The sequence below is a fragment of the Pelophylax lessonae genome (genome assembly GCF_965119305.1).
Source record: "Pelophylax lessonae genome assembly, chromosome: 9".
In the NCBI taxonomy this organism is placed as follows: Eukaryota; Metazoa; Chordata; class Amphibia; order Anura; family Ranidae; genus Pelophylax; species Pelophylax lessonae.
In genome coordinates, this window is record NC_138776.1 from 22,400,823 (window position 1) to 22,545,001 (window position 144,179).

General features: G+C 46.0%; 1 protein-coding gene across 1 annotated transcript; it reads right to left on the bottom strand.

Annotated features, from left to right (window-relative positions):
- Positions 1 to 1,227: 1,227 nt before the first annotated feature.
- Positions 1,228 to 87,921, bottom strand: HPS1 (HPS1 biogenesis of lysosomal organelles complex 3 subunit 1). The gene is made up of 18 exons (XM_082268367.1): positions 87,836 to 87,921; positions 80,269 to 80,382; positions 76,034 to 76,168; positions 68,857 to 68,999; positions 65,025 to 65,133; positions 63,425 to 63,585; positions 62,811 to 62,913; positions 62,033 to 62,102; positions 58,379 to 58,440; positions 58,118 to 58,285; positions 57,054 to 57,233; positions 35,921 to 35,988; positions 21,553 to 21,684; positions 19,016 to 19,081; positions 11,061 to 11,205; positions 8,061 to 8,174; positions 6,557 to 6,639; positions 1,228 to 1,429 (listed from the first exon to the last, which is right to left on the bottom strand). The coding sequence occupies exons 2-18, from the start codon at positions 80,380 to 80,382 to the stop codon at positions 1,267 to 1,269; spliced, it is 2,016 nt and encodes a 671-aa protein (XP_082124493.1). The 5' UTR covers positions 87,836 to 87,921; the 3' UTR covers positions 1,228 to 1,266.
- Between the last annotated feature and the right edge of the window lie 56,258 nt (positions 87,922 to 144,179).

Here is a 144,179-nt window from a genome sequence, read left to right on the forward strand (position 1 = left end):
GCAGATTAAGTCCATCTAGACCACCCCCTAACCATATTGTTAAGGCTGAACTCCAGGCACATAAGTCCATTTACACCATCCCCTAACCATATTCCTAAAGCTGAACTCCAGGTAGATATGTCCATCTAAACTACCCCCTAACCATATTGTTAAGGCTGGACTCCAGGCACATAAGTCCATCTACACCATCCCCTAACCATATTCTTAAAGCTGAACTCCAGGCAGAGAAGTCCATCTAGACCACCACCTAACCATATTCTTAAAGCTGAACTCCATCTACCCCATCCCCTAACCATATTCTTGAAGCTGAACTCCATCTACCCCATCCCCTAACCATATTCTTAAAGCTGAACTCCATCTACCCCATCCCCTAACCATATTCTTGAAGCTGAACTCCATCTACCCCATCCCCTAACCATATTCTTGAAGCTGAACTCCATCTACCCCATCCCCTAACCATATTCTTGAAGCTAAACTGCAGGCTGATATAAAAGCCCCAGATCAATGCAGCTGTTTATTCATTATTTGATCACTAAATGATCAAATTAAAGTGAAGTTCCACCCAAAAGTGGAACTTCCGGTTTAAGCACGCCTCACCACCTTACATGCCACATTGACATGTAAATTTTTGGGGGGAGGAGCAGGTACCTAGTTTTGATAGGTACCCGCTCCCACTTCCGCTCGGGTCGCCTAGGTGGGAGACTAAGAGCTCAGACTAAGTGAGGAAGAAGCAGCACCAGGAGCCAGTTATCTGTGCTGCAGTGCTCATGTGCCAACAAGGAGCATAAGAAATAAGAGAGCAGAGAGATGAGCTCACCGGTGTGCTGCTTCTCCTTTCACTGTCCAATCATAGTCTAGGGGAGGAACAAGACCTATGAGCATTACTGAACTGAAGCAGAAAAAAAACCAGGTCTGCCATTCCAGACAGGACTGTGCTGTGTGGCAGTGCTATGCAAATCTCAGGACTGAATTGAAAGTAACACAAATCCTTCAGCAGGTGGAGGAGATCCATATATGTACATTCCATCTGTGTATTTTTCTATTGCCTTGAGTTCAGTTTTTATATTGGGCTTAACTAGATATAAAAACATTTTTTTCCAGCTGTGCATTACAACAGATCAATAAAATATGAATTGGCAGACTGGGATCTGTCCACAGTTTGGTTTCAGATGCTGAGCGCCCTTCCAATGCCCAGCAGATGTTTGTCCCATCCGGGCCGAAAGTGCGGGCTGCTGCTGGGATTATCCGATCTTCTGGCATAGTTCTTTATAGAAGGGGTATACGGGACGGCTCCCATAGTTTGCGGGCCAGGTCATGGCACTGTTGTATGATGAAATCTGGTGGGATGATGCCCAGGTGCAATGTTAGCAGTTCATAGCACTTCACCGGCTCCGCTGGATGGTTTTTACAGTAATAACGAAGAAGTTTCCTGAACAGGAAAAAAAAAAAACAAATTTGCTTTAGACCAAATGTTCAGAAATATCATGAGCAGAAGCTGTGCATGAGATGACAAACATTTTAAAATATATTATAACATGGACAGTGTCAGTAGTGCATTGGATGGTGTCAGTAGAGCAGTGGACGGGGTCAGTAGTGCATTGGATGGTGTCAATAGGGCAGTGGGCGGTGTCAGTAGTGCATTGGATGGTGTCAGTAGAGCAGTGGACGGTGTCAGTAGTGCATTGGATGGTGTCAATAGGGCAGTGGGCGGTGTCAGTAGTGCATTGGATGGTGTCAGTAGGGCAGTGGGCGGTGTCAGTAGGACATTGGGTGGTGCCAGTAGGGCAGTGTCAGTATTTTATTATTTAATTTTTTACATTTTTTTATTTTACAAATACATTTTTTTTTAATTATCTTTTATAAGATTTTTAATTCCCCCCCCCCCCCCCCATTTATTTTTTGTTAGTGTAGCACCCTCCTAGATAGGTGCTAGGTAGGTAGTGTAATTTGCTCTGCCTGCTTATCAGGGGAGTAGCAGGTAAAACCTAGTTGCTCTTCGGCTTATCAGGGAGATGGATTTCTAGTCAGGCCTGTTGCATGTGTCCATGTGTCATTCATCTGGTCTGAGTGAGTGTCCCCACTGTGTCCACTGTGTCCAATAGGGGAGCCTGTTGGATAGTGGAGGAAACCCAGCCAGTGACGCACAGGCTTTTGTGGCTGTCCCAGTGGGTTGGTACAGACAGTGGTGCATCCTGGGATAGGCTGTGAAGGCCAAGGGCACATGTGGCAGGGCGTCTTTGGGTGGGAAGCCAAGTCCCAGAAGGAGAGTACGGCTGTTTCTCCTTCTGCAGCTGAGAAAGGTGGTCACAGGCAGTCGGCCTGGTGAACCTGAAGGAGTTGCTGAACGCAGAGGTCCAGTGGAAGCTGACAAGTGGAGTTTGGAGGCAACGGTGACTCTGAAAAAACAGTGTCCGTGAGTACAGAGGAACTTGCCTAGGGGTCTGCTAGGAAGGGGACCACTCCAGTAGCTAGGGTCAGCGGACGGGTGTCAGCACACCGGTATTGAGAGGAAAGGGGGTGCCAGTTTAATAACCCTAAAGAGAGTAACTAAAAGCAGAAACCTTTTAAACCATCTTCACTTCAGTGGCAAGGTGAAGCAGCGACCTTGCCGCACACTACAGTTAGTTGTCCTCAAGATTGTGCATAGTTCATAGTTTGAGTATCCCACTCATCCCTTCCCCCATCCCAGTTCTCAATAAAAACACAAGAAACCAACATCCCCTGGATTGATTATTGACTGAGCCAAGGACTTTCAATGCTGTTTGTCTGCTATCCGTTGCTAAGGGTAACCCAGGGGAATCCGAAAAGTGTAATTCTCAGCAGTCCTCTAGGGGGCAGTGCTACATTAGGAAAGCCGTTGGGGGAGGGGGCTTTGGTGAAATATCAGGGCTCTAATAAGACGCCTAAAGTCAAATTTTTAAGATAAAAGGGACTGAGGAAAGGGATTTCCCAGTCCCTTTCTCTGCAGCCTGAGCTGCACTGGACAGTGGATGAATGGGAAGTGCTCTGTGCTGAGTGGCTTCCTGTTCATTCACAAACTGAATCATAGTAAGCACAGTTTACTATGCTTCAAGTTATGAACACAGTGAGTGATCAAGACTGATCACGGTGTTCGTTTAGAAAAGTAAGGGGCTGGTAAATGACATATTTACTGGTCCTGCTCTCCAGCCTGAAACATCCCCTTGTATGCCCACAGCAGCTGCTGGCAGGCAAGGGAAGCTGCTAGTGCTGTGAAAGGGAGGGCAGGCTGCAGGGGTGATCTATGCCACATGGGGTGATTAGGGTGTGCCCAGGCATACATACATCACAGATAAAGCTGACCACCACCAAATCCAGTGCTCAGTGCTGGAGGACCAAAACCTTCCTACAGATCACCCATTCTCTGTACAGATTTGGACACCCCGATTACACAATTAACTCCGGATTTTATCTGATATTTAGCATCAGTGTATAGAAATCTGTGCGATAGTGCTGGACTGAGGCCTGGCTCTGATGGATATACAGGGAGCTCATCCGTAATAAAGGTACAGGGTAGGTTGACCTTGTTCTGGACCTAGGCTGCTACTTGTCTGATCACAACAAAAATAGCGCTCAGCAGACAAATTCTGGGATGGATATAACTCAGAGGTCTTTTTAAAATCTTTATTGGTCAAAAACATCAAAATGTATCTAACAGATTTCGGGGGAAAGTCCTCCCTCTTCCTCAGGGCTTGAGCATTACTGAAACCCTTGACTGCACAGAGCATTTTATATTACAAAGGTGATAGCTGGACATTCAGACATATTCCCCCCACCCTCAGGTAGTGGCATCCACAGGTACCTCCATGAGTATTAGTTCTTGGCTGGCCATGAGCTCATTTTATGCCAGTGTGGAGGACGGGGGAGGGGAGGGGAAGGGGGACATACAGATATACAAATCCAGATGTAGGCAGGTGCAATCTGTTTTCCCCACTGTAGGTGGCAATCGACCGAAGCAGCAATGCAGAAGGGGAAGGAAGTTATGAGAAACTTGGTTCCTCTAGGACAGAGGTCTCCAAACTATGGCCCTCCAGTTGTTCAGGAACTACAATTCCCATCATGCCTAGTGATGTCTTTGAATGTCAGAGTTTTACAATGCCTCATGGGATGTGTAGTTCTGCAACAGCTGGAGGGCCGTAGTTTGAGGATCCCTGCTCTAGGACTTCTGGCGGTCAGTAGGGAGATAGCTGCTCAATGGGGCGCTGGTGCCCCACGTGACCTCGGTGGCTATCTTGGGTCAGGGCAGAGTCTGTTTTGGACTCTGGCTCTCGGGTTTGGTGCGTTCTATGCAAGTGGCTAGTGTAAGGACAGGTTCCTCGTCTGATAGGGGCAGGGAATGGGTCCTGAGGAGTAGGGAAAGTACAGGGACTATGCTATCTCCTCGTAGGAAGCCTCCCACTTGGGGGAGGACCAACCAGGTACTCCATCATCCCGACACCATCCGGTACCCCTTCATCCCAGCACCCCATCATCCCAAAACCATCTGGTACCCCATCATCCCAGGACCATCTGGTACTCCATCATACCAGTGCCCTGCCTCGAGACCCTCAAAAGAAAAACCTAAACTTCAAAATATAGGTAAATATCACTTACCCCTGCCTCCCACAGAATGCAGTACTCAGTCTAACTGGGGAGGGGAGGAAAGTGTTTAGTCCTATGCAAATACCAGGCCAAGGGGCGTCTAGGGAGATATTCTAGCACCAGGGGGTGCATACAGCGCAGAGTAGGTGTTACTTCCCTTCTTTGTTATAACGCAGAATTTCCTGATTATCAGCAGGTTCCCAGTGGCTTTAGCTTTGCACATTGTGGACATTTTACCTTTAGTAATGAAATAATGAAGTTCCAGAAAGACACTCTGCATCTAATTAACATTTAAACCAAACATTGTGAAAAGACTATGAAACAGAAAATCTCACAGGAACACTTCAGAAAAGAAAATATTAGAATATCTTTATAATGACCCGCCATGCAGAAAGAATGGGTAGAGAAGAGAACCTGTCTAGGTTCACAATGAAGGTACCTATGAACAATCACTCCTGTAAACGGGGCTAAAAACATAGGAATGGTCTTGGATATTGGCATGGATGTTAAAAACCACCACTAACCAGGACAGACATCCCCGGCTGCTTAATCTCAGGGTAAGAAATGATACAGAATAAATGTTCCTCAGATTATGAGCAAGCAACAAATATGTACACTTCTACGGAACTGGGCAATACGTTTTCTGACTGCCATCCTTCTTTCCTTCTTTAAGACAGGGCCGGCCTTTGGGGTGTGCAAGGTGTGCAGCCGCACAGGGCGCCATGGGCAACAGGGGCGCCCTGCGGCCATCACAGCTCGCAGATGATCAGGCCGCACAGCGGGAGGTAAGCGGGGACCTTGAGAGCCTGGAGAGGGTTAACACAGGCTATGGCCACCGCTTACTTCCTGCTGTGCGGCTGTGCCTCGGTCTCCTAGCTGCAGCGCTGAGCTGTGTATCTCTGATGTAAGGGGGGGGCTCTGTGAGGGTCTCTGATGTAAGGTGGGGCACTGTGAGGGGTATCTGATGTAAGGGGGGCCTCTGTGAGGGGGGGGTCTCTGATGTAAGGGGGGCCTCTGTGAGGGGGGGTCTCTGATGTAAGGGGGGCCTCTGTGAGGGGGGGTCTCTGATGTAAGGGGGCCTCTGTGAGGGGGGTCTCTGATGTAAGGGGGCCTCTGTGAGGGGGGTCTCTGATGTAAGGGGGCCTCTGTGAGGGGGGTCTCTGATGCAAGGCGGGCCTCTGTGAGGGGGTTCTCTGATGTAAGGCGGGCCTCTGTGTGGGGGGGTCTCTGATGTAAGGGGGCTCTGTGTGGGGGGTCTCTGAAGGGGTGCCTCTGTGAGGGGGGTCTCTGATGTAAGGGGGGCCTCTGTAAGGGGGGTCTCTGATGTAAGGGGGCTCTGTGAGGGGGGTCTCTGATGTAAGTGGGCTCTCTGGGGGGGGGGTCTCTGATGTAAGGGGGGCTAAGTTATTAGTGATCATAAAAAAGAAGCATCAAAGTGCAAAAAAGGTGCAAGAAAATGTGCGGTGGGGGGGTAGTCACACGCGCGCAGTGGGTTGGGGGGCGCCATAGGATTAGCTCACACAGGGCGCTTGAACACCTAAGGCCGGCCCTGCTTCAAGAGAACCAGTCTTATTCAAGAATCTGATTGCTGAGCCCTTAGTAAATATAATTCAATAGGCTTACGTCTGATTATGTATATCTGCCTCTTTTTCAGCTTTACTTGCATTGTTTGAGCTAGGAACCCCAACACAACATGGCACCATGATATGCAAACAGTGCTCAGCTCCTGTGGTTGTCAGTTCTGGCCTTTTTGCTCCTCTACCTATTATACCACCAATAGTAAAATAGTGGGGGTGGGAGAGGGAACTGGCCAACAATGGCAGCCATTGCATATTACTGCACCCTGTCATTCAGGGGGTTCCTAGGGTACTCTAGAAGAATTCCAATTTCTAAACAAGGGTTTATGTTAAGGTTAGCTCTTTCTAAATAAAGAACAATTTACAATCATAATAATCACCTGTAATATTCTCCTGCTAGCATTCCTATAGGAGCAGAATCATCTCCGAGAACTGGAACATCAATAACTTCCAGTTTATCTCCCTGTTAAAGAAAAAATCCATCAGAAAGCATGTTTGGTTGTTCTATCCTCTACACCCATAGGACAAGGGCTGTTCTGTAAGCTACACCCATAGGACAAGGGCCGTTCTGTACGCTACACCCATAGGACAAGGGCCGTTCTCTACACTACACCCATAGGACAAGGGCCGTTCTGTACGCTATACCCATAGGACAAGGGCCGTTCTGTACGCTACACCCATAGACAAGGGCCGTTCTGTACTCTAAACCCATAGGACAAGGGCCATTCTGTACGCTACACCCATAGGACAAGGGCCATTCTGTACGCTACACCCATAGGACAAGGGCCATTCTGTGCGCTACACCCATAGGGAAAGGGCCGTTCTGTACACTACACCCATAGGACAAGGGCCATTCTGTACTCTACATTCATAAGACAGAGCCATTTTATAACCAACACCCATGGGACAGAGGCCGTTTTATAACCAACACCCATGGGACAGAGGCCATTCTATAACCAACACCCATGGGACAGAGGCCGTTCTATAACCAACACCCATGGGACAGAGGCCGTTCTATAACCAACACCCATGGGACAGAGGCCGTTCTATAACCAACACTCATGGGACAGAGGCCGTTCTATAACCAACACTCATGGGACAGAGGCCGTTCTATAACCAACACTCATGGGACAGAGGCCGTTCTATAACCAACACTCATGGGACAGAGGCCGTTCTATAACCAACACTCATGGGACAGAGGCCGTTCTATAACCAACACTCATGGGACAGAGGCCGTTCTATAACCAACACTCATGGGACAGAGGCCGTTCTATAACCAACACTCATGGGACAGAGGCCGTTCTATAACCAACACTCATGGGACAGAGGCCGTTCTATAACCAACACTCATGGGACAGAGGCCGTTCTATAACCAACACTCATGGGACAGAGGCCGTTCTATAACCAACACTCATGGGACAGAGGCCGTTCTATAACCAACACTCATGGGACAGAGGCCGTTCTATAACCAACACCCATGGGACAGAGGCCATTCTATAACCAAAACCCATGGGACAGGGGTCATTCTATATTCTACACCCATAGGACAAGGGCTGTTCTTTACTCTACACCCATAGGACATTTATAGTCTACACCTATAGGACATAAATACCTGTAGTAATAATATTAAATTGCAATAAAGACAAATTTTAAACCAATGTGAAACCAGAACCATTTCAACTGGCATATACAAAGTATGCTGACTAACTAGGTCTATAATAACATCATTCTCATTCACCCATTGTAATCGGTTATGTTATTCTGAATTAAAATGTTATGTAAATCTGTGACTCATGTAGACTTTTTATAGATTTCCAGGTAGAGAGGAAATGCACCAACTATAAATATATCACAGTTAACTCGGCCACATGAATGCAAACTCACAGCTTCATTCTCAAACCACAGGAAGTAACAGCAGTAATAATCCCCGTCACGAAAAACCAACGTAGTGTATCCTTTCTGAAGGTACCTTCGAGACAGACCTATAAGTGACCAAACCTGTAAAGGAATCAAAGCAAGATATAAGAACTAAGATCAATGCAGAACCACCAACAACCGAGAGATTCATAAATGTGGAAAGATACAGAAAACAATATCTGTACAGTATATATTTAGAGCTTACTTCTTGGCTATGAGAGTGTAGTGCCTACCCCTGCAGGGGCCACTGAAAATATGCCCTGGTCTCCCTTTGCCAGAGTACAGAGGACGCCTGTCACGGGAACAGTTCCCAGCACACCAAAAACACAGGCTCAGTCTAGGGGAGGTCTCTTGTGGATTTTATTTGCAGAAACCTGAACAGAAGGGGATTAAAGAGTTCAGGGTACTCCAGAATATTAGAAATAAACAGGACAAAAACTAACAGAATCCACTTGAAACAGCCTTTACTGGAGGTAATAAGGAATGGCCACTTTCTAGGTCTTTAACAGTGAGCCCAGTCCATCCAGTAGCCTCTGCCACTCAATTCACTCTATCACATGCACACCTGAGAGCCTTTAGAAAAGGGTCCTACTCACAGTGTCCAAGGATAGGGGTCGTCTACCAGCTTCTATGAAACATTCCTCCATAATGTTAGGATCCTTCCTTAGATCGGTCTCTACAAGTGATTCCCCCAGTGGACATCATTCAATTCAGAGTTCTTCAGGCTCTCAGTCAGCTGAGACCCAAAGTCAACTCTCATGCGCAAAGACTGCATCCCCAGAAATATAAGCCCAAGGACAAGAGGAAGAAGATCAACTCTGAGCAGGCCTCCCAAATATTTTTCACCTTCTCCAGCCACCTTCTGGGCGCTCTCTCCCAAGGATTGGCTAAGGTCTGATAAACATTTAAACTCATCGGTGAATCCTCTTACTCTATATTCTGGAAGATTCTTCCAGAAGCAGGCATGAGTATTCAACCACCAGCAAGCACCAAGCAGGATAACCTGACCAGACCAAAAAAAGAGATAACTACCCCACTAAGTACAGTAGAGTCAAAAACTAAAAATTTAGCCTAGCTAGGAAAGGGCGCTCCACGAGTCAAGACAAAATCCAGATTTCCCCCCCACTAACTGCATGTGGCCCAGTGATTAAAATACATAACTCAAATGCCCACATGCCCAGGGGTCGATGAGTTTTATTTTGGCTCTTTATGCCTCCCTAAAACAACCATGTGTCTTCCACTCCTCTCTCTTATATGGCTCAGTCGGAGTGAGACTTGATGACTACCAATGATCCAGTGGACTGGAATAAGGCCTGATCTTCAGTAGCAAAGTGCTCCTTTAATACTGCCACTCTTGAAGCTGCTTCTAAAGTTCTCCTGCAATGGCACTGGGTTCCAGCCTGGATCGCCCCATGCCAACACTAATTATAGTGACCAATACTCTACATAAGTTATGGCCATCATGAGATTGCCCTCCACATTTGGTGGACTGGTTGATGAATAATAGGCTTTTGGTCCTGAGTCTTTGGACCGCTGTGCATATTGTTTCATCTGACCATCTGCAAGGATGTAAATTTTCCTTACTACACTGTTCTATCCCAGGCCTTTACGCCCACCAACAGAAATTGGCATCATACTTATTTCTATCAGCCAAGAGAACCATCACACAGGCCTGGAAAAACCTGCGGTCCTGCTTCAGGGAGTGAAAGACCGTATGCCAAACCTCAGGATTAACGAATAGATGTCTAGGATTTTAAAGTCCTCCCACTCCAGGTATCTCAAAATAGGAGAACCTTGGATAGAGTACTCTTCCCCCTCGTTACATCTGGCTAGCATTGGTGGCCTATGATTGACACATGAGGTGGTCCCGAGTCCATGTAAACGCCCCCCCCCCCTTTCCTTGTTCTGGGGTGCACCATTGACAGGAATCCAACTCTCTGGTATCCATAGATTAAAATTTTAGGGGTAGCCTACTTAGTCTTCCAATTTACTTCATATTTTAGATTGTTTTGGCTTTATTTGACACCTTACAATGTTTTGCACTATTTTACAGAATTACACTATGTGCTGCCTATTTCCTTCCATATGTTTATGACACCATATGTGGAGTTCCTATATGACATAGAGGAATATACCTGGTACCTGGTTTCTGGAGGAGGTGATCCATTGGAATTATTGCTTTAGCGTATGCGGCCGTTCCATTAAGTTGGAGGCCTAAGCTTCTGGGTAAGCTGCTATTTTGCTACTCATATTCCAAGGGTGTACCCCTGCCTCTATCTTTGGATTCAAGTCTTCGGGTCCATCATCACCTCTCTGGGACTTTTTATTACCACTTATTACATATTTTTGGAACACGTTTATGGACTTCTTTGTTCACTGTGCATCTTATGTCACTTAACGTTTTACTTTGATATATGGGTTACACCATATTGGATAGCGCTGCACTATTTTTTTGCTTTATATTGTCGATCTTACTATTGATCAAGTGTTTTCAGCTGCTTTCACATTTATTCATTTTTTTAACTTGTTTTCATTCACTATTAGCGCAGGAATTTTTGTGTTTTATTAATGTTTTGCACTAAACAATATTTCTTTCTTGGCCCCTGTTCGGTTTTGAAAACCCAATAAAAATGTTTGAACCAAAAAATACATAAAGCAACAAAAATAAATAGGAGAACCCCAGGACACATCTTTAGGTTATGTAAGCTTCTCTCCACACATGGTTAATCAGTTGTTACACCATCTTCAATATCAGGGACTGCTAATCAGGACATGGAGTTGCTTTCGCACAGTTCAATGGTAACATTCCACTGGTTTATTCACCCTGGATTTGTCTTTCCACAAATTCCTCTAACCTTTGGCACATTAGACTCTCTCTGTGTCACATGGTTTTCTCTGAAGATGTGCACACTCATCAGTTCATGGCGCCAACTAAGCACATCAGATGAACGCTTTAACAGAACATACCTTGTTTTTGATGAAATTGGCCAATACGCTGTTCCCCAGGTCAGTAGTGGATTTATCTTCGATGTTGATGCATGGGGCCAGCATTTGTCCGACCGTGCGATCCACATAAATGAAATGCACCAGGCCAGGGAAGTCTTCTAAGTACGTGGAATACACAGGTTAAGGAAAGTGTTATATTCTCAGATTTTCCTTTCTGATGGTAAAGCTCATTTTCTTTACACTACAGACCGCAAACCATGAAAATGTTTTTAGTTTAAGAGAAAAAAGTTATTATGAATAAAAGTTATAAAATGACTTGTGTGTTACTTACAGCTTAAACCCAAAAACAACATTTGAATATATTGCAGCTCACCAATCCTTAGATGTGATGGGGATTCTGCCAGTAAGTCTGTTATTTTTAAACTTCCCCTACCAGACCAAGCTGTTCAGACATAGTGTAAGTTAGAGTGATAAGACAAACTATTCACCACTGGCAGGGGTGCTTACACTAATCAGCTTTTACTTATATAAAACCTTTATCCTACAGGACAGCTGACAGCCCCCCTCCAGCAGGCGCCCACTTCCTCACTGACTACAACCATCAGGTCTAGCAGTACCAGCGCAGGGTGGCTGGAGGACAGGGGGTTTAGCAGTACTAGCGTGGAGTGACAGGATAATGGTGGCGGAGGTCTAGCAGTGCTAGCTCAGGGTACTGGAGTATGGGGGGGGGGGGGTGTAGCAGTACTTGTGCAGGGTGACTGAAGGATGGTGGGGGAAGTCTAGCATTACTGGGGGGGGGGGCTGGAGAACCATGGGGGTGATTTAGCAGTACTAGCAGAGAGCGACTGGGTGGCAGTGGGGGATGTCTAGCAGTACTAGCGCAGGGTGGCTGGACCACTGGGGGGGGGGTGTCTAGCAGTACTAGCGAGGGCTGGCTGAAAGATAGTGGGGGGGGGCTAGTCAGTACTAGCATGAGGTGGCTGGCACTACTAGTGCGGGGTGGCTGGAGGACGGTGGGGGAGGTCTAGCACTACTAGCAGGGGGTTGCTGGACGACGGTGGGGAAGGTCTACCACTACTAGTGCAGGGAGGTCTAGCAGTACTTGCATGGGGTGGCTGGTGGATGGTCTAGCAGTAGTAGCGTGGGGTAGGTGGAGAACTGGGGGGGGGGGGGGTCTAGCAGTACTAGTGAGGGGTGGCTGAAAGATGGTGGGGGGTCTAGCAGTACTAGCATGGGGTGGCTGGGGAGGACGGTGGGGGACATCTAGCACTATTAGCGCAGGGTGGCTGGAGGACAGGGGAAGGTCTAGCACTACTAGTGAAGGGAGGTCTAGCAGTACTTGCTTGGGATGGCTGGTGGTGGGTCTAGCAGTACTAGAGCGGGGTGGGTGGACAACGGGGGGGGGGGAGGGTTCTAGCTGTACTAGCACGGTGTGGCTGGAGGATGGTGGGGGAGGTCTAGCAGTACTAGAGTGGGGTGGCTGGAGGAAGGTGGGGGAGGTCTAGCACTACTAGCACAGGGGGGTCTAGCAGTACTAGCGCGGGTGGCTGGAGAAGGGGGCATCTTGTAGTACTAGCGTGCGTAGGGTGGCTGGAGGATGGTGAGGGGTCTATTAGTACCAGCACAATGGGGGTGGTCAGGCAGAAATACCAGCGCAGGGTGGCTGGAGGACATGGGGGTGCAACAAAATGCACCTTTGCCTGTATAGACCAAAATCCTCACACCGGCCCTGCCCAGATTGACAGTACTACTGTCCATGGGTGTCTCCTCCATCCAGACTGGAGATACCCTAAGACAGTAAGTGTGTCACTGGCAAGAACACCCACTGTTGGATGCCACTCCAAGCAAAAGGAATCTTTGTCACTCTCTGGTGTCCCCCACAGCATTTCCTCCCTTCAACCTCCATATCACTACAGGTTGATATTTGGCAGCTATAAATTATCTCCCTTTATTGATAAGCCTGAATGTGAATATTTATTTCAATGAGCAGGAGTCATGCAAATATGTAACTCAGGTCAACATAGAAGTCGTAACGGATTATGCTGTGTAACATTGAAGAGGTCTTCATCTCCAAAGCCTCTCTATGGCCATCTTAGTCACACATTCGTTCAGATTATAATTTGTGTTTTTTTAAATCTTAGTGCTGTGTGATGAGCAGACAGCCGGAACAACAACCGTGAAGATGGTTTTGGTATGCATGCCCGGCATTATCGTCTCAACATCCCTGAAGTTCTGCGGCAGAACTGACATCAAATTCTATGGTCAGCCTTTCAAGTACTTCATACTTTCTCACCTGGATTGACGACATAGATGTGTCTGTTGCGCTACAAAGGTTTATTTATTCACATTGAAGTATCACTATAAGTTCTCTTCAGATAAATACAATGTAATTCTAGAAGAGCAATGTGCAGAAAAGATGGAAATACAGACATCTAGTGCTAGCCGGGAGGAATCACACTTTATGATGTCTGAAAAAAATAGACAGTCTTACCATATGCACCCTTTTTCCTTTCCAAGTTTGAATAGAAAAAAAACAGTTACTGTATTTCCTTGAAATAGGAGAGGACGTCATTGTTCAACGTATAACTAAAGGCAAAATGTTTATTTTCGATTAGGATAAAGCAGTTGGGGGTTGGAATAACAATCAGGGTCTTATTGCTTTCTTGTCCCCATTAGGCAGATTCACTCTTTGTACTTGTCCTGATCACCAATATCACCGAGAATAAAAGTGAAGGTAAATCAAAAATGTTGAGGTGCAACAGAACAGGAATAGAGGGGGAAATCTTCCAATGGGGACCCCTATGATCATGACAACTGTCTAAGAGGGGTTATCTGATTATTATTATTTATGGTTATTACAGGATTTACAGTGGTGTTCAAAATTATTCAACCCCCCCATAGGTGTGCGCAGCCTATTGCATTAGGGTGTGCACCCCAAAGCTCAAACACATAGACATGTGTATATACTGATGGTGTCAGTAGGTTAGAGATCGTTGTCTGTAGTTTTATTGTTATTTTTTATTCTTTTTTACAATTTTATTTATTTTTTGTTAGCCTAGTTAGGGAGCTTTGGTGAAATATCAGGGGTCTAAACAGGGGGAATCTGCATCACAAGGGGTGATTTGGGTGTGCCCAGGCACACCTGGCACACCCTGTGCGCACGCCTATGAACCCCCCAATGCTGTAAAGGGTTTTAGGGAATTTAGTGTACATTTGTAATTGTATTCAGAATGAAATCCTACAAGGACTTCTTAAAGAACCATATGCAACTAAAATGACATCAATTGGTTTTGTAATACAGTAGTAAATGTTTCTTTTGTGAATTCTTCATTGACACAATTATTCAACCCCTTAAAGACTACCACTCTGAAGAACAGAGGTTCATTGAAGTGTTTTCAATCAGGTATTGAAAACACCTGTGGATGTCAGGGAGCGGCAATAAAGCCTAATAAGCACCAATTAGGCAGCTTTAAAATGACTGTGATACTCAGCTCCTTCTAGACATTTACTGGTGTGGTTACAAACATGGTGAAGTCAAGAGAATGGTCCAGGAAGACAAGAGAAGAAGTGATTACTCTTCACAGGAAGGGCAATGGCTATAAGAAGATTGCAAAGATGTTAAACATACCAAGAGACACCATAGGAAGCATCATTCGCAAATTCAAGGCAAAGGGCACTGTTGAAACGCTACCTGGTCGTGGCAGAAAGAAGATGCTGACTTCGACTGCTGTGCGCTACCTGAAGCGTCGAGTGGAGAAAAGTCCCCGTGTGACTGCTGAGGAACTGAGAAAAGATTTGTCAGATGTGGGTACTGAAGTTTCTGCTCAGACAATACGGCGCACACTGCGTAATGAAGGCCTCCATGCCAGAACTCCCAGGCGCACCCCCTTGCTGTCTCCAAAGAATAAGAAGAGTCGACTGCAGTATGCCAAAAGTCATATGGACAAACCACAGAAGTTTTGGGATAGTGTTCTGTGGACTGATGAAACAAAATTAGAACTGTTTGGGCCCATGGATCAACGCTATGTTTGGAGGAGGAAGAATAAGGCCTATGAAGAAAAGAACACCCTGCCTACTTTGAAGCATGGCGGGGGGTCAATCATGCTTTGGGGCTGTTTTGCTTCTGCAGGTACAGGGAAGCTTCAGCGTGTGCAAGGTACCATGAATTCTCTTTAGTACCAGGAGGTATTGGATGACAATGTGATGCAGTCCGTCACAAACCTGAGGCTTGGGAGACGTTGGACCTTTCAACAGGACAATGATCCCAAGCATACCTCCAAGTCCACTAGAGCATGGTTGCAGATTAAAGGCTGGAACATTTTGGAGTGGCCATCACAGTCACCAGACTTAAATCCGATTGAGAACCTCTGGTGGGACTTAAAGAAAGCAGTTGCAGTGCACAAGCCTAAGAATGTGACTGAACTGGAGGCTTTTGCCCATGACGAATGGGCAAAGATACCTGTAGATCGCTGCAAGACACTTGTGTCAAGCTATGCTTCACGTTATAACTGTAAAAGGATGTTGTACTAAGTACTAAGATTGAATGTCACTTGGGGGTTGAATAAAACTGATAATGATGTGAGCACAGAAAAGACATTTGTGGTTATTTCATTATAAATGTTATGTTATATTTGTCTGACCTACACGTGCCTCTTTGATTTAATTGTAAGCAGGATGACTGAATGATCAAAATCAATGTCAAACTGGCCAAAACAATCAATTTCAGTGGGGGTTGAATAATTTTGAACACAACTGTATATTGGGTGATCTGATGGAGGTTACCCAAGTACAAATTTTTAGGTGAAGGTGTGATAGGCTTCCCTGAATAAATGAGTTTTCAAAGATTACCTAAAGGTGGATAGAGTAGGAGCTAACTTGACATACTGGGGTAGGGAGTTTTAGAGGATGGGAGAGGTTCTGGAGAAGTGACAAAGGTGAGCGTGGGAACAGGTCTTGAGAGGAGCGGAGAGGATGATTTTGGACAATATCTTGGAGGTTGGTGATATAGTGCGGGGGGGGAGTGTGGATGGCTTTGTACTTTGCGGCTAGTATTTAGAATTGAATACGTTGGCTTAGTGAAAGCCACTGGAGGGCTTGGCAGAGAGGGGCAGCAGTCACGGATCGGTTAGTAAGGGTATTAGTCTAGCAGAAGCATTCATAATAGACTGGGGGGGGGGGGGGGGGGTTATCCTATGTAAAAGGTAGGCCAGTGATCAGGGAGTTGCAAAAAAAATAAAAAATAATAATAACCCAATTCTAAAATGAACAAAACTCTTGGCCTTAGATAAAATTTAACTACTTGAATAAAGGTTTTGCCTGTGTATACATTCTGCACTACACTGCTGACTAAGTATAGCTCTATACACCAAAGGTCAAGTGGATTCTGCTGCACTGTAGCAGTTATTCTCTCCTCGAAGCATAAACAGCATACTGAAGGGCTCAGTACACACAAGTGCTAAGCAAAGTATTCACCTTTGCATTGCATCGTGCCAACATGACTGTGGCCTGCAGTGTCCAATTATATTAGATACTGCAGTTAAACTCCTATTGATTGGTTCAATCATCCGACAAAGTGCCTGATAGCGGCCTCTCTAAACCAGGATTCAAAGGCTTCTAGAAGTTCCTTGATCACGAAGGAATTTGTCTCTCTGATAAATAACCATTAACACCAATGACATTGCTCATTCATCTGTTAGGAAACAGATTTCCCACTGAACAAAGTAAGAAAAATTCTCCCCACTGGCCACCAATGTAAAGGTTCCTTCTCCACTGGCCACCAATGTAAAAGGTTCCTTTTCCACTGGCCACCAATGTAAAGGTTCCTTCTCCACTGGCCACCAATGTAAAGGTTCCTTCTCCACTGGCCACCAATGTAAGAGTTCCTTCTCCACTGGCCACCAATGTAAAGGTTCCTTCTCCACTGGCCACCAATGTAAGAGTTCCTTCTCCACTGGCCACCAATGTAAAGGTTCCTTCTCCACTGGCCACCAATGTAAAGGTTCCTTCTCCACTGGCCACCAATGTAAAGGTTCCTTCTCCACTGGCCACCAATGTAAAAGGTTCCTTTTCCACTGGCCACCAATGTAAAGGTTCCTTCTCCACTGGCCACCAATGTAAAGGTTCCTTCTCCACTGGCCACCAATGTAAAGGTTCCTTCTCCACTGGCCACCAATGTAAAGGTTCCTTCTCCACTGGCCACCAATGTAAAAGGTTCCTTTTCCACTGGCCACCAATGTAAAGGTTCCTTCTCCACTGGCCACCAATGTAAAGGTTCCTTCTCCACTGGCCACCAATGTAAAGGTTCCTTCTCCACTGGCCACCAATGTAAGAGTTCTTTCTCCACTGGCCACCAATGTAAGAGTTCCTTCTCCACTGGCCACCAACAGAAGAGGGTCCTTATATACTGACCACCAGTGTAATGGAACACCCCTCCTAATGACCACAAGTGCATTTTTTTAACTGGCCATCAATATAAGCAGACATTAATCCACTAAACACTGTATGAGGGAACATTACAATTTTCAACATCTGTTCCTTTTATGGTCAGTTTTTTTCATTTATTTGAATTCAATTTCTAAAAGAATAATTGTAAAGAACACTGTTTAGCGAACATTTAAAAAACAGAAAATGTAGAAGTGACTGCACCCTTACACTATATACTCTCCAGAACCTTATATGCCTTTGAAGCTCTGTATCTGACTTTTCTTTGACTTCTGTGAGTTGTACTGTATGGTATGTATTGTTTATTTTCATGCTATAACTAAAACTTGAATAAAAACTATTGATTTAAAAAAAAAAAAAAAAAAAAAAACAGAAAATGTGTCAAATTTCCTATTTTATATACAGTTATATCTACAGCTTCCTATTCATGGTAATGTACCATAAGGTGTAGATGTAATAATTATTAGCAGGGGTTCCCTGAGACCTGAAAGTTTGGTAATGGAGTTCCTCAGTGTTAAAAAAAATATATATAAAAATGAAACTAATTAAAAAAAAAAAAGTAAAAGAAAGGTTGCTGCATAGTTTGAAACTATACCCCGCAAGAATATAAGGCTAAGGCCAAAAAACACTGTATACAGAATGTTTCTGGAAATTGCAGCTGGATAATATGGTGGTGAAAGCCAAGCCAATTAGGATAATTTTATTTTTCACTGAAGCTGCCCCCTGATATATATATAGATATATATATATATATATATATATATATATATTTATTACATACACACACCGCTTTGTGTTGAACCACTGAGGGGTTCCTGTCTTTGCCACCAAACAAGACTAAGATCATTAGACTGAAACATGGAAGTTGTAATTGTTACATCCAACTTTAAAAAGGTAACTCCACTTTCGTGGGGAAAAAAAAATCAGCATGAAATGCTGAATGAAAAAACAACAATATAGTGTATACAATTGCGACACCAATCATATTGTAATTGAATGGTATTAAAAATGACCTTTCCTTTTCAATCTGCAGCTGTTGTAATTTTCTGAAAATGCAATGCAATATGGCCGCCTGGAGCGGTTCTGTACACAGAATGTGTGCTGACCACACCCCCAGAAACATAATTTCCTGCTTGTGTGATTGGCTCACCAATTTTCCCAGAAGTCTGCCTAAGATACAAGTCAAATTTCTGGCATCCCCTGCAACAAAAATGTCATTTTTGGTGAGATACTCCCAACAGGAACACATCTAAAGGGATGCAGGCCCAGCAGATTTCCTCATTAGAGCCCTGCAGCTGCCACAGCTGATAGATAATTATGAAACCACTCCCATTAGACCCACTCAGCACAGACGAACAAACAATGATTTCTTCAGAATAACAATAGGTAGGAATCTGCAACAAAGTTTGTTATAATCCTTGTAATGTACAGAGATCACCCAGAGGGGAATGTTTTTTCTCAAGAAAAGTGGAGTTATGCTTTAAGCCTACACCGGTAATCAAGAATGTCAGGTTTTCTCAGCAGTAAAAGGATATGTCACCATCGTTATATTTCTTTTACTTTTCACCAGCAAAAAATCCTTCCAGTCCAACAGCTTCTCCCTGGAAAATGAAGATTCTCTTAAATTTTGTCTCTATATATAGTTTAGCATATTACCAGTCTTAGTCTGTAGGGTTCAAGATTGAGTTGGCCCACCCTTTGCAGCTATAACAGCTTAATCTCTTCTGGGAAGGCTGTCCACAAGGTTTAGGAGTGTGTCTATGGGAATATTTAACCACCAAACTAATTGCAATACAAAACGAAATCACATAGCATAAATACAAACACAATGCGTGTATAGGTTAGCATTGCGATGGCCCAACGCGTTTCAAAGCTGCATGAGCTTCTTCTTCAGGGGCATAACTGACGCGCTAATCCTATGATTTGCATTGATAGCAGTTTCACATTTCACATGTACAAAGTTAACAACCACTTGTCTCACATCCTCTGCCGGTCCAGTCTGTGTGGATATCTGTGTTTTTCTTGAAAAGCCAGATTCAGATTAGGGATAAAGTGCCCAGCCTCAGAGCTGAGTGGCCACTGAAGCCAAAAGAGATTGGACTCTCTGTTTAGCCGTTTACAGAGCCCCTGGGTTCAGCTAATCTTCAGCAAGGTGGAAGTTGTAGTTGACGTTCCCACAAAATTGGGAGCATGAAATTGTCCAAAATGTCTTGGTATGCTGACGCCTTAAGAGTTCCCTTCACTCGAACTAAGGGGCCAAGCACAACCCCTGAAAAACAACCCCACACCATAATCCCCCCTCCACCAAATGATTTGGACCAGTGCACAAAGCAAGGTTCATAAAAGACACGGGTGAGCAAGTTTGGGGTGGAGGAACTTGACTGGCCTACACAGAGTACTGAACTCAACTCGATAGAACACTTTTGGGATGAATTCGAGCAGAGAATGCGAGTCAGATCTTCTCTTCCAACATCAGTGCCTGACCTCACAAATGCTCTTCTGGAAGAATGGTCAAACATTCCCATAGACACACTCCTAAACCTTGTGGACAGCCTCCCCAGAAGAGTTGAAGCTGTTATAGCTGCAAAGGGTGGGCCAACTCAATATTGAACTTTACGGACTAAGACTGGGATGCCATTAAAGTTCATGTGTGTGTAAAGGCAGGCGTCCCAATACTTTTGGTAATATCGTGTATGTATAGCCCAGAATGGGGAAAAAAAGGTGTACTGAACCGATACAATCGGAGAACGGTCTTCAGGGAAGGAGACCGGAACCTTACAAGTTCCAAGGAAGGCAAACCCAACACAACTCCAATAAAAAGGTAGAGATCCTAAAACAGTGTTTCTCAACTCCGGGCCTCGGGACCCACTAACAGGCTAGGTTTGCAAGATAACTGAAATACATCACAGGTGATATATTTGGCTGCTCAGTGATTGAAGTATTCTAGTCTGCGTCTCTCCAAGGAGATACTTAACCACTTGCCGACCGCCGCAACAAGTCACTCGCGATCGTTCGCCGGGAAGGGAGAAAGGCAGGCGGTGGATGTAAACAAGCCACCTGTCATTCTCCCTGGTGTAAAAATGGAGATCAGACGGTTCTACTATGTAGGACCGTTGATCTCTGTTTTTATACTAGTAGCCATGTCCAATCACAGTTAGAAACACGCCCCTAGGACACACTTAACCCCTCCCTCTCCAATACAGTTAACCCCTTCCCTGCCAGTGTCATTTTTACAGTAACAGTGCATATGTATAGCACTGATTACTGCAGTAATGTCACTGGTAACCCAAAAAGTGTCAAAAATGTCAGTCAAGGGTCTGATCTGTCCGTCGCAATGTCGCAGTCCCGCAAAAAAAAAAAAAAAAAAACGCAGATCGCCGCCATTACTCGTTAAAAAACACCAAAAATGACAAAAATATTTCCCTTTGTTAGTAAACGTGATAACTTTTGCGCAAACCAATCAAAATACGCTTTTTGCGATTTTTTTTTACCAAGCATAGGTAGCATAAAACAAATTGGCCGAAAATGTTAAAAAATTATGATTTTTACATTTTTTTGGGGGGGAATTTCATATAAAAAAATGTGAAAAATATTGTTATTTTTAGCAAAATTGACGCTCTTTTTTTGTTTATAGCGCATGATCAAAAAAAAAAAATCGTACAGGTGATAAAATACCACCAAAAGAAAGCTCTGTTTGTGGGAAAAAAAAGGACGTCAAATTAGTTTAGGTACAGTGTCGCACGACCGTGCAATTGTCCGTTAAAGTCACGCAGAAAAAAAAAAAAAAAAAAATCGCAAAAAACCCCCTGGTCAGGAAGGGGGTAAAATCTTCCGGGGCTTAAGTGGTTAAAATCTGGCCTGTTAGTGGGTCCTGAGGACCAGAGTTGAGAACCGCTGCCCTAAAAGAAACACATGCAGGCAAATACACTTCGCGGCCACTTTCTTAGGTACACCTATTCAATTACTTGGTAACACAGATTGCTAATCAGCCAATCACGTAGCAGCAACTCAATGCATTTAGGCACCTAGATGCAGAAATTGAGAACTCTTTACGCGTGACCACAATACTTACTGGACATGTTTCCTGACTCGTGTCTGTATATTTAGGGACAAGGCATGCGTGCCACGTATGGGAGAACTCAGGAATAGCTGGCGGTACACCGAGCACAGCTGGCGCTTCACATTTCTACATGCTTGAGCGAGCCTGTAACAAAAAACGGGGCATGAATTACCCAGAGCAATGTCAAGGAACATTCACTTTATCTCAGCATTTTTATCTCAGCATGAACTAATTATTTACCAACAGCTAGAAATGCAATCCCTTATTACACTTCTACCCTATTATAGAATGACCAACTTTGTATTTCGTTACATTTTTCTTTTTAAACCAATTATACCTCCATGTAGGCAGAAATTTGTACTTACCTTGAACAAGTCATATTCCTGGAAGACCGTGTACCAACCTGCAAGGAGGCAACGTTTAAGTGTCACCACCAGGGCAGCCATCAGGGTGGGGGACAGCCCATACACATGTAGGGGGCCCGGGCATTCCAAGGGGCCCGGTCGCCAAGGTCCCAAACAACGAGACCAAGTTGCTGCTGCTGTAGTATCTAGCAATTGCTAAAGCATGGTGGCTGCAGAGTAAGCCAATGCAGCTGGAGGGCTGTCTCTTTGCTGAAAATATGAGGCTGTCTCTTTGCTGGACCGGGATGTCTCTTTGCTGAATATATGAGGTTGTCTCTTTTACTGGATTGGGATGCGACTTTGCTGAATATATGAGGCCGTCTCTTTGCTGGCTTGGGATGTCTCTTTGCTGATTATATGGGGATGTCTCTTTGTTGGATTGTAATGTCTCTTTGTTGAATATATGAGGCCATCCCTTTGCTGGCTTGGGATGTCTCTTTGCTGATTATATGGGGCTGTCTCTTTGTTGGATTGTAATGTCTCTTTGCTGAATATATGAAGCCGTCTCTTTACTGGATTGGATTGTCTCCTAGCTGAATATATGAAGCTGTTTCTTTACTGGATTGAGATGTCTCTTTGCTGAATATATGAGGCCGTCTCTTTGCTGGATTGGGATGTCTCTTTGCTGATTATATGGGGATGTCTCTTTGTTGGATTGTAATGTCTCTTTGCTGAATATATGAAGCCGTCTCTTTACTGGATTGGATTGTCTCCTAGCTGACTATATGAAGCTGTTTCTTTACTGGATTGAGATGTCTCTTTGCTGAATATATGAGGCCGTCTCTTTGCTGGATTGGGATGTCTCTTTGCTGATTATATGGGGATGTCTCTTTGCTGGCTTGGATTAATTTTCTTATATTAAGTTGTGAGAGTTTTAAAATAGAAGTGTGTGCACTGAAGGACTAGGTGGGATGGCCAGTGGGTGGATTCTGTGGGACGGCCAGAGGGCGGGCCCTGCAAAATGTTGGTGGTCAGGCTCGGAGGTGCCCAGGCCTAAAGCTGTGTAAGGGACCCCAAAATTTCTGATGGCTGCCCTGGTCACCACAGAGTGGTACTGCGGACGCAAAAATGTAAGCTAGTGCCTCGTCCCTGGATTAGGTATATAAAAATAGAGAAAAGTGGACATAATTGACTTTGATGGCACAACACAACCTCACAAAACGGTTAGATATACATTGGTATGTTAATTATACATTTTGTCTGTTATATAGAAATATTTTATTTTTCTTGCTATAAGCTCCTGAAGAAGCGTGGTCGGCGCGAAACATGTCGCGCTGAATAGAACCCCATATTCCTGGACCTCGTACCCCATTGTTGGTCGCCCACCTATAATTTACAGCCGGAGTCCGTTATTACAGGTTCCATGTCGATTGTATCTTGGGTTTGTCTACCTAACCAACTGAGGATGATGGCCCATGGGGGTTGTAGGATAATGATACAATTTTGATACTTGAAATGTACTTTATTGTAAACAATTGTTTTTGATTGTGTAATAAAATGTATACTTTAGATTAACCACTTGCCCGCCGCATATATACTGCGGCAGGCTGGCTCGGCTGCGCGAATCGACGTACGGAGTGGTGCTGGGGGGTGGGCAGCGCGCTCCCGCCCCCACTAGGTAGCGGGGATGCCGATCACTCCCCGCTAAGAGAGAAGAACGGTCAGCTGTTGTAAACACAGCCGACCGTTGTTCTCTCTGGAATGATCACAGAGTGCCTCTGATCCTTCTATATAGGAACACAGGTCTCTGTGGTCATTTCACAAGCCCCTCCCCCATACAGTTAGACAACACACCCCTAGGCTCACACTTAACCCTTTGATCACTTCTAGGTTAACCCCTTCCCTGCCAGTGTAATTATTACAGTAACCGTGCATATTTTTAGCACTGATTACTGTAGTAATGTCACTGGTTCCCCCAAAAGTGTCAAAAATGTCAGTTAGGGGTCCGATCTGTCCGCCGCAATGTTGCAGTCCCCCCCAAAAAAAAAGAAAAAAAAAATATCGCAGATCGTCGCAATTACTGGTTAAAAAGAAATAAATAATAAAAATGACAAATCTTTCCCCTAGTTTGTAGACGTGATAACTTTTGCGAAAACCAATCAAAATACGCTTATTGCAATTTTTGTTAACAAAAATTATGTAGCAGAATACAAATTGGTCTAACAGGATGAAAAATTTTGATTTTGATTTTTTTGTAAATGTTATATAGAAGAAAGTGAAAAATATTGTTTGTTTTTCAGAATTTTTTGCTCATTTTTGTTTATTGTGCAAAAAAGAAAAAATTGTACAGGTGATCAAATACCACCAATAGAAAGCTCCGTTTGTGGGGGGAAAATAGGACATTAATTGTATTTGGGTACAGCGTCACACACGACTGCGCAAGTGTCAGTTAAAGTAACGCAGTGCCGAATTGTGAAAAATAGCCTGGTCATTAATGGGCAAATCCTTTTGGTCCAGAACTGGTTAAACTAGCCTGTTTGTGAGGCAGTGTTGTGCCATCAGAGTCCAATATGTCCACTTTTCTCTATTTTTACAAACCTGTAAGGTGGAGCAGTACATAGAGCAAAAAAAAAACAAAACAGCTAATCAAAATCTTTAGAAGTCCCCTTCTTGAAGAAACTCCCCTCAAAGAGGACAAGGGGGCGCTCTTTACATCTGGAAGAAAAGAGATGTAACCCCCAAATACGGAAAGGCTTCTTCACAGTAAGAATAGACTCCCTCTAGAGCTGGTACCTTTCCAATCCAAGTGCCTGCATCATCCTGTTTTTAGCCCTGATGAAGGGAGTGCTAAACCCCTGAAACGAGATGGCTGTTTTAAAATAAGAATATTTTAAAAGTTTGTACAAGTTGGTGTGGCGTTCCCATCCTTTCAAAACTTAAAAAAAAAAAAAAAAACCTCTGGGGAGTCCAGCAAGACCCCCACAATTGCTGGTGAGCAGCCTCTAGAACCACAAATCACCTATCCTGTATAAACACATCCACATGCAAAATTGCATCTAGAGGTGGTTCTGGCCAGCTCAGTAGATTGCTTTAGGAAAGGCTTGGATTCTCTCCTAAATACACATAATATAACTGGCTATTAATATTTTTAGGTAAAGTTAATCCAGGGAATATCTGATTGCCTCTTGCGGGATGAGGATGATGCTTTATTGGGGTTTTTATTGCCTTCCTCTGGATTAACTTTGGGTATTGGATAGTGTATGTCTGAACTCAAAATTTCAAGTCCTAATGTACTAGCCAGGCCTTAAGAGTTACTTGCCACCAGTTGCCCCACCCAATCCCTACCCTGCCCCTAATTCCGCCCCTAAACACACCCTCATAAATTATCTCGTGAAATTACACTGGTAAATGTTTTATGCAGAATTAGGGCTCTTTCACACGGGCGGTCCGATCAGATCCGCCTGTCAGTTTTTTAGGCGGATCTGATCGGATGCCCCATTCAGCCCTATGGGGCAGGGGATGTCAGCGGTGACATGTCCGCTGACACCCGCTGCCATCCGCATCCGATCCTGTCCGTGAAATCCGGACGGATGGAAACCCTATTTTCCATCCATCCTGGGGATCGGATCGGATGAGAGCGGACAGGCGGTCCGCTCTCATCCGATTCCCCATAGAGAGCAGCGGGGGCTGTGACACCTCCCTCTCCGCTCTGCAAGTGGAGACGGAGCTGTCATCCGCCGGCTCAGCGGGGATCGCGGATCGATCCCCGCTGAGCAACACGGATCCGCCTACGGAGGCGGACCGTGTGAAAGAGCCCTTAAAGGGTAACTCCACTTCCGTGGGAAAAAAAATAGCAAATAAATAAATAAAAATAAAAAACAATATAGCGTATACAATTGTGACACAAGTCATATTGTAATTGAATGTTATTAAAAATGTCCTTTCCTTTTCAATCTGCAGCTGTTGTAATTTTCTGAAAATGCAATATGGCCGCCTGGAGCTGTTCTGTACACAGAATGTATACTGACCACACCCCCAGAAACATCATTTCCTGCTTGTGTGATTGGCTCACTGATTTTCCCAGAAGTCTGCACTAAGCTACAAGTCAGATTTCTGGCATCCCCTGCAAAAAAAAAAAATATAATTTTTTGGTGAGATACTCCCAATAGGAACACGTCTAAAGGGATGCAGACCCAGCAGATTTCCTCATTAGTGCTCTGCAGCGGCACAGCTGATAGATAATTTTGAAACCACTCCCATTTGACCCACTCAGCACAGAGGAACAATAATTAAAAGGTAGGCACCTTAACCAAAGGATGTTATAATCCAGGCAGGGGAAGGCGGAGGGGCACTTTTTGCTAGCCCGTCGCCCAAAAACCACCTTCACCCAGGACACAAAGGACTCCAGTACCGCCGTTAGTGCATCAATGGATGGTTGGGACCCGAAGGGCCCCGCAGCCTCTGAGAGGGGTTCAGGTAGGGAAATGTGCTCCAAAGACTCCGTGAGTCAATAGGGGGACCCCACAAAAAATAGGTGAGAAAACACCGCTAAGGGACACCCCAACCGCTCCGGCAGCGCCACCCAGTCGCCAGTAACAGAGCACCAATTTATCCTCAGCAGAGAGGGAGAGGAACCCACCAGACTCAACACCCAGCAGAAACAGGCACCTGCAGTCACCAGCAGGCCCGGATTGGCCAATCGGGAGAATTCCCGGTGGGCTGGTCGGGTTGAGGGCCAGTGACACCGGTGTTCTAAAATTTAGAACACAGCTGACAGAGAGGAGGCGGCACGGATAGAATACATCCTCGGGTCTGAGAGGAGGCGGGGCTGAGGCGGGACAAACTGCTTAGCTGGGAGGAGACGGGACGGAGGTAGAGAAAAAATGTAATCAGCAAGCTCTGCATTATTACAATTATGCTCGACCTCCGTCCCGCCTCCTCCTAGCTAAGCAGTTCGTCCCGCCTCCGCCCCGCCTCCTCTAAGACCCGAGGATGTCTTCTCTCCCTCCCACCTCCTCCCAGCTAAGCACTTCGTCCCGCCTCCTGTCTCAGCTAAGTAATCTGTCCCGCCTCCTCTGCCAGCAGTGACCTAATGACGCTGGGGGGCGCCATTTTTAAATCGAAAGAAAAAAACTGCAGTGGCCCAGCAGTGGCGCTCGCCTCTCATCACGGCCAGGTAAGACCCCTCCACAGCCTCTGACCATCTCTCCCTGTACCGTGCCCACAGCCTCTAACCATCTCTCCCTGTACCATGCCCACAGCCTCTAACCATCTCTCCCTGTACCATGCCCACAGCCTCTAACCATCTCCCCTTGTACCATGCCCACAGCCTCTAACCATCTCTCCCTGTACCATGCCCACAGCCTCTAACCATCTCTCCCTGTACCGTGCCCACAGCCTCTAACCATCTCTCCCTGTACCATGCCCACACCCTCTAACCATCTCTCCCCTTGTACCATGCCCACAGCCTCTAACCATCTCTCCCCTGTACCATGCCCACAGCCTCTAACCATCTCCCCTTGTACCGTGCCCACAGCCTCTAACCATCTCTCCCTGTACCATGCCCACAGCCTCTAACCATCTCTCCCTGTACCATGCCCACACCCTCTAACCAGCTCTCCCCTTGTACCATGCCCACAGCCTCTAACCATCTCTCCCTGTACCATGCCCACAGCCTCTAACCATCTCTCCCTGTACCATGCCCACAGCCTCTAACCATCTCCCCCCTGTACCATGCCCACAGCCTCTAACCATCTCTCCCCTGTACCATGCCCACAGCCTCTAACCATCTCCCCCCTGTACCATGCCCACAGCCTCTAACCATCTCCCCTTGTACCGTGCCCACAGCCTCTAACCATCTCCCCCTGTACCGTGCCCACAGCCTCTAACCATCTCCCCTTGTACCATGCCCAGCGCCTCTAACCATCTCCCCTTGTACCATGCCCACAGCCTCTGACCATCTCCCCTTGTACCATGCCCACAGCCTCTAACCATCTCCCCTTGTACCATGCCCACAGCCTCTAACCATCTCCCCCCTGTACCATGCCCACAGCCTCTAACCATCTCCCCCCTGTACCATGCCCACAGCCTCTGACCATCTCTCCCTGTACCATGCCCACAGCCTCTGACCATCTCTCCCTGTACCATGCCCACAGCCTCTAACCATCTCCCCCTGTACCATGCCCACAGCCTCTGACCATCTCCCCTTGTACCATGACCACAGCCTCTGACCATCTCCCCTTGTACCATGCCCACAGCCTCTAACCATCTCTCCCTGTACCATGCCCACAGCCTCTGACCATCTCTCCCTGTACCATGCCCACACCCTCTAACCATCTCTCCCCTTGTACCATGCCCACAGCCTCTAACCATCTCTCCCTGTACCATGCCCACAGCCTCTGACCATCTCTCCTTGTACCATGCCCACAGCCTCTAACCATCTCCCCTTGTACCATGCCCACAGCCTCTAACCATCTCCCCCCTGTACCATGCCCACAGCCTCTAACCATCTCCCCTTGTACCATGCCCACAGCCTCTAACCATCTCCCCCTGTACCATGCCCACAGCCTCTAACCATCTCCCCCTGTACCATGCCCACAGCCTCTAACCATCTCTCCCTGTACCATGCCCACAGCCTCTGACCATCTCTCCCTGTACCATGCCCACAGCCTCTGACCATCTCTCCCTGTACCATGCCCACAGCCTCTAACCATCTCTCCCCTTGTACCATGCCCACAGCCTCTAACCATCTCTCCCTGTACCATGCCCACAGCCTCTGACCATCTCCCCTTGTACCATGCCCACACCCTCTGACCATCTCTCCCTGTACCATGCCCACAGCCTCTGACCATCTCCCCTTGTACCATGCCCACACCCTCTGACCATCTCTCCCTGTACCATGCCCACAGCCTCCAACCATCTCCCCTTGTACCATGCCCACAGCCTCTAACCATCTCTCCCTGTACCATGCCCACAGCCTCTGACCATCTCTCCCTGTACCATGCCCACAGCCTCTGACCATCTCCCCTTGTACCATGCCCACAGCCTCTAACCATCTCCCCTTGTACCATGCCCACAGCCTCTAACCATCTCTCCCTGTACCATGTCCACAGCCTCTAACCATCTCTCCCTGTACCATGTCCACAGCCTCTAACCATCTCCCCTTGTACCATGCCCACAGCCTCTAACCATCTCTCCCTGTACCATGCCCACAGCCTCTAACCATCTCCCCTTGTACCATGCCCACAGCCTCTAACCATCTCTCCCTGTACCATGCCCACAGCCTCTGACCATCTCTCCCTGTACCATGCCCACAGCCTCTGACCATCTCCCCTTGTACCATGCCCACAGCCTCTAACCATCTCCCCTTGTACCATGCCCACAGCCTCTAACCATCTCCCCTTGTACCATGCCCACAGCCTCTAACCATCTCCCCCTGTACCATGCCCACAGCCTCTAACCATCTCCCCCTGTACCATGCCCACAGCCTCTAACCATCTCCCCCTGTACCATGCCCACAGCCTCTAACCATCTCCCCCTGTACCATGCCCACAGCCTCTAACCATCTCCCCCTGTACCATGCCCACAGCCTCTAACCATCTCCCCCTGTACCATGCCCACAGCCTCTAACCATCTCCCCCTGTACCATGCCCACAGCCTCTAGCCATCTCCCCTTGTACCATGCCCGCAGCCTCTAACCATCTCCCCTTGTACCATGCCCGCAGCCTCTAACCATCTCTCCCTGTACCATGTCCACAGCCTCTAACCATCTCCCCCTGTACCCCATACCCATGCATTATGTCCGTATATCATCCGCAAACGGATAGGATGATATGCAGACATACGGACCGGATGACACAAGTGTCATCCGTGTCCGTAAAAAAAAAAAAAAAAAAAAAAAAAAAAAGTGCCACAGCGGACAAAAAAACCGGAGCGGCCGTGTGAAAGAGGCCTCATGCCCCGTACACACGTGCAGATTATCTGCAGACTTTTGTCTGCAGACTTACCAAAACCATATAATATGAGGTCAAACCTAAACACTTTCAATTTGTATGCAATCCGGCAGGCCCTTGCACTACATAGAAAAGGTAAGTCTGCAGACAAAAGTCTGCAGATAATCTGCACGTGTGTACGGGGCATTAGGCTACTGAATTTGCACTGAATTGTAAATATATTTTGAAAAATACAATGAATTACAAGGCTGTAGAGAATAGAGAACAGTGCACCTTTGCAAACTTATATTCTGAGGTTTTAATTACATTATTTTAATATAGTCAGTCATGAACTAAAGTGGGCCGGTCTAAGTCATGAAACTCCAGGGCTGAAAATGAGTCCCACTCCGGCCCTGGTCACCAGGATAATCTGCACTCCACGTACGGCGATCAGGAAGTGAAAAGATCCAAGAGTCAGCACCAGGAAATGAGGAGGGGATCCCACCACCAAAATCACCGCCCAGAGGGCTCCACTGTCATTGCCGCCACAATTTTCAATGGTAAACCACCGCAAAATGGCCACCGGATTTAATTATAGACCGCTGTGCATTAAGCACACAGGCTACAAGAAAATAGTGGCCCCGTGGGTCCCAGGGATCCAGGAGGGATCCCTAGGCCTCAGAAAATGGCACAGGCAGGAAGGGGGGCCCTTGGAGGAGCCCCCACCAGGTACAGCCCCCCCACAGCCGATCGCCTGGATGCCGGTGACGCACCCCTGTCCCCATCGCCAGCATAGCACCCTGCCCCATCCCAGGAGGTGGACCAAACCCACCCACAGCCCCAGCATAGTGAAGGGGGGGGGGCAAGATGGCCCACAGAGACCACCAGATCGATGAGGGGGGGTGCCTAATGGGAAGGAGGGGAACCCAGGGGGTCCGACCGTCCTATTGAGGGGCCCACGTCCACCCCAAAACCCTCTAGGGGGAGAGGGGGGGACAGTTACTTACCATACCAGAAACCAGGCGGGCACCCCTCCAGACAGAACCTCCTCTCCATCGAAATGGGGGGCTGTCGGCCAGGAGGAACACTGCGACTCGGGCCAAGACCAGGTCGCATGTGACCTCGAGAGTCATTTAACTCACAGGCCAGCCCCCCGTCTGGTGGGGCTATGTCGCAGCCGACCTAGCACGGAGCTGAGGTCTGTGAATACTCGCTGGCCAGACTGGGGTGACCATTGGATCTAGATTATCCAGCCTGTCGCCCAGTCCGGCAGTTGATTGTAGGTCTCACAGGAAAAAAAACCAGGAGGAAAAAAAATCTATCTAAAAAGAAATAAATTGCCAGGACCAGAAATCCCAGCAAGGAACTAGGTCCTTACTCCTGTCCAGGCAGAAAAAAAAAAAAAACTGAGTACCTATACTGCCCCCTGCTCCAGTATAACCCAATGGTTAAGAAGACCAAGAGCTGTGTCCATCAATGAAGGAAAGGGAAAAGTAATTTTTCTCCTTCACTGGATGTGTGGAGATGGGGCTGCACTGATGGGCACTGGTAGGCTGCACTGATGGTCGTTGAGGAGATGGCACTGAAGGGCACCAATGAGGTGGCACTGATGATGAGGCACTAATATGCCACACAGATGGGCACTGATAGGTGGCACTGAAGGGCAGCGATAGGTGGCACTGATAAGCAGGCACTGACGGGCACTAAAAATCAGCACTGACTGGCATCACTGATGGGCACAGATTGGCATCACAGATGGTCACTAACTGGCATCACAGCTTGGCACTGTTGGGGCTGCACTGATAATAAGTTCCCTGATTATCTGTACAGGTCTCTCCTATGAGGAGATGCCGCTGATCGATTCTCCTCTCCGCTCACACTGTCAGTGTGAGAGGAGGAGAGCTGAATACTGGCACTTCTGGGTTTACATGTGATAAGCTGTGATTGGACACAGGCAATCATATGGGTAAAGAGTTGCGTCATCAGCTCTTTACCGTGATCGGGGTCCTGGGACACGGTGCGCGAGAGCGGGGAGACTTGGGCGACGTCATATGAGGTCGGCCCAGAACAAGAGAGGATCCCGCCTGCCGTCATTTTACTATACGGCAGGCGGTTAATGAATGTCATTTTTTTTTTTTGGGGGTCCGAGAAATGCCCTGAAAACCAAATCGAAAAAGAACTTGAAATTGTCAGGAAGTCTGAAATAGGGGGCTCTACCGCACTGAGAATATTGGCTTACACAAGGTTCATAGTGAAGAAGGGGCTCTAAACAAGAAAATAAAATTGCATTTTTGGGGCTTTATAAATAAAATGTAATAAAGTAGAAGTATAGGAAAAGTTTTTTTTTTTTTGATTGAGTAAGGGAGGGTTATAACCACTGTCAGGTTTTTTTTTTTTTTCACCATTTGTGTCCCATTGCGGAGATTTCCATTCACTTCCTGTCCCATAGCCAAACAGGAAGTGAGAGGAAATCTTGGGCAGGTCACAAGAATTGGTGTCCCAGTTGGAAGATTTCCTCTCTATTACTTTTCCTGTAACAACCCAAAATTTGGGATTTTCTTTTCTTTTTTTTTTTACTTTCACTGAGAATGGTAAACAGGACAAATAGAGAGGACGAATCTCCCAAACGGGGGGGGGGGGGGGCACAGACATTAATAAAAACATCTGTTAGGAATAAGGGTTCTAATCACCCTCCACTCTATTCATAACTAAAAGAAAAGTTTTGCCTTTAGTTATACTCTAACATGTTTAACGAATAAAAATCATATCAAAGTAAAAAGGTTGTGAAAGGGGAATTGGGAAAAATATATAACAAGTTGAAAGGGATACAAAGTTTGGTGCAACTGCTTTTTATAATAGGTTTACCTCCCTGAGGAACTTTAAGGACAGTTATCAATCCTTCCCCATAAAAACTTGGAATATTAGTCCAGAACGGATACAATTTACTAAGAAAATTCTCATATACCAGAGGTCTCCAAACTTTTGAAACAAAAAGGGCCAGTTTACTGCCCTTCAAGATTAAGGGGGTCTAGACTGTGGCCAGTGCAAGTAGAAAATGCCCTGGAATCATTGGGCGTAAACCGTGCCATATACTTAGTGGTCAGTGGGATTAAAAAATAACAATCATTGTCAGTTTGAGGAATAGTGCCCCATCTTCGGTGTCAGTAGGATGAATGGTAGCCCATCATTGGTGTCAGTGGGAGCAACAGTACCCCATCATTGGTGTCAGTGGGAGCAACAGTACCCCATCATTGGTGTCAGTGGGAGCAACAGTACCCCATCATTGGTGTCAGTGGGAGCAACAGTACCCCATCATTGGTGTGAGTGGGAGCAACGGTACCCCATCATTGGTGTCAATGGGAGGAATGGTACCCCATCATTGGTGTCAGTGGGAGGTAGCTACCCCATCATTGGTGTCAGTGGGAGGAACGGTACCCCACCATTGGTGTCAGTGGGAGGACCGGTACCCCACCATTGGTGTCAGTGGGAGGACCGGTACCCCACCATTGGTGTCAGTGGGAGGACCGGTACCCCACCATTGGTGTCAGTGGGAGGACTGGTACCCCACCATTGGTGTCAGTGGGAGGACCGGTACCCCATCATTGGTGTCAGTGGGAGGAAAGGTACAACATCATTGAATTCTAGCCAGATATTCTGCAACTAAATAAAGAGACACTTTATAGAGACGCAGCTTGGAATGTATTACATTTCAATACCAGTGAAATTATCTTTATTTTTAGATTTCTTTTATAGTACAGGAGGAATAGTACCCCGTCATTGGTGTCAGTGGGAGGAATAGTACCCCGTCATTGGTGTCAGTGGGAGGAATAGTACCCTATCATTGGTGTCAGTTGGAGGAATAGTGCCCCATCATTGGTGTCAGTGGGAGGAATAGTGCCCCATCATTGGTGTCAGTGGGAGGAATAGTGCCCCATCATTGGTGTCAGTGGGAGGAATAGTGCCCCATCATTGGTGTCAGTGGGAGGAATAGTACCCCATCATTGGTGTCAGTGGGAGGAATAGTGCCCCATCATTGGTGTCAGTGGGAGGAATAGTACCCCATCATTGGTGTCAGTGGGAGGAATAGTGCCCCATCATTGGTGTCAGTGGGAGGAATAGTGCCCCATCAAAAACCGGATTGCGGACCAAAACGAACGTCACTTCCGGTCAGGAACTTCCTGTGTGTGGAACGCACGCCGAGAGCGGCGCCGCACGAGTTCCTTGTATATGCCTAATTCCTATTCATGCTTGTGAGTACCCATCTGAATATTTTTTTGGGAATAAATTGCTCATACTTACTTCACCATGTATGGCCATTCTTTTGTTTAACGGTGGAAGCAGAAGCTGACCCAAAAAGTTTGAAGGCTACACAGGAGAAGTTCTGGTCCTTTAAAGATCCCGGGCAATGTGCAATAATCTTGAAGGTCTTAAGTTATCTGCAATCTGGTGAGTGGGGAACCTTGAGGGGCACCTTGTCACTCTGCAAGCACCTTAATTATTTGGCACCTTAATTGGATCACTTTAAGGACTTTTTTCAAGCACTGAATATTTATTTGGACTATTTCTAATCACATATTTGTATATTATGCACTATATTATTTATTGGTTATTGCATAGATATTTTTAGCACATAGCACTTTTTATATCTGATTATTCAGTGTGCACTTTATAAAATATTGAATATTGCATTTATATCACAGCACTTAACACTTTATTGGAGCTAGCGCTGCATAAATTCGTTTTCATCATATTTCCCTAAGATTTTCTTAGTGTCTGCAGCAGCTGCGCATTATTGCATTCTTGTACATTTAATTTTCACGTTGTGTAGCGCGGGTTTAATTTTTGTTTTCTACAGTACCCCATCATTGGTGTCAGTGGGAGGAATAGTGCCCCATCATTGGTGTCAGTGGGAGGAATAATGCCCCATCATTGGTGTCACTGGGAGGAATAGTGCCCCATCATTGGTGTCACTGGGAGGAATAGTGCCCCATCATTGGTGTCACTGGGAGGAATAGTACCCCATCATTGGTGTCAGTGGGAGGAATAGTACCCCATCATTGGTGTCAGTGGGAGGAATAGTACCCCATCATTGGTGTCAGTGGGAGGAATAGTACCCCATCTTTGGTGTCAGGGGGAGGAATAGTACCCCGTCATTGGTGTCAGTGGAAGGAATAGTGCCTCAAATCAGTGAAAGAACTGTTCCCCGAGAGCCGAATAAAGGCAGGCAAATGGCTACATCTGGCCCATGGGCCACAGTTTGGAGACCCCTGTCATAGACCATACAGAAGAGATATTCGAACCCACCACAGGTAAGCCATAACTTCCAGTATGTGGTTTTTAAAATGGTCTTTTAACGGTCTACATGCACTCCACCCTTGCCAAGTTTTGATTCTGCACTATGCGGTCCTCTACTGCATTTCATTGTATCCTAACTTGTAACCCGGTCTGCCTTTTGAGATGTTCTTCTCCTCGGGTGTGTTCATTGTAAATATTTAGACCCCTGAATGTCTGGAGCATTCCTATTTTCATCTGTCGTTTTTTCAAGCTATGCAAAAAAACAAAAAACAAAAAAAAACCCCAAGATTGTTCTTCGGAGCCAGTTAAAGAGTGATAAAAATGCTTTGTGCCTGGCTGTAGGTGCGCTATGTGGGGAAATAGGACTGCATCCACCAGAGGCTCCTTTGGGGGTGCACTACAAAAAAATTATATAAAATTCCATTCAACTCAGGGCAGACATCCCCGAGGACAAAAAAAAGGACTAAAATATGTAGGGTGACTGAGCTTTGTGACTACCCAAGGTTTCAAAGTCTGAGGCTTTGGTGGGACTACGTTGACCTATAAAGGCTCACATAAAAAGGTCTGCACAAAACAATTTAAAAAATAATTATGGTTACAGATTTTACAATATATTATTTTTAAAAGATCCTAAAACACAACAGAACAGAAGCGATCTCAGAGGAGGAATGGGGAACAAGCACGCCTCGTTTGTAAAGATGCCAATTCCTGTATAATGAAACAATGGATCGCTGTTTTACGCTCAGACCTAAAAAAGTGTCGCCAACAAAATAATGTAATGTAAAGATGACTGTGTTTATTTGCACTTACTCTGCTGGAGTTCCACTCTCATTTCTGGAGAACGCTTTATTCTTGAATTCTAGCCAGATATTCTGCAACTAAATAAAGAGACACTTTATAGAGACGCAGCTTGGAACGCATTACATTTCAATACCAGTGAAATTCTCTTTATTTGTATATTTCTTTTATAGAACTTTTTTAATGGGATGCTCCAGACAATGGTTTTATGGGACATACCAGAATGTTAATGTAAAAAGAGAACCAGTCATGACTGAGCTTTAGCAGGAAACTGAAAAACAAATCATGAATTATAATAAAAAGCAATATTTCTGGGTAGGCAACCTCCAATATCAATGAGTATTTTAGGGGTAGGCAACTTCCAGTATCATTGAGTAGTTCAGGGGTAGGTAACCACCAGTATCATTGAGTAGTTTAGGGGTAGACAACTGCCAGTATCAATGAATAGTTCAGGGGTAGACAACTGCCAGTATCAATAAATAGTTCAGGGGTAGACACCTGCCAGTATCAATGAATAGTTCCGGGGTAGGTAACCTCCAGGATCAATGAGTAGTTCAGGGGTAGAGACCCTCCAGGATCAACGAGTTGTTCAGGGGTAGAGACCCTCCAGGATCAATGAGTAGTTCAGGGGTAGGCAACCTCCAGTATAATTGAGTAGTTCAGGGGTAGGTAACCTCCAGTATCATTGAGTAGTTCAGGGGTAGGCAACTGCCAGTATCAATGACTGGTTCAGGGGTAGGTAACCTCCAGGATCAATGAGTAGTTCAGGGGTAGAGACCCTCCAGGATCAATGAGTAGTTCAGGGGTAGGTAACCTCCAGTATCATTGAGTAGTTAAGGGGTAGGCAACCACCTGTATCAGTGAACAGTTCAGGGGTAGGTCCCCAACAGTATGAATGAGTAGTTTAGGGGTAGAGACCCTCCAAGATCAATGAGCAGTTAAGGGGGTAGGGAACTGCCTGTATCAGTAAACAGTTCAGGAGTAGGCTACCACCAGTATCAATGAGTAGTTTAGGGGTAGGTAACCTGATCAATAGGCAACCTGATACTGATCAATGAGTGGTTCAGGAGTAGGGAATCTCCAGTATCATTGAGTAGTTCAGGGGTAGGTAACCTCCAGTATCATTGAGTAGTTTAGGGGTAGACAACTGCCAGTATCAATGAATAGTTCAGGGGTAGACAACTGCCAGTATCAATTAATAGTTCAGGGGTAGGTAACCTCCAGGATCAATGAGTAGTTCAAGGGTAGAGACCCTCCAGGATCAATGAGTAGTTCAGGGGTAGAGACCCTCCAGGATCAATGAGTAGTTCAGGGGTAGGCAACCTCCAGTATCATTAAGTAGTTCAGGGGTAGGTAACCTCCAGTATCATTGAGTAGTTCAGGGGTAGGCAACTGCCAGTATCAATGAATGGTTCAGGGGTAGGTAACCTCCAGGATCAATGAGTAGTTCAGGGGTAGAGACCCTCCAGGATCAATGAGTAGTTCAGGGGTAGAGATCCTCCAGGATCAATGAGTAGTTCAGGGGTAGGCAACCTCCAGTATAATTGAGTAGTTCAGGGGTAGGTAACCTCCAGTATCATTGAGTAGTTCAGGGGTAGGCAACTGCCAGTATCAATGACTGGTTCAGGGGTAGGTAACCTCCAGGATCAATGAGTAGTTCAGGGGTAGAGACCCTCCAGGATCAATGAGTAGTTCAGGGGTAGGTAACCTCCAGTATCATTGAGTAGTTAAGGGGTAGGCAACCACCTGTATCAGTGAACAGTTCAGGGGTAGGTCCCCAACAGTATGAATGAGTAGTTTAGGGGTAGAGACCCTCCAAGATCAATGAGCAGTTAAGGGGGTAGGGAACTGCCTGTATCAGTAAACAGTTCAGGAGTAGGCTACCACCAGTATCAATGAGTAGTTTAGGGGTAGGTAACCTGATCAATAGGCAACCTGATACTGATCAATGAGTGGTTCAGGAGTAGGGAATCTCCAGTATCATTGAGTAGTTCAGGGGTAGGTAACCTCCAGTATCATTGAGTAGTTTAGGGGTAGACAACTGCCAGTATCAATGAATAGTTCAGGGGTAGACAACTGCCAGTATCAATTAATAGTTCAGGGGTAGGTAACCTCCAGGATCAATGAGTAGTTCAAGGGTAGGCAACCTCCAGTATCATTAAGTAGTTCAGGGGTAGGTAACCTCCAGTATCATTGAGTAGTTCAGGGGTAGGCAACTGCCAGTATCAATGAATGGTTCAGGGGTAGGTAACCTCCAGGATCAATGAGTAGTTCAGGGGTAGAGACCCTCCAGGATCAATGAGTAGTTCAGGGGTAGAGATCCTCCAGGATCAATGAGTAGTTCAGGGGTAGGCAACCTCCAGTATCGATGGGTAGTTCAGGGGTAGGTAACCTCCAGTATCATTGAGTAGTTAGGGGTAGGCAACCGCCTGCATCAGTGAACAGTTCAGCGGTAGGTCCCCAACAGTATGAATGAGTAGTTTAGGGGTAGAGACCCTCCAAGATCAATGAGCAGTTCAGGGGGTAGGGAACTGCCTGTATCAGTAAACAGTTCAGGAGTAGGCTACCACCACCAGTATCAATGAGTAGTTTAGGGGTAGGTAACCTGATCAATAGACAACCTGATACTGATAAATGAGTGGTTAAGGAGCAGGGAATCTCCAGTATCAATGAGTAGTTTAGGGGTAGGTAACCTGATCAATAGACAACCTGATACTGATAAATGAGTGGTTAAGGAGCAGGGAATCTCCAGTATCAATGAGTAGTTCAGGGGTAGAGACTGTCCAGGATTAATGAGCAGTTCAGGTGTAGGGAACCTTGAGTATCAATGAGTAGTTTAGGGGTAGGGAACCTCCAGTATCAATGAGAAGTTCAGGGGTAGGGAACCTCGAGTATCGATGGGTAGTTTAGGGGTAGGGAACTTCCAGTATCAATGAGAAGTTCAGGGGTAGAGACCGTCCAGTATCAATGAGAAGTTCAGGGGTAGGGAACCTCCACTATCAATGAAAAGTTCAGGGGTAGGGAACCTCCACTATCAATGAGAAGTTCAGGAGTAAGGAACCTCCACTATCAATGAGACGTTCAGAGGTAGGCAACCTTAATACTCCAGTCCCATGAGGCACTGCAAGACTGAGAGCAACAGACATGACTCCCAGAGGCAGAGGCATGATGGGATTTCTAGTTTCATCAAAGATGCAGTGCCAAAGTTGCCTACCTCTGTATTACAGCCTTCTAGGTAAAAGCCCTTCAACTGCCGACTTCCTCTATTAGTGAGATCATGTGTAAGAAGATTCCACCTAAAACCATTGACTGGTGTTCTATTTAAAATCATCATGAAAGTCTAGTCAGAAAAAAAACAATACATTGTTAAATAACGTGACATTCTCCAAACTTTACCACAATTTACCCTTCTAAGTATTATGTCATACTCCAGGAAAAGTATGCTTTATGAGGGTAGAGTACAGTTCTTTTTACCATGTACAACAGCCTTCACCAGCCTCTCTCAACCTTTTTAACATGGAGAAGCCCTTAAAATAAAACGTTCAGGTCTCTGGAATCCCTTACTAATAAATGGTTATATATACTGATACTAGTCTATTAGGCAGTGGTCAGTGGGAAGAATGTTCCTTACATTGGTGGTCAGTGGAAAGAATGCTTCTTATATTTGGTGGTCAGTGTGAAGAATGCTCCTTACATTGGTGGTCAGTGGGAAGAAAGCTCTTTACATTGGTTGTCAGTGGGCAAAATGTCCCTTACATTGGCGATCAGTAGGAAGAATGCCCCTTACATTGGTGGTCAGTGGGAAGAATGTCCCTTACATTGCTGGTCAGTGGGAAGAAAGTCCCTTACATTGCTGGTAAGTGGGAAGAAAGCTCTTTACATTGGTTGTCAGTGGGCAAAATGTCCCTTACATTGGCGATCAGTAGGAAGAATGCCCCTTACATTGGTGGTCAGTGGGAAGAATGTCCCTTACATTGCTGGTCAGTGGGAAGAAAGTCCCTTACATTGCTGGTCAGTGGGAAGAAATCACTTTACTTTGGTGGTCAGTGAGAAGAAAGTCCCTTACATTATTGTTCAGTGGGAAGGATTCCTTCTTACACTGGTGGTCAGTGGGAAGAATGTCCCTTACATTGGTGGTCAGTGGGAAGAATGCTCCATACATTGGTGGTCAGTGGGAAGAATGCTCCATACATTGGTGGTCAGTGGGAAGAATGTTTCTTACAGTGGTGGTCAGTGAGAAGAAAGAATGCCCCTTACATTGGTGGTCGTGGGAAGAATGTTCCTTACATTGGTGGTCGTGGGAAGAATGTTTCTTACATTGGTGGTTATTGAGAAGAATGCCTCTTACATTGGTGGTCAGTGGGCAGAGTGTATAAAAAATGGATTTTTGTAAGAACTTACCGTAAAATCCTTTTCTCTTAAGCTCATTGACAGACGTAGTCTTCTTGATTCTCAAGAGCTGGGTTATGTTGTCTCCGCAGGAGTAGGACTAGGCAGAATGACAAAACGTTCTGGCTCCACCCTAGGGGGCAGTCCCTGAGGGTATATCCTCCCTCTCTCTGCTACAGGGAATCAGTTCTGTTTAAAGCAGTACAGAGAAATTAACCCAACCCAACTCAATGATAGAGGGGCGGGTACTACGTCTGTCAATGAGCTTAAGAGAAAAGGATTTTACGGTAAGTTCTTACAAAAATCCATTTTTCTCTATCGCTCATTGACAGACGTAGTCTTCTTGATTCTCAAGAGCTGGGACATCCAGAAGCAGTGCCACAAATGAGGGGTGGGATTGACAAAATCAAATCCAATCTAGTAGGCCCAACCGGTGCCAAACTAGAAGTTTTAAAGGCTCATTATAAACAAAGAATGAGACTAAAAGAAAAAATTTTCCAACGGAAAAAAACCCTCGAGGTAGACCACTGGTCTCCTCAAATTGCGGCCTGCAAAACCTTGCGGCCAAATGAGGCATCAGACGATGCCATTACATCAACTTTATAATGTTTAGAGAAGGTATGCACCGACGACCAGGTAGCCGCCTTGCACACCTGGACCACTGACGCCTGATGGCGAAAGGCCCATGACGCACTAAGTGCCCGAGTGGAGTGCGCCTTAACAGGGAACGGGGGCTCCCGACCCTTAATAGAATAAGCCTGTACTACCGTCTGTCTGATCCATTTGGAAATGGTCGCGGCAGATGCAGGCAACCCCTTTTTGGGTCCATCTGGGATCACAAAAAGTGAATCCGTCTTGCGAAACGAGTCTGTCGTTTTCAAGTATACCCTGATCGCCCGGACCACATCCAAGGAGTGCAAAGCAAATTCCCGAGGATGACTGGGCTTAGGACACAGGGAAGGTAATACAATTTCTTCATTCAGATGAAATTCTGAAACTACTTTTGGTAGGAAGGATGGATTCGGACGAAGAACCACCTTATCTCTATGAACCACCAGATATGGTGAACGACAAGATAATGCGGCCAGTTCTGACACCCTGCGTGCAGAAGTAATAGCCACCAAGAAGGCCACCTTCTGGGACAACGTGGGTAGAGGAATCTCCCTAATATCTTCAAAGGGAGGTTTCTGAAGAACCGACAACACTAAATTAAGATCCCAGGGGGGTAACGGCGCGTGCACTGGCGGAGCCAGATGTCGCACCCCCTGGATGAAATTCCGCACCAAGGAATGAGTAGCCAAAGGCTTCTGAAAGAAGATGGCTAATGCTGAGACCTGACCCTTGATAGTACTCAAGGCCAGTTTCTGCTCAACCCCTTGTTGCAGAAAAGCCAATATTCGACTAATCGAATAAGACCGAGGACGGAACCCCAAAGGTTCACACCATGCAATGTAGGACTTCCATGTGCGATGATAAATCTTTCTGGAAGTCGCTTTCCTTGCTTCAACTAGAGTAGGAATAACTGAAGCTGACAAACCTTTGTCCTTCAGCACCTGGGTCTCAATAGCCAGGCCGTTAAAGCCAGCGATCGTAAAGCAGGATGGAAGATCGGTCCCTGAGACAGTAGATCCTCCCTGAGAGGAAGTCTCCATGGGACGTCCGCCACCAGTCTGACCATGTCGGCGTACCAAGCTCGACGAGGCCAGTCCGGAGCTACCAGGATTACTGGGATTCCTTCCTCCTCTACCCTGCGAAGAAGTCTTGGCAGTAACGCGAGAGGAGGGAAGGCATATATTAGCTGGTATTGCCCCCACGGGGCGATCAGTGCGTCTGCGGTTTCTGCTAGAGGATCGCGGGAGCGAGCCACGAATCTCTGAACTTTCCTGTTGAATCGTGATGCCAACAGATCCACATCCGGTGTGCCCCACCGTAGGCACAACTGGTGGAAAACGTCTGGATGGAGGGACCATTCCCCCTGATCCAGGGTCTGACGGCTGAGATAATCTGCCTGCCAATTCTCCACCCCCGGAATGAACACCGCAGAGATTGCTGGAACAAATCGTTCCGCCCAGTGAAGAATGCAAGCCATTTCTTTGGCCGCTCGGACACTCTTGGTGCCCCCCTGATGATTGACATAAGCCACGGCCGTGGCATTGTCCGACTGGATCCGAACCGGGCTGCCCTGGAGCTGCTCGGTCCAGTGAATCAGACAAAGTCTGATCGCTCTCAGTTCCAATACATTTATCGGTAATCTGGATTCTTCCGGGGACCAAAGTCCCTGGACAGATAACTGACCAAGAATTCCTCCCCATCCGGATAGACTGGCATCCGTGGTCACTATCGTCCAATATATTGGCAGAAATGACTTTCCCTGGCGGAGCATTGGAGACCGAAGCCACCAAACCAGAGACTCTCTGGTCTGTTTGCTCAATTGTATCTGATTGTCCAGGGATTCCGGATTCCGATTCCATCTGAGAAGAATCTCTTGCTGAAGAATTCGGGTATGGGACTGGGCAAATGGGACTGCTTCGAATGAAGCCACCATCAACCCCAGAACCCTCATGCACGTCCGAAGGGAAGACCAGCTGTTGGACAGTAACGACTGGACTGCTGATTGAATCTTTCGAAGTTTCCCTACCGGAAGGAAAACTCTCGTCCTGACTGTGTCTAGAATTAGACCCAGATATACGAGCCTCTGGGTGGGAACCAGAAATGACTTTTGCTGGTTCACCAGCCACCCGAATTCCTGTAAAGAAATCATAGTAATTTCTATGTTTTGTAGCAAGGTCTGAGGAGATTCTGCATGAAGCAGAAGATCGTCTAGGTAACCTAGAATCGATATACCTCTTTGGCGCAGAAGTGCCAACATTGGGGCCAACACCTTTGTGAAGACCCGCGGAGCCGTGGCGAGACCGGAAGGTAACGCCACAAACTGATAGTGGTTCTTCTCTACGGAAAAGCGTAGAAAACGCTGATGTCCTGCGAAAATGGGAATGTGAAGATAGGCGTCCTTGATGTCTATGGACGCTAGGACATCCCCTGGATGCAGGAAGGCTGCTACCGTGCGAATGGACTCCATTCTGAATCTTCTTATGTTGACGAAAGAATTGAGTGCTCTTAAGTCCAGAATTGGACGCACTTTGCCCTCTTTCCTAGGTATTGTAAACAGGTTTGAATAAAACCCTTGAAACCGTTCTGTCCAAGGAACGTGGACTACCACTCCTTGTTGTAGTAAATCTGTGACTGCTCTCCGCAGATCTTCTAAACGATCTGCGGATAGACGGATATTGGAAGGGAAGAATCGCGCCGGTGGGAGAGATCGAAACTCGATCTTGTACCCTGACCTTATGACTTCGCAAACCCATTTGTCCGGGATTCTGGAAAGCCATGGATCCGGGAACCGGCGAAGACGTCCCCCCACCCCAGTTATGGGTGGGGGCGCACCTTCAGGCTTTGGATGGTTTATCTTCGGGTCTGGAGGGGGCGGGCTTTTGCTTGCCCGACCACCGACCCCTGACGCCTCCTGCAGGAGCTTTGGAGGACTTAGTTTTTTCACCCGCTGGACGAAAAAACCTCTTGTGAGCAGAAAAAGAAGGCCCTCGTCTTTGACGAGTTCCTTTACCTTTAAAATTTTGCGGTAAAAAGGTGCTTTTTCCACCGGTGAGATCCTTAATGATCTCATCTAAGTTGGCTCCAAATAGACGCTCTCCTGAAAAGGGGATATTAGCCAATGCTTTTTTGGAACCTTGGTCGGCTATCCAACCTTTTAGCCACAGTGTACGCCTGAGAACCACTGCTGAGACTGATGCTCGCGCCATTAATGGAGTGGCGTCTAACGCCGCATCACATACAAACTGTAACCCCTGTATCATTTGTTCCAACAAATCTGATACCGCCTGAGGGACTTCTTCTAAGTCCCGGCGTAACCACTTGGTCCATTCAGTTACAGCCTGCGAAACCAGACCAATAGCAATTATTGGCCTGAAAGCTGATCCAATCAAGGAAAACATGGTGCGAGACATAGCTTCTATCTTGCGATCCACTGGATCTTTAAAGGACGGAGCGTCTTCTAAAGGAATAACCGTGGCTTTATTCAATCTAGCAATAGGTGAATCCACCACAGGTGGTTCTGTCCATTTCTTAATAAGGGTTTCCTCAAACGGATAACGCCTGTCAATGCGTTTGGAAATATTAAAAGTGCGTTTTGGCAGACGCCATTCTTCATCGATTGGATTGCCAAAACATTTGGGCAATGGAAAAACCTTTGCCACTTTGATGCGCTTTTTAGTCCCAAAAGGGATCTCAGTTTCAGCTATTTCTGATGGAATACCCTGTAACCTTAAAGTCTCTTGAACAGATACAATGAGTGCGTTTACCAACGCTTCCTCTCGGGCTATGGCAGATGCCGAAACATCCTCCTCACTGTCTGAAGAGACAGGACCCGAGACACCAATACCAGATGAAGTACCTGCAACTGCAGAAATAGGCTCAGAGTCTGAATCCGAGGTTTCAGATAATAAGGGGTTAGGCGGGGGTCGCTTTCTTGCGCCCTGTCCCTGACAAGCCACTTCCACCTGGGACACAAAAGTTTCCATAATAGCTGACAAAGATTCAATTGTCAACGGGGTGCTGGAGGATCCCGCAGACCCCTCGAGGGGATCCGGAGGAGATACATGAGTGGCAGGGTCCATGTTAATACAGGACACTTTGCCAACAATAAACAAAAAAACTTTTTTTTTTTTTTTTTGTGTGTCTCCCCCTAGCGCAATAGCGCCCCTCAGAGTACCTGCTTCTCGATCCCAGAGAGAGAGAGAGGGACCCCCAAGGCTCACCAACCGATGCAGTGCAGTTTCCAACAAACTGCAGCCAGCGTCTGTCTTACACAGACTGGAAGGAGCTGTTTGCTTTTTCCCGGGCAGAAGGCGTGGCTCCGCCCCCTGTGTACGCCTTCCGGCGTTCCCAGCCCTCCACGAGGAAGCTGGGCTCACAAAACATGGCCGCCCCCATAGAAGAGACATAAGACTCCAAAAACATGGCGGCCGGCGTGACCTGAGGACATATATGTATTCGGTCTACGGCAAAATGGCGGCGGACCGCCGATATCGTCTTCCCAGCACATCCACCTGCACTCTGCTGAGAGGTGACATATGGATCTACAGAGATACACTGCACATAAGGTAGGATTATACCTCCTATGTCTGCTGTAATGTTACAGTCTGCTGGGTAGAGTGTTAGCTCTTGAACCAAGTCCACTTCCCACAAACACATGCTGTATTACAAGGGGGACTTGTAAGTGTCAGATATATACTGACCATATATGGAGGGGCCCATAATATATACTGCCTCATAAATGAGGAAAAAAAGGGAACGTCTTACTCACCATACCGAACCGACAGGCACCCTCTCTTCATAATACCCTCTCCACCGGGGTGGGGGTTTGTGGACGCCTCGACTCTCTGGTCCTGGCGTCCAAGCGAGCTTTAACTCGCAAAGTCAGTCCCTTTACTGGGACTCCGTCGCAGCCGACTCAGCGCACTGGTCTGCACGCGCCTTTTAGGCAGAAACCGGGGTGACCACTGGATCTCACATCCAGCCCGTCGCCCGGCCCCGCATACTTACTTGAATATGTCGCGGCCGACCAAGTGCAATGCCTGGTCTGCACGCGCTCGTAGGCCGGCTGGGGTGACCACAAGTGTCGCCCAGTCCGGCATTTTTGCTTGAAGATCTCACAGGAAAAAAACACTGGAGAAAACTACCTAAAAAATGTCTCTTTCTTAAAGAAAAAAAGTCTTGCCAGGACCAAAAGATCCCAGCAAGGAGCTTAGGTCCTTACTCCTGACTAGACAGAAAAAAACTGATTCCCTGTAGCAGAGAGAGGGAGGATATACCCTCAGGGACTGCCCCCTAGGGTGGAGCCAGAACGTTTTGTCATTCTGCCTAGTCCTACTCCTGCGGAGACAACATAACCCAGCTCTTGAGAATCAAGAAGACTACGTCTGTCAATGAGCGATAGAGAAAGGGTGGGGAGTGCTCTAGGCATCTCCTTTCTCCATCTCATGAGTTATGCGAAGTGGGTGTACGGGGCATTCCAGACTCGTTGGAATTTTGATTTGGATACACTTTTTCTAGTTAATATAGTTAGTTGTCCATTACTTCACGTGGAATGCACGGTGGTGCCAGATTACCCTGTGGAAGAAATTCCCCCCTGTCCAGGTGGTGGTGTACGATATTCTGGGTGAGGTTGGGAAGATTCGGGGTCTTGAGAAGGGCATGGAGCCTCGAGCGGTCTGGATAAGGGCGTGGAGGAATATCAGACCTGCCTTTGGTGCACTGTCCAAGAGGAGCCCTTTTCCTATGCTATTTCTTTCACTCCCCTAGTTTTTGTTGCTTATTATCTTCTTTTTTGAAGAAGGGCTGCATGCATAATGGGGTGGTTTTGTTTCTTGACCTCGCAGGTTGGATGTCTGGTGTGGTGGTGTGAGTCTTACTAAGATTATTTTCCCCGATAATAAATATGTTAATGTGAGTTTTGCTTATGCTGTAAAGCCATTCTTTGTTTGAGAGCAGAATTTGCTATGTATTTTTTTCCCTTTTCATGTAAATATGTATATATATTTTTTTATGAATATTGATTTTATGCGTATTGATTGCAAGACTTTTAATAAACAAAAATTGGGAAGAATGTCCCTTACATTGGTGATCAGTGGGAAGAATGCTCCTTTCATTGGTGATCAGTGGAAGAATGTCCCTTACATTGGTGATCAGTGGGAAGAATGTCCCTTACATTGATGGTCAGTGGAAGAATGTCCCTTACATTGGTGATCAGTGGAAGAATGTCCCTTACATTGGTGGTCAGTAGAAGAATGTCCCTTACATTGGTGGTCAGTGGGAAAAATGCCCCTTACATTGGTGGTCAGTAGAAGAATGTCCCTTACACTGGTGATTAATGGAAGAATGTACCTTACATTGGTGATCAGTGGAGGAATGTCCCTTACATTGGTGGCCAGTGAGAAGAACGCCCCTTACATTGGTGGTCAGTGGGAAGAAGGAGGAGGACACACCCAAGGAGCTCTCTGTGAGATCCAGCCCTTTTCAAGCCTGGGCCTTGCTTGCTAGCTTGGCCCAGGAACAATGCCTGATCCTGGGGGAGGCCCTGGGAGGGACCCCCCTGATGACACGGGGCCTAGTGAGGAGGAGGTGGAGGACCTGTCTGTGGGTCCAGGCCCCGATGAGAATGCGGATGTCTTCAGCCAGAAGGTTATCAATCGTTTTAGGGCGATTGGAAGAGCTGAAGAAAAGCTTAAAGTTTTGAAGGCTGAACATAAATCCTTCAGAGCCAAATACTGCCAGGCCTGGAGTAAAAATCGTACAGCCATGAAGCCTGAGTTACAGGATCTGGAAGATAAGGTAAAGAAACAATCTTTATTGTTGGAAAAGTTGAAAGATAGAAGCGGAGTGTTTAAAGAAAAATTTGATAATGAGAGGAGATTTGCCAGCCAAACATCAGCAAGTTCTGTGGATCAGCAGCCTCAGGTAAGGGATGACCCGGCTCCATCTGCCTCTGCACCTCTCCCCCCATGCCAGAACTGGGAATCACCAGCGGCAACCAGCCAGGGGGTTGAGAGTGGGCATGGATCCCTGACATTTATCCAGGAGATGGAGTCACCCCTGAGAGCAGATAAGTTTGCATTCACTGATGATCCATCAGAAATCCCTGTGGATGGGCAGAGGAGATACAAACCAGCAAAGCCAGTACTGGTGGAGAAATCCCAGTATACCATGCTGCCATCCAACATGTCTGCCCCACCTGCTGTAGTGGATGGTGTCCCAGGTGAGAAGGAGCTTTGCCTACAGCTACCTATTGGAGATTCTGCTGTGAACACAACCAGTACAGACATGCAGGGAAAATCCCTGACCGTGAAATCCCCGGACCATCAGGTGAATGTGGATGGACCTGCATCTAACACCCCAGACATGGATTTTGCTGGTCTGGCTGAGACCAGTAGTCCCTCTGAAAGCAAAATGGCTGCCAGCTCCAAGGAGTCTGTTTCACTTTCACCAGAGCTTCCCAGTGTTTCAGGGCTGATTGCTGGTGGGGGAGGGGATCAGCATGCTGCTGTTTTTGGAATGGAAGCAGCCATGGAAGTTACCTGCAGTGTTTTACCTGCTGCTGTGCTAGAACAGAATTCCATTTCCACAGCTGAAAACCCTGTCCCAGTGGAAGAGAAGATGACAGCTGAAACTCTTACCAGTGCAGCACCAACTATGGATTCTGCTGTGAAGACAACAAATATCCCAGCAAGTATTAAAAATGACAATAATCATAAAGCAATGAATGTGGTGGGTGGTGGTGAAGGGGATAATATTGCTGGGAAAAATAGAAATGACATTTCTCCCCCTGCTCAGCAGAGGAAAGATTTATCGATTGTACAGATCAATCCCGGATCTGTACAATCGTTATCTGTTATGTCTGTGTCGGATGTTTCAAAACAAACTGATGGATTTTCTGCTGGGAGGAATGTTGGAAGCTATGCTTCAGTTTTGGGGAGTCACACCAGGGTGGGTGGTGGGGTTTCGGTTAATAATCGCAATTCAAGGAGGTTTGTTGGGGGGTTGGTTAGTGGGTATAGGAGGAGGAATGTGGTACAGTTGCGGTGGGAGGGCGATGGAACGCCGCCAGTAAGGGGGAGAGTGGCCGAGTTGGTCTTGGAAATGGGGTTTAAAGCCTGTGACATTTTTGCTTTGATTTGCCCGGTGGGAAGTTATGAATTTGATTTATCGTTTGTGAAACCTGAGAGTATGGATCTCTTTTGGGAGAGATTTAGGAGGTGCAAGGGCCTTCAGCAGTGGAGTGGTTTGGTGCCAAAGGTGATCTCAAGACAGCCTCTGATAAAGTCGGTGACCATCTTGGTGCGTAACGAATCCATACCAGAGGCTGATTTATTAGTATGGCTACGCCGATATGGCGAGGTCCTCACTCCACTGCGGAAGGTCCTTGATGAGCATGGGATATGGACAGGGGCCTGGACAGTGTCACTAAAATTGGGGGTGCTGGGCGATGTAGTTCAGCACCTTCCCTGCTCAGCCTTTCTGGGTAGGGATAGGCTGACCATTTTCTACCAAGGTCAGCCTAAGGTATGTAATAAATGTGGTGATAAAGGCCACTTTGCATCGTCCTGCACCCACAAGAAGTGCTCACTGTGCCAGGATTTAGGCCATTTGGCCAGAGAATGCACCCAGATTCGGTGCAATTTGTGCCAGCAGCTGGGTCATCCATATAGCCAGTGCCCAGAGGCACTGCATAACTTGCCAGGATTGGAGACTGAGCTGCAGAGGCTTGATAAAGAAGAGGAAGCAGCTGAAGTTAGAGAGGAAATTGTTGTTGTCCCTCCTGTGTCTGTTGTGTCAGATTCTGTTTCCCCTAGTGATGTGGTCCCTGAGTCTGTCCCTCCTGTGTCTGTTGTGTCAGATTCTGTTTCCCCTAGTGATGTGGTCCCCGAGTCTGTCCCTCCTGTTGTTCCTACATCTACTGTGCGTAGATCCTCCAGACTAGCGGAAGCTGCTGGGGGGGCGGGTATAGTGGATCTTCCCCCTCGGCCTACTCCACCTCCAGTCCCTGTCTCTCGACACCGCAAACGCGGCCAAGAGGGTGCAGGGGTGCTGGATGGTGGTGGGGTCGATGGGGTTGAGGGAGGGGTGTCCATGTCCCATGTCTCACCCTCTGTTGTGGAGGATTCGGATGAGGAGGGGTGGGAGAGGACAAGGAGGAAGAAAAAGAAAAAGAGGAAAACCAGTAAAGCGGTCGTTTCCTCCTTACAGTTAGAGCCAGGAGGGGTTCCTCTTGGCAACACATTTTCGGTTTTATCAGGGGAGGAGTTAGTATCCGATTTATCTACTTCTTTATCATCTATGGATGAGGGGGAGTCACATAGTGTAAAGAGAGCTGCTTCGGGTGATGAGAGTGTGGTGGAGGTTAAGAAACGACTACCCCAATCATCCTGATGGCAGTGCCCGCTCTGATAAAGGTGGCGACCATTAATGTCGCCAGCGTGAAATCTGCAAGAGCTCGTGATATTGCCTTATTTTTGCTCAGTGAGTTTGATGCTGAGATTTTATTTTTGCAAGAGACCTGGCTCAATACTTTGGCCGATGTCCATCTAGCAAAAAGGGAGTGGAGATGCGGTCCCTCCTTTTGGTCTCTTGCGGCTGAGCCTTGCAGCGGAGTTGCGGTTCTTTTTAAAACCGATATGGTAACGTGCCGGCGGATAATTGAGGTAGAAATGGGGAGATGCATGGTCTTAGACGTCTCTGTTAGGGGGCAGGACCTGCGCCTGATCAATATCTATGGACCGCAGTCAAAATGGGACAGGAAATGCCTCTTCACAAAGATCAAGCCCTTCCTTTTTACATCCCAGCAGGTTGTCTTTGGAGGTGACTTTAACACCATAATTAGGCCTGAAGACAGGAGGGTCTCCATAGACAGGCTGGGTTATGATAGCGTTTTTCTTAGAGATATGGTTAGACAAGCAGGCCTGGTAGATGTGCACATTAAGCACTGCCCTGGCAGCACGGGATTCACGTTTCAGAGAGGGAATAGTCAGAGTAGGATAGATAGGTTTTTTTTAAAGGAGAACTCTGCTTTCTCGGCTCCTGAGTTGAGGGCGGTGGAGTTCTCTGACCACTGTATGCTGTCTGTGACTCTGAATGCCTCGGACACTCCACCCAGGGGAAGGGGTACCTGGAAACTGAATTTGGCTCTCCTGGAAGATGTAGAGGTAAGACAATCCTTTGAGGATTTTTTTCAGGCACAGGTTTCTATTCTGGACTTTTGCAGCAGTAAGTCAGAGTGGTGGGAGCTTGTGAAACAAAGGGCGGTTGGACTTTTCAAGGCCATAAGTAAGAAGAAGCAGCTTGGTATGTATATTGTCTACCAGCATTTGCGGAGGAAGCTTGATCGTCTTGTCTCGTATGGAGGAGATCCAGGGGAGATCTCGGAGGTAAAGCTTCTTCTTAGGAAGTGTCAATACGACCGGCATGCCTCCTTGGTTCTGGAGAGAGATTATGGGAAATATCACTCGCCTGATCCTTACCAGAACTGTAAGCAAGGCATAGCAGTTAAGACGGTCATAGGTCTGAGGGATAGTACGGGTTCCCTGGTGAAGTCCAGATCAGGGATCCTGGAGATCTTCAGGTCATATTACGCAGACCTTCTGGGAAGAAAGGACCTTAATCGGGACAGGATGGAAAGCTTTCTGGATTCTACTCCAGGATTGGGAAATTATACATTGCCTTTGATGGATTTGACAGAACCAATTTCAGCGGATGAGGTAGTTCGTGCTATAGAGAAGCTGGCTACCAAAAAATCGCCTGGGCCAGATGGGTTGACAGCTGAATTTTACAAGTGTTTTAAGTCCATTCTGGCTCCCTTTTTAGCGGAGGTTTATAACAGCTGTTTAGAAGAGGGTTCTCTCCCTCCCTCCATGAGGCAATCCGCTGTGATTCTTCTGTCAAAAGGTAAAGACCCCTCAATAATTGAGAACTGGCGCCCCATCAGTCTTCTCAATGTTGATAGAAAGATCTTGGCGAAGATTCTTTTTTGGCGCTTGTCGTCAGTAGCAGGCGATTTGTTGTCCAATCATCAGCACTGCTCGGTCCAGGGCAGAAGTACCTTTTCAGCAATTTTAGCTGTCCGGGAGGCTTTGGAGCGATGCAGGGCTGCTGGATGGAGAAAGTACTTGCTGGCATTGGATCAGGCGAAGGCTTTTGATCGAGTCAATCATGAGTACCTGTATTTGCTACTTGGTAGATACGGCCTGCAGGGGAGGTTTATTGATTGGCTGAAAACATTATATAAAGGGGCTGAGAGCTTCCCACTTGTTAATGGTTGGGTTGGACGGCCTTTTGAGGTTGGCTCTGGTGTGCGCCAGGGGTGTCCTTTGAGCCCCCTGCTATATGTATTCGCAATCGACCCCTTCATAAGAAGGTTAGAGAGTGGATCGTTGTGTGGGGTGCCTTTGGGCATTGCTGGTGTGCCACCTTTGAAGGTCGTGGCCTATGCCGATGATGTGTCTGTTATTATCTCTGGGATGGAGGAGGCGCAGGAGGTGGTCTCTGTGATAGAGCAGTACACAGAGGCTTCTGGCTCTAAAATCAATCATGAAAAGAGTGAAGTTTTCTGGATGGGTGAGGAGGGTGAAAGCTTCGAACTTCCGGATGCCTTCCCAGAGCCCCAGCAGGAAATTAAAGTGTTGGGCATCAAATTTGGTCCTGGTGACTATGGTCATCGAAATTGGGAAAGCAGGTTGTTGAATGCCAATGCCAAGGTGGCAAGCTGGAAGAAATGGAAACTTTCCTTGAGGGAAAGGGTTGACTTGATTAAAACTTACCTGATCCCAATCTTTTTATATGTCAGCTTTGTCTGTATCTTGCCGGAATCTCTCTATGCAAGGGTGTACAGCTGCTTTTTCCAACTGTTATGGGGAAATAGGCTGAACCTGATCAAACGCAATGTAACTTACCTGTCCAGGCGGGAGGGTGGTCTAGGAATGGTCAACCCTATAGTTTTCTTTTCTCTGCTCTTTTTAAAGTATAATCTTGGTAATATGTTAGCAGCAGGGCCGGACTGACCATCGGGCGGACCGGGCATAATCCCGGTGGGCCGCGGCGCCCGCTCTCACTTAGTCCGACTCCTCACAGTAGAATGTAAAGAAGCCAGACTGTCATTTTCCCTCACTGCGGCGGCCGCGGCCGGTGTTCTTGCCAGCTACACCGGCTCCGCGGCCAATCAGCCTTCTGCTGTGAGTCACACCCCCCTGAGCAGGAGGCTGATTGGCTAGGGAGCCGGAAGTGAAGAGAAGTTCGTATGTGTGTTCCTTCCCGCCGCAGCCGGTGTCCTGCCCGGCGCGGCCAGCAGCACAGCCCGCACTCGCAGGATCGGCCATGGAAGCAATCAGCTGCAGATGGCAGCTCCTTCACTCTGACTCCGGGCTGCTTGCGGGGGCGGCGACAGGCCGGAGAGAGAAGGTAAGCGCGGCTCCTCGCGACGCCAGTGTCTTCAGTGCTGTGCAGCCCTGGTGTCACCGGCCGTGTGTACTGTCTGCTACTGAATAGGAGGGGGATGGGGCGGCTTCATATAGAGGATTTGATGTTTCCCTCTTCCTCCTCCTGCTGCCGCTGGATGGATGCCTGACTCTCCTCCTCCCTTCTGCAGGCATTCTGCGGCTGCAGGAGAAATATCAATTTCTCTATATGCAGCTGAGCTGTCCCATCCCCCTCCTATTCAACTTATTTTACTGCCCCCCCCAGTGATCTTAACCCTCCCCCCTGCTCTTAGCCCCCCCTTGTGCTCTTCAGCCCCCCCCCTGCTCTTCAGACCCCCCCCTGCTCTTCAGACCCCCCCCTGCTCTTCAGCCCCCCCTGCTCTTCAAGTCCCCCCCCCTGCTCTTCAAGTCCCCCCCCTGCTCTTCAAGTCCATACAGTGCTTTTGATCTCCCCCTATGCTTTCTGGCTCCCCTAATGCTCTCCACCCCCCTGTGCTACCTGGCCAAGTGATTTCCAGTTCCCCCCCCAGTGCTCTCCAGTCCCCCTACCCTGTGCTCCCTAACCCCCTGGTTTTCCCTGCCCCCCCCCCAGTGCTATCCACACCCTGCGCCTTCCTTACTTCTCTCCAGTCCCCCCCCCCCCCTTGCCCTTCAGCTCCTCCAGTGCTATCTGCTTTCCCTGTGCTCTCCGGCCCCCCTAGTGTCCTATCTTCTGTCATGTCTGCAGTTTCTGACCTTCTCTTGTATCACATCTGCAGTCTCTCAGGTATCATGTCCGCAGTCTCTGACCATCTCCTGTATCATGTCCGCAGTCTCTGACCATCTCCTGTATCATGTCCGCAGTCTCTGACCATCTCCTGTATCATGTCGGCAGTCTCTGGCCATCTCCTGTATCATGTCGGCAGTCTCTGACCATCTCATGTATCATGTCCTCAGTCTCTGACCATCTCATGTATCATGTCCTCAGTCTCTGACCATCTCATGTATCATGTCCTCAGTCTCTGACCATCTCATGTATCATGTCCTCAGTCTCTGACCATCTCCTGTATCATGTCCTCAGTCTCTGACCATCTCCTGTATCATGTCCTCAGTCTCTGACCATCTCCTGTATCATGTCCTCAGTCTCTGACCATCTCTTGTATCATGTTTGCAGTCTCTGACCATCTCCTGTACTATGTCCAGCGGGAACACTCTGCAGCCACACCGCACAGCACACCTAAGGTAAGTGGAGGACTGGAGAGAGGAGTGACTTCTACTTAGGGATTTCTTTTGCAGATAGGCTGGACTGGCACTGGCAGCAACAATTTTATTCAAATAAATCAGGATTTCTTCTGCAATTGTCTGGCACTGGCAGCCAGGCATAGTACTATGCCTGCCAGTGCCAGGTCAGCCTATTTGCAGAATAAATCCAGATTTGAATAAAATTGTTGCTGCCAGTGCCAGCCTACCAGGGGCTGATCTGAGGTGTGAAGGTGCAGGAATTGGGGTGAACTAAGGTATGATAGTGCAGGAATTGGGGTGATTTGATGTGTGAAGGTGCAGGAATTGGGACTGATCTGCTTCATACTATTTTTAGGACTCAACCATCAAAAGAGGATTTAAAGTAAGACAAAATAAACAGCATCATATGGCAGCTCTGATCTAAATTGAAGATTAAACTAAAAAAGGTACCGTAATCAAATCCACACATCCTGGAACATTAAATCCTGTCATCAACCATCCCGACGAACGCCACGCCACGCCCCGCCACGCCCCCCCCCCCCCTCGCGGGCTGCTCAGTCCAAAATGCCCGGGCCTATTTTTTGTCCCAGTCCGGGCCTGGTTAGCAGAGACCCCGCCGGGATGGGTGGGTATTTTTCAATCTTGGTTTAGGCCTTTTCTGCGATGCTGGGAAGATGGCGGGCCAGTGAAAAGTCTGAGAGTCCGACATGGCAAGCTTCCGGCTTATGTTGCCCCGTGTCTGAAAATACTTAGGCAGTGGCAGGTGACAGTGGGGGATATCAAGTCCCTCCCCAGAAAGCTTCTGGAGAAGAGGATTTTGGGCTCTGCTTTCAGTGTGTCACTGACCTTAAGGGATTGCCCAGGCCCCGTAATGAGGGAGGGGTTGCGTTTAATTAACTTAGGAAGAATCCCTTTGAAGTTTAGGGATCAAGCCTGGCTCGCTTTCCATGGAAGGCTCTATGTGAGAGGGAACCTGAAGCATCGCCCTGTGGATGATCGGGATTGTCCTAGAGCGGAGTGTGTTGGTAAAGTGGAGTCTATGGACCACTTTTTGCTCCAGTGTCCCTTTAACATAGAGGTGTATAAAAGGGTGGGGAGGGCTCTAGGCCTCCCCTTTCTCTATCGCATGAGTTATGCGGAGTGGGTGTACGGGGCATTCCCGACTCGCTGGGATTTTGATTTGGATACACTTTTTCTAGTTAGTATAGTTGTCCGTTACTTCACGTGGAATGCACGGTGCCAGATTACCCTGCGGAAGAAAGTCCTCCCTGTTGAGGTGGTGGTGTACGATATTCTGGGTGAGGTTGGGAAGATTCGGGGTCTTGAGAAGGGCAGGGAGCCTCGAGCGGTCTGGATAAGGGCGTGGAGGAATATCAGACCTGCTTTTGGTGAACTGTCCATCTCTGGGTGAGGAGCTCTTTTCCTATGCTATTTCTTTCACGCCCTTAGCTTTTGTTGGTTAATATCTTCTTTTTGAAGAAGGGCTGCATGCATAATGGGGGTGGTTTTGTTTCTTGACCTCGCAGGTTTGATGTCTGGTGTGGTGGTGTGAGTCCTACTAAGATTATTTTCTCCGGTAATGACAGTTTCATGATGTGAGTTTTGTTTTTGCTGTAAAGCCATTCTTTATTTGAGAGCAGAACTTGCTATGTATTTTTTTTCCATTTTCATGTAAATATGTATATATTTATGTATATTGATTTTATGATTATTGATTGCAAGACTTTTAATAAACAAAAATTGGGAATAATGTTCCTTACGTTGGTGGTCAGTAGACAGAATGTCCCTTACATTGGTGGTCAGTGGGAAGAATGTCCCTTACATTGGTGGTAAGTGGGAAGAATGCCCCTTACATTGGTGATCAGTGGAAGAATGTCCCTTACATTGGTGATCAGTAGAAGAATGTCCCTTACATTGGTGATCAGTCGAAGAATGTACCTTACATTGGTGATCAGTCGAAGAATGTACCTTACATTGGTGGTCAGTGGGAAGAATGCCCCTTACATTGGTGATCAGTGGAAGAATGTCCCTTACATTGGTGGTCAGTGGGAAGAATGCTCCTTACATTGGTGGTCAGTGGGAAGAATGTCCCTTACATTGGTGATCAGTGGAAGAATGCTCCTTACATTGGTGATCAGTGAGAAGAATGTCCCTTACATTGGTGATCAGTGAGAAGAATGTCCCTTACATTGGTGGTCAGTGGGAAGAATGTTCTTTACATTGGTGATCAGTGGGAAGAATGCTCCTTACATTGGTGATCAATGGAAGAATGTCCCTTACATTGGTGGTCAGTGAGAAGAATGTTCCTTACAGATAGCTAAAAAATCAATTCAGTCAGTGGTCACATATCTTAAGAGGCAGAAATTGTTCATTGCTCAAGGAACATCTGGCAACCTCTAAAGGAACCCTGGTTGAGAAAGCCTGGTCTACACAGTTGAATATTCTAGTAAATTGTAACACCACATATAAAGAAATAAATATAATGGAGGTCCTACTGGAGTTTCACGTCCACCAAGGCTTTTTACAAATCTGTCTGTTCTTTGTCTCAGGTCGGCCATGAAAGGATGGGAGCGTAGAATGTTCTGAATGTCCTGCCCCTCCATGAGCTTCCTCTCCATCATGTTGAATCCATCCAGGAGTTGGTACAATGAGAGCCCAAGATGACTTCCTGAGAACTGCAGGAGCACAACGGGAGGAATGGTACAGTCATCTCCAACGTAAAACATAGATAAACTGCACAGCATACCAACACTTATCAAATCCATCTGAACATACCTGCTAAGCTTTCTGAGGCTGAAGATCAGCAGAATCATAGCAGACATGCCGGCACCACACTATGTAGAAATCAGGGGTTGATTTACTAAAAGTGGAGCACACAGATACTGGTGTAGCTCTGCATGGTGGCCAATCAGCTTCTAACTTCAGCTTGTTCAATTAAGCTTTGCCAATAAAACCTGGAAGCCAATTGGTTTCTCTGCAGAGCTGCTCCAGATTTTGCACTCTCCAGTTTTGGTAAAGCGACCTCTCAGTGACAACCAGCAACAATTTATTCTCGTGTAAGTAGTGTGCATCACTCTATGGCCCAGCTCAGCTTCTTTCAAACTTTTTAAATGGGGGGGAACTCTCAAAATAGCTTTTCGTTCTCAGAGAATCTCTACTAATAAATTAATTTCTCTACTGTTCATGGTACATATTAGGGATGCACGGATACCGATACCCAGCATTTTCACAAGTATCAGTATTCGTAAAAATACTCACGCTACCGAAACTTTGTGGTGCAATTTGAACTAATAAAAAATGAATGGCTGCAAATCGCACTGCAAAGAATTGAATATGATTTGAACAGGAATGCGGGTCAATTCCTATCCGAATCACATGCGACTTCCCCCACCATTCGCGTGTGTGTGCGCATAGAAAGGGAAGCGCCATCTAGTGGCTAGTTTATTAAAAATGTGCGCAAATGGGGACATGATAGCGATATACAAATACCTCAATGGTGAAACCCATGTCTTCCCCATTAATATACTGGTACCAGCTTATATACTTTGCAGCCATTTACCTTAGTCAGGAGAACCAGGGACATCCCATGCCACAGTGGCAGGCAGTACATGGAATGAGGCATCATGGGACAATAGCCATCCCTTAGGTTGGCATCCAAAAATACCCTCCTTGTGTTGGTGGACTCGGGTAAAGGGCCAGAAAGAATCTTCAGACTGTCTTCTGCAATCTGAGGGTCACAGAATACAGATCACTTTGCATCCTGCAAGTCCGTCATACAGGCACTAGACACAAATTTATTATCAGACAAGACAAGAGTTACCTGGATTTCAGGATCTCCCAGGCTAGAGGTGGATGATACGTCATCCAACCAGCTGTCATCACCTTCAATTTTAAACACAGCATCAATTTTGTTATTTTCAAAAAAATAAAAACGTATTTCATAGTTGACGAATTTCCCAAAGAGCTCCTAATATTGAGGACGATGACCAGACACATTATTAATTCCAAGGTCAGAGTACATGTAAAGCAGATAATCAGCAGGCCATCTTTTTTTATTACTCTATTATACTAAAAGGTGCCACCACCACCCTTTAGCAAAGGCCAGGTAAGGTGCCAGTTTTTCTAATTTATTACTAGCAGAAAGATGTCCCATCTTTTGACTGACTTGGACTTAAAAATTAGCAAATCAAGCAGACTCTATGGACCACTGTTTTTGAGAGAGGAGTGTCAATACAAGTTCATAAAACAAATTTCAAGCACCCCCATTTTTCCACATAGTAGGTGAAGCCATTTAAAACTTGGTTTTAAAAAAACAAGCAAAAAAAATAAAATATAACCACACCCCCATGTGCCCAATACCCCATGGGCAACACCCCATGGACACAGGGCTTTCCTTCGGCTGGAACGTGGCGGAACTCTGTTCTGCCACCTCCAACTCTTGCCCTTTGCTCACCACTGTCACTTGAAAACACAGAAGCCCGGCTTCTGTGCTTACAAGTATAGCTTGTCTTATCCGGCGGCTCTACAGATACCTCTCTGCCCTGCACTCACTGTGGGGACATGGGAGATGTGGGGAATTAGTGTAGTGCAGCCATGGCTGGGAGGTGGGGGGTCACAGGGTAGGCTGCACCCTCTGACTGCGGGTGCACAGATGCTGACGCCATCTGAGGTCAGAGCTGAGAAGGGGTGGGAGTGAGATGTGGATGCAGACGTAAGGGTCTGTGAAAGAGGGCTGAACCCTGCACTCTGCGCGCAGCGCACCCCTGAACCCTACACTCTGCATGTAGAGCACCCCTGCACTCTGCATGCAGCGCACCCCTGCACCCTGCATGCAGCGCACCCCTGAACCCTGCATGCAGCGCACCCCTGAACCCTGCACTCTGCATGCAGCGCACCCCTGAACCCTGCACTCTGCATGCAGCGCACCCCTGAATTATTCACGTAATGCCCATTTAAGACCCTCCCACTGCAATTTGGCCACACTCACCATTTCATTAAGTTTGTTGGGGGTTGAAGGGCGTGATTGAGTTCCTGCACCTATTGTCTGAGAAAAAAAAGCCCTGCTTGGACATATATAGCAATTGCCATATCTAAATCACATTTTTTGCATTGTGTGCTCTCCTAATGTATGTTTAAATGTATATGACGAGTCCTCTGTTCTTGCTAATCGATTAGAAGCTGGATTTACAGTTGGACTACTTTGGCAAACTGAACTGCTAGGAAATGGGTTTTATGGATTTTTCTAAAGTTCCTTTATTCAGAAAAAAAAAAAAATCATCTCGCTTTTGCGAACAAACCAACAACTTGCAGAGCCGAATGAGCATCAACAAATGTCTGATTAGATTAACAAGGTGAAGTCTGACCGGTTACAGTACATAACGGTACATTGTGATGCCGTAACATTAAAGAATTAGTGCACCTTGGTACAAAAATCCACCAACCCAATGCAAGGAGTATTTTACTTAATTACATTGAAGTGGGCACCCAAAAATAAAAGTGGAATGAAAAACACCTTTTGAGCACCAAACTAAATTACACCTGAGAGGCCAACAGCGTAACTTTCAGGTATGCAGTTACTTCTCCCTCTTCCTATAGTCCTTCTTTCAGAAAGGCTAAATCAAATGTATTCACTGTGAACAAGAGAGGCTGGCCATATTTATAAGATGGAATTGGATATGGGGGCTCAAGCCCACCACCCATAATCTTTTAACAGGCATTGTGTCACAAAAACATCACAATTTGTATTGCCTGACAATGGACGACTACCCACAAATGGACAACTATGAAGAAAGGAAGGACTACACAACAAGGGAGCACAGCCCAGCCCAACCCAACCCAACCAGGGAGCCCAGTCCAACCCAGCCCAAACAAACCCAACCAGGTAGCCCAGCCGAACCCAACCCAACCCAAAACAACAAGGGAGCCCAGCCCAACTCAACGTAACCCAACAAGGGAGCCCAACTCAACCTAACCCAACAAGGGAGCCCAGCCCAACTCAACCTAACCCAACAAGGGAGCCCAGCCCAACTCAACCTAACCCAACAAGGGAGCCCAGCCCAACTCAACAAGGGAGCCCAGCCCAACTCAACCTAACCCAACAAGGGAGCCCAGCCCAACTCAACCTAACCCAACAAGGGAGCCCAGCCCAACTCAACCTAACCCAACAAGGGAGCCCAGCCCAACTCAACCTAACCCAACAAGGGAGCCCAGCCCAACTCAACCTAACCCAACAAGGGAGCCCAGCCCATCCCAGCCCAACCAGGGAGCCCAGCCCAACCCAACAAGGGAGCCCAGCCCAGCCCAACCCAACAAGGGAGCCCAGCCCAGCCCAACCCAACAAGGGAGCCCAGCCCAGCCCAACCCAACAAGGGAGCCCAGCCCAGCCCAACAAGGGAGCCCAGCCCAACCCAACAAGGGAGCCCAGCCCAACCCAACAAGGGAGCCCAGCCCAACCCAACAAGGGAGCCCAGCCCAACCCAACAAGGGAGCCCAGCCCAACCCAACCCAACAAGGGAGCCCAGCCCAGCCCAACCCAACAAGGGAGCCCAGCCCAACCCAACAAGGGAGCCCAGCCCAACCCAACCCAACAAGGGAGCCCAGCCCAACCCAACCCAACCCAACAAGGGAGCCCAGACCAGCCCAGCCCAGCCCAGCCCAACCCAACCCAACCCAACAAGGGAGCCCAGACCAGCCCAACCCAACCCAACCCAACAAGGGAGCCCAGCCCAGCCCAACCCAACAAGGGAGCCCAGCCCAGCCCAACCCAACAAGGGAGCCCAGCCCAGCCCAACCCAACCGAACAAGGGAGCCCAGCCCAACCCAACAAGGGAGCCCAGCCCACACTGGAAATTTAGTAAATCTCCCTAGAGGTCAGACTTCTCACTGAGCCAGAGATTAAAGCATTCTGTCAAATTAATTTACCAAAACACTTATGCTGGTCCACATACACAGTGAAGCCGAGTCATTACTTTTAGAGAAATGAAAGAGCCCAAAAGTGAACCCCCCCCCCCCTTAATGGAAGAATTAAACAAGAATGCTGATTGGTCATTTCAGGCAACGTTTTCTTTTCTCCAACTGAAGCATTCAGCTCCTTAATGTGTATAACTGGGATTTACTGTTCATCGGATGTTTCTGTGTACCTTTGTAATGTTAAACTCAGCTCCTTTACCACCTGATGTACTATCACATTGTCCTGGCATAGGAATGCATGGGGGGGATGGGGGGGGGGGTAATGTCAAAATGGTCCCTATGGAATCATCAACTACACTAAGAATGAGCATCATTGGGACTCTAGGATGTGAATTATCAAAATGATTTGCACAAATAACAGTAAGTGTCTCCTATCAGTAAAATTGACTTCCTTCCATTCCGAAGGACAGGTCTAAACTGGTATCACAATTGTTAGCAATCACAATACATGAGGCAATGTATTATTATAATGATCATTATCTTTCCACATTTCTTGAAAACAAACCTGAACTGGTGGCACTTGGCGATGGGTTGGGGGTAAAATATTCTTCTTGAGCCACATTGTCTTCTATGTCCTAAAATAGTAATAAAATGTCATAACGTATACTGAAGCAAGAGAGGGGAAAAGAAAATGTAAAATAACAAAAAACTAACATCCTAAGAACGAACAGAAACAAACCGGCTTCCTGTAAAATAAATTTCTCGGAAATAAATCTGCAACCTGTTATAAGATCAGAGATTATAATCTACAGTTTGCATCTAAGCAGAAAGAAAACTCCACATCTGAGAGCCCTTTATACCATTCTATGGGAGTGGGAATTAAAAAAAGTTTTTTGTGCTAAATCTTTTTAAATGAAAACATTGGGCCCCATTCACACATCAGAGATTTGTAGCTTCACCAGAAGTGTTTCAATGCTTGACTGATATTTTGAGGTGTCTGCACAGCTGAGCATTGTGTCGCTTGAAGCTAAAAGCCTGGCGCTCAATAAATTATATTGACACCAATAAACTCAATGGGAGTGATTAAACTTTTTTTTTTATTTTCTTGGCTTGGTAACTAGCTTTTTATTGACTAAAATTAGATTAAAATAACTCAAGCCTGAAACACGTGCAAAAATATCTGTACAAAAGCTCAAAGAAAAAATGCCCAAAAATGCTAAGCTCAAGAGTGACTGGGGCCCAAGTCATGAACCATAAATCAATTCCAATATTCCTATAAAATATCCTAAAAATTGTTTTACTAGAAGTGAGAAGAGCTGTGTAGGTGGAGTACAGACCCTTACCTGAACATTCTGGTCCTGAGGGGCGCTGTATACAGGGTACAGATCCTGAACAATGAGAATTAAGGACAAGAGGTCTGCAGGCCTCAGTGAGCTGGCATTTCGGCTGGAAGCAACGGAATGAAGAATAAATGATTATTATTGGTAAAGTAAATCACTTTTTAGAATTATAAATGTATTTCTTATTAAAGTGTCTGTGAAAGACTGAACTCTGAATTGTATTTCTAGAATGGAAAGCTGCCCTTCATTAGATTCCTCTAGCACTCCTTCTATTCTATTCCTTCCTATAGCACTGCAATCAGCAAATGTCATGCTCCCTGCTGAGTGGAAAGCTCTAGCTTTGACTCCGTAGCGGGCATGACAGATCTATGCAGAGAGACCACTGCTTCTACACAAAGCAAGGATCTTTCTCTAAAGCATGCTGGCGGTGGACAGGCTTTTCTACTCAGGCTCTGGCTGCTTTCTCAAGGAAACAAACTGTAAGACTTGTAACAGCTTTAGTTTTCATGCACCTGGATAATATATAGCAGATTCCAACTGAATGCTGGGCTTTTGTAAGCTAGGTTTTCTGAACACAATTATTATGCTTTCTTGAAAGTGATCATTAGATTTTGTACCTTGAGAAAAGAGCCAGAAGTTTGGTGTTCACTAAAATGAAAGCATGGAGCACTTCCTCTCCGCCCCGCTCATTGCTGCTGTTTATGAATTGTACAATCTGTTTCTCCAAGAACTCGATGCATTGCTCACAAAGCTTTGGGTGAATCAGACGCTCCACAGCCTGCCGGGGTAAAAAAACACACATTATAAAATTCATTAGATGCTGAGCGCTAGTGTCCGAGGCTGAATATCCAAGGCTTAGTGACTTATATGGTCCTTCCATCCTCTCTAGTCTACTTATCACCAGCTTTACACCTTATGAAGTCCTCCCTACTCTAATCTTCCGCCAGTTCTGCAGGCAAACTGTATAATAATGAAAAAATCTACAAGGTTCAGACCTGTATCCATAAATGACCAAAATACCCTATTTTATGGAAGGTAGAAATTCTATTCCAAATAATAGGTGCAGACTCCTCCCACCACCTTGTGGATTTCCCCCTTACCCGGCGGATGAAGGCAAGTGCAAAATAATATCCAAATAGACTCTTCCAGTGAAACAAAACTGCAAAACCTGTGCTCTCAACTTCCAGTGAAAAAAGCAAAATCAGCCTCTTACCAGAAAAAAGGTCTATGTACGCTTGTGACTCTCCTAGGTTGGGGGAGGTTCTCTTTCCCCTTAACAGCAGATATGTAGACCATTTTATTTATACATACAGTAGCATTTATTTTCGTGTGCGCCGATTTACACATGACATTATACACATTTTTTTGAACTTCATGAAACCTGCCATCTACTGTTCTGGCAGTGGTAATTTTTATAATAGTAACGAGTAACTATGCAGCACAAAAAAAATATCGGAGTAGAAATATTGAAATTATCGAAAAAATGTAGTGAAGTAAAAGTAGGAGAAAAAAAATTCTACTCTAGGAAAGTACAGATACCGCTACTACTACTACTACTACCACCACCACTACCACTACCACTACGAAGAAGATGTGATACTCATTTCCTGACTGGCAGTGTCCCCTGCAGGGATTACTCTCTGCCACTAGATGCCCTCTTCCAGGTTAAATGACTCCCAGCTTCATCCAACCTAAAGACTGTGGAACTCCTGTATTACAGACCTGTCTTCTGAGGAATGGCACTCACATCATTGTCTCAGCATCACTCTGCATCAGGGGCTAAAAGAGAACCCTGTATATCTTATGATTCCTAGAAAAAAATCTGGGAGGCATTAGGGAGAATGGGTCGTAGCAGAAAGTTGAGCCCGTAGCTAGAAGTTGCCCCTTAAAAACAACCGATAATTGAAGTTTCTCTAATGAAATCCTGCTGGGTTACTCTAAATGGCTGTTCCATTTTCTGTTTAGTCTTCAGTTTTTTGGCATTTTTGCACTTTTACAGCATCATGGGCTTCTTACTAATGACATTTTGTCTACTTTAGTATTTTTAAGCTAACACAAAACATAAATTTGACACTTACTGAATTTAATCACTGTAAGCTATGGGGTAGAGACAACCATTGAATTTAGCTGCACCAACAAAACTGACTGAACATAAATGTCCAAGAACTGAATCATATTTCATGAGCTGTATGGAGTGACGGAACAAACATCATTTACCTCTACTGCAAAGCTTTGGTCTTCATTTCGTAGTGTGTTGTATGTAAGGAGCAGACTCTGGAACGTCTTCCACACCAAGATCCTCTGATCCGAATCAGAAGGCCGTAGCCTGCAGTGCAGAGATGAGAACAAATGAATTCCGAATGATCGGGGGGGGGGGGTCGTTGGGGGTCAGGCAGAGGCGTAACTAGAACCTTCAGGGCCCCGGTGCAAGAAACCATGAAGGACCCTCTGGACCACTGGCCGGGGCACTTCCATTCAAGTCTGGGGCTCTTCCCACTGATCCTGGGGCCCTTTACTCTCGTTGTGGGACCCTTTCACAAGTTCTGCTGTGGGCCCCCTTCCTGCCATCGTGGGGCCTCCCCACAGTGGTGGAATGCCAGGGCCCGGTCCCAAGTGTGACCTTTGCAATCCTGGAAGGTCACCCACTAGTGTCAGTAGTTTTTATTTTTTGGTATTTTAATTGTATTATGTTTTATAATTTTATTTTATTTTTTTACAATGTGACTGACTATGACTCTGTCCATTCAGAAAAGGAAGGAGCTGGTAAATTACATATTTACCAACCCCTTCCTGGTTCTCTATTGTGACACATCCCCTGCAGCAGCCGGCAGGAGAGGGAAGGGAGCACAGTGGGGAGGAGGGGGGGGGGGGCAGCACAGTAGAGGGGGGGCTAGGGGAGCACACAGGGGCCCAGAGACAGCAGAACACAAGTGAACTGGATTGGAGGAGCGGCGGGGGCAGCATACAGAGGAACCAATCTCCTCCATTTTCCTCCTGCAGCTACAGGAGAATAAAGGAGGACAGTGATTTCGCTACATGCTGCCCCCGCCGCCCCTCCTATCCAGGTGTACAGGGGAGCCTCACAGTCCCCCCCGATGCATGGGGCCCAGTTGCAATTGCAAACCCTGTAGTTACGCCCCTGGGGTTAGGATTTCATGTGACAGCATGGAGTCAAAAAAAATGGCACCAAGACCAAGAGAGCTGCCAAAGCTTCATGATCACACATACAGACCAGAAGCATGATTGAATATGACTGTCAAATTATCTATTTGTCTTCTTATGTTGTTTGTGTGAAATGATTTTCTGTGTGAAATGATTTTCAGAATTTTTTTTAAATGTTGAAAAACTGTGCTGTCTTTTTTATTTTTTAAAAGTAATTTTAAGCTACCCTTCATATTCATTTTAGCATACCCTGATGAGCATTAAAAGATTACGACCCATGTGTCATCTGTGGTTATAAAAAACAAAAAAAAACAAAGGACTTGGCTTTAAGGATCCATTTAAAAATGGCATCTCTCCTCCTGAGTGTCCGGATGAAGATGGCCCGGGCCACGCAGGCGACAGAACCAATTGTTGTAAATGTGGTATCAACCCTGTATACAGATTGGCTCCCATGTACACAAGTGGTGGTTATGTCCAGTAGCCCAGGCCTTTTAGACCAACATTTTTGATTTCCTAACTAAATTATTAGGTAAATCTGTTCCAGTAGACCCCATCCTGGCTCTCCTTAACAATTATCTGCTGGATTTTATTAATGCACAATTTAAACTTTAGATTGGATTACTCACGATGGTCAAACAAGCCATGGACAAAGCCTGGAAGAAAACCACCTTGTGCCTAGTTAGAACCAAAAATAGGATTACGCGAGCCATTACCAAGTGGGTTAAGGCAATGCTTTCATATAAGACCCTGAAATATACAGCGAGTATAGAAAAGAATCACCTACCCGAGGTACTTTCACATCTGTTAAGGTCATCATAATGTAGGATGTGGATTATGAAGGTAGTAGGCTAAAGCCTAGTACACACGCAACGATTATCGGCCGACCGATCGTCCGTCTTTTGTCCAGAGTGGTGTTTTGTTGGTTGGAATGTGCCTAGACTGCACACGAATTTTCTCGCCCGACAAAATTCTACTTCAAAAGTGATGTCATGTGTTGGTTTGGTTTCTTTGTGTTCTTTCTTCTCTGAGCATGCCCAGTCTTGCTCATTAGATTTTTCCCTGTCGAAATCTGTACTGACTGCACGAAAATCGGACGTGTTTTGACGGCGGACAAAAAAAGTATAGTCTGCACACCGACTTTTTTTTCGGCCGAAAAGTCGGAGTCGGTTGTCGGAAGCATCATACTAACAAGCCGAAAATCGGCAGATCGGTCGTCGGACGAAAATTCCCTGCCGATTTTCGACACGTGTGTACGAGGCTTTGGAGACATTTGTAGTTAACATACAAACCACAATTGGAGAAAGTCCACGATTGAAGAAAGTACAATGTGCAAAAACAGTGACTATTGTAACCTGGTTAAGAAGGGGAAGGGTAGTGTAAGGGGTACAGAGGAGGATAAATGATTCCTGGGAGTCCGAGGCTGAGGAAAGTCTGACTTGTCCTACAGGGTTATAGGTTTGACTGTCCTGGGGAGAGGAGGCCATCAAGATTCTAACAGTGATCTATTGAAGCCCAGTGATAGGTAGATATCTATCCAAGGTTACCAGTCTATGTACAGTGGGTATAGAAAATAAATTATCCCCCTGAAACGAAGACAGACACAGTTTTTGTTTTATGCAGATGTATTTACTCAGTGCAACTTATAACATCCAAGAGAAAGATATAAACCCCAACATGTCGGATAAAAAAAAAAAAAAAAAAAAAAATCGGAATCACGGAGTTGGAAAAGGGATCACCCCCTTGTGTCAGTATTTTGTTGGACCACCTTTTGCTTTAATTCAAGCCTTTAGTATGTTGGGTTATGTCTCTACTAACTTTACACATCTAGACTTTGCAATATTTGCCCGCTCTTCTTCTTTGCAGAACTGCTCAAGTTCAGGTAAATTTGATGGGGACCGTTTTGTGGACTGCAGTCTTCAAGTACTTCCACAGATTTTCAATGGGGTTTAAGTCTGGGCTCTGACTAAGCCATGCAAGGAAATTCACCTTTTTCTCCTTCAACCACTGTGTGGTCTTTGTTGGACGTGTGCTTTGGGTCTTTGTCATGTTGGAAGGTAACCTTTAACCATATAGGACAAGTCAGGCTTTCCCTCAGCCTCTGACCCCCAGGAACCATTTATCCTTCTCTGTACCCCTTACACTACCCTTCCCCTTCCTAACCAGGTTGAAATATTAGCTGTTGTTGCACATTGTACTTTCTCCAATTGTGGTTTGTATGTGAACTACAAATGTCTCAGCCTACTACCTTCATAATCTACATCCTACATTATGATGACCTTAACAGATTGTGAATGTACCTCGGGTAGGTGATTATTTCCTATACTCACTGTATATTTCGGGATCCTATGTGAAGGCGTTGCCTTAATCTATTTATTAATGGCTCGTATAATCCTATTTTTGGTTTTAACTAGGCACAAGGTGTTTTTTTCCGGGCTTTGTCCATGGCTTGTTTGGCCATCGTGAGTAATCGGATCAAAAGTTTAAAATTGTGCATGAATAAAATCCAGCAGATATTTGTTAAGGAGAGCCAGGATGGGTTCTACTGAAACAGATATACCTAATAAATTTAGTTAGGAAATCAAAAAGCTCATCTACATCCTACATATGTCCTAATACTGTATATCGCTACTATTAATCCTATATTTGTAACAATCATCTTGTACCCACTTCTGATGCAGTCTAGAGCAGAATAACTCAGTAGGAAGTTCAATACACAGTTGCCCTTATCAGTCCAACAAAATTCCATTTTAAGTTTTTGTTTTTCTCTTTTTTCCCACCAAATGATAGCCATACAGAAAAACGTTACATGTACAGTAACCCATGCTAAATATATTTGATACATATTAGCTGTGATAAGTAGTATGGAATTACATCTCGCTATACGTACTCCTTCCTGATGAGCTGCCCATCTAATGTCACCAGACCAAAGTGTACCTCCGTCAGTCTCTTCAACACATAAAGCTTACGCCGTAAATCGTCTTCCGTCTCCGTTCCGTCACCATTAACAGTAATGAAGAGACATTCTCCAAACTGCAGAGAGAGGACATGGAATACTGTAAGAGGAAAAATACCTCTGAAGTTCTCCTCACCCCAAGTGGACTGCTGAACCCTTATATTGGATGACACCAGTAGCCACTGGTGCTCCATGGGCCGGGGGGGGGGCGTCAGACGGACCGCACCATAACCCCCCCCCCCCCCCGACCCACACCAGGCCGCACACAGTACAGGACCCACAGCATAGCATGACATGACAATACAGGACCTCCCCCCCCCGGTTCACTCACCCATCTGCAGCAGGCGAACGGCGGTGGCTTCTTCCCCGTCTCCTCCTCCATGCCCAATGGCATGGCTCCTCCATTCGGGCAATCAGGAAACGGGTCTCAGAACCTGCTTCCTAATTGGCCAGGGGGAGGATCCGTCGGACAAGAGTGAATTTCCATTCGCTATTGTCACACAACTGGGTGGGCTCGGGGGGCGCAGTGCTCTGCGCCCCGAGCCCACCCTTTTTTTAGCCTATTAGAGCCTCTGGCTCTAATCACATGGCTAAACAAAAAAAAAAAAAAAGCCCCATTGACGTCCACGCGTCCGGTGCCCCGCATGTAGATTAGGGGGCCGGACGCATGGATGGCACTGAGCAATACACTGAGCAATACCTGAGCTGGGTGCAAGCTTCCCCCGGAATCTCATATTCAACACAGATGTGGACTTTTCACTATTTCCTGAAATATTTATTTACCTGAGCTTTTTTTTTTTTTTTTAAGGATTATTTATGTATGTATATACACTGAACAAAATTATAAAAACACAACACTTTTGTTTTTGCCTCCATTTTTCACGAGCTGAACTCAAAGATCTAAGACTTTTTCTATGTACACAAAAGGCCAATTTCTCTCAAATATTGTTCACAAATCTGTGTAAATCTGTGTTAGTGCCGAGATAATCCATCCACCTCACAGGTGTGACTTATCAAGATGCTGATCAGACAGCATGATTATTGCACAGGTGTGCCTTAGGCTGGCCACAATAAAAGGTCACTCTAAAATGAGCAGTTTTATCACACAGCACAATGCCACAGATGGCCCAAGTTTTGAGGGAGCGTGCAATTGGCATGCTGACTGCAGGAATGTCCACCAGAGCTGTTGCCCATGAATTGAATGTTCATTTCTCTACCATAAGCCGTCTCCAAAGGCATTTCAGAGAATTTGGCAGTACATCCAACCGGCCTCACAACCGCAGACCGCGTGTAACCACACCAGCCCAGGACCTCCACATCCAGCATCTTCACCTCCAAGATGGTCTGAGACCGGCCACCCGGACAGCTGCTGCAACAATCTGTTTGCATAACCAAAGAATTTCTGCACAAACTGTCAGAAACCGTCTTGGGGAAGCTCATCTGCATGCTTGTTGACCTCATCGGGGTCTCCACCTGATTGCAGTTCATCGTCGTAACCGACTTGAGAGGGCAAATGCTAACATTTGATGGCGTCTGGCACTTTTCTCTTCACGGATGATTCCCGGTTTTCACTGTGCAGGGCAGATGGCAGACAGCACGTATGGCGTTGTGTGGGTGAGCGGTTTGCTGATGTCAACGTTGTGGATGGAGTGGCCCATGGTGGCGGTGGGGTTATGGTATGGGAAGGCGTACATTGTGGATGGAGTGGCCCATGGTGGCGGTGGGGTTATGGTAGGGGCAGGCGTACTTGTTGATGGAAAGGGTAAACTGGGACCGAACCCTGGGATCCCTGACCACAGAGGAAAAATGGGAATGCTTTAGGAACATATTAAGCAAAGGCATCTTGCAGTGCATTCCTATGGGAAATAAATTTAGAAGGGACAAAGCCAAACCTGGCTGGCTAAACCGGAGCGTTAAAAAACTTATTAGGGGAAAAAAATTGGCCTTCAGGAAATATAAATCAGAGGGCACAGTATTGGCTTTCGACCAATACAAGGAGGCAAATAGGAAGTGTAAACACAAAATCAAGATGGCTAAAATAGACTTTGAGAGACAAATAGCGGAGGATAGCAAAAAAAACCCAAAGAAATTCTTTAAGTATATCAACAGCAAAAAAACTAGGGCAGAGCATATTGCACACATAATTAGCGATGATGGGGGGATGGTTACAGAAGACACTGAAAAAGCAACCGTGCTGAATGCTTTTTTCTCATCAGTCTTTACACAGGAATCGGAGGGGTACACTGACCATGACTGTATGGTTAGTAGTAATACACAGGACTTGCCACTATGGCTAACAGAGGGTGAAATCAGGGAAAGGCTGGATAAACTCAACACAAACAAATCACCAGGCCCGGATGGCATACATCCGAGAGTACTCAAGGAACTGAGTAAGGTTATATCCAGACCACTGTTCCTGATCTTTGCGGACAGTATTAGGACAGGAGATGTACCAGGGGAGTGGAGGAAACCTAACGTAATTCCGATATTCAAAAAGGGTCAGAGGCATATACCGGGAAATTATAGGCCTGTAAGTCTGACATCAGTAGTATGTAAACTTCTGGAGGGGATGATAAGGGACTATATCGTAGAGTTTGCTAAGGACAACAGCATCATCAGTAGTAACCAGCATGGGTTTACAAATGGGCGTTCTTGTCAAACCAATCTCTTAACATTCTACGAGGAGGTGAGCTGTGAGCTAGATAGGGGCAGACCAGTGGATGTGGTGTACCTAGATTTTGCTAAGGCGTTTGATACAGTTCCCCATAAGCGCTTAATTTATAAAATAAGGTCTGCAGGTATCGACAGCAGGGTTTGCTCTTGGATACGGAACTGGCTAAAAGGGCGTGTCCAAAGGGTAGTAATAAACAGCGCGTACTCAGACTGGTCTGAGGTAGTAAGCGGGGTGCCCCAGGGCTCAGTCCTAGGACCAACTTTGTTCAATTTATTCATAAACAGCATTGAGGACGGGATCAGTAGTTCAATATCAGTTTTTGCAGATGACACAAAATTAGGCAGGGCAATAACAGCACAGCATGAAGCAGATATCCTACAGAATGACCTGGACAAAATAACGGAGTGGGCAAAGACATGGCAAATGAGGTTTAACGTGGAGAAATGTAAGGTTTTACACTTGGGGACTAGAAACATAAAAGCACAATACACGTTAGGAGGGGAACCCTTGGGAGAATCAAAAATGGAGAAAGATCTGGGAGTCTTGGTTGATGATAGACTAGGCAACAGCATGCAATGTCAAGCGGCAGCTGCCAAGGCTAGCAGAATATTAGCATGCATAAAGAAAGGGATGTATTCCAGAGATAAGACTATAATCCTTCCACTTTATAAAACTCTGGTCCGACCTCATCTGGAGTATTCGGTCCAGTTCTGGTCACCAGTCCTCAGAAGGGATGTGTTGGAGCTGGAGAGAGTCCAGAGAAGGGCAACTAAACTAATTAGGGGATTGGAGGACCTTGATTATGAGGAGCGTCTGCAATCGCTTGATTTATTCTCCCTGGAGAAGAGACGCCTGAGGGGGGACATGATAGCAATTTTTAAATATCTAAATGGGGATCTAGGCTTAGAAAAAAAGCTGTTCAGTCGAAGGGATTGCATGAGAACTCGGGGGCATACAATGCGATTAGAGGAGAAGCGTTTTAACCTCAGGCAACGTGGGGGGTTCTTTACTGTTAGGGCTACAAGATTGTGGAATTCTCTACCACATGAGGTGGTTTCTGCGGGTAGTATGGTGGCTTTCAAAAGACTCTTAGACGTACATCTCAAGGATCAGAACATTCAGGGGTATGCAAGATGATTACGGCCACACACATCTACACAGGTTGAACTGGATGGACTTTTGTCTTTATTCAACCTCACCAACTATGTAACTATGTAACTATGTACATTGTGGATGGAGTGGCCCATGGTGGTGGTGGGGTTATGGTATGGGAAGGCATACATTGTGGATGGAGTGGCCCATGGTGGCGGTGGGGTTATGGTATGGGAAGGCGTATGTTATGGACAACGAACACAGGTGCATTTTATTGATGGCATTTCGAATGCACAGAGATATCGTGACGAGATCCTGAGGCCCATTGTTGTGCCATTCATCCACGACCATCACCTCATGTTGCAGCATGATAATGCACGGCCCCATGGTGCAAGGATCTGTACACAATTCCTGGAAACTGAAAACATCCCAGTTCTTACATAGCCAGCATACTCACTGGACATGTCACCCATTGAGCATGTTTGGGATGCTCTGGATCGGCGTATACGACAGCGTGTTCCAGGTCCTGCCAATATCCAGCAACTTCGCACAGCCATTGAAGAGGAGTGGACCAACTTTCCACAGGCCACAATCACCAACCTGATCAACTCTATACCAAGGAGATGGTCACACCAGATACTGACTAGTTTCCGAACCCCCCATCCCCCCCCCTTCCCCCCCAATACAGTAAAACTGCACATTTTAGAGTGGCCTTTTATTGTGGCCAGCCTAAGGCACACTTGTGCAATAATCATGCCGTCCAATCAGCATCTTGATATGCCACACCTGTGAGGTGGATGGATTATCTCAGCAAAGGAGAAGTGATCACTAACACAGATTTGTGAACAATATTTGAGAGAAATCGGCCTTTTGTGTACATAGAAAAAGTCTTAGATCTTTGAGTTCAGCTCATGAAAAATGGGAGCAAAAACAAAAGTGTTGTGTTTATAATTTTGTTCAGTGTATTTATATATGTATGTATCGTATGTAAAAAAGATGCATAAATTGTAAGCACTAAATAAAATACCTGTAAGTAATAATACCAACAAGAGTAATAATATTAGAGTGAAAAATTGATGATATTTAACGCCTGTATAATAATAATAATCAGGGTTTAAATATCATCTCTCACTATTGATAATATATATATATATATATATATATATATATATATATATATATATATATATATATATATATATATATATATATATATATATATATATATATATATATATATATATATATATATATATATATTTTACAGGAGTTAAAAATCAGCAACATCTTTATTATAATAATTATTATTCATATTTAGGAGTCAAATATTATCTCACTATATTATTATTATATAATAGTGAGAGATGTCGATGATATTTAACTCCTGAATAATAGTATTATATTATTATTCAGGCGTTAAATATCAACATCTCTCTCTATTATAATGATAAACCATAAAAGTGAGAGATGATGATATTTAACTCCTGAATATTTGTTATTATTAGGAGTTAAATATCAAAAATAATATCCATGCATTAAATATCTCTCACTAATATTATTATTATATTATAATAGTGAGAGATATTGATATTTAACGTCTGACTACTACTACTACTACTAATCATAATATTATTCAGGAGTTAAAGCGGAGATCCGAGCACAGAAGTAATTTTTTAATAAACATACCCCCGGGACAGTCAGGGCTAGCACATTCCACAATGGCTAGCCTCTGATCTGTCCCGGTTCGCACTTACCTTTTAGAAGAAATACTTACTTATAAAACTTCTTCCACAGCGTTTCCATCTCTCTTGTGGGCAGCTGAAGCCGGCACGGTCCTCTTCTGTGTCTTCTTCCGCGTCTTCTTGTCCCAGAATGCGCCTGCACCGGCCCCTCTCGTCACCTCCGGTGCGGCGTCGCATTCCTCCACAGCTTCTGGGCATGCCCAGAAGCTGTTTAGCAGGGGAATGCGGCGTCGCCCGGAAGTGACGTCGGGGCCGGTGCCGTCGCATTGAGTCCTGGGAGCGATGACGTTCAGCTCCCAGGAATCATAGCGAGACAGGAAGTGACGGGGTGAGCCGTGGCTCCGAGGGAGGAAGTACTCTGAGGTGAGTATTTACGATCTTCAATTAAAAGGTGAGTAAACAAAAAAAAAAAAAAATAACTATCCAATTCCTTTTCAGGTGATCTCGAACTAGCGGAGGGGCACAAAAAAAAAAAAATATTGTTTTTGTGCCCGGAACTCCGCTTTAAATATCAGCAACATCTCTCACAATTATATTATTATTACTATTCTTAAGGATTTAAATATCATCAACATCTCTCACTATTATTATCATTAGTATTATTATTATTTAGGAGTTAAATATCAATATCTATCACTAATATTAAAATAATAATAAGATTATTATTATTATAATAGTGAGAGATGTTGATGATATTTAACTCCTAAATAGATTATAATATAATTTAGGAGTTAAATATCATCAACATCTCTCACTATTATATTATTATAATGATATATCAGTGAGAGATGTTAATATTTAACGCCTAAATAAAAATACTAATGATAATTATAATATAATTGTGAGAGATGTTGCTAATATTTAACTCCTGAATAATACTATTATTACTAAAATTCAGGAGTTGAATATCAATATCTCTCACTATTGTAAAATAATAATAATAATAATAATAATAATAATAATAATAATAGTGAGAGAGGATATATAACTCCTGATTATTATTATTATATTATGGATATTTAACTCCTAAATAATAATAATAATATTATTATAATAATAGAGATGTTGGTATTAATTTAACTCCTTATAAAAATAATAATAATAATATCATTATTGATATTCATCATCAATAATAATTATTTTTATTGTTATTTTTATACAGGATTTAAATATCACCAAGATCTCTCATCATTATTATTATTATAAATGTCCCAAACCTGCATAAAATTAGTTGTATCAAATCTCACAAAAACACCTTCTGACATTTTCAGTGGGTGCTGAGCAAGAATGTAATTTTTCATTTTTTTTTTTTTTTACTGTATTTAAGAAATAAAACAAAGTGTAAAGAATTCAGTAAATAATATGAATTTAGAATACACATAAATAGGAGGAAATACCATACACCTATACACAGCAATCCTGACACAGCGCAGTTTTTCCCAGCAGAGGGCAGAAGAGAACGTAGAACAGTACAAAGCCAGGAGAGACCCAGCCCCAAACACAGCACCCTCCTGCCTCCTCCTCGGCCCGGCCCTGGAAGGGACATTTAGGAGCCGGACGTCCTGGACGCCAGAGATTTTTATTTTATAAATAAGTAACTTGCCATGTGAAGAACACAGAGGTGGTCATTCTCCGTTGTGAAGCAGGTATAGGTGTCACCGATCTTCTCCAACAGCGTCACACAAGAGATGATCAGAGGGGCAAACAGAGTGTTGATGCTGTCACCAAATGTTGGAGACTGAGGAGAGAAAAGATTTAGAGAATATCCTGACATTATTATAAATGTATAAAAAATATACAATACATATACTGATTAACCACTTCAGCGCTGGAAGATTTACCCCCCTTCATGACCAGGCCATTTTTTTGCGATACAGCACTGCGTTACTTTAACTGACAATTGCGCAGTCATGCGACAACTGTACCCAAATAAAATTGATGTCCCTTTTCCCCCCACAAATAGAGCTTTCTTTTGGTGGTATTTGATCACCTCTGCGATTTTTATTATTTGTGCTATAAAACAAAAATGACCCACAATCTTGAAAAAAAATAAAATAAATATTTTTTACTTTCTTTTTTTTTTTTAATCTCTTTTTATTAATTTTTTTAATAACCAACAAGTCATACAAAACATGCAAAAAAAATAATCACAATAACAAAATCTATGATCTAAAGTAAATCGAAAATTCCTTTTTTTTTTTTTTTACTTTCTGATATAAAACAAATCCAATAAAAAAAATTAAAAAAATGGAAAAAAGCTAAAAATTTCTTCAAGAGGTTGCAAACCTCCTAAAAAAAAATAAAATAGAAACCTGTAAGACAAAGGCATAAAGAGCTGGTATGCATCGCATACTAGCTCATTATAAAAATACTTAACTTGGAACAAAGCCCTTCCAGTGGCGCCCGCACCCCGCTGAGACAACCGGTAAGGTCACCCGTCTTCCTTCCAGGTTTGTGCCCTCCGGCTGTCTGATTGGCTGGAGCCGCGATGACGTCACTCCCGCGTTCACGGCACAGGGCTCTGAAGGAACGGCGCGGGTGGCTGTTCCTTCAGACTGCACGTGCCAGTGATGTCACTGGCTGCATGCAAAATAAATACGTGCACCGTTTAGGAGATATTTACAGTACCTTATTATAGGGCAGTGATGTCAAACCTTGGCATCCCAGATGTTTTGGAACTACATTTCCCATGATGCTCATGCACTCTGCAGTGTAGTTGAACATCATGGGAAATGTAGTTCCAAAACATCTGGGGTGCCAAGGTTCTCCATCACGGTTATAGGCTCACCTCTAGGTACAAGTTACAGAGGAAAGTTCACTTCCTCTTTCATCAGTTTAGCGTCTACAAACTAGGGGATATATTTATGGAATTTTTTTTTCTTTTTTACTAGTAATGGCGGGGATCAGTGATTTGTAGCTAGACTGCGACGTTGCGGTGGACAAATCTGACACTAAGTGACAATAATACAGTGATCAATGCTAAAAATATGCACTGTCACTGTACTGACACTATCAGGGAATGGGTTACACATCAGGGGCGATCAAAGGGTTAAATGTGCTCCTAGGGAGTGCTTGCCAACTGTGGGAGGTGCTCTGACTAGGGGAAGACAGAGATCTGTGTTCCTGCTTAGCAGGAACACAAGATCTCCATCTTCCCCTCTGACAGAACACCGATCTGCCCTGTTTACATAGGCAAAACCAGGGATCCTCAAACTACGGCCCTCCAGCTGTTGTGGAACTACACATCCCATGAGGCATTGTAAAACTCTGACATCCACGGACATGGCTAGGCATGATGGGAATTGTAGTTTCTGAACAACTGGAGGGCCATAGTTTGAGGAACCATGGGCAAGACGGACGTTCTGCCTCTCTCCAAAATGATCGCTGGGTGCCGGCGAACATTGGGTCCGCCGGACCCGCTGATTGGCTCCCGCTGTGTTCATTTACAGCGGATCACCGGCTCCCCCTCCAGAGTTCTGAGACACATCATGGGTCCTAGAAGTCTATGAGACCATTCACAGGGCTTCACGCACAGTAGGAAACCAGCTGTGAAGCCGCAAGGCTTCACTTCCTGTTTCCCTTACGTCAGATGCCAGCGCCTGCACCTGAAGTGGATTAAACAATCGGCTCGGTTGAGGACATCGCTGGATCCGAGGCAGATAAGTGTCCTTATGCTAAAAGTCAGCAGCTACAGTATTCGTAACTGCTGACTTATTTTTTGGGGGGTGGGGGGGCCTGAAACTCCTCTTTAGGCTTGACTGTGCCAATTATGGAAAATACCCATATATAGACCCCTTCCACCAGAAACCAACCACCACCAATAGGAAACCCAATTCTTCAGACCCAAAACAATGTTGTCACCTAGTTTCAGAACTGTGGTGCCTATGCTGTTCTAGTACAGTCTTGTTGAGGAGGCCAACTGTTATTATTCCTATATTCGGTACACTTGGGGCCTATCACACTTGTCCATTCCCTGGCGGTAACAAGTGAAAATGATGTTCAAAGTACAAATCTGATCATCTAGCAGTAGTTGGTCATATTGACCTGGACTAGTTGAAGACATTTAGTAGCCTCTCTAAGTGACTTCTTCAGTTCTCAGTGTCAGGAAGAGACCCCAACAAATATTATATTTAAACAGGTAATACCGACAACTTCATCTTCAAGACGTCATCCACCCACCTGTCATCTTCAGCAGTGCCGGGACAAGACCATCCAGACAGCAATAAAAATTTAGGGGTTCCAATTCATTGGTGCAGCCTCACCAGTGCCCACCATTGGTGCAGCCTCATCAGCGCCCACCATCGGTGCAGCCTTACCTGCGCCCACCATCAGTGCAGCCTTACCTGCGCCCCCACCATCAGTGCAGCCTTACCGGCGCCCCCACCATCAGTGCAGCCTTACCTGCGCCCCCACCATCAGTGCAGCCTTACCTGCGCCCCCACCATCAGTGCAGCCTCACCAGCACCCCCACCATCAGTGCAGCCTCACCAGCACCCCCACCATCAGTGCAGCCTCACCAGCGCCCACCATCGGTGCAGCCTCACCAGCGCCCACCATCGGTGCAGCCTCACCAGCGCCCCCACCATCGGTGCAGCCTCACCAGCGCCCCCACCATCGGTGCAGCCTCACCAGCGCCCCCACCATCGGTGCAGCCTCACCAGCGCCCCCACCATCGGTGCAGCCTCACCAGCGCCCCCACCATCGGTGCAGCCTCACCAGCGCCCCCACCATCGGTGCAGCCTCACCAGCGCCCCCACCATCGGTGCAGCCTCACCAGCGCCCCCACCATCGGTGCAGCCTCACCAGCGCCCCCACCATCGGTGCAGCCTCACCAGCGCCCCCACCATAGGTGCAGCCTCACCAGCGCCCCCACCATAGGTGCAGCCTCACCAGCGCCCCCACCATCGGTGCAGCATCACCAGCCTCAGTTCAGCCTCACCAGCGCCCACCATTGGTGCAGCTTCACCAGCGCCCACCATTGGTGCAGCCTCACCAGCGCCCACCATTGGTGCAGCCTCACCAGCGCCCACCATCGGGTGCAGCCTCACCAGCGCCCACCATCGGGTGCAGCCTCACCAGCGCCCACCATCGGTGCAGCCTCACCAGCGCCCCCACCATCGGTGCAGCATCACCAGCCTCGGTTCAGCCTCACCAGCACCCACCATTGGTGCAGCCTCACCAGCGCCCACCATCGGTTGCAGCCTCACCAGCGCCCACCATCGGGTGCAGCCTCACCAGCTCCCACCATCGGGTGCAGCCTCACCAGCTCCCACCATCGGGTGCAGCCTCACCAGCTCCCACCATCGGGTGCAGCCTCACCAGCTCCCACCATCGGGTGCAGCCTCACCAGCGCCCACCATCGGTGCAGCCTCATCAGCACCCACTAGTGCAGTCTCATTAGCGCCCATCATCAGCGTCCATCAGTGCAGCCTCATCAGCGCACACCAGTAAAAAGGGGAAAAAATTACCTAAATTTACAAAATTTTATAAACAGAAACAAAGAAACTTTTTTTTTCAAAATGGTCAGCCTTTTTTCGTTTGTTTAGCAAAAAGAAAAAAAAAAAACCCAGTGGTAATTAAATACCATCAAAAGAAAGCTCTGTCTCAAAAAAATAATATAAATTTTACATGGGTACAGGGTTGCATGACGGCACAATCGTCATTTAAAGTGTGAGAGCGCTGAAAGTTGAAAATTGATCTGGGCAAGAAGGGGATGAAAGTGCCCGGTAGGCAAGTGGCTAAGGAAGAGAACAGATGGGCATTATATGTCAGCCATTGGCCTTTCCATAGATCTGGTCTCATGGACTGTAAAAACTGTCATCAAATTTGGATACTTACCTGTAAGAACTCGTCAGAGTGAGAATATCTGGTGTGAAGTTTCTTTTCAAATTCTTCATCAGCCCAACAGAAGAGAACTTCTGCCCCCTCCGAGACTATGAGTACACATTTCATCTGCCAAAAGAGCAAAAAACTGTAATATATATACTGAAATAGAATAAACTATCAGAGTAGGAGGCACCAATATCATTCCAAGTATATTTTTGTTTTCAATTAACTATCATCCAAAACTATCTTATAAGCAAAACAATTCATCATGCAGAACAACGTTCATCTTTGTTGATTTGTAAAATAGATATCCATCTTCATCCACATTTTAAAAATACACTATATGGCCAAAACTTTGTGTACACCCAACCATCACATCTACCTTATATAGTTAAACATATGTCAACCCTCTCCCTATGAATGAGTTCAGGTGTACCAGCGAAGGGTCCTGGTAATACTCCATCATACAAAGACATTGTAGACAATTCTGCTTTTCCAACCTTGTGGTAACATTTTTGGTAACATTTTTGTGAAGCCCCTTTTCTGTTCCAGCATTACTGTACCCCTGTGTACAAAACTAGCTCCATAAAGACATGGATGACCAGTTTGGTGTGGAGGAACTCCAGTGTCCTGCACAGAGCCCTGACCCCAACCCTACTGGACACCTTTGGGATGGATTGGAGCACCGATGGTGAGCCAGGTCTTCTCATTCAGCATCAGTACCTGCCCTCACAAATGGGCACACATTTCACAGACCCCCTACAAAATATTGTAGGAATCCTTCCCACAAGAGTGGAGCCAGCTCCATAAAGACATGGATGACCAGTTTGGTGTGGAGGAACTCCAGTGTCCTGCACAGAGCCCTGACCCCAACCCTACTGGACACCTTTGGGATGGATTGGAGCACCGATGGTGAGCCAGGTCTTCTCATTCAGCATCAGTACCTGCCCTCACAAATGGGCACACATTTCATAGACCCCTCCAAAATATTGTAGGAAGCCTTCCCAGAAGAGTGGAGCCAGCTCCATAAAGACATGGATGGCCAGTTTGGTGTGGAGGAATTCCAGTGACCTGCACAGAGCCCTGACCCCAACCCTACTGGACACCTTTGGGATGAATTGGAGCACAGACGGTGATCCAGGTCTTCTCATCCTGCATTAGTCTCTAACATCACATAGGGGAAAAATTTCACAGACCCCTCCAAAATCTTGTAGGAAGCCTTCCCAGAAGAGTGGAGCCAGTTTCATAAAGATATGGATGACCAGTTTGGTGTGGAGGAACTCCAGTGTCCTGCACAGAGCCCTGACCCCAACCTTACAGGACAGTGGACACCTTTGGGATGGATTGGAGCACCAATGGTAAGCCAGGTCTTCTCATTCAGCATCAGTACCTGACCTCAAAATGGGCACACATTTCACAGACCCCCTCCAAAATATTGTAGGAAGCCTTCCCAGAAGAGTGGAGCCAGCTCCATAAAGACATGGATGGCCAGTTTGGTGTGGAGGAACTCCAGTGTCCTGCACAGAGCCCTGACCCCAACCCTAATAAACATCTTTGGGATGAATTGGAGCACAGACGGTGAGCCAGGTCTTCTCATCCTGCATTAGTCCCTAACCTCACATTGGGTACAAATTTCACAGACCCCTCCAAAATCTTGTAGGAAGCCTTCCCAGAAGAGTGGAGCCAGCTTCATAAAGATATGGATGACTAGTTTGGTGCGGAGGAACTCCAGTGCACACAGCCTTGACTTCCACCCTACTAAAACCCTGATCTTTAAAAATGGACACAAATTCCCAAAGACACCCTGCACAGTCTTGTGGAAAGTCTTCCTAGAAGGAGTGGAGGAACTCAACAGGCCTGACCTCAACCCTACTGAATGCCTTTGGGATGAATTGGAATGCCGATGGTGGGACAGGTCTTCTCAATGAACATAAGTCTTGTCCTTGCAGGCTCATGACTAACAAACTCAATCGACCATGGTCATTAATTATATATAGCACACATCTTAAAGGCCCTTCAAACTACACTATATGGCCCAACCTATGTGGACACCTTTCTAGATCATGGGGTTCAGGAGTTTCCAGTGGCAGGTCCTGTTAATACTCCATCATGCAAAGAAAATGTAGACAATTGTGCTCTTTGAACCTCTTGGTAACAGTTTGGTGAAGACCCTTTTCTGTTCCAGCATGACTGTACCCCTGTGTACAAAGCCAGCTTCATGAAGACATGCATGACCAGTTTGGAATGGAGGAATGGAGGAACTGGTGTGGTCTTCACAGACGCCTAACCTCAACCATACTGAACAGCTTCATAAAGACATGGTTTGACCAGTTTGGTGTGGAGGAACTGGAGTGTCCTGCACAGAGCCCTGACCCCAACCCTACTGAACATCTTTGGGATGAATTGGAGCACAGACGGTGAGCCAGGTGTTCTCATCCTGCATTAGTCCCTAACATCACACATTGGGTACAAATTTCACAGACCCCTCCAAAATCTTGTAGGAAGCCTTCCCAGAAGAGTGGAGCCAGCTCCATAAAGACATGGATGGCCAGTTTGATGTGGAGGAACTCCAGTGCACACAGCCTTGACTTCAACCCTACTAAAACCCTGATCTTTAAAAATGGACACAAATTCCCATAGACACCCTGCACAGTCTTGTGGAAAGTCTTCCTAGAAGAGTGGAGGAACTCAACAGGCCTAACCTCAACCCTACTGAATGCCTTTGGGATGAATTGGAATGCCGATGGTGGGACCGGTCTTCTCAACAAACATCAGTCTTGTCCTTGCAGGCTCATGACTAACAAACTCAATCGACCATGGTCATTAATTATATATAGCACACATCTTAAAAAGGCCCTTCAAACTAATACACTATATGGCCCAACCTATGTGGACACCTTTCTAGATCATGGGGTTCAGGAGTTTCCAGTGGCAGGTCCTGTTAATACTCCATCATGCAAAGAAAATGTAGATAATTGTGCTCTTTGAACCTCTTGGTAACAGTTTGGTGAAGACCCTTTTCTGTTCTAGAATGGCTGTACCCCTGTGTACAAAGCCAGCTTTATGAAGACATGGATGACCAGTTTGGAATGGAGGAACTGGTGTGGTCTTCACAGACACCTAACCTCAACCCTACTGAACAGCTCCATAAAGACATGGATGACCAGTTTGGTATGGAGGAACTGGTGTGGTCTTCACAGACACCTAACCTCAACCCTACTGAACAGCTCCATAAAGACATGGATGACCAGTTTGGTATGGAGGAACTGGTGTGGTCTTCACAGACGCCTAACCTCAACCATACTGAACAGCTCCATAAAGACATGGTTTGACCAGTTTGGTGGGGAGGAACTCGAGTGTCCTGCACAGAGCCCTGACCTTAACTCTACTGAACACCTGATCTCTAAAAACGTGCACAAATTCCCATAAACATACTCCACAATCTTGTGCAAAGTCTTGGCGTATTGGAGAGTGGAGGAATTCAAGAGCCCTTACCTCGGCCCTACTAAATGCCTTTGGAATGACCTGGAACATTTCACACTTGAAAATCTCCCAGAAAGCCTTCTCAGAAGAGTGATGGAGGGTGGTGGTTGTTGTAGCAGCATGGTATTACTAGCCATGGTTTGGTGTGCACACAACTTTAGAGCATACAGTGTATTCAATAAAAACCAAAGTTTAAAAGCATCAAAATAAAATGCTCAGCTCTGGGTTGATGTCAGGAGGTTGAACCAACCATTGGCTTCTTATGTGTCGCAAGTAGTCATGAGTTCTCAGCTCCATCAACTTTCAGCAAAGGCAAGATGCTATTACTCTTCCAGCTTAACTACCCGGTTAAGGTAAATTGTGTCTGGCATTGCTGACCTCCTAATACTAGTTGCCTGGCTTTTTGTTGACCACTTAGATCAGGGGTCTTCAAACTATGGCCCTCCAGTTGTTCAGGAACTACAATTCCCATCATGCCTAGTAATGTCTGTGAATGTCAGAGTTTTACAATGCCTCATGGGATGTGCAGTTCCGCAATAGCTGGAGGGCCGTAGTTTGAGGATCCCTGACTTAGATGAAATACTCCCTGAGCCACCCATGAAAAATAAGAATGCAGATCAGGAAGTTTAGAATAGTCAGAAATCCTAATCTGCCTAATAGTTCCGGGTTTGTAATTCAAAGGATTGAAGTAAGAGTGATCAGGAGAGCTCAGCAATGGCGCCATCTATGTTTCTGATGACAAAGACTTGAACCTGAATACTGCTAAAGATCTGTTTGGATACTAATATTATATTGGCATGACTACTGGTGGTGAGCAAACTATGGTTCACACCTGTGTCAGGAACTCTTCAAGACTTCATGGGGTAACTACAACAGGAAGGTGACCATGCATAGCCAGTTTTAGAACCAAGTCCCTCAGTCTCTCATTGTGGTCTGATCCATATAATTGTATATAAAATGCACTATTTATCTTTCAAAAAGTGTTTCCCAGTGCTAAACCTTTCATTCACTTTCCAAATTGCCGCTTCTGTTAATTCCACAAGTCAATATAAAGGAATAGTAGTGGTAAAAAAAGCACTTGTGGGTTTAGCCAATCATTTTTTTTTAGTACAATTCTCCTTTAACCACTTGCCGACCGCCCCAAGTACATATACTGCGGCGGTCAGCCCTGCCCAGGCAAAGTGACGTACCGGTACGTCACTAGCCTGTCACCGGCTTGTGAGCCAATAGCGGCCCGGGCTCATTCCCTAACAGGTCAGTGCGTGTGACTGGCGGACCCGATGTCCGCCGGTCACTCGGCGATCGTCGGTGGAGAGGGAGAAAGACAGACCGCTAATGTAAACAAGCCGCCTGTCATTCTCCCCTGTGTAAAAATGGAGATCAGACGGTTCTACTATGTAGGACCGTCGATCTCTGTTTTTACACTAGTAGCCATGTCCAATCACAGTTAGAAACACGCCCCTAGGACACACTTAACACCTCCCTCTCCAATACAGTTAACCCCTTCCCTGCCAGTGTAATTTTTACAGTAAAAGTGCATATGTATAGCACTGATTACTGCAGTAATGTCACTGGTACCCCCAAAAGTGTAAAAAAATGGCAGTCAAGGGTCCGATCTGTCCGCCGCAATGTCGCAGTACCGCAAAAAAAAAAAAATCGCATATCCCCAAAATGACAAAAATTTTTCCCATAGTTAGTAAACGCGATAACTTTTGTGCAAACCAATCAAAATACGCTTTTTGGGATTTTTTTTACCAAACATATGTAGCATAAAACAAATTGGCCGAAAATGTTAAAACATTTAGATTTTTACATTTTTTTTGGGGAATTTCATATAAAAAAATGTGAAAAATATTGTTATTTTTGCAAAATTTACGCTCTTTTTTTGTTTATAGCGCATGATCACAAAAAAAAAAAAAAAAAAAAAAAAAAAAAAAAAAAAAAAAAAAAAAAATCGCACAGGTGATCAAATACCACCAAAAGAAAGCTCTGTTTGTGGGGGAAAAAAGGACGTCAAATAAGTTTAGGTACAGCGTCGCACGAAAAAAAAAAAACCCTGGTCAGGAAGGGGGTAAAATCTTCCGGGGCTTAAGTGGTTAAAATGGTTCTAAAGCCTCAAGTTTTTTAACCCTAAGGAGAGGTACAGCCAAAGCTCACTGTAGATCATTCTGCACTCCTGTGATCTGTAGATCAGCAGACAGCGGGCATAGAGCCGGTCGAGGCTCAGGAAAGATCACAATCAAATGGTCAAGATCTGCCCACATGCCTGGACTGGCACCCGGCTCATGCCTACATACTTTTGCTAATAGGCACCTCTCATTCCAATCTCAGACTTTTGCTAATAGGCGCCTCTCATTCCCATCTCAGAAAGTTGGGAGGTACGACCATCTGGAGGCAGAGGTCATCCGGTTCCTGGCCTGTTGGGTATCTATAGTGTGATCCCATATTGCTGATCTGCTCTGATTGGGTAAAGTATATTGGCAAACCTAAAGTCAGTAAATTCCATTGAACAATCTCTCAGAATAAATCCCAGTGTTACAGAACATACACCAAGTATCTTCCTATGGAGACCGTATCTTTGTCGATGAACCTTCTTTTCCATCGTAAGACATCATCCTGACTGAATCTCACAACAGAACTTTTTAGATAAAGAGAAAGTGGTTGGAAAAGAAAGTTATCGCCTTTAAACAGAATGCTCTCCATGTGTCACCTTCATTTCATAGGTGTGGGTCTTTTCCTCACTAACCGATGGCAGGGTGTGGGCCTGAAGTCTGTGGGGATGTGTGGCCCCCCAGGTTCCTTCCTCCCTTGCCTTGGGAGGGCGTCTCTTTTCGGCACTCTAGTACTCGGTGGTCGGCATTGGCTAATCACGAGGAGAGGTGTCCGTCAGGCCTTTTGGGTAAGTGGACCTAAGAGAGCCCCCCAACAGGAGTCTTGCACCCCAGGTGGTCAGGGTTCCTCTTTGGGAGGGGGCTATATGACACACCCTAGTGCCTGAAATATTAGTTTTGAGTGGACCAACCCCTCAACCTAGAGGCGATTGCGACCTGGCTCAATGCTCCAGGGGGCCATGCAGCTTCCCTCTACACCTGGACAGGAGGGGCGGCATATAGAGGAACCAATGGTCTCCATGTTTCTCCTGCAGCCACTGAATGCCTGATTTTCCTACTCTCCCTTCCACAGGCATTCAGTACTGCAGGAGGAACATGCAGGGCATGATTCCCCTGTATGACGCCCTCCTGTCCAGCTTCCTTCTGCTGCCCGTGGGTTCCTCTACTTTTCCACAGCAACTTCTGTGCCCTTTTCTTGCCCCTCCTTTCTTCTCCAGTAATACTGTGCTCTTCTCCGAGCCCCCCCTTTTCCCAGCCCCCTTCTTGTCTGAAATGACAGAGTCAGAGATCCGTTAATGGAGGCATAGTAAACTCTGTTTCCTGCTGCCCCTGTGTGCTCCCCCCTCCCTGTGCATTGCTGCTGGCCTCACCACTCCCCTCTTCCACCGGCTGCTGCAGGATAGAGCAGGGAAGAGGCCAGCAAATATGTCATTTACCAGCCCCTTCCATTCCTAATGGACACAGTGAGTGATCAGTACCAATCAACGACCCTGTTTATTCACAATTGAAGCATAGTAAATGTTTCCTATGCTTTAGTTTGTGAATGAATGGAAAGCTCTGTACAGAGCTCTTTCCCGTCCATTCATTCTGTGCAGCGGAGGCTGCAGAGATGGAGATTGAGGGCTGTGTCCTCAGTCTTCTTTCTCCATCTTAAAAAGGTGGAACATCAGAGGTCTATTTAGATCCCCACTAGCCCACCAATGCCCCCCCCCCCCCCAACGTTCTCCTAAAAAAATAATAAAAAATAATAGTGTAAGGAAAAAAAAAAATCGTATATAACAAACACTACTGATATCAGTGGCGGAACTACCAGGGTCGCAAAGGTCACACTTACGACCGGGCCCTGGCGTTTTCTGCCACTAGGCTCTGAGGTAAGGGTCCTTGGCGGGGGTCAGGGGGGGCCCTTCGTGGTTTCTTGCTCCTAAGCCCCGAAAGTTTTAGTTACACCACTGCCTCCACCCATATAGAAAAAGCACAGCACCTACGTTTATTGCTGGAAATGTCCTCGTTCTTTTCTTGGCGAGATTAACTGAGGCAGCATGTCGCTCTCATCCGCGGAGCTCAACCTTCACAGAGCATGGTCCTCCATGTCACCTAAGACACATAAACATAATTGACCCAGGAATGGGTAAAGGATTGGACAGTTCAGAATTCAATCCAGCTAATCCAGTGACATGTGCTCCACTAATTGCTCTACGTTCCTCTACTGGTTAGCTGGCTGCCGGATCCCTCTGACCTTCTGGAGTGGTCCCCTCTCATAGGCAGACCCCGGGGCAGTTTACAGTACTCACGACACTGCTTTGCTGTAGCCCTCTGCCCAGCAGCTCCACTCGGTCTACAGCACACTGGATCCCTCTCTGCAGCTCAGCTCAACCTTCTGTCCTCCAGTCCGACTGCCAAGGAACCTTCCTCACGCTGACAGGAGGAGAGACAGCCGCCACCCTCCTCCTGGGACTCTGCTTCCCGCCAAAGACGCCCTGTCATGTGCTCCCCTCAGACTTATACCCCCTCCCAGGATGCAGTGCGGCAGATTCTGCCCTCTGGGACAGATACAAGCCCTGGTGTGCTATTGGTCAGGTTTCCTCCACTGTCCAATAAGATCCCTCATTGGATACAGTGGGGAGACTCCCCAAGCTCAACAGACACACCTGGAAACACATGACAGTCTAGCTGAACAATCAGGCCCCCCTGATAAGCAGACAGGGCTCCCCTTATAGTTTTCCTTGCACCTACCGAGGAGGGTGCAACATCTGGATAGGAACAGATCCTTCATGTTCAATAGATCTGCCCTCCTCAACGCCAGGACGTCGGCCCTCCTCAACGTCAGGACGTCCGCCCTCCTCAACGTCAGGACGTCCCCCTTCCTCAACGCCAGAACGTCCGCCTTCCTCAACGCCAGAACGTCCGCCCTCCTCAACCCCAGAACGTCCCCCTTCCTCAACGCCAGAACGTCCGCCCTCCTCAACCCCAGAACGTCTGCCCTCCTCAACGTCAGAACGTCCCCCTTCCTCAACGCCAGAACGTCCGCCCTCCTCAACGTCAGAACGTCCCCCTTCCTCAACGCCAGAACGTCCGCCCTCCTCAATGTCAGAACGTCCCCCTTCCTCAACCCCAGAACGTCCGCCCTCCTCAACCCCAGAACGTCCGCCCTCCTCAACCCCAGAACGTCCGCCCTCCTCAACCCCAGAACGTCCGCCCTCCTCAACCCCAGAACGTCCGCCCTCCTCCACACCAGAACGTCCGCCCTCCTCCACGTCAGAACGTCCGCCCTCCTCCACGTCAGAACGTCCGCCCTCCTCCACGTCAGAACGTCCGCCCTCCTCAACGTCAGAACGTCCCCCTTCCTCAACGCCAGAACGTCCGCCCTCCTCAACGCCAGAACGTCCGCCCTCCTCAACGCCAGAACGTCCGCCCTCCTCAACGCCAGAACGTCCGCCCTCCTCAACGCCGGCACGTCCCCCTTCCTCAACGCCAGAACGTCCGCCCTCCTCAACGCCAGAACGTCCGCCCTCCTCAACGTCAGAACGTCCCCCTTCCTCAACGCCAGAACGTCCGCCCTCCTCAACCCCAGAACGTCCGCCCTCCTCAACCCCAGAACGTCCGCCCTCCTCCACGTCAGAACGTCCGCCCTCCTCCACGTCAGAACGTCCGCCCTCCTCCACGTCAGAACGTCCGCCCTCCTCAACGTCAGAACGTCCCCCTTCCTCAACGCCAGAACGTCCGCCCTCCTCAACGCCAGAACGTCCGCCCTCCTCAACGCCAGAACGTCCGCCCTCCTCAACGCCAGAACGTCCGCCCTCCTCAACGCCGGCACGTCCCCCTTCCTCAACGCCAGAACGTCCGCCCTCCTCAACGCCAGAACGTCCGCCCTCCTCAACGTCAGAACGTCCCCCTTCCTCAACGCCAGAACGTCCGCCCTCCTCAACCCCAGAACGTCCGCCCTCCTCAACCCCAGAACGTCCGCCCTCCTCCACATCAGAACGTCCGCCCTCCTCAACATCAGAACGTCCGCCCTCCTCAACACCAGAACGTCAGCCCTCCTCAACGCCAGGACGTCCGCCTTCCTCAACACCAGAATGTCCGTCCTCCTCAACACCAGAACATTCCTTTCATTCCTATAAACTAGCTCCACAGATTTACACCAAGACGTGTTTGTTTTCCATATTACTGGAATATTTCCTAAATTAGATAGACAAAGAAGTCATTCTGCTGGGCGCCGGGATCTGAGCTGTGAAAGATCATGAAAAGATCAATGTCTGTTGACCATTCTGGATAGAGAACGGGAGGATTAGAACCACGGTCAGGTTTTTATTGCGGTCTGTGATTCCCCAGGAAGATTTTCCTTCTCAAATTGTCATGGTGACAGAAAGTGGGAAATACAAATTTTGGCTGTTGTCACCAGAACAAACTGTGAAGGTAAATCTTCCAATGGGGACACATGCTCTGTTGCCAACTGTCTCAGGGAAAACTTCCCTCACTTTCTATAGATTTCCTTTCACTTCCTGCTGCATCTCCAAGACAGGAAGTGCAATATAAAAAGTATATATAGTATAAAATATAATCATCCAGCCAGCAAGATCACCTTTACAGCACTGTGAACTCCCCCACCCCAAAATTTCCCACCCCTGTGGTGGTTCCACGGCCCTCTCGTTCCCCCAAGAGCACACATCCTCCGCATTATACCATCCATTCATAGATATTATATACAATGCAGAGCCCGGACACATCCCCCGTCTATTACCATCCATTCATAGATATTATATACAATACAGAGCCCGGACACATCCTCCGTATATTACAATCCATTCATGGATATTATATACAATGCAGAGCCCGGACACATCCCCCGTATATTACCATCCATTCATAGATATTATATACAATGAAGAGCCCGGACACATCCCCCTTATATTACCATCCATTCATAGATATTATATACAATGCAGAGCCCGGACACATCCCCCTTATATTACCATCCATTCATAGATATTATATACAATGCAGAGCCCGGACACATCCCCCGTATATTACCATCCATTCGTAGATATTCTATACAATGCAGAGCCCGGATACATCCCCCGTATATTACCATCCATTCATAGATATTATATACAATGCAGAGCCCGGACACATCCTCCGTATATTACAATCCATTCATAGATATTATATACAATGCAGAGCCCGGACACATCCCCCGTATATTACCATCCATTCGTAGATATTATATACAATGCATAGCCGGGACACATCTCCCTTATATTACCATCCATTCATAGATATTATATACCATGCAGAGCCCGGACACATCCCCCGTATATTACCATCCATTCATAGATATTATATACAATGCAGAGCCCGGACACATACCCCGTATATTACCATCCATTCATAGATATTATATACCATGCAGAGCCCGGACACATCCCCCGTATATTACCATCCATTCGTAGATATTATATACAATGCAGAGCCCGGACACATCTCCAGTATATTACCATCCATTCATAGATATTATATACAATGCAGAGCCCGGACACATCCCCCTTATATTACCATCCATTCATAGATATTATATACAATGCAGAGCCCGGACACATCCCCCGTATATTACCATCCATTCGTAGATATTCTATACAATGCAGAGCCCGGATACATCCCCCGTATATTACCATCCATTCGTAGATATTCTATACAATGCAGAGCCCGGATACATCCCCCGTATATTACCATCCATTCATAGATATTATATACAATGCAGAGCCCGGACACATCCCCCTTATATTACCATCCATTCATAGATATTATATACAATGCAGAGCCTGGACACATCCCCTGTATATTACCATCCATTCATAGATAATATATACAATGCAGAGCCCGGACACATCCCCCGTATCCCGTATATTACCATCCATTCATAGATATGCAGAGCCCGGACACATCCCCCATATATTACCATCCATTCATAGATATTCTATACAATGCAGAGGCCGTATATTACCATCCGTTCATAGATATTCTATACAATGCAGAGCCCGGACACATCCCCTGTATATTACCATCCATTCATAGATATTATATACAATGCAGAGCCCGGACACATCCCCCGTATATTACCATCCATTCATAGATATTATATACAATGCAGAGCCCGGACACATCCCCCGTATATTACCATCCATTCATAGAGATTATATACAATGCAGAGCCCGGACACATCCCCCGTATATTACCATCCATTCATAGATATTATATACAATGCAGAGCCCGGACTCATCCCCCGTATATTACCATCCATTCATGGATATTATATACAATGCAGAGCCCGGACACATCCCCTGTATATTACCATCCATTCATAGATATTATATACAATGCAGAGCCTGGACACATCCCCAGTATATTACCATCCATTCATGGATATTATATACAATGCAGAGCCCGGACACATCCCCTGTATATTACCATCCATTCATAGATATTATATACAATGCAGAGCCTGGACACATCCCCTGTATATTACCATCCATTCATAGATATTATATACAATGCAGAGCCTGGACACATCCCCCGTATATTACCATCCCTTCATAGATTTTATATACAATGCAGAGCCCGGACACATCCCCAGTATATTACCATCCATTCATGGATATTATATACAATGCAGAGCCCGGACTCATCCCCCGTATATTACCATCCATTCATAGATATTATATACAATGCAGAGCCCGGACACATCCCCCGTATATTACCATCCATTCATAGATAGATATTATATACAATGCAGGAGGTGGGGCGGTAAGATAAAAGATTTCTGTGCAGTGTTTGTATCTTGTTGATAAACATTGTGAGGATGGGAAGGAAACAAACAATAACACAATGGTAACAATGTATCATCTCACACTCTTTATATTATATGTGTCAGTAAGAGGAGATACTGCTACTATATTATAATAATAATAATAATAATAATAATAATAGGAGTCTCACCTCTCCGCACACTGATCACTGACACTCTGCTAACTGCTGCACTTCCTCAACTGACATGTGATGTCAGCCCATGTGACAAGGGGAGGGGGAGGGGGAGGGGGAGGGGGAGGGGGAGGGGAAGGCTCACATGGACAAGGCTGGAGGAATTTCTGCATGATTGGAAGTGTGAATTCATTCCTGGGGAAGAAGCGGAGATCTGCGGATTTCACAGTCCTGAGATGCAGCGAGGATCAGCGATAAACACAATGGGGGGGACTTAACCACTTAACCACTTCAGCTCCGGAAGGTTTTACCCCCCTTAATGACCAGGCCATTTTTTGCGATTCGGCACTGCGTTACTTTAACGAAAAATTGCGCGGTCGTGCGACGCTGTACCCAAATAAAATTGATGTCCTTTTTTTCCCCACTAATAAAGCTTTCCTTTGGTGGTATTTGATCACCTCTGCGTTTTTTTGATTTTTCGCTATAAACAAAAAAAAAAGCGACAATTTTGAAAAAAAAAAAAAAAACGCCATATTTTTTACTTTCTGCTATAAAACATTCCCAATAAAAAAATGTAAAAATTTAATTGTTTTATCAGTTTAGGCCAATTTGTATTCTACTACATATTTTTGGTAAAAAAAAAAAAAAAAAAAACCCCAAAAAGCGTATTTTAACCACTTTACCACCGGAGGATTTTGCTGTCTTACGTCTGGGCCACTTTTTGCGATTCGGCGCTGTGCGACTTTAACTGACAATTGCGCGGTCGTGCGACACTGTAACCAAACGAAATTTACGTCCTTTTTTGCCAACAAACAGAGCTTTCTTTTGGTGGTATTTGATCACCTGTGCGATTTTTACTTTTTGCGCTATAAACAAAAAAAGAGCATAAATTTTGAAAAAATAACAATATTTTTCACATTTTTTTATATGAAATTCCCCCCAAAAAAATGTAAAAATCAAAAATTTTTAAAAATTTTTGGGCAATTTGATTTCTGCTACCTATGTTTGGTAAAAAAAAAATCACAATAAGAGTATTTTGATTGGTTTGCGCAAAAGTTATTGTGTTTACTAACTACGGGAAAGGTTTATGTCATTTTTTATTTTTTTTAACGCGTAATGGCGGCGATCTGCGATTTTTTTTTTGTGTGACTGCGACATTGCGGCGGACAGATCGGACCCTTGACTGACATTTTTTGGGGGTACCAGTGACATTACTGCAGTAATCAGTGCTATACATATACACTGTTACTGTAAAAATGACACTGGCAGGGAAGGACACCCTCCTACCTCCCCTTCCTATTATCTTCTTCTACCTCCCCCCTATTTATCACCCTCCCACGTATGACACCCTCCTACCTGACCTTCCTATTATCTCCTTCTACCTCCCCCTACTTATCACCCTCCTTCTACCCCCCCCCCCTTTCCTAACACCCCCACCCCCTTCTTATCACCCCAGAGGCGTAACTAGAACCTTCAGGGCCCCGATGCAAGAAACCATGAAGGGCCCCCCAGACCCCTGGCCGGGGCCCTTCCCTTCAAGCCCGGGGCTCTTCCCACTAATCCTGGGGCTCTTTACTCTCATTGCATGGCCTTTTATTATGGTCCCGCATCAGGATCCTTTCACAAGTTCTGCAGTGGGCCCCCTTCCTGCAATCTTGGGGCCTCCCCACAGTGGTGAAATGCCAGGGCCCGGTCGCAAGTGTGACCTTTGAGATCCTAGAAGTTCACCCACTGGTTTGCTACCGGGCCCCCTGGAGCATGGGGCCCGGTAGCGATTGCAACCCCTGCAACCCCTGTAGTTACGCCCCTGTATCACCCTCTTACCTTCCCCCTCCTACTTCCCCCTTCTTATCACCCCCCCTACCCCCCCCCCCTTGTTATTACCCCCTTCTTACCTTAACCTCTTCTTATTACCACCTTCTACCCCACTTCTTATTATTCTCCCCATTCCCCCCAACTTCATATCATCCTCCTTCTACCTGCTCCCCCACTTTTCATCCCCCTTCTTATTGCCCCTTCCCCGCCACAACTTCTGATAACCCACCACTTACCCCCACCCTCCTACCTGGCCTCCTTTCTTTTCACCCCTCTCTTACACCCTCCCCCCTTATTATTACATCCAACCTTCCCGCCTTCTTATCATCCCCCTCCTACACCTTCCCCCCTTCTTATTAGCTCCTCCTACCCCCCTCTTCTTATCCACCTCCTACCTTCCCCTATTTTTTGCACCCCCCTTCCCACATATCACCCCCTTCCTACTTCCCCCTGTACTTATCACCCCTCTCCCCCATGTATCACACCCTTCTACCTCCCTTTCCTCTTATCTCCTTCTACCTACCCCCTACCTATCACCCTCCTCCTGCCTCCCCCCTTTCTAACACCCCTACCCCTTCTGATCACACTCCCTCCTATTTCTCCCCCTTCTTATCACTCCCTGCTACCCCCTTCTTATTACCTCCTCCTACCCCCTCCTTCGTATCCTCCACCTCCTACCTTCCCCCATTTTTATCACCCCCTTCTAACCTCCCCCTACTTATCACAGCCCCCCCCCCCCCCCATGAACCACATCCTCCTACCTCCCCTTCCTATTATCTTCTTCTACCTACCTCTTACTTAACACCCTCCTCCTACCTCCCCCCCTTCCTAACACCTAACACCCCCCACTCCCCTTCTTATCACCCTTCTTTTACCTCCCCCCTCCTACTCCCCCCCTTCTTATCACCCCCCCCCCCCCTATTTCTCCCCCTTGTTATTACCCCTTCTTACCCTAACCTCTTCTTATTACCGCTTTCTACCCAACATCTTGTTTTTTTCCCCTATCCCCCCCCCCAAATTCATATCATCCTCCTTCTACCTTCTCCCCTACTTTTCAACCCCCTTCTAAACCCCCTTCTTATTGTCTCTTCCTAACCCCCTCTACTTACCATCCCCCTTTTACCTCCCTCCATTTTTATCACCCCACTTCTTACCTCCCCCCTACTTATCACCCTCCCTCTACTTCCCTCCTTTCTAACAATCCCCCCCCCCCCGTTTCTTATCACCCTCCCCCTTCCTCCCTCCTTCCTAACAACCCCCCCCCCCTTCACCCTGCTTCTTATCACCCTCCTCCTACCTTTCCTTCTCCTACTTCTCTCTTATTACCCCCTCTAACTATGAACCCCTTTTTCATTACTTTATTACTGCCTTCTACACCACTTCTTATTACTCTCCCCTATCACCCCCCCCCAGCTTCTTATCATCCTCCTCCTATCTTCCCTTCTACTTTTCAAGACCCTTCTAACCCCCCCGCCTCCCTTTTGCCCCCTCTCCTCCACAACCAGGCACACCTGTGCGCATGCCTATGACATTGGGGCACAAAGTACTATTATAAGCACAGTGGTGTAGTGCCTAGCAGCAAAAGGGTCGCTGGTTCGAATCCCAACCACAACACTACCTGCCTGGAGTTTGCATGTTCTCCCTGTGCCTGCGTGGGTTTCCTCCGGGTACTCCGGTTTCCTCCCACACTCCAAACACATGCTGGTAGGTTAATTGGCCCCTAGTATGTGTATGTATGAATGTGAGTTAGGGACCTTAGATTGTAAGCTCCCTGAGGGCAGGGACTGATGTGAGGGTACAATGTATATGTAAAGCGCTGCGTATATTGATAGCGCTATTAAAGTACCTGAAATACATAAATAAACAAAACCGACCACCTATCTATGTATTCCTAGAAATGTATAGCGTTGTAGCCAATGTTTCATCCTCTCGTGAGATTTTCCATCGGATATTTGGATAAATCCTTCCAGTTCTCTGCATAGGTGTGCGCAGCCTATTGCATTAGGGTGTGCACCACAAAGCCCAAACACAAATCCCTGTGTATATACTGATGGTGTCAGTAGGGTAGAGAGTTCTATTGTTATTTTTTATTGTTTTTTTACAATTTTTTTTATTTTTTGTTAACACAGTTAGGGAGCTTTGGTGAAATATCAGGGGTCTAAACAGGGGGGATCTGCACAACAAGGGGTGCTTAGTGTGTGCCCAGGCACACCTGGCACACCCTGTGCGCACACCTATGATTCTCTGTATGATTTGTTCTATTTATTTATTGATCGTAATGTTTCGCTTCTTTCATAAAAACTCTGATACAAATCCTAAGGAACTTTCAATAACATATATTTTCCAGCAGGTGGCGCCAAATGACCGGCTGTGAACTGTCACTTCTCCTCCACCCTTCACTTCTAGATCAGGAAATGTTGGGTTTTGTAGTTTTATCTTTTGTTTTACAATTTATTCTCTCTGATTAATGTCCCGTACACGCGTGCAGATTATCTGAAGACTTTTGTCTGCAGACTTACCAAAACCATATAATATGAGGTCAAACCTAAACACTTTCAATTTGTATGCAATCCGGCAGGCCCTTGTACTACATAGAAAAGGTAAATCTGCAGACAAAAGTCTTCAGATAATCTGCACGTGTGTATGGGGCATAAAGGAAGGATGACAAATTATACAGAATAGGATTATAATCCTCCTTATAAAATAGAACGAGTCCAGATATGGGCAACACAAATGGTGAAAGGTCCGAGAGATAAAAACATTTCAGGCGAGACAATATATTAGATAATTGGGCTGCTAAAAAAAAAATCAATAAATAAAATTTGTGCTAAATAATCTCACCCTTGTGTCCTGAGAGTTATTAAAACAAATATATAAGTGTCATATAAATCAATAAATGTGCAAAACCATCCATATATTCTATAAACTATATATAATATATATTATATATTATATTATATATATATAATATATATATATATATATATATATATATATATATATATATATATAAAATATAATGTCCAAAAATAATTGTTCCACTTCAAGTTCAATCATATACAAATTACCACTTCAGCCCCCCCAGAAGGTTTTACCCCCCCAGGCCATTTTTTGCTATTCAGCACTGCGTTACTTTAACTGACAATTGCATAGTCGTACGACTCTGTACCCAAAAAAAAAAAAAAAAAAAAATGATGTCCTTTTTTTCCCCACAAATGGAGATTTCTTTTGGTGGTATTTAATCACCTCTGTGATTTTTATTTGTTTGCTCTATATTAAAAAAAAAAAAAAAAAAAAAAAAGATTGTATTGTAACTGTATTGTCTTCCCTCATATTGTAAAGCGCTGCGCAAACTGTTGGCGCTATATAAATCCTGTAAAATAATATAATAAAAAAGAGAAACAATTTAAAAAAAAAAAAACAATATTTTTTACTTTCTGCCAGAAGACACATCCAATAAAAAAATGTATAAAATCAAATTTCTTCATCAATTTAGGACAATACATATTCTGGCTACATATTTTTGGTTAAAAAAAAAAAAAAAAAAATCCCAAAAAGAGTTTATTGATAAGTTTGCGCAAAAATTATCACGTCTACAAACTATGGAATATTTTTATGCCATCTATTTATTTATTTATACTGTATATCTATTTATACTGGCACTGAATATCAGCACAATTGTGGATTTATTTCTTCCTATGGACTGAATTATTATTATTATTATTATTATTATTATTATTCTGTTACTTAAACCACTTAAGCCCCGGAAGATTTTACCCCCTTCCTGACCAGGGGGTATTTTGCTATTTGGCACTGCGTGACTTTAACGGACAATTGCGCGGTCGTGCGACGCTGTACCTAAACAAAATTGACGTCCTTTTTTTCCCACAAACAGAGCTTTCTTTTGGTGGTATTTGATCACCTGTGCGATTTTTTGATCATGCGCTATAAACAAAAAAAGAGCGACAATTTTGCAAAAATAACAATATTTTTCACATTTTTTTATATGAAATTCCCCCCAAAAAAATGTAAAAATCAAAATTTTTTAACATTTTCGGCCAATTTGTTTTATGCTACCTATGTTTGGTAAAAAAAATCACAAAAAGCGTATTTTGATTGGTTTGCGCAAAAGTTATCGCGTTAACTAACAAAGGGAAAGATTTTTGTCATTTTTGTTGTTTTTTTTTAACGCGTAATGGCGGCGATCTGCGTATTTTTTTGCGGGACTGCGACATTGGGGCGGGCAGAGCGGACCCTTGAGTCCGTGACCGCGCGGGAGCGTACCTCCAGAGGCGGGGCGCGCTCGCCCCCCAGAGCCTCACAGGCTAGTGACGTACCCATACGTCACTTTGCCTGTGAGGGGCTGACCGCCGCAGTATATCTACTTGCGGCGGTAGGCAAGTGGTTAAGTGTCGGTTCACACTATGGCGACACAACTTCGGGGCGACTTAATGAAGTCGCTGTGCACCGCAACTTCAGCGCGATTTTCACCGACTTCACATAATGGAAGTCAATGCAAGTCACTCCGACTTTGTGCAAAAGTAGAACAGGACCCTTTTTCTAAGTCGGAGCGACTTGAGTCGCTCCTATTAGAACGGTTCCAATTGCACAGCACGGTCCGCAACTTGTCAGGCAACCAAATCGCCTGACAAGTCGGAACAGTGTGAACCGGCACTAAATCACTGTTTAAACACTGTAACATAATGCTGCAACTTATTTCATATGTATGTGACATAATTGCCACACACAATATTTTACATTTTTGGATTATTTGTCACCTTTTATCACCACTTTTAGCGCTGCAACCTTATTTTCCATCTATTTATTTGTTTATTTTTTTTACTAGTAATGGCGGCGTTTTTTTAGGGGGAATGCGACAGACAAATCGGACACCTAACTGACACTTTTGACATTTTTTTTTGGCAAGCGGTGACCTTATTACAGTGATCAGTGCTAACAATATGCACTGTTACTGTACTAATGACACTGGCAGGAAAGAGTTTAACATTAGGGGCGATCAAAGGGTTAAATGTGTGCATAGCTGGTGCTTGCTAACTGAGTGGGGGAGGTGATCTGACTGGATGAAGACAGAGATCGATGTTACGGCTTAGCAGGTACACAAGATCTCTATCTTCTCCCCTGTCAGAACGGCGATCTGCCTTGTTCACATAGGCAGATTGCTGTTCTGTCTGTCTCGGGAACAATCGCGGGTGGCCGGCTGGACCCATTGATTGGCTCCCCCTCTGTCCCCCCCCCCTCTGTCCAATCAGCGGGTGATTGCAATTCCAGGGTTACAGGAAATGATGTACAGGTACGTCCTTTCGTGCAATAGAGCCAACCTGTCACAGTACAACTGCGGTAGGCGGCAGTGGTGTATGTTCATTTTGTGCTGCCCTAGGCAAGACTAAAATTGAGCGCCCCCATCCCCCTCCTATGTAAGCTTGCCCCACTCCTTCCTTTTTAACGGATGTAAGGATGGAAGGACTACAAGTCCCAGCATGAACCCCTGAGATCTAACAAGGGGACAAGGGGGGGGGGGGGGAGGGAGAATAAGAGGGGGGATGAGAGAGAGAATGGGGGCGATAAGAGGGGGGGAGAGAGACAGAGAGCGAGGGGGATGAGAGAGAGAGAGTGGGGGGGGGATGAGAGAGAGAGAGGGGGGCGATGAGAGAGAGAGAGAGAGAGAGAGAGAGTGGGGGGGATGAGAGAGAGAGAGAGAGAGAGAGTGGGGGGGGATGAGAGAGAGAGAGGGGGGCGATGAGAGAGAGAGGGGCGAGAGAGAGAGGGGGTGAGAGAGAGAGGGGGGGTGAGAGAGAGAGAGAGGGGGGAAGGGGAATGAGAGAGAGAGAGAGGGGGGGGCGAAGGGGGGATGGGAGAGAGAGGTGGGATGGGAGAGAGAGAGGGGGGGGGAGAGAGCTGTCTCCCTTTCTCCCTCTCCTGAGCGAGATCGCGAGTGACCAGCGGACATCGGAGCCACCGGTCACACGCACGGGGATGTAAGTGAACAAGCGGGGTCAGAGCGCGCCAGCGGCGGCGCGCACTCGCCCTCTACAGGCTTGTGGGGGAGTGAGGAACCGATATGTCACTTTGCCCAGGAGAGGCTGACTGCCGCAGTATATAGTCGTGCGGCAGTCGGCAAGTGGTTAAGGTGCCCATCTAATAGTTTTTTAACCGGTTCCCGACGGCAATGTGACTCTCCTGCACGAATCGATGTAGACCTACGTCGGTCACGAGCAGGGAGTTAGGAGGCGCCTCCGGCGGCACGCTCCCGCCACTCAGCAGCAGGGACTCGGATGCACGGGGCTGGCGGCTCCGATTGCCGCCTGACACTCTCGATCGCTCCCCGCTGAGAGAGAAGGACGGGCAGCTGTCCGTTCTTCTCCCTGAAAATGATCACAGAGCTCCTGTGATCCTTCTATATAGGAACACAGGTCTCTATGGTCATTTCAGAAGCCACTCCCCCCACAGTTAGAATCACTCCCCTAGGCTCACATTTAACCGCTTGATCACCCACAATGTTAACCCCTTCCCTGCCAATGTCATTATTACAGTAACAGTGCATATTTTTAGCACTGATTACTGTAGTAATGTGACCGGTCCCCCCAAAAGTGTCAAAAATGTCAGTTAGGGGTCCGATCTGTCCGCCGCAATGTCACAGTCCCGCTAAAAATCGCAGATCGCCGCCATTACTAGTAAAACAAAAAAAAAAAAAAACAATAAAAATAACATAAATCTTTCCCGTAGTTTGTAGACGTGATAACTTTTGCGCAAACCAATCAAAATACGCTTATTGTGATTTTTTTTTTACCAAAAATATGTAGCAGAAAACAAATTGGCCTAAAATTTAAAATTTTTTTTTTTTTTTATTGGGAATGTTATATAGCAGAATGTGAAAATTATTATATATTTTTTTTTTTTTTTTCAGAATTGTCGCTCTTTTTTTGTTTATTGCACAAAAAATAAAAATTGCAGAGGCGATCAAATACCACCAAAAGAAATCTCTATTTGTGGGGGAAAAAAAGGTCATCAATTTTATTTAAGTACAGCGTCGTATGACCACGCAATTGTCCATTTAAGTAACGCAGTGCCGAATCGCAAAATATGGCCTGGTCATTAAGAGGGAAAATCTTCCGGTCCAGAAGTGGTTAAAGTGATTGTAAAGTCTGTTTTTCTTAAATAACAAACATGTCATTCTTCCCTCTTCTGTGCAGTTGGTTTTGAACAGAGCGGCCCGGATCCTCCTCTTCTCGGGTCCCTCTTTGCTGCTCCTGGCCCCTCCCTCCTGTCGAGTGTCCCCAGGGCAAGCATCTTGCTATTGGGGCACCCGAGCTGAGCTGCAGCTCCATCTGTCTATTCAGACACAGAGCTGCTGTTCAGCCCAGCCCCCTCTCGCTCCTGATTGGCTTACTGACTTTGATTGACAGCAGCGGGATCCAATGACACCGCGGCTGTGTCTCAGCCAATCAGGAGGGAGAGTCCCTGGACGGCCAAGGGACTCATGGACATTGCTGGACAGAGAGAGACCTCAGGTAAGTATTAGGGCGGCTGCAGCACACAGAAGGCTTTTTATCTTAATGCATAGAATGCACCTTCTGCCTTTACAACTCCTTTAAACTATTAATATTCCCCACTGAAACCACCAATTGTGGAAGAGAGTTCCACATCCTTATCACCCTGACAGTGAAAAAAAAACCCCTACACAGCTTAAGGGTAAATCGCCTCTCCTCCAATCTCATTGTGTGGCCACGTGTCCTCGTAGGCTCCATTCACACTACCGCGACTTGTCAGGCAACTTGTCAGCCTGACAAGTTGCGGTCCCTCGCGGTCCATGCAGTGCTACAGGACCCGTTCTAATAGGAGCGACACAAGTCGCTCCGACTTAGAAAAAGGGTCCTGTACTACTTCGGGGCAACCTCGGAGCGACTTGCATAGACATTCATTATATGAAGTCCGTGCAAGTCGCACCGAAGTTGCGGTGCACGGGACTTCACAGGTCGCCCCCGAAGTCGTGCCGCTGTAGTGTGAATGCGGTCTTACACTCCCTGAGACGGAATAGCTTTTTTCCTACGCTGGGATCACCATTGAGATATTTGTAAATAGCGATCATGTCCCCTCTCAGGCCTCTCTTCTCTAGAGAGAGTAAGTTTATAACTTGCCTACAGGGCACTTTCACTCCCTTCCTGCCCAGGCCAATTTTCAGCATTCTCACAATTTGAATGACAATTAAGCAGTCATGCTACACTGTACTCATGTAATTTTTATCATTTTTGTCACACAAATAGAGCTTTCTTTTGATGGTGTTTGCTCACCACTGGGGTTTTTTATTTTGTTCTGAACAAACAAAAAAAGACTGAAAACTATGAAAAAAAAAAACAGTTTTCCATATTTTGTTATAAAATTTTTCAAACAGGTAATTTTTCTCCTTCACTGATAGGCACTGACAGGCGGCACAGAGAGAAGGCACTGACAGGCGGCACAGAGAGAAGGCACTGATAGGCGGCACTGATCGGCTGCACTTATGGTGCACTGATGAGATGGCACTGGTGGGAACTGATAGACGGCACAGAGAGATGGCAATGATAGACAGCACTAATAGGTGGCATTGATGGGCACTGATAGGTGGCACTTGTGGGCACTGATTGTTGGCACTTGTGGGCAGTGGGAACTAATCAGGGGGCACCGTTTGGCGGCACTGATTAGCAGTACTGGAGGGCACTGATTAGCAGCACTGGTGGGCACTTAGGGGACCGATGTCCCTCTAACAGAAGCTGGTTAACGGCTTTCTCCCTTTCTTCACGCTGACAGCGTGATGGGAAAAAAAACCTGGTAACCGGCTTCTGTTTACTTTTGTGATCAGCTGTCATTGGCTGACAGCTGATCACATGGTAAAGGGTCCGTTGTGATTGACCCTTTACCCTGCTCGTGATCAGCTGAGTTCCAAGGACTTGGTGATTACAGAGTGCGCCGCTCGCAGCGCAAGAATGATATGACGTTCATGTACCTCCTCCCGGCATTTGCAGCCCCCGCTGTAGCCGACTTTCGGCTATAGCGTGGGCGTCAGGTGGTTGACGCTTGTAGTCTTTCCCCATAGCGGAGATCCTCCAGTCCCTTTATTAGCTTTGTTGCCCTTCTCTGGACTCTCTCCAGTTCCAGCACATCCTTCCTGAGGACCGGTGACCAGAACTGGACAGAATACTCCAGATGTGGCCGGACCAGAGTCTTGTAGAGTGGGAGAATTATCATTTTATCTCTGGAGCAAATTTCTTTTAAATGCATGCCAACATTCTGTTGGCTTTGCTTGCAGCATCTTGGCATTGCATGCCATTGCTGAGCCTGTCATCTACTAGGACCCCCAGATTTTTCCATCCTGGATTCCCCCAGAGGTTCTCCCCCTAGCGAGTAACTTGCATTCGTATTTTTAGCACCCAAATGCATTACTTTTCATTTTTCAACAATAAACCTCATTTGCCATGTAGTTGCCCACCCCATTATTTTATTGAGGTCTTCTTGTAAGGTTTCCACATCCGGTTGTGAAGTTATTGCCTTAGCTTTGTATCGTCTGCAAATACTGAGATTGAGCTGTTGATACCGACCTCTATACCATTTATGAATAATTTAAACAAAGTTTGTCACAGGAGAGATCCACCACCCTTTGGACACGCCCCTGTAACCAGTTTTCTATCCAGGTTTATACCCTATGGTCCATGCCTACAGACCTAAACGTTTATGGGTGACAAATGCCTTTGCAAAATCCAGGTCCACAGGCCTTCCTTTATCTAGACGGCAGCTCACTTCCTCGAAGAATGTTAATAGATTGGTCTGGCAAGAACAATCTTTCATGAATCCATGCTGACTACTAATGATACTGTTTTATCAGCAATTTTTTAGATATGGTCCCTTATCATCTCCTCCAATAGTTTACAAACTATTGATGTTAGGCTGACTGGTCAGTAGTTTCCAGGGATATGTCTTTGCCCTTTTTTTAATATTAGTACCACGTTGGCTTTTCTTCATTCAGCTGGTTCCATTCCAGTCAGTAAACTGTCCATAAAAATTAGAAGCAATGGTCTAGCTATTGCCTAGCTGAGTTCCTTAATAACCCTCGAGTGTAAGCCATCTGGTCCTGGTGATTTATTTCAGTACATTTTTTCAAGTTTATTTTTGACAGTGGCTTCTGCTAGCCATGATGGTACATTCTGTGATGTGTTATAGGCTTAGTTACTATACCCCCCCCCCCCTTTTCTTTGGGAAAACTGAAACAAATGCATTTAAAACCTTTGCCTTCTCCTTGTCTTTTGTAACCAAATTCCTTTCATCGTCTCTTAGGGGGCTAATATGCTTTTGGCCTCTCTTTCTTACTGTTAGAATTTTAAAAACATTTCTTGGGTATTTTTTTTTTTTTACTCTCCTCCGATATGTGCCTATTGTGGCCTATTTGTATACTTCCGTAGACCTTCAAATATTGACCTAGGGCAGAAATGGCAAACCTTGGCACCCCAGATGTTTTGGAACTACATTTCCCATGATGCTCATGCACTCTACAGTGTAGTTGAGCATCATGGGAAATGTAGTTACAAAACATCTGGGGTGCTAAGGTTCGCCATCACTGACCTAGAGAATAGGTCAAAGTACGCTTTCCCCTTCCAGGGGTAGTTTGGATTGCCTTTCGATTTTGACAGGTACTCCGTTTACCCACTCTGTTATTCCACGTCACTGTATCTTCACTGCACCACTGCGTGTCTCTAAAGGGTTAACTCAGAACCATAATAGCACTCCCATAGTGTAGTAGTTAAAACCAGCAAAATATATATATTAACCACTTCAAAACCAGACACTTTTACCCCCTTCCTGCCCAAGCCAATTCTCAGCTTTCAGCGCTGTAAACCTTTGAATGACAATTGCGCGGTTTATGCTACACTGTACCTATATTACATTTTTATCATTTTTTTTTTCACACATATAGAACTTTCTTTTGGTGGTATTTATTCCCCACTGGCTTTTTTTATTTTCTGCTACATAAATAAAAAAAGGCCAACAATTTTGGAAAAGTAGTGATTAAGCACACAGTCAGTGTGTGAAACGCGTCTACCTTGTCACGATTGTGATATTTGGATGTCCAGTCAATAAATCTGGATTTTGACTCAACCTGGAGTGCTGCCAATTCCTTTTCCTTTATCAAGTTTCCACGGAGGCGAGGCGGGGCATGCACCGGTGTGAGTCATCAGGCAATTACACCACCTTGAGCAGTGAGTTCTTGTCTCTTCAATAACAATTTTGGAAGCAGACCTTTTTCTTTGTTTCCATTATAAAATGTTGCACATAAATAAACTTTCTTCTTTTTTAGAAAAAAAAAAAAAAACTTTCTCCATAAATTTAGGCCAAAATGTATTCTGCCACATTTCTTTGGTGACAATAAGTCCCGGGTTCACACTACCGCGACTTGTCAGCCTGACAAGTCGCAGTCCATTCTGTCCTACGGGAACCGTTCTAATAGGAGCGACTCAGATCGCTCCGACTTAGAAAAAGGCTCCTGTACTACTTCGGGGCGACATCAGAGCAACTTGCACTGACTTCCATTATGTGATGTCCGTGCAAGCCGCGCCGAAGTGCGCGCGACTTCACAGGTCGCCCCCGAAGTCGGATCGCCTTAGTGTGAACCGACACTAACACAGACCAGTGTTTATTATTTAGTCTGTAGGAAAGTTATAGAGCCTGAAATCTATGGTTTATATCTAAAAAATGTTTAATCCTGATGTACTGATAGCCTTTCTCATTTCTTGAGACCCAAAAATGCCAGGACAGTAAAAATATCCCCCAAATGGCCCCTTTTTTTGAAAAGTAGACAGTCCAAAATATTTAGTAAGAGACATGGAAAGTTTTTTTTATGTTATTATTTATTGTCACAATTATTTGGAAAATCAAGAAAAAAACACTTTTTTTTTTCTTTTTTCTTTTTTTTATTTTTTTTACATACTGTCACCAGTACAGCCTCATCCTATAGCTGGTTTGGTGATGATGAGGGACACTGACTGGTGAGAGTATGTAAAAGAAAATAAATAATAATAATAATTTTTTTCACATTTTTAAAAAATTTTTTTTTTGATCAGGGTCACTGACTGGTGAGTGTAAAAAAAAAAAAAAATAATTTTTTTCATTTTTTTTAAAATATATATATATTTTTTTTAACGTACTGTAACCAGAGCAATACAGCGTTACCATAGTACCACTCTGGGAGTTGATTCAGGATTTTCTTTTTTTTTTTATTTCACTGCTATAAGCAAATGTTTTTTCTGAACGACAGTGTGTAGACACTGTGTATTGTTGTGATTAGCCATGACTGGACACAGCTAATCACATGGTACAAATGGGCTGTGATTGGCCCTGTATGTACCATGTGATCACTGTGACCAATCACAGCTAGCAACACATTTGTATACAGTGAATGGCATGAAAGGAAGCCATTCATTTTTTACAACTGTCATGTGATCTGCTGTGATTGGTCACAGCTATCACATGGTGCTGGTACACTGATCGGTCATCTGTTGTATCCAGTGGGTGACAAATTGCACCACAGCGTAGCCTGGAGTGGCCGTGCGAGGCGCGTTCTCAGGAGGACCTTATAGGACATCCTTCCAGAACAATAGGGTTCCCGTCTGCCCGTAATTTTACAATAGCATGGGTGGGAAGCAGTTAAAGAACTGCACTTACAGATAACATAGTAAAACCGCATACAAGTTGATACAGATACTTAGGATATGAAATATAATGATGGCACTTTTGGTCCTCAGCTCGGGCATCACCTGGCTCCGCCCCACGTGTTTCGTCACAGACCGCATCCCTTCACCAGGGATTAGGTTGATTTATATGACACTTACAGTATCTCACAAAAGTGAGTACACCCCTCACATTTTTGTAAATATTTTATTCTATCTTTTCATGTGATAACACTGAAGAAATGACACTTTGCTACAATGTAAAGTAGTGAGTGTACAGCTTGTATAACAGTGTAAATTTGCTGTCCCCTCAAAATAACTCAACACACAGCCATTAATGTCTAAACCGCTGGCAATAAAAGTGAGTACACCCCTAAGTGAAAATGTCCAAACTGGGCCCAAAGTGTCATTATTTTTTGTGGCCACCAATATTTTCCAGCACTGCCTTAACCCTCTTGGGCATGGAGTTCACCAGAGCTTCACAGGTTGGCACTGGAGTCCTCTTCCACTCCTCCATGATGACATCACAGAGCTGGTGGATGTTAGAGACCTTGCGCTCCTCCACCTTCCATTTGAGGATGCCCCACAGATGCTCAATAGGGTTTAGGTCTGGAGACATGTTTGGCCAGTCCATCACCTTTACCCTCAGCTTCTTTAGCAAGGCAGTGGTCATCTTGGAGCTGTGTTTGGGGTCATCCAGTAATACAATGTCTCACCCTGCTCTGCACATGCTTAGTTTCTCTCTATTTTTAGGCATTGCTGAGTTTGTAGAGACTGATCTGCTGATAGTCTTAAAGCCAAATTAAACCTTCCTATCTTTTACAGCCAAGGAAACTGCTTCTGTTTGATCTGCAACGTTCATGGTGCTGCACATGTGATCAGTTATGATACCAGCCAGTTTGAGTGAGGACACAAAGACAGTGACAGTAAGCAACTCTGGCATTCCAGGAATGTAACTTTTTTTAAATTGATGGGTTTAGTTCCGCTTCATGATCTACTGCTGCTCAGGGGCTCTGGGCTTCAGCACAATGGCAGCCTCCAGCAAGAAGAAACAGGAGCAATGCTGGAGGTAATTAACTGCACACACTAAGTTTGGTAGCTTAATTATTATTATCATGGTACGTATGTTCCTTGCTAAAGAACATAATTTTTTAGTTGTTATGGGTACATTTCCGCTTTAACAAAGAGATTTAAGTTTAGTCCTAAAGGATATCAAATCCTCTGATCCAGAAATGATAATATTCTGCAAAAGAAGAAGGAAATCTCACCTTGATTGCTGCTCTTTGCAAATGGCTCGCGTTGTCCATTTGGGGTGGTAAGGTCCCTTGAAAATCTGAGACCGGAAAGTTATTTCAAGAATTCCTCCATGTTTCCTCCATGTTAAAAAAGGTTGAGAGAGGCTGCTGTTGGCTAACAAGTGTCATTTTATATCATGTACAGTGCATTCAGAAAGTATTCACAGCGTTTCACTTTTTCCACATTTTGTTAGGTTACAGCCTTATTCCAAAATGGATTAAAGGAGTTGTAAAGTCAGAAGATTTTCTTATCTTAATGCATTCTAAGTGTAGCACCCTACAGGTAGGTGCTAGGTAAATGCATAGTGGGCCTTGTCTGCCTAACAGCAGGGCTTTGATTGCTTTTTTGGTTAGGTTGTCATGGCTTCCAGGTGTGTCTGCTGAGAGGGGAGTCTCCCCACTGGCTCTGTGAGAGGCTTCTCATAGGGCAGTGGAGGAAACCCAATCAGGGACACATTCAGGATTGTAACTACCCCAGAAGGCAGATTCTGCTGCAAAGGATTCTGGGAGTGGGTATAAGTCTGAGGGGAGTGCGTGACTGAGCGTCTTTGGCGGCAAGCAGAGTCCCGGGAGGTAGAGGGCGGCTGTCTCTACTCCTGTCAGAGGAAGGTGGATGTCTCGGGTGCTGCCTGAGAATCCAGAAAGTGCTGAGTTGAGCTGAGGGGATCCGCTGTGCCGAGAACCAGTGGAGAACGAGAGGGGTCCAGTTCCAGGAAAGCCTACACAGGTTGTGAGTACTGAGGATGGCCCCTCGGGGTCTGCCTAGCATCAGTGGGGACCACTGCGGAGAAGGTTCTAGGATCCAAGTATCAGCTAGCTAGAAAGGGGGTACCTGGTCAGAGGACCCTGAAGTGGTAGAGGGGGTATCTAGGTTGAGGACCCTGAAGTGGTAGAGGGGGTACCTAGGTTGAGGACCCTGAAGTGGCAGAGGGGGTACCTAGGTTGAGGACCCTGAAGAGGAAAGGGGGTGTCTGCAGTTTGGGCCCCAAAAAGTCAGTGCACAGTGTGAGTGCATCAATTAAGAGTTGCAGCCATACAGGGATTCACTCAAGATACCGCAAGCCAGTGCAAGGCAGGAGGGAGTAGTCAGTGACTTTTGAGTGCAAGTGTTGCTAGAAGTCCAGTATTCTACAGTCCTGGATCTTCTGGACTTAAGTCTGAGTTCCAGCACAGCTTTCAGAGATACAGTGTATTCAAAGCGCCAGTAAGCGTTGGCTAGCGTCCGCTGGCGTCAAGACAAAGCTAATGGGCATTTTAGCTATAAAGTCCCAGAATTGTATGTAGTCAAGCCAAAGGAGTATCCCACTCATTCCCTTCTCCCATCCCCTAAAAATACAATAAAACAACCAAACAAAGATGCCGGAGTTGTCAATGTCTCAGTTCTCACACCCAGGGTCGCAGCTCACATGGGCTGTAGAGGTAACCGGTAACAACGGCAGACTCACATCAGGCCCAATGCCTGGAAAACCTGCTACATAAGCATTAAGATAAACAGTCTTCTGTGTGTAGCAGCCGTCCTCAGCCCCCCTAATGCTTACCTGAACCCCCTCTCTGTCCAGCGATGTCCACAAGTCCCTCGGCCGTCCAGGCCTCTCCCTCCTGATTGGCTGAGATACAGCCATGGTGCCATTGGCTTCCGCGGCTGTCAATCAAAGTCAGCGAGCCAATTTAGGAGAGAGAGGGGGCGGGGCTGAACGGCTGCTCCGTGTCTAAATGGACACATGGAGCTGCAGCTCAGCTCAGGAGCCCCCATAGCAAGTTGCTTGCTGTGGGGGCACTTAATATGAGGGAGGGGCCTGGAGCAAGGACGGGGGAGAAGAGGAGGATCCAGACTGCCCTGTGCAAAACCAACTGTACAGAGCAGGTAAGTATAACATATTTGTTTTTTTTTGTTTTTGTTTTTTCAAAACAAGACTTTACTATCACTTTAACCACTTCCGCACTGCTCACTAGTAGTGTTGAGCGAACACGGACTGTATTATTCGTGTTCGTACCGAATAATTGGATTTTTTTTACCCGAACACGGACACGGACACTTTACTGTATGTTCGGGTAAAAATCCGTGTTCGGTCGTTTTATTTCCGGGTTTTGCATGCTTTGGCGCTCTTTTCATGGCGGGCTTTCAACAGCCAATCAACAATCGTTTAACTGGTGTGCCTTAAGCCATCCCAGCCATGCCTGCAAATGTCTTAGTAGCTGTGATTGGCCGTCTGAAGCATGTGACCAAGTCTTTATAAGTTCGAGGCAGCCGCCGCAGCAGCGTCATTCTGCTGCTTAGCTAAGGGACAGAGCACACATCAATGTGCTGGCTGCTGATTAGGGACAGATAGGCAGGAAAAAACCATTTGTGTCCGGATAGAATTGAGGGACAGGTCGGAGTGTTTAGGCAGGGCGAGTTGTAGGCATTTTAGGGATAGAGTCTGCTGAATTATAGGGTCAGTGTCTTCTACAAACTACAATCGATATTGCTGTGTGGGGGGTGGGGTGAATCTGCACTCAATCCTGATCTACGATCTCTTCTCAATCCTGTTAGGGACAGAGTCTGCTGAATTTTAGGGAAACTGTGTTCTACAAACTACAATCGATATTGCTGTGTGGTGTGGGATTGGAGATAGGCAGGTGTCAGTGATCCACATCCATTTTTCTGTGTGTGAGCTGCAGTGAACACAATCTTTTTGGGCTGCAGTGAACACAATCTTTTTGGGCTGCAGTGAACACAATCTTTTTGGGCTGCAGTGAACACAATCTTTTTGGGGTGCAGTGAACAAAATCTTTTTGGGGTGCAGTGAACACAATCCTTTTTGGTGTGCAGTGAACACAATCTTTGTGGGGTGCAGTGAACAAAATCCTTTGTGGGGTGCAGTGAACACAATCTTTTTGGGGTGCAGTGAACAAAATCCTTTTTGGGGTGCAGTGAACAACATCCTTTTTGGGGTGCAGTGAACACAATCTTTTTGGGGTGCAGTGAACAAAATCCTTTGTGGGGTGCAGTGAACACAATCTTTTTGGGGTGCAGTGAACACAATCTTTTTGGGGTGGAGTGAACAACATCCTTTTTGGGGTGCAGTGAACAAAATCCTTTTTGGGGTGCAGTGAACAAAATCATTTTTGGGGTGCAGTGAACACAATCTTTTTGGGGTGCAGTGAACACAATCTTTGTGGGGTGCAGTGAACACAATCTTTTTGGGGTGGAGTGAACAACATCCTTTTTGGGGTGCAGTGAACAACATCCTTTTTGGGGTGCAGTGAACACAATCTTTTTTGGGGTGCAGTGAACACAATCTTTGTGGGGTACAGTGAACAGAATCTTTGTGGGGTGCAGTGAACACAATCTTTGGGGGGTACAGTGAACACAATCTTTTTGGGGTGCAGTGAACACAATCTTTGTGGGGTGCAGTGAACACAATCTTTTTGGGGTGGAGTGAACAAAATCATTTTTGGGGTGCAGTGAACAACATCCTTTTTGGGGTGCAGTGATCAAAATCCTTTTTGGGGTGCAGTGAACACAATCTTTTTGGGGTGCAGTGAACAAAATCCTTTGTGGGGTGCAGTGAACAGAATCTTTGTGGGGTGCAGTGAACACAATCTTTGGGGGGGTACAGTGAACACAATCTTTTTGGGGTGCAGTGAACACAATCTTTGTGGGGTACAGTGAACAGAATCTTTGTGGGGTGCAGTGAACACAATCTTTGGGGGGTACAGTGAACACAATCTTTTTGGGGTGCAGTGAACACAATCTTTGGGGGGTACAGTGAACACAATCTTTTTGGGGTGCAGTGAACACAATCTTTGTGGGGTGCAGTGAACACAATCTTTGGGGGGGTACAGTGAACACAATCTTTTTGGGGTGCAGTGAACAACATCCTTTTAGGGTGCAGTGAACACAATCTTTGTGGGGTGCAGTGAACAACATCCTTTTAGGATGCAGTGAACACAATCTTTGTGGGGTACAGTGAACAGAATCTTTGTGGGGTGCAGTGAACACAATCTTTGGGGGGTACAGTGAACACAATCTTTTTGGGGTGCAGTGAACACAATCTTTGTGGGGTGCAGTGAACACAATCTTTTTGGGGTGGAGTGAACAAAATCATTTTTGGGGTGCAGTGAACAACATCCTTTTTGGGGTGCAGTGATCAAAATCCTTTTTGGGGTGCAGTGAACACAATCTTTTTGGGGTGCAGTGAACATAATCCTTTGTGGGGTGCAGTGAACAGAATCTTTGTGGGGTGCAGTGAACACAATCTTTGGGGGGGTACAGTGAACACAATCTTTTTGGGGTGCAGTGAACACAATCTTTGTGGGGTACAGTGAACAGAATCTTTGTGGGGTGCAGTGAACACAATCTTTGGGGGGTACAGTGAACACAATCTTTTTGGGGTGCAGTGAACACAATCTTTGGGGGGTACAGTGAACACAATCTTTTTGGGGTGCAGTGAACACAATCTTTGTGGGGTGCAGTGAACACAATCTTTGGGGGGGTACAGTGAACACAATCTTTTTGGGGTGCAGTGAACAACATCCTTTTAGGGTGCAGTGAACACAATCTTTGTGGGGTGCAGTGAACAACATCCTTTTAGGGTGCAGTGAACACAATCTTTGTGGGGTACAGTGAACAGAATCTTTGTGGGGTGCAGTGAACACAATCTTTGGGGGGTACAGTGAACACAATCTTTGTGAGGTGCAGTGAACACAATCTTTGTGGGGTGCAGTGAACACAATCATTGTGGGGTGCAGTGAACTCAATCTTTGTGGGGTACAGTGAACACAATCTCATACTTCTGAAGATTTGAGGGTGCTGCCTGTTCCATACCCCCCCTACTCCTCATCTAGCCTTTTAGGGGTACAAACAATAGTAATTGGGGCCTAGTGTGGTTGTGTACGTGTGATATACATACACTTTTTTTGGATCATATTTTCTATTCCGCTATTTAATCAAAAACCTTTGGGGATCAGTTAAATTGGGGGATAGTCTGTGTTGGTACGTGTGAGAGAGATCCACCTTTCCAAGTTGTTGGGGTTCATCTCATACTTCTGAAGGTTTGAGGGTGCTGCCTGTTCCATACCCCCCCTACTCCTCATCTAGCCTTTTAGGGGTACAAACAATAGTAATTGGGGCCTAGTGTGGTTGTGTACGTGTGATATACATACACTTTTTTTGGATCATATTTTCTATTCCGCTATTTAATCAAAAACCTTTGGGGATCAGTTAAATTGGGGGATAGTCTGTGTTGGTACGTGTGAGAGAGATCCACCTTTCCAAGTTGTTGGGGTTCATCTCATACTTCTGAAGGTTTGAGGGTGCTGCCTGTTCCATACCCCCCCTACTCCTCATCTAGCCTTTTAGGGGTACAAACAATAGTAATTGGGGCCTAGTGTGGTTGTGTACGTGTGATATACATACACTTTTTTTGGATCATATTTTCTATTCCGCTATTTAATCAAAAACCTTTGGGGATCAGTTAAATTGGGGGATAGTCTGTGTTGGTACGTGTGAGAGAGATCCACCTTTCCAAGTTGTTGGGGTTCATCTCATACTTCTGAAGGTTTGAGGGTGCTGCCTGTTCCATACTCCCCCTACTCCTCATCTAGCCTTTTAGGGGTACAAACAATAGTAATTGGGGCCCAGTGTGGTTGTGTACGTGTGATATACATACACTTTTTTTGGATCATATTTTCTATTCCGCTATTTAATCAAAAACCTTTGGGGATCAGTTAAATTGGGGGATAGTCTGTGTTGGTACGTGTGAGAGAGATCCACCTTTCCAAGTTGTTGGGGTTCATCTCATACTTCTGAAGGTTTGAGGGTGCTGCCTGTTCCATACTCCCCCTACTCCTCATCTAGCCTTTTAGGGGTACAAACAATAGTAATTGGGGCCCAGTGTGGTTGTGTACGTGTGATATACATACACTTTTTTTGGATCATATTTTCTATTCCGCTATTTAATCAAAAACCTTTGGGGATCAGTTAAATTGGGGGATAGTCTGTGTTGGTACGTGTGAGAGAGATCCACCTTTCCAAGTTGTTGGGGTTCATCTCATACTTCTGAAGGTTTGAGGGTGCTGCCTGTTCCATACCCCCCCTACTCCTCATCTAGCCTTTTAGGGGTACAAACAATAGTAATTGGGGCCTAGTGTGGTTGTGTACGTGTGATATACATACACTTTTTTTGGATCATATTTTCTATTCCGCTATTTAATCAAAAACCTTTGGGGATCAGTTAAATTGGGGGATAGTCTGTGTTGGTACGTGTGAGAGAGATCCACCTTTCCAAGTTGTTGGGGTTCATCTCATACTTCTGAAGGTTTGAGGGTGCTGCCTGTTCCATACTCCCCCTACTCCTAGCCTTTTAGGGGTACAAACAATAGTAATTGGGGCCTAGTGTGGTTGTGTACGTGTGATATACATACACTTTTTTTGGATCATATTTTCTATTCCGCTATTTAATCAAAAACCTTTGGGGATCAGTTAAATTGGGGGATAGTCTGTGTTGGTACGTGTGAGAGAGATCCACCTTTCCAAGTTGTTGGGGTTCATCTCATACTTCTGAAGGTTTGAGGGTGCTGCCTGTTCCATACTCCCCCTACTCCTCATCTAGCCTTTTAGGGGTACAAACAATAGTAATTGGGGCCTAGTGTGGTTGTGTACGTGTGATATACATACACTTTTTTTGGATCATATTTTCTATTCCGCTATTTAATCAAAAACCTTTGGGGATCAGTTAAATTGGGGGATAGTCTGTGTTGGTACGTGTGAGAGAGATCCACCTTTCCAAGTTGTTGGGGTTCATCTCATACTTCTGAAGGTTTGAGGGTGCTGCCTGTTCCATACCCCCCCTACTCCTCATCTAGCCTTTTAGGGGTACAAACAATAGTAATTGGGGCCTAGTGTGGTTGTGTACGTGTGATATACATACACTTTTTTTGGATCATATTTTCTATTCCGCTATTTAATCAAAAACCTTTGGGGATCAGTTAAATTGGGGGATAGTCTGTGTTGGTACGTGTGAGAGAGATCCACCTTTCCAAGTTGTTGGGGTTCATCTCATACTTCTGAAGGTTTGAGGGTGCTGCCTGTTCCATACCCCCCCTACTCCTCATCTAGCCTTTTAGGGGTACAAACAATAGTAATTGGGGCCTAGTGTGGTTGTGTACGTGTGATATACATACACTTTTTTTGGATCATATTTTCTATTCCGCTATTTAATCAAAAACCTTTGGGGATCAGTTAAATTGGGGGATAGTCTGTGTTGGTACGTGTGAGAGAGATCCACCTTTCCAAGTTGTTGGGGTTCATCTCATACTTCTGAAGGTTTGAGGGTGCTGCCTGTTCCATACCCCCCCTACTCCTCATCTAGCCTTTTAGGGGTACAAACAATAGTAATTGGGGCCTAGTGTGGTTGTGTACGTGTGATATACATACACTTTTTTTGGATCATATTTTCTATTCCGCTATTTAATCAAAAACCTTTGGGGATCAGTTAAATTGGGGGATAGTCTGTGTTGGTACGTGTGAGAGAGATCCACCTTTCCAAGTTGTTGGGGTTCATCTCATACTTCTGAAGGTTTGAGGGTGCTGCCTGTTCCATACTCCCCCTACTCCTCATCTAGCCTTTTAGGGGTACAAACAATAGTAATTGGGGCCCAGTGTGGTTGTGTACGTGTGATATACATACACTTTTTTTGGATCATATTTTCTATTCCGCTATTTAATCAAAAACCTTTGGGGATCAGTTAAATTGGGGGATAGTCTGTGTTGGTACGTGTGAGAGAGATCCACCTTTCCAAGTTGTTGGGGTTCATCTCATACTTCTGAAGGTTTGAGGGTGCTGCCTGTTCCATACTCCCCCTACTCCTAGCCTTTTAGGGGTACAAACAATAGTAATTGGGGCCTAGTGTGGTTGTGTACGTGTGATATACATACACTTTTTTTGGATCATATTTTCTATTCCGCTATTTAATCAAAAACCTTTGGGGATCAGTTAAATTGGGGGATAGTCTGTGTTGGTACGTGTGAGAGAGATCCACCTTTCCAAGTTGTTGGGGTTCATCTCATACTTCTGAAGGTTTGAGGGTGCTGCCTGTTCCATACCCCCCCTACTCCTCATCTAGCCTTTTAGGGGTACAAACAATAGTAATTGGGGCCTAGTGTGGTTGTGTACGTGTGATATACATACACTTTTTTTGGATCATATTTTCTATTCCGCTATTTAATCAAAAACCTTTGGGGATCAGTTAAATTGGGGGATAGTCTGTGTTGGTACGTGTGAGAGAGATCCACCTTTCCAAGTTGTTGGGGTTCATCTCATACTTCTGAAGGTTTGAGGGTGCTGCCTGTTCCATACTCCCCCTACTCCTCATCTAGCCTTTTAGGGGTACAAACAATAGTAATTGGGGCCTAGTGTGGTTGTGTACGTGTGATATACATACACTTTTTTTGGATCATATTTTCTATTCCGCTATTTAATCAAAAACCTTTGGGGATCAGTTAAATTGGGGGATAGTCTGTGTTGGTACGTGTGAGAGAGATCCACCTTTCCAAGTTGTTGGGGTTCATCTCATACTTCTGAAGGTTTGAGGGTGCTGCCTGTTCCATACTCCCCCTACTCCTAGCCTTTTAGGGGTACAAACAATAGTAGTTGGGGCCCAGTGTGGTTGTGTACGTGTGATATACATACACTTTTTTTGGATCATATTTTCTATTCCGCTATTTAATCAAAAACCTTTGGGGATCAGTTAAATTGGGGGATAGTCTGTGTTGGTACGTGTGAGAGAGATCCACCTTTCCAAGTTGTTGGGGTTCATCTGATACTTCTGAAGGTTTGAGGGTGCTGCCTGTTCCATACCCCCCCTACTCCTCATCTAGCCTTTTAGGGGTACAAACAATAGTAATTGGGGCCTAGTGTGGTTGTGTATGTGTGATATACATACACTTTTTTTGGATCATATTTTCTATTCCGCTATTTAATCAAAAACCTTTGGGGATCAGTTAAATTGGGGGATAGTCTGTGTTGGTACGTGTGAGAGAGATCCACCTTTCCAAGTTGTTGGGGTTCATCTCATACTTCTGAAGGTTTGAGGGTGCTGCCTGTTCCATACCCCCCCTACTCCTCATCTAGCCTTTTAGGGGTACAAACAATAGTAATTGGGGCCTAGTGTGGTTGTGTACGTGTGATATACATACACTTTTTTTGGATCATATTTTCTATTCCGCTATTTAATCAAAAACCTTTGGGGATCAGTTAAATTGGGGGATAGTCTGTGTTGGTACGTGTGAGAGAGATCCACCTTTCCAAGTTGTTGGGGTTCATCTCATACTTCTGAAGGTTTGAGGGTGCTGCCTGTTCCATACTCCCCCTACTCCTCATCTAGCCTTTTAGGGGTACAAACAATAGTAATTGGGGCCTAGTGTGGTTGTGTACGTGTGATATACATACACTTTTTTTGGATCATATTTTCTATTCCGCTATTTAATCAAAAACCTTTGGGGATCAGTTAAATTGGGGGATAGTCTGTGTTGGTACGTGTGAGAGAGATCCACCTTTCCAAGTTTTTGGGGTTCATCTCATACTTCTGAAGATTTGAGGGTGCTGCCTGTTCCATACTCCTCCTCCTACTGCTCAACCATCCTTTTAGGGGTACAAACAATAGTAGTTGGGGCCTAGTGTGGTGGTGTACGTGCGAGATACATACACTTTCTTTTTGATCATATTTTCTATTCCGCTATTCAATTAAAACCTTTGGGGATCAATTCAATTGTGAGATAGTCTGTGTCGGTACGTGTGAGATCCACCTTTCCAAGTTGTTGGGGTTCATCTCATACTTCTGAAGATTTGAGGGTGCTGCCTGTTCCATACTCCTGCTCCTACTGCTCAACCATCCTTTTAGGGGTACAAACAATAGTAATTGGGGCCTAGTGTGGTTGTGTACGTGCGAGATACATACACTTTTTTTGATCATATTTCCTATTCCGCTATTCAATAAAAACCTTTGAGGATCAATTGAATTGCGGGATAGTCTGTGTCGATACGTGTGAGATCCACCTTTCCAAGTTTTTGGGGTTCATCTCATACTTCTGAAGATTTGAGGGTGCTGCCTGTTCCATACTCCTCCTCCTACTCCTCATCCATCCTTTTAGGGGTACAAACAATAGTAATTGGGGCCTAGTGTGGTTGTGTACGTGCGAGATACATACACTTTTTTTGATCATATTTCCTATTCCGCTATTCAATAAAAACCTTTGAGGATCAATTGAATTGCGGGATAGTCTGTGTCGGTACGTGTGAGATCCACCTTTCCAAGTTTTTGGGGTTCATCTCATACTTCTGAAGATTTGAGGGTGCTGTCTGTTCCATACTCCTCCTACTCCTCATCCATCCTTTTAGGGGTAGAAACAATAGTAATTGGGGCCTAGTGTGGTTTTGTACGTGCGAGATACATACACTTTTTTGGATCATATTTCCTATTCCGCTATTCAATAAAAACCTTTCTAGGGCAAGATCTTAAATTACAGAAATATGAGGAGACCGTCAAATAAGGGCCGTGGCCTGGGTCGTGGTGCTGCTGGTAGAGCTCCTGTTGCAAGGAGAGGACGTGGTCGATCTGTGCCAGCTACACGCACAAGTGAAACACCTTCCTCAAGTGTGAGTAGGCGACAGAACCTGCATCAGTATTTGGTAGGGCATCAAACGCCCCTAGAAGTGATGAGGCCAGAACAAGTTGAGGCGATAGTAGATTGGTTTGCTGCTGACAGTGCCTCCAGTTCCTTCACATTGTCTCCCACCCAGTCTACTGCAGAAAGGTCAGAGTTGGCACCTGCAGCCAATGTCCAACCGTCTTTCACCTCACCCCCTTGCAAATCAGGCCAGCAGTCTGAGCCCCAAGCCATACAGCAGTCTCTTATTCTTTTTGAGGACTCTGTCAGCAGGGTTTCCCAGGGCCATCCACCTAGCCCTGCCCCAGAAGTGGAAGAGATTGAGTGCAGCGATGCCCAACCACTTATTTCTCAAGATGAGTACATGCAAGGATCATCGCAGCACGTCTCCGATGATGACGAAACGCAGGTGCCAACTGCTGCGGCGTTCAGCATTGTGGAGACCGACAAGGAGGGCAGGGGTGAAGACTGGGTGGAAGATGATGTGGAGGACGATGAGGTCCTCGACCCCACATGGAATGAACGTCATGCAGGTGACCTGAGTAGTTTGGAGGAAGAGGCGGTGGTCGCACAGAGCCACCAGCACAGCAGAAGAGGGAGCAGGGTGCAGAAGCGGAGCGGCCGTGCCCTAGACACTACGCCCGCTACTGCCCAACGCAGCAAGGGAACGAGCGCACCAAAGTCAGCTCAAAGGAGTTCTCTAGCGTGGAAGTTCTTTAGAAAATGTGCTGATGACAGGACACGAGTGGTTTGCACCCTGTGCAATCAGAGCTTGAAGCGAGGCATAAACCTTCTCAACCTGAGCACAACCTGCATGATCAGGCATCTAAGTGCAAAGCACGAGCTGCAGTGGAGTACACACCTTCAAAACCAAGAAACGTCTCTGGCTCATCCTGCTTCCTCTTCTGCTGCAGTCTCGGCCGCTCCAGCCACATCTGTAGTGATACCGGCACCTGCCACCCCGCAAACAGACGATCTGTCAGCAACACCACCACCTGGGTCACCAACAACCATCTCCACAATGTCCCGTGGAAGCGTTCAGCTTTCCATCTCCCAAACACTTGAGAGGAAGAGGAAGTACCCCCCTACCCACCCGCGATCCCTGGCCCTGAATGCCAGCATTTCAAAATTATTGGCCTTTGAAATGCTGTCATTCCGTCTGGTGGAGACGCACAGTTTTAAAAACCTTATGTCGGTGGCTGTCCCACAGTACGTCGTGCCCAGCCGCCACTACTTTTCCAGGCAAGCCATCCCTTCCCTGCACAACCAAGTGGGGGAAAATATCAGGTGTGCACTGCGCAACGCCATCTGTGCCAAGGTCCACCTAACTACGGATACGTGGACCAGTAAGCACGGTCAGGGGCGTTATATCTCCCTAACGGCACACTGGGTAAATGCAGTGGCGGATGGGCCTGAGGCGGATAGCAATTTGGCGCATGTCCTTCCACCACCGAGGATTGCAGGGCGCTTCAGTTTGCCTCCTGTTCCTAACTCCTCCTACTCCGCTTCCTCATCCTCTACCGCCTCCTCATCCGGACAGCGTAACACCTTCACCACCAACTTCAGCACGGCCAGGGGTAAACGACAGCAGGCAGTTTTACAACTTGCCTGTTTGGGGGACAAACCACACACCGCGCAGGAGTTGTGGAGGAGCATGGAACAGCAGACAAATGAGTGGTTGCTGCCAGCGAGCCTCAAGCCCGGCCTGGTGGTGTGCGATAACGGGCGAAATCTCATAGCAGCTCTGGGCCTAGCCGGTTTGACGCACATCCCTTGCCTGGCGCATGTGCTGAATTTGGTGGTGCAGAGGTTCCTTAAAAACTACCCCGATATGTCAGAGCTGCTGCAGAAAGTGCGGGCCGTTTGTGCGCACTTTCGGCGTTCTCACCCTGCTGCTGCTCGCCTGGCAGCGCTGCAGCGTAACTTCGGCCTTCCCGCTCACCGCCTCATATGTGACGTGCCCACAAGGTGGAACTCCACCTTGCACATGCTGGAAAGACTGTGCGAGCAGCAGCAGGCCATAGTGGAGTTTCAGCTGCAGCACGCACGCGTGAGTCGCTCTGCGGAACAGCACCACTTCACCACCAATAACTGGGCCTCCATGCGAGACCTGTGTGCCTTGTTGCGCTGTTTTGAGTACTCCACCAACATGGCCAGTGGCAATGACGCCGTTCTCAGCTTAACTATCCCACTTCTATGCCTCCTTGAAAAAACAATTCGGGCGATGATGGAAGAGGATGTGGCACAGGATGAGGAGGAGGAGGAGGATGAAGAGGTAACATTTCCAAGGCTTTCAGGGCAGTCATTCGCAAGGGGCTCCGAGGGTGGGTTCCTGCACACGCAAACGCCAGGGACGCAATTGTCCAGCAGGGGCACAGTTCTGGAGGATGAGGAGGATGAGGAGGAGGAGGAGCTGGAGGAGGAGATGGAACCATGTTCACAGCAGGGTGGCACCCAGGCCAGCTCATGGCCATCACTGGTGCGTGGCTGGGGGGATACAGAGGACACGGACGATACACCTCCCACAGAGGACAGCCTTTCGTCGCCTCTGGGCAGCCTGGCACACATGAGCGATTACATGCTGCAGTGTCTCCACAACGACCGCCGAGTTGCCCACATTCTAACTTGTGCTGATTACTGGGTGGCCACGCTGCTGGATCCCCGTTACAAGGACAACGTACCGTCCTTAATTCACTCACTGGAGCGCGATCGCAAGATGCGCGAGTACAAGCGCACGCTGGTAGACGCCATGCTGCTGGCATTCCCATCTGACAGCGGGGCCACAGTGGAAGCACAAGGCAGAGGAGGAGGAGGAGGAGGTCGCCAACGCAACCAGGGCACCGCCAGCACCTCAGAAGGCAGGGTTAGCATGGCCGAAATGTGGAAAAGCTTTGTCAGCACGCCACAACAAACAGCAGCACCAGCAGCTCAGATGGAACGTCTTAGCAGGAGGCAGCATTTTACCAACATGGTGGAGCAGTATGTGTGCACACGCCTACATGTAGTGAATGACGGGTCTGCCCCCTTCAACTTCTGGGTCTCCAAATTGGGCACATGGCCTGAGCTTGCCCTTTACGCCTTGGAGGTGCTGGCGTGCCCTGCAGCCAGTGTATTATCTGAACGGGTATTTAGCACGGCTGGGGGCGTTATAACAGACAAGCGCAGCCGCCTGTCCAGAGACAATGTGGACAAGCTCACGTTCATTAAAATGAACCAGGCATGGATCCCACGGGACTTTTCCGTACCTTATGCAGAATAGCAATGGATACCGACCTTACCCACCCATTGTTCCATTTTTGCTCTTTCTCACTCTTTTGGGGTGTACCCTCATTTAAAATTTTTGAAAAGAAGCAGTGTTGGCTACCTCGTCCTCCTCCTCAGGGCCAGATTAATGTAGGGGCTATTGGAGCTGCAGCTCCAGGCCCCTACCTTTTATATAGGCCCCGGGTTGGCCATATTCACTGTTACCGCTCTTCTGTCACTTGTAAACACAGAAGTCTGGCTTCTATGCTCGCTTCCCCAGGCAGCACCCTCAGAACCTCCCCACACAGCGTGAAGGCCGGACAAGGAGGGACAGTTGGCGATGCATGGATGTGTTTATGGGCTTCAGAGACAGCATCCCATGTTGAATTAGGCATGCATGGCTGCACCCTTCCTCCTCTGGGTGCATGGCAAGGCACGGCCCTTAAGGCCCTTCAAAATCCTCAGCACCAAGCCCATGATGCTGTTAATCCGGCCCTGGTCCTCCTCCACCGCCGCTTCCACCTACACCGCCCATAGGTGTGCGCAGCCTATTGCATTAAGGTGTGCACCCCAAAGTTGAAATACACATGCATGTGTTTGCCAGCAGGGAGAGTAATGTATCGGGGCCATGTACCTGTAGGCAAGGAGAAATAGAGCAGAGCAGGTCCCAGGGAGATCTTTCCCATCTCCTCACTGGCAATGCTATGTGCCCTAGGTGATTAGGGTGTGCCCAGGCACACCCAGCACACCCTGTGCGCACGCCTATGTCACCGCCACATCCACCACCACCTCAACCTCCCTCCTACTCCATATGGGCCTCGTCCTTCAGAGATGAAGAAGAACATTGTTTTATTTTTCTGTTTTTTTTTGTTGTTTTAAGTTATTTCCCTATCCACATTTGTTTGCAGAGCACTTGCCATGCTCTTAATTACGTTTTGCTGCCATTTGCAGCACTCTAGCCCTTTCCTTTGGTGTTTTAGAGCCATTTTAGTGCCTTAAAGTTCGGGTCCCCATTGACTTCAATGGGGTTCGGTGTCCGGGAAAAGTTCGGTAAAAGTCCGGGACACGGACCCGGACTTTTTTTTAAAGTTCGGCCGAACCCGTCGAACACGGACATCTAGGTGTCCGCTCAACCCTACTCACTAGAGCTCTACTACGGCAAAGTGGCTCGATAACGTCTAGTGACGTAGACCTACGTCGCCAGACATTCGCCTCTCTCGGCGGCGCACGCGCGCCGCCGGAGGCTCGCTCCCGCTGTATTCAGTCACAGCGGGAGTCGGGCCAGGGGAGGAGCGGCGGTGATCACCGCTGCTCTTCCCCGATCGTCGGGGAATCGAGTGTGGAGATCCGCCTGCTTGTGTAAACAAAGCGGGCTTATCTCCTAAGTGACAGGCAGGGTCAGATTGCAGGGTTCAGCACAGCTCAACCTGCGATCTGTCCTTGTGTCACTCAGTCCCCTCCCCCCCGCACACATCAGTAAGCACCAGGCATACATTAACCCCTCCCTCTCCAATAAAATTAACCCCTTCCCTGCCAGTGTCATTTTTACAGTAACAGGGCATATATATAGCACTGATTACTGTGGTAATGTCACTGGTACCCCCAAAAGTGTCAAAAATGTCAGTCAAGGGTCCGATCTGTCCGCCGCAATGTCGCAGTCCCGCCAAAAAAAAAAAAATCGCAGATCGCCGCCATTACTCGTTAAAAAAAAAAACACCAAAAATTACAAATCTTTCCCTTAGTTAGTAAACGCAATAACTTTTGCGCAAACCAATCAAAATACGCTTATTGTGATTTTTTTTTTACCAAACATATGTAGCAGAAAACAAATTGGCCTAAAATGATAAAAAATTTTGATTTTTAAATTTTTTGGGGGGGAATTTCATATAAAAAAATTTGAAAAATATTGTTATTTTTTCAAAATTGACGCTATTTTTTTGTTTATAGCGCAAAAAGTAAAAATCGCACAGGTGATCAAATACCACCAAAAGAAGGCTCTGTTTGTGGGAAAAAAAGGACCTAAATTTTATTTGGGTACGGCGTCGCAATTGTCGGAGTGCAATTGTCAGTTAAAGTTGCACAGTGCCGAATCGCAAAAAGTGGCCTGGACGGAAGACAGCAAAATCCTCCGGTGGTAAAGTGGTTAAATTCATTATTTTCCTCAAAATTCTACAAACAATACCCCATTATGACAATTTGAAAGAAGTTTGTTTGAAATCTTTGCAAATTTATTAAAAATAAAAAACAAAACAAAAAAAATCCCATGTACATAAGCATTCACAGCCTTTGCTCAATACTTTGTTGAAGCTCCTTTGGCACCAATTACAGCCTCAAGTCTTTTTGAGTATGATGCTACAAGTTTGGCACACCAGTTTTTCCCATTCTTCTTTGCAGGACCTCTCAAGCTCCATCCGGTTGGATGGGGAGTGTCGGTGCTCAGCCATTTTCAGATCTCTCCAGAGATGTTTAGTCGGGTTCAAATCTGGGCTCTGGCTGGGCCACTTAAGGACATTTACAGAGTTGTCCCATAGCCACTCCTTTGTTAACTTGGCTGTGTGCTTAGGGTCATTGTCCTGTTGAAAGATGAACCTTCACCCCAGTCTGAAGTCCAGAGCGTTCTGGAGCAGGTTTTCATCAAGGATGTCTCTGACTAGTCTCCTAGTTCCTGCTGCTGAAAAATATCCCCACAGCGTGATGCTGCCACCACCATGCTTCACTGTAGGGATGGTATTGGCCAGGTGATGAGCAATGCCAGGTCTCCTCTAGACATGACACTTGCCATTCAGACCAAAGAAATACATTTTTGTTTCATCAGACCAGAAAATTTTGTTTCTCATGGTGAGAGAGTCCTTTAGGTGCCCTTTGGCAAACTTCAGGTGGACTCTCATGTGACTTTTATTGAGGGGTGGCTTCCATCTGTCCACTCTACCATACAGGTCTCATTGATGGAGTGCTTCAGAGATGGTTGTTCTTCTGGAAGTTTCTCCTCTCTCCACAGAGAAATGTTGGAGCTCTGTCAGAGTGACCACTGGGTTCATGGTCACCTCCCTGACTAAGGCCCTTCTCCACCGATTGCTTAGTTTGGCCGGACGGCCCACTCTAGGAAGAATCCTGGTGGTTTCAAACTTCTTCCATTACGGATAGTGGAGGCCACTGTGCTCAGTACAGGAATTTTTCTGTACCCTTCCCCAGATCTGTGCCTTCAATCCTGTCTCGGAGGTCTACAGACAATTCCTTGGACTTCATGGCTTGGTTTGTGCTCTGACATGCACTGTTAACTGTGGCACCTTTATAAAGACAGGTGTGTGCCTTTCCAAATCATATCCAATCAACTGGATTTATCAATGTATCAAGTTGTAGAAACATCTCAAGGATGATTGGTGGAAACAGGATGCACCTGAGCTCAATTGTGAGTGCCATGGCAAAGGCTATGAATACTTATGTACATGGGATTTTTTTTATTTTTAATACATTTGCATTTCAAACAAACTCCTTTCAGGTTGTCATTATGGGGTATTGTTTGTAGAATTTTGAGGAAAATAATTGTAGCACCCTCCTAGATAATTTGCTCTGCCTGCTTATCAGGGGAGTGGCAGGTAAAACCTAGTTGCTCTATCTGCTTATCAGGGGAGCAGGATTTCTAGTCAGGCCTGTTGCATGTGTCTATGTGTAATTCATCTGGTCTGAGGAAGTGTCCCCACTGTGTTCAATAGAGGAGCCTGTTGGACAGTGGAAGAAACCCAGTCAGTGACACACAGGCTTTGTAACTGTCCCAGTGGGTTGGCACAGACAGTGGTGCATCCTGGGATATGTGATAAAAGCCAAGGGCACATGTGACAGGGTGTCTTTGGGCAGGAAGCCAGGTCCCAGGAGGAGGGTGACGGCTGTCTCTCCTCCTGTTTGCTGTGGATAGTGGTCACAGGCAGTCGGCCTAGTGAACCAGTGGTGTGGCTGAACCCAGAGGTCCAGTGGAAGATGACTGTGGAGGTGAAGGCAGAGCAACTCTGGAAAAACAGTGTCCGTGAGTATAGCGGAGCTTGCCAAAGGGTGTGCCCTGGAAGGGGACCACGCCAGAGGCTAGAGTCAGCGGACGGGTGTCAGCACACAGGCAGTGAGAGTAAAGGGGGTGCCAAGCTGTTAACCCTGAAAATAATATTCAAGCAGGAACAGTCAATTTATCTTCACTTCAGTGGCAAGGTGAAGCAGCGGCCTTGCCGCACACTACAGGTAGTTGTCAAGTGGTGTAGTTAGGTTTTGTGCTGCCCTAGGCCTGACTAAACTTGTGCACCCCCTAATTGAAATATGACCCACCCCTTCCTGTAAAGGCCACACCCCTTCCTGTTTATGACACGCCCTGTCATCTGTAAACCACAGGCCACAACCACAGTTTATCAGTGCCCATTAGTGTAGCCTCATCAGTTATAAATTATATTATTTACATGCTGCCTGCCATACCTGGGGGCGGAGGAGGGTAGGTGGAGCATTAGGCTGCAGTGCCACACTTATTAGCATTGGCGGCCGTCGGGCCAGTTGTATTAAGTGTGGTCGGCGGCCTGCGGTCTGTCCGAAAGTCCTCACCGGTCGGTATTATCATACCAACAGGTAGCAGTGAGACTGCTTTATGGGGATGCCAGGCTGATTTGCCTCCCGGAACCTGCCCTCCAGCCCAATTCGCACCATAGGACTGGCACTATACTAAAAAAGTGTGGCGCAAGCCGGCAGGGACCCTTTCCGTGTAAGGGCCGGGAGGAGGCTGTTATTTTTTTGTGCGGGATGTAGCGTTTTTGCTGCCCCCCCTGCAAAGTGCTGCCCTAGGCCTGGGCCTTGTTGGCCTAGGCCAAGATACAGCACTGTAGTTGTCCTCAAGTTTGTGCATAGATCATAGTTGGAGTATCCCACTCATCCCTTCTCCCATCCCAGTTCTAAATAAAACACAAAAAAAAAACAATTCCCCTGGACTGATTATTGTCTGAGCCAGGAACTTTTAATGCCGTGTATTACTGTCAGTGGCCAATGGTACCCCAGGGGACCCAAGAAAGTGTAATCCTACTGTACTTCGGTTGGAATGTTTGAGTTGTCGGGGAGGGGCACGCCAGAGAAGGCTCCATGAAGAAAGCCAATGTCTCCAGATATTTTTCATCTTTATGTAGTGTACTACTTTGCTGGTAGGTGAGTTTTTCCAGTTTTGTGTGCTGGTCACCATGTTGACTGGTGAATTGGTAAAGGTAGAAGAATTCAGGGAAATCTACTTTCTTGCTATTATTCTTCTGACTAGGAATAGTAGTCTTGTTATTGCAGTGTAGAGTGCCCAGTCTTTCTTCCTTGAAAGGGAAATAATATATGTTGTGGAAATGCAGGAACCACTTCTTCCCAATAGTAGAAGAGTTTAGATTGGTGTCACCATAGATGGACCAGGTCAAATGTTGTCCCACCACATCCAGCACATCAATGGTCAGGGCTTAGATCATGTTAAAATATTTTATATTGGGGGTGAAAAAAAAGAAAAAAATCCCCCAACCAAGAGTGGACTGTTGCTAAAATAAAAATGGGGACTTTATGGAGACAAAGCCAAAACAAAGAATGAATGAAGAAGTGTCCCATTATACTCTCAGCCACTAGTCCCTTAGGCAAATGCCAGAGTTGCAGGTCTGGTCTTTAGCCACTTGCCGACCGCTCACATTGACTGTACTGTGGCAAAGTGGCTCGTTAAGGTCTGGCGACGTAGACCTACGTCACCAGATCCTACCCTCTCTCGGCGGCGCGTGCGCGCCGCCGGAGGCTCGCTCCCGCTGTATTCAGACACAGCGGGAGACGGGTCAGGGGAGGAGATGCGGTGATCACCGCCGCTCTTCCCCGATCGTCGGGGATCGAGTGAGGAAATCCACCCGCTTGTGTAAACAAAGCAAGCGGATCTTCTCTGTGACAGGCAGGGACAGATTACAGGATTCAGCATAGCTGAACCTGCGATCTGTTTCTCTGTCACACAACCCCCTCCCCCCACACACACGTCAGTAAGCATGAGGCACACATTTAACCCCTTGATCACCAACAGTGTTAACCCTTTCCCTGCCATTGTCATTATTACAGTAACAGTGCATATTTATAGCACTGATTACTGTATTAATGTCACTGGTCCCCCCAAAAGTGTAAAAAATGTCAGTTAGGGGTCCGATCTGTCCGCCGCAATGTCGCAGTCCCGCAAAAAAAATCGCAGATCGCCGCCATTACTAGTAAAAAAAAAATAAACAATAAAAATGACAAATCTTTCCCGTAGTTAGTAGACGCGATAACTTTTGTGCAAACCAATCAAAATACGCTTTTACCAAAAATATGAAGCAGAAAACAAATTGGCCTAAAATGTTAAAAAAATTTTGATTTATACATTTTTTTTGGGAATGTTATATATCAGAATGTAAAAAAAAAATATATATTTTTTTAAATTGTCGCTCTTTTTTTCAAAAATTAAAAATCGCACAGGTGATCAAATACCATCAAAAGAAATCTCTGTTAGTGGGGAAAAAAAGGACATAAATTTAATTTGGGTACAGCGTCGCACGACCGCGCAATAGTCCGTTAAAGTAACGCAGTGCCGAAACGCAAAATATAGCCTGGTCAGAAATGGGGTAAAATCTTCCGGTCTTAAAGCGGTTAAAAATACGCTCATTGAGAATTTTTTTGTCGAAGACATGTAGCTAATGCCATTTTGGCCTAAATATATGACAAAAATTGAATATATTGGATATTTTTTAACTGTCAAAGTAGAAAATGTAAATTTTTTTGCAAAAACTTCGCTCTTTGTTTTATTAATATCGCAAAAAATGAAAAGCGCAGAGGTGATCAAATACCACCAAAAGAAAGCTCTGTTTGTAGGAAAAAAAGGACGTAAATTTCGTTTGGGTACGGCGTTGCATGACCGCGCAATTGTCAGTTAAAGTCGTGCAGTGCCATGTTGCAAAAAGTGGCCTGGACGTTAAGCAGGAAAATCCTCCAGGGCTAAAGTGGGTGATAATACTCTTCACATCGATAAGCACAATAAAAGTTGTGATTGTAGGTGAGAAGATACAAAGATGTATGAGATAATGGAATAGCCGTGTTCAGTACACCCAAGGCATGAAATAAATGTCTGAATATTTTCCATTTGGAGAATGTTATTTTACAAAATGCGTAGGTTTGATGTAGTGTACGTCAATGGAGAGGGAAATACATTGTAGTGGTGCATGGTGACCCTTTGATCTCTAGCCAGCTATTCATTTTACTTAAGATATTTAACCCCCCCTCCAACCCTCCCCCCCCCCGGCAGGCGCAAGTTGCTCTCAGGGCACTGTCAAGTAAAATGCGTTTTCTAACATGTGATATTCCTGATACTACACAGGACGCAATTTTAATACGTTCCATCTGCAATGATTTCATGTGATTCCATTGGGGCAGTTTCTCGGAGGGCATTGAATGATGAGTTATATGAGACAGAAACCAAAAAAAAAAAAAGATAATTCAAGCGGAGTGCTTCAGAAATGGATGGAGTTTGGGGTGCAAATGTGATGATACTCCAAGGTAATGTGGAATTTGTTCTCGTTTTCCAGGAGGTGAGTGGTAACTGAGAACGTTTAACACCTTTCTGGTGGAAGGTTTGCAGGACACATCAAAGTCAAAGACTTCACATAATACCCATCAGGACTTACAGCCATTTATAATGCGTTCTGGCACGTGAAGAGACGTAGGCTTATTGGCATCCTGAAATCAGATTAGGCTGGCGGTCTGGTTCTTATATTACACCCCCTCTCTCCAGTTTTCTACCCTTCAGATAATGGCTTCATAGGAAACAACTGGCTGACATCAAAATTTGTGCTTCAAGCTGTTTGATTGCAGAAAACTAGCAAACTATAAATCTCTAATATGTGTTCTACTTGCTGATATCAGATAGGATTCGTACATGTGTTCTGCGTTAATGCCGTAAGAATTTGTGATTAAAGCATCTTATCACTCTTCTGGACTTCACATGATGCTTGGATAGGTTCACTCAGGGCTTCATACGTCCAGAATATCACGTTATCGGCAAGGCGTACATTGGTACTGTTGCGTTGGTGTTGACCATTTTGGGGCATTTTTCTCAGGTTGCTTTATTTTATTGAAAGTCGCAGTTCCTGTAGGATTTATGCGTTACATAGTTACATGGTTAGGTTAAAAAAAGGCATAAATCTATCTAATTCAACCAATAGAAATAAATACTTAAATAGAACACCCCCATATACAGAATCCTACACCCACAGCTGATCCAGCTTGTAGGGTAGGCGGGTGGAACTTCCTCCATGTTCCCTCCTCATTGGGCCAAGTGCGGGTCACATATGAGGCCTACCCCAGGGTGGGTTCTTCTGCTCTACGCTAGGCACCTAGAACGGGTCACTGCCTTACACATGGGGTACCTTTGCTTAACCACTTGCCGACCGCTCACATTGAGCCTACTGCGGCAAAGTGGTTTGATTCCGTCCAACGATGTAGACCTACGTCGCTGGACTCCTCCCCTTGTGGGCGGCGCATGCGCGCCGCCGGAGGCTCGCTCCCGCTGTATTCAGTCACAGCGGGAGTCGGGCCAGGGGAGGAGCGGCGGTGATCACCGCCTCTTTTCCCCGATCGTCGGGGATCGAGTGTTTACACAAGCGGGCGGATCTCCACACTCGATCCCCGATCCTCCTCCCCTGGCCCGACTCCCGCTGTGACTGAATACAGCAAGAGCGAGCCTCCGGCGGCGCGCGCGCCGCCCACAAGGGGAGGAGTCCAGCGACGTAGGTCTACATCGTTGGACGGAATCGAACCACTTTGCCACAGTAGGCTCAACGTGATCTCCTAAGTGACAGGCAGGGACAGATTGCAGGTTTCATCATAGCTGAACCTGCGATCTGTGCCTGTGTCACACAGTCCCCTCCCCCCCCCCCACACACGTTAGTAAGCACCAGGCATACATTAACCCCTTGATCACCAATAAAAGTTAACCCCTTCCCTGCCAGTGTCATTTTGTACAGTAACAGTGCATATGTATAGCACTGATTACTGTAGTAATGTCACTGGTACCCCCAAAAGTGTCAAAAATGTCAGTCAAGGGTCCGATCTGTCCGCCGCAATGTCGCAGTCCCGCAAAAAAAATCGCAGATCGCCGCCATTACTAGTTAAAAAAAAAAACTATAAAAATGATATAAATCTTTCCCATAGTTAGTAAACGCAATAACTTTTGAGCAAACCAATCAAAATACGCTTCTTGCGATTTTTTTTTTACCAAACATATGTAGCATAAAACAAATTGGCCTAAAATGTTAAAAAAAATTTGATTTTTACATTTCTTTGGGGGGAATTTCATATAAAAAAATGTGAAAAATATTGTTATTTTTTCAAAATTGTCGCTCTTTTTTTGTTTATAGCACAAAAAGGAAAAATTGCACAGGTGATCAAATACCACCAAAAGAAAGCTCTATTTGTGGGAAAAAAAGTACGTCAATTTTATTTGGGTACAGCATCGCACGACCGCGCAATTGTCCATTAAATTCACGCAGTGCCGAATCGCAAAATAGGCCCTGGTCTTTGAGCAGCCAAATCCACCGGGGCTTAAGTTGTTAAATAGAACACCCCCATATACAGAATCCTACACCCACAGCTAATCCAGCTTGTAGGGTAGGCGGGTGGCACTTCCTCCATGTTCCCTCCTCGTTGGGCGCCAAGTGTGGGTCACATATGAGGCCTACCCCAGGGTGGGTTCTTCTGCTCTACGCTAGGCACCTAGAACGGGTCACTGCCTTACACATGGGGTACCTTTGCTTAAACAGATGGTTGAACTCTAGTTGCCTTTCTTTATGTTCTTATACTCTACACCACTACTTCACTTGTTGCACTTTAGGAGAGGCACACAGAGACAATGCCCTCCCCACTTGTCCAGCGTATTACCACTATCTTACTTCCAGTAAGAGAATGGGGTCCCTCCGTACACCTAGTGCTACGTTAACTCTTCCTCTTCCCTACCTGTGTACTTGCTGGGGACTTCTGCGGTGCTGATCTGCTCCCATTGCTATAGGAGATGGACTACTTCCAGAGAGAGTCCCGACAACAACTCCCTCCTGCAAGAGGCTATCCCACCTGCCACATGTACACGCTTACGACAGGCTTCTTGTGAAACCTTTGTTACCTTTGATAACCATTTGTTTGTCCTCTACACTGTGTTAACGTATAAGTAAGGGCAAAACTTTATTTTTTATTTTTGGATGAAATGGAGAATATTTAGAACCCCCTGTCAGTTTTTATTGCTCCAGAAAGAAAATTTCGATGCTTGGCACCTTGCTCCTGCGCTCAGAATCAGGTTCTCAGACTGCCTCTATCCCGGGACTTTCACTTGGCATCCACTAATAGCTAAGCCTTGCTGCCCTCTACGACCGGGGTGGTCAACAAAGCACTGTGGACATAAACAAAAAGAAGGGCGCACCAGCCTAGCGCATCATCCTCGGTAGGCTTTTTATTGATACATTATTAAAAAATGGCTACTCACAAACATGCGATGTAAACCAGCATATCAACTCCATCAAACAACGTCCATGATGTAAGAGTCCAATATCTCATGAAAGTGAAAGGCTTACGCGTTTCGAGGCGATGCCTCTTCCTCAGAGGAAGAGGCTTCGCCTCAAAAAGTGCTAGCCTTTCACTCAGAGGAAGAGGCATCGCCTCAAAACTCGTTAGCCTTTCACTTTCATGAGATATTGGACTCTTACATCATGGACGTTGTTTGATGGAGTTGATATGCTGGTTTATATCGCATGTTTGTGAGTAGCCATTTTTTAATAATTTATCAATAAAAAGCCTACTGAGGATGATGCGCTAGGCTGGTGCGCCCTTCTTTTTGTTTATGTCTACAGTTTTTATTGCTGTCTGGGCCCTCATTATGGAGATTCACCCTCTCTATGTCTCCTGTTACCATTATCATTGAAAGCATACCTCCCAACGTTTGAACTTGAGAATGAGGGACATTTCAGGGAGATGGTGACATAGCATGCTGCAGCAAAAAGTGGGTGTGGGTCAAACATGATAGTGGGAGGGGCTTAAGGGCCATGGTTAAAGAAAACCTGGGCTTCCTTGTACTTATAAAATACGGTTTGATTGCTGTGCCACAAGCTGGAGTCTTCAGTGTAAACCAACCCTTAGGGAGACAGATTGGAGAGGGGGAAGGCTCACTGCTATATGGAAGGAAGGAAGGAAGGAAGGATCACTCTGATATATGGAATAAAGGAAGGAAGGATCACTATAGTACATGGAAGGCAAGAAGGAAAGATCACTATGTCATAAGAAAGGCAGGAAGGATCACAATGTCTTAAGAAAGGCAGGAAGGATCACTATGGCACATGTAAAGGCAGGAAGGATCACTATGGCACATGGATGGCAGAAAGGATCACTATGGCACATGGAAGGAAAGAAGAATTACTTTGGTATATGGTAGGTAGGAAGGATAGCTTTGGTACATGGAAGACAGGAAGGATGACTAGGCACATGGAAGGCAGGAAGGATCACTATAGCACATGGAAGGCAGAAAGGTTCACTATAGCACATGGAAGGCAGAAAGGTTCACTATGGCACATGGAAGGAAGGATCACTTTGGCATATGGTAGGTAGGAAGGATCACTTTGGGTACAAGGAAGACAGGAAGGTTAACTTTGGTACATGGAAGGCAGGAAGGATCACTATAGCACATCGAAGGCAGAAAGGTTCACTTTGGTACATGGAAGGCAGGAAGGATCACTATGAACCTTCTGTGAGCTGTATGCCAATCATTTAGAATCCATCATCCTTATACTTCCATGGCTATAATCAATTTGAAAAGTTTATTAATCAGAGGTTGATTTTTTGTTCAGGTGACCACATTGTGCTTGTTTTCCTATTCCGTGTCTCCTGACAATATTACATGAAATATTCTTCTCCAGCTCCATATGAGCATTTACATGTGACATTGCGACTATTTTTTTGGCCTTTCATTTACGTAGTTGTCATGTCTTCTCCAGTACTAATTTGTGTATATCTCCTTGTTTGGTAACCAGCCCATTGGGTGATACTGATCATGAAGTTGGGTTATTTGATGTATACTCCACTCATGACAGATATTTTCGTTTTGTATTAGTATTGGGAAGTTGAAGCCCTGTGCTGGTAATATTCCTCTGTATCTTTTGGTGGTCTCACACTCTGTCACTGAATTCCAAATAACGTACAATAAGCTAATATCCAAGTTTTCCCCGTGTGCCACAAGCTATTACACTGGAAACACACTGGTTTTGTAAAAAGCCATTGGTCATTGGTTGTTTCATCCCACAATGGCAACATTTATGAAGGAGTTCTCTTCTGAACACATTCTTCTGAATCAAGCATATTAGATTATGGAAAGTTGCTATATTCCCTCTGAGTCAGGCGCAGACCCTCACTCTGAAATAGAAAATGGTGCAGGTGGGGTAGATAGACCTGAAGCATATGCATTGTTAACTCTGACCTTGTAAATAAAGCCTGCGATGATTGGGGCTCACATGGTTGGAGGATATCATTAAAATGGCCAATTCATGCCAGACTTTTATTGTTGTAGTAAAATGTATATTTTTGTTGAGAACTTATGTGTTGGGTGCCGCAAAAGTCTATGTGATACATAAATGTTCCTTTGGGGATTACTGGATTTATCATTTGATGTCATACACTGTATCTTTGCTTACTTACAAATAGCTTTCTTTTCCTGGTCTCAGACTCCAGTGCTCTTTGCCAGTTGAGATGTGTGAAGACCACACCACTGGGTACGAGGGTCCTCACCAGGGGCTGACTGGCAACTTTCAGCCCAGGGGGGCAAGTACAAATCAGAGGCCCATTGTGCAGCGACTCGGCCCCCCCCCCTAACTCTCCCTCTTCACTGCCTGACCCCCATTCCAGACGGAAGCTCCGCTCAAGGTACTCTATACTCACTGGCTGAATACTTCACCCAAATCTCCTCTTCTATCACTAATCCACTCATGCAGCACAAATCCTCCCCCCAAATTCCCTCTTTTTGCACAATTTACCCCACCCATCGCAAATCCCCCCCCCCCCCAAATCTCCCCTTCTACCATAAATCCCCCTCACAGCACAACTCCTCCCCCAAAATCTCTCAGTCTACTAAAAATCTCCCTCCTAGCACAAAATATACCCCAAATTTCCCCTTCTACCACAAATCCCTCTCCCAGCACAAATCATCCCCCAAAATCTCATCTTGTAGCACAAATCCACCCTTCCAGCACAAATCCTTCTTGAAAATCTCCTCTTCTATCCACCCAGCACATATCCTCCCTACAAATCCCCTCTTTTAGCACAATTTACCCCACCCATTACAAATCCCCCCCCCCCAAATCACCCCTTCTTCCACAAATCCCCCTCCCAGCACAAATCATACTCCCAAATCTCCTCTTCTAGCAAAAATCCCCCTTCCAGCACAAATCCTCCCCCAAATCCCCTCTTTTAGCACAATTTCCCTGGCCTATCAAAATCCTCCCCCCAAATCCCCTCTTCTAACACATATCGCCCCACCCAGCACAGATCCTCCCTCCAAAATCCCCTCTTTTGGCACAAAACCACACGCCCAGCATTAATTCTCCCCCCGAATCCTCTTTTCTAGTACAAATCCCCCACCCAGCACAGATCCTTTCCCCAAATCCCCTCTTTTAGTATAAAACCACCCGCCCAGCACAAATTCTCCCCCCTAATCCCCCTTTCTAGCACAAATCCCCCCATCTTCAAGCCATTCTTTCTCCTTCTAACTCAAATTATCTCCCCTCCCAAACTGCCCCCCAGCACAAACCCTCTTATCAACCCCCCCCAATCTCGCCTCCCAGCACGAATCTACCCCCAGCAATCTTTGTTATCTGACCTATCCTCCAGGTCATATAGCCCCCCCCCAGTGCTATTTCCATCCCCAAAACCCTGAAATGAACCTAAGATCAATGTGGCTCAATACAGGGGGACATCCCTCCTCTTAGCTCCTCCTCCTCCCTGTGAGCATAATACATGTCAGAGCCAAGGAGGACCCTGATATTTATTGTTGTTACAGGTAGCCGGTAGGGAAAAATGCCAGCTGCTGCAAAGGGGCCAGTGCTGTATTTTGGCCTAGGCCAACAAGGCCCAGGCCTAGGGCCACTTTGCAGGGGGGTAGCAAAAAGCGCCCCCCCCCCCTCCACCTGAGACTCTTTTGGCCATTTTTTTTAGAGCCGCCTCTCCCACCTCTCTCTTTCTCACCCCCCTCCTCTCTCTGACTCACTCACCTCTCTCCCTCCCTCCCTCTTTCTCTCTCCCACCCCCTCTCTTTCTATCTCATCCCCTCTCTCATCTCCCCCCTCTCTCACCCCCCCTCTCTCACCCCCCCTCTCTCTCTACCCCTCCTGTCTCATCCCCCCTCTCTCTCACCCCCTCTCTTTCTTTCTCTCTCACCCCCCCCCTCTCTCTCACCCCTCTCTCATCCTCTCTCTCTCTCCCTCCCGCCCCCAATATCCTCTCTCTCTCCCATCCCCTCTCCCCCTCCCCCCTTCTCTCGTGAGATCTCAGGGGTTCATGCTGGGACTTGGAGTCCTTCAATTTTGGAGGGAGTCGCATCCATTAAAAAGGAAAGAGTGGGGCACATTTACATAGGAGGGGGAAGGGGGGTGCCCAATTTTAGTCTTGCCTAGGGCAGCACAAAACCAAAATACACCACTGGGGAGAGCACATCACTATGGATACCGGGCACTCTGCAGGAGATGCGGGGAAAGTGCTCTGGGTGCCCAATGCTAGCACACCCCTGTCAGGGGAATTTGTAATGCCAAGTTCTGGGCTCTGGGACTCCCAGGAGGGGGAAGAGCCACAGGACGCCGGGATTTTTGCACCCTCAAGAATTATGCACCAAGAGCAACCGCCCCTGTGCCTTCACCCAGGTTAGGCCACTGAAAAAAGATGTATTCCATAGTTTGTATGCCGTTTGTTCAGTCAGATGCCGGACCTGTCCTGCCAGGAGCTCCTCAACATCTGGAGATCCACAGGTGCCCAGGCCTCGTATACAAGGAGAACATTTGTCAGTTCCCAGCTGAGCCGGGAACATCATCCTGTAGAAAGCCCTCATTAGTAACATGAGATGATGTACAGTAGGAGGCCTACAGTCAATTTGAAGTTCATTTTTTTCCGCACACCTGATCAGTTTCAGTTACATTGCCGCAGTGAGTCCAGAAGATGGATGGGAATGTTCTGTCTCCAGTTAATCTTCTTCAGATAGACGTGTTTCCTGGAGCAGCGTGTTGGCTGAGGACCCCTGAGCCGCTACACACATGTGGAAGGGATCCTCGGTGCACGCTTGTTAAGAGGATAATAAATTACCGCGTGCTGCGAGTGTCATTGGCGGTGAGGAAGGGCCACTTTGGGATGCCTGTAAATGAAACAAGTCCCAATTTGTTTTCTTTATTTGACCTCTGAACTTCGAGAAGCTCTTACAAAGAGAAATACACTTCCATAATGGGGCAGTAAAAGGAAAGCGTCCTATGTGGTTTTCATGTGCTTTAGGGATGTCTCCAACTCCTTCCATCTACCATCTTTGCTGAGGGTAGACTTTGGTCCATCCTTGTGAGTTTACGTTAAAGTACAATTCACTTTTAAGTTTCCATTTGACTGCGCGCTGTTCTTTTTTTTATTATATATTTTATGTACTAATTTTCTCTGTGCTGGCTACTAGTATGTCAGGCAGTGCAGTCAGCATCTTTAGAGAAGGAATGCTGAGAGAAAATCAACAGGACAAGCCAGATAGAGAATTGTACATTACGCTATTTTTTTTTTTTTGTAAACAACAAAGTAAACATTGAGTTTGCCCCTACTAGGGTAAGTGGGTTCCCTTAATAATAATAACAAGTGATGAGATCCCTTAACACTTGCTGACCAGGCTTTTTCTGGAACTTTTTGTTTGAATGTTTAATCTATCTATCTATCTATCTATCTATCTATCTATCTATCTATCTATCTATCTATCTATCTATCTATCTATCTATCTATCTATCTATCTATCTATCTATCTATCTATCTATCTATCTATCTATCTATCTATCTATCTATCTATCTATCTATCTATCTATCTATCTATCTATCTATCTATCTATCTATCTATCTATATCTATATATACTGTATATAGAGATATATATAGATATCTATCTATCGATATATATAGATTTATACTGTATCTATCTATCTATCTATCTATCTATCTATCTATCTATCTATCTATCTATCTATCTATCTATCTATCTATCTATCTATCTATCTATCTATCTATCTATCTATCTATCTATCTATCTATCTATCTATCTATCTATCTATCTATCTATCTATCTATCTATCTATCTATCTATCCATATATATATATATTTAGCAGAGACCGTAGAGAAAAAAATGGTGATCGTTGCAATATTTTATGTCATACAGCAGGGGTACTCAAATGTAAACTTGAAAGGTCCACTTACAAATTTTCCATTCAGTCCGAGGTCCGGAAAAGTGACCATCAAATTCCAAATACAGAATGCCAACAACAAAAAAAGGCATTCCCCAAAACTTGCCCCCATCCAATGCAGAGCGACCATTGTGCGTGCCCCCATTAATGCAGAGTGACCATGTGGTGCCCCCATTAATGCAGAGCAACCAGTGTGCGTGCCCCCATTAATGCAGAGTGACCATGTGCGTGCCCCCATTAATGCAGAGCGACCATGTGTGTGCCCCTATTAATGCAGAGCATGTCCCCATTAATGCAGAGCGACCATGTGTGTGCCCCTATTAATGCAGAGCGTGTCCCCATTAATGCAGATTGACCATGTGCGTGCCCCCATTAATGCAGAGCAACCAGTGTGCGTGCCCCCATTAATGCAGAGTGACCATGTGCGTGCCCCCATTAATGCAGAGCGACCATGTGTGTGCCCCTATTAATGCAGAGCATGTCCCCATTAATGCAGAGCGACCATGTGTGTGCCCCTATTAATGCAGAGCATGTCCCCATTAATGCAGAGCGACCATGTGTGTGCCCCTATTAATGCAGAGCGTGTCCCCATTAATGCAGATTGACTATGTGCGTGCCCCCATTAATGCAGAGCGACCGTGTGCATGCCCCCATTAATGCATATTGACCAGTGTGCGTGCCCCCATTAATGCAGAGCGACCGTGTGCGTGCCCCCATTAATGCAGAGCGACCGTGTGCATGCCCCCATTAATGCATATTGACCAGTGTGCGTGCCCCCATTAATGCAGAGCGACCGTGTGCGTGCCCCCATTAATGCAGAGCGACCGTGTGCGTGCCCCCATTAATGCATATTGACCAGTGTGCGTGCCCCCAATAATGCAGTGCGACCGTGTGCGTGCCCCCATTAATGCAGAGCGACCGTGTGCGTGCCCCCATTAATGCATATTGACCAGTGTGCGTGCCCCCATTAATGCAGAGCGACCGTGTGCGTGCCCCCATTAATGCAGAGTGACCAGTGTGTGTGCCCCCAATAATGCAGATTGACCAGTGTGTGTGCCCCCAATAATGCAGAGTGACCAGTGTGTGTGCCCTCAATAATGCAGAGTGACCAGTGTGTGTGCCCCCCATAATGCAGAGTGACCAGTGTGTGTGCCCCCAATAATGCAGAGTGACCAGTGTGTGTGCCCTCAATAATGCAGAGTGACCAGTGTGTGTGCCCCCAATACAGAGTGACCAGTGTGTGTGCCCTCAATAATGCAGAGTGACCAGTGTGTGTGCCCCCAATAATGCAGAGTGACCAGTGTGTGTGCCCCCAATACAGAGTGACCAGTGTGTGTGCCCCCAATAATGCAGAGTGACCAGTGTGTGTGCCCCCAATACAGAGTGACCAGTGTGTGTGCCCTCAATAATGCAGAGTGACCAGTGTGTGTGCCCCCAATAATGCAGAGTGACCAGTGTGTGTGCCCCCAATACAGAGTGACCAGTGTGTGTGCCCCCAATAATGCAGAGTGACCAGTGTGTGTGCCCCCAATACAGAGTGACCAGTGTGTGTGCCCCCAATAATGCAGAGTGACCAGTGTGTGTGTGCCCCCAATACAGAGTGACCAGTGTGTGTGCCCCCAATACAGAGTGACCAGTGTGTGTGCCCCCAATAATGCAGAGTGACCAGTGTGTGTGCCCCCATTAATGCAGAGTGACCAGTGTGTGTGCCCCCAATACAGAGTGACCAGTGTGTGTGCCCCCAATACAGAGTGACCAGTGTGTGTGCCCCCATTAATGCAGAGTGACCAGTGTGTGTGCCCCCAATACAGAGTGACCAGTGTGTGTGCCCCCAATAATGCAGAGTGACCAGTGTGGGTGCCCCCAATAATGCAGAGTGACCAGTGTGCGTGCCCCCAATAATGCAGTGACCAGTGTGTGTGCCCCCAATAATGCAGAGTGAAAAGTGTGCGTGCCCCCAATAATGCAGAGTGACCAGTGTTTCCCCCCCAATAATGCAGAGTGACCAGTGTGCGTGCCCCAATAATGCAGAGTGACCAGTTTGCGTGCCCCCAATAATGCAGTGACCAGTGTGCGTGCCCCCAATAATGCAGAGTGACCAGTGTGCGTGCCCCCAATAATGCAGTGACCAGTGTGCGTGCCCCCATTAATCTGGACCGCCAAAGCGGTCTGCTTCCTTCTGTCATCAGCGGGGGGGTTAGAATTGAGAGGATCGGAGTGGCTGTGTTTAGCGCTGCATGATTACAAAAAGCCGAGTACAGGTTCTTCTTACCAGACGGAGAGACTGTCCTACAAAGTCCCGCCTCTTGGACACCGGCTCCTATGATAGACGTCACCAGTGTTCTGTCTATCATAGGTAAGAGCCGGCCCAGGAGGCGGGACTTTGTAGGACAGTCTCTCCGCCGTAGAACTTGTACTCTGCTTTTTGTAATCATGCAGCGCTAAACACAGCTACTCCGATCCTCCCGATCCTCTCCATTCTGTCCCCCGCTGAGACAGAAGGAAGCAGACCGCTTCGGCGGTCCAGATTTTAATCCGTGTGGGTCCGGAGGCGGCCCGGAGTCCGCCTATTGAGGACCCCGGTCATACAGTATTTGCACAGCGGTCTTATAAACACAATTTTTTGGGAAAAAATACACTTCTTTTTTCTTATTTAGTTTGCTTTTTATTTTTACACTGTCCTTTTTTTTTTATCACTTTTTTTCCTATTACAAGGAATGTAAACATCCCTCTTTATTGAGAGATTTAGCAAAAAGACCACAAATCTCTCCTTTAGCTTTAAAAACAAAAGATCAAAAAAAAAAAAAAAAAATGTTTTTTAGACTTTTGCTTTAAAAAAAAAAATATTTTCTATGGCCCAGGAACTGGAAGTGATGTCATCACGTCACTCCGGTCTTCCAAAGGCATAGAGACGAGTGGCGGCCATCTTGGCTTCACCCTGCTCTATAGCCAGCTAACGCCAGTGTTGGATGGCTCCCGGGCTTCACTGACTGGTCAGGTAAGTCCAGGAACGACTGGGAAGCAAAGAGGGGGGCAACCCTCTCTGCGATTCTAAAAGTGATCCCGCGGAACCACTTTTAGTTAAAAGAGATTTGCCTATAGTAAAAAAAAAATACCGGGGTTATGGCAGTTATCTGCTGCCATAACTCCATTATTTAACGTCAAACAAATGACGTATTTTTATTATATGCCAGTTGGCAGCAACAAACTTTACTTTTCTGCTCCCCCCCAGTGGCCCCTGGTCTGCTGCTCTTCCTTAATTCTTGGTTGGCCAATCAAGCACCAAGTGCTACACTAAGAGGAGCAGTCCAGATGAGTAGTGGCCCCTTGGGGCCCCTCCTGTAAAGTAAACCCGTAGCCCTGCCTAGTTTGACTTTAAAGCTGAACTCCAGGCATGTGCCAGGAAAACAAATGTTTTAAATGTAACGTTTGCCATAAGGAGAATGTATATTGGTATAATGAAATTCTGGTCTACCGTGCCGCTGTACACAGGATTCCTTACCTGCATCTTCCTTTCATGGAGACCAGTCACTGCCGCTAGCCTGAGCGATCACCTACCCACTCTCTAGTAGTAATGTAGCCCCCTCCTAGTTAGAGTATAGGATGCTATGTAAGTTTAGCCACCTCGGGCTGCTGGTCTGATTATTCACTGTGCATTTTAGAGGGTTCTGGAATCAGGAAAGATAGAAGGGCAGTTGGAATATTTATGGGGGCCTTGCCAACCCTGGGGCGGTACGTCCAGTAGGTGGTTGGAGATCAGTCTGAAGCCTGGAGCATGAGTTGAGTTGGTCCTGGGTCCAGTTATGCAGGAGGAGCCCCCAGTTTAAGGGGTTCCTGCCCCTAGGGTAGTTTGCTTGAATGCTGCTGGATGTTTATTGAGGTTCTAGCTGTAGCAGAGCTGGGAAGCCTATTTGAAAGGTTCTAGTCTGGGATTTTGGTCTAGAGATCTCATTGAAGAGTGCCTGGTGGAAGTTATGGAACTGGAGAAAGTCCAGAGAAGGGCAACAAAAATAATTAGGGGAATGGAGGACATCAGGTATGAGGAAAGACTACAAGCACTGAACTTATTCTCTCTGGAGAAGAGACGATTGAGGGGGATATGATATCAATGTACAAATATTGTACTGGAAACCCTAGCATATGGAAAAACCTATTCAGAGAAAGGAAATACAATAAGACGCGTGGCCACTCACTAAAACTAGAGGAAAGGTGGTTTAACCTTAAAATACGCAGGGGGTTCTTCACTGTCGTATCAGCAGGGAGCATCGATAGTTTCAAAAAACTATTAGATGGGCACCTTAAAGACCACAACATACAGGGGTATACAATGTACAACATACAGGGGTATACAATGTACAACATACAGGGGTATACAATGTACAACATACAGGGGTATACAATGTACAACATACAGGGGGTATACAATGTACAACATACATGGGTATACAATGTACAACATACAGGGGGTATACAATGTACAACATACAGGGGTATACAATGTACAACATACAGGGGTATACAATGTACAACATACAGGGGTATACAATGTACAACATATAGGGGTATACAATGTACAACATACAGGGGGTATACAATGTACAACATACAGGGGTATACAATGTACAACATACAGGGGTATACAATGTACAACATACAGGGGTATACAATTTACAACATACAGGGGTATACAATGTGTGGTTAACAGTAGACACACACACACACATCAAAGGTTGAACTGGATGGACTGATGTCTTTTTTCAACCTCACTAACTATGTAACTATGGAGGAGGAAGTCCAGCTGTCCTGTGGTATTGCGAGTTTTGTTTCTCCCTCAATGAGGAGTGCCCGCTGGATATTGGAAGGAGGTAAATGATGTCCTGTGACATTGTGGGTGCCAACCTAAATTCTGAGCTCTACTGTGACTGTGGGCTGGTTCTCTTTTCTTTAGATGGCTCTAGTAATTATTCCGCCTGTGGTGGCCCTTCTGAGAACTTAATTACAGCTACCTCTTCCGTCTGATGTTCGGAGACTGTTAAGAAAAGGGAGATGTGTCCTCTGGTTATTCAGTGTCCTTGGAGTATCCCTTGTTCCCCTCCTTTCACCCATCTAAGCTTTTACAGGCAATAAACTGGATTAAAAGACATTTA

Bases quoted from the DNA above. Each gene is read 5' to 3' on its own strand.
- HPS1 (XM_082268367.1), bottom strand. From the start codon at position 80,382: ATGAAATGTGTACTCATAGTCTCGGAGGGGGCAGAAGTTCTCTTCTGT. The intron at 69,000-76,033 runs GCAAGTTACTTA...CTCTCTCTGCAG, and splicing joins ACCTCTGTGTTCTTCACATG to TTTGGAGAATGTCTCTTCAT. The intron at 21,685-35,920 runs GTAAGTGCAAAT...TTTTTGTTACAG, and splicing joins GAGAGTGGAACTCCAGCAGA to GCTCGCTCAAGCATGTAGAA.